This window comes from Ursus americanus, chromosome 21 (genome assembly GCF_024610735.1).
Source record: "Ursus americanus isolate L20-20 chromosome 21, mUrsAme1.1.p, whole genome shotgun sequence".
Lineage (NCBI taxonomy): Eukaryota > Metazoa > Chordata > Mammalia > Carnivora > Ursidae > Ursus > Ursus americanus.
This window is the reverse complement of record NC_142147.1, coordinates 35,810,847-35,948,981: the sequence shown is the minus strand read 5'-3', so window position 1 is coordinate 35,948,981 and position 138,135 is coordinate 35,810,847. Positions and strand designations below refer to the sequence as shown.

General features: G+C 51.5%; 6 protein-coding genes across 11 annotated transcripts in view; 4 read left to right on the top strand and 2 right to left on the bottom strand.

The window, feature by feature from the left end:
• Positions 1-10,665, top strand: part of KCNG4 (potassium voltage-gated channel modifier subfamily G member 4) — a 13,061-nt gene extending 2,396 nt beyond the window's left edge. The window contains exon 3 of the mRNA XM_045796235.2: positions 9,023-10,665. Coding sequence (XP_045652191.2) covers positions 9,023-9,793 — 771 coding nt within the window. The 3' untranslated portion in view covers positions 9,794-10,665. The remainder of the gene's footprint in view (positions 1-9,022) is intronic.
• A 12,856-nt stretch (positions 10,666-23,521) lies between these two features.
• Positions 23,522-29,335, bottom strand: ADAD2 (adenosine deaminase domain containing 2). Its single transcript, XM_087853351.1, has 10 exons — positions 29,072-29,335; positions 28,819-28,962; positions 25,572-25,619; positions 25,356-25,481; positions 25,063-25,213; positions 24,804-24,971; positions 24,450-24,679; positions 24,099-24,342; positions 23,726-23,846; positions 23,522-23,639 (listed from the first exon to the last, which is right to left on the bottom strand). The coding sequence occupies exons 1-10, from the start codon at positions 29,277-29,279 to the stop codon at positions 23,535-23,537; spliced, it is 1,545 nt and encodes a 514-aa protein (XP_087709477.1). The 5' UTR covers positions 29,280-29,335; the 3' UTR covers positions 23,522-23,534.
• Positions 29,336-33,483: 4,148 nt separating this feature from the next.
• Positions 33,484-44,493, top strand: TAF1C (TATA-box binding protein associated factor, RNA polymerase I subunit C). Of its 4 annotated transcripts, XM_045796103.2 has the most exons (15): positions 33,484-33,629; positions 35,807-35,945; positions 37,047-37,128; positions 37,316-37,413; positions 37,486-37,575; positions 37,666-37,739; positions 38,336-38,574; positions 38,719-38,835; positions 38,927-39,044; positions 39,131-39,202; positions 39,337-39,472; positions 39,647-39,790; positions 40,691-40,865; positions 40,938-41,075; positions 41,158-44,493. In XM_045796103.2, the coding sequence occupies exons 2-15, from the start codon at positions 35,808-35,810 to the stop codon at positions 42,129-42,131; spliced, it is 2,595 nt and encodes an 864-aa protein (XP_045652059.2). In that variant the 5' UTR covers positions 33,484-33,629; position 35,807; the 3' UTR covers positions 42,132-44,493. The 4 variants fall into 4 exon arrangements, with proteins under 4 accessions (XP_045652059.2, XP_087726774.1, XP_087726775.1 ...); XM_087870648.1 differs by having other exon boundaries at positions 38,927-38,970; positions 39,131-39,472; XM_087870649.1 differs by lacking the exon at positions 38,336-38,574 and having other exon boundaries at positions 37,666-37,750; positions 38,707-38,835; positions 38,927-38,970; positions 39,131-39,472.
• On the bottom strand, positions 43,143-65,063 carry DNAAF1 (dynein axonemal assembly factor 1). The gene is made up of 12 exons (XM_045796110.2): positions 64,816-65,063; positions 62,494-62,629; positions 61,924-62,015; positions 60,117-60,338; positions 59,836-60,002; positions 57,094-57,215; positions 54,128-54,294; positions 50,735-50,986; positions 46,744-46,853; positions 45,268-45,324; positions 44,050-44,410; positions 43,143-43,265 (listed from the first exon to the last, which is right to left on the bottom strand). Exons 1-12 carry the CDS (start codon positions 64,937-64,939, stop codon positions 43,168-43,170), a joined length of 1,908 nt encoding a protein of 635 aa, XP_045652066.2. The 5' UTR covers positions 64,940-65,063; the 3' UTR covers positions 43,143-43,167.
• A 91-nt stretch (positions 65,064-65,154) lies between these two features.
• Positions 65,155-85,270, top strand: HSDL1 (hydroxysteroid dehydrogenase like 1). Of its 2 annotated transcripts, none has more exons than XM_045796099.2 (6): positions 65,155-65,288; positions 73,128-73,183; positions 76,272-76,497; positions 77,155-77,600; positions 77,812-78,039; positions 82,447-85,270. In XM_045796099.2, exons 3-6 carry the CDS (start codon positions 76,278-76,280, stop codon positions 82,543-82,545), a joined length of 993 nt encoding a protein of 330 aa, XP_045652055.1. In that variant the 5' UTR covers positions 65,155-65,288; positions 73,128-73,183; positions 76,272-76,277; the 3' UTR covers positions 82,546-85,270. The 2 variants fall into 2 exon arrangements, with proteins under 2 accessions (XP_045652055.1, XP_045652054.1); XM_045796098.2 differs by having other exon boundaries at positions 73,128-73,199.
• A 1,505-nt stretch (positions 85,271-86,775) lies between these two features.
• Positions 86,776-136,466, top strand: MBTPS1 (membrane bound transcription factor peptidase, site 1). 2 transcript variants are annotated; one of them, XM_045796097.2, is made up of 23 exons: positions 86,776-86,931; positions 98,730-99,220; positions 99,868-100,125; positions 103,109-103,312; positions 104,907-105,017; positions 105,461-105,570; positions 106,813-106,929; positions 107,353-107,420; positions 108,409-108,511; positions 109,790-109,941; positions 113,026-113,187; positions 117,903-118,047; positions 121,031-121,213; positions 121,841-122,013; positions 123,271-123,386; positions 123,927-124,083; positions 124,823-124,947; positions 125,585-125,662; positions 127,889-128,029; positions 129,863-129,994; positions 131,040-131,166; positions 134,412-134,542; positions 135,656-136,466. In XM_045796097.2, exons 2-23 carry the CDS (start codon positions 99,052-99,054, stop codon positions 135,850-135,852), a joined length of 3,159 nt encoding a protein of 1,052 aa, XP_045652053.1. In that variant the 5' UTR covers positions 86,776-86,931; positions 98,730-99,051; the 3' UTR covers positions 135,853-136,466. The 2 variants fall into 2 exon arrangements, with proteins under 2 accessions (XP_045652053.1, XP_087726773.1); XM_087870647.1 differs by lacking the exons at positions 86,776-86,931; positions 98,730-99,220 and having other exon boundaries at positions 99,975-100,114.
• Positions 136,467-138,135: the final 1,669 nt, after the last annotated feature.

Genomic DNA, 138,135 nt, shown 5'->3' with positions numbered 1-138,135 from the left:
GGTGCCCTTGATCCCAGCTGCTGACAAAGGACCCCTAGATTTCCACAAACCTCTTCCTCGGGGATTTCCCGGAAGCCAGGATTTAGACTGTGCAGAGGGACAAGGTCTTTTCAAAGCCTAATGCTTTGAAAATTGCCCAAGGTTTGAACCCAGGCTTGGCTGACGGGGTACTCAGGAGCTCAAATCAGGGGTCACTGGGAGGCCTGCAGGACCAGCAGCCCCAAGTCTGGGCTCGGGAGCCAGGCTGCCCTTTGCTCCTAGGATAAAAGGGGCCAATGGCCACACCCGGGGTGCATCTCTGTGTTTTCACCTTGTGGAAACCACCTCCGTGTGTGCTTGCTGCCTGGAGAGAGGCTGGGAGGTGCTGCCCTCAAAAAAAGTGTGTTTCCCTGTTTAGAAGGTAATCTAGAGAACTGGGAGGCTGGGGAGGCGGCCTTTGTTTTTTTCAAGACTGCACCTTACATTTACATAAAAAGACAATGTTCTCTCCAGCACCAAGCCTGTCCGATATTTCGTGTTTGCCCTCGGGGATGTTCAGCTGGACAGATGCTTCTGGGGGCAGGCTCAGCCAGGACACACCTGGGGGCCATGTGGTCCTGGGGGCCCAGCAGCAGCTGCTCAGATGAATTAATGCCACATGGGTGGACAGACACGTGGGGCTGGGACCCACAGACCTCCTCCATCAGACATGGTGCCGCACTGGGTGGCAGAGACAGCTTTCCTTTTGCCTTTTCTTCTACCTTCTACCAGCAGCTTCCCATGCAGTAAACTTGGCAGTTGGCGAGAAGGGTCTGCACTGGAGGTTGGTGAATTAAAATGGAGGAGGGAGGAGGCGGTGTAGACAAGAAGGACCATGCCAAATGCCTAAGCACCTCCCAGGTACAGCCAGGCTCTACTGGTTTCCTCGGAAGAGCTCATCCCCAAAGGGAAGAAAGAACCAGTGCTTGTTACGTGCCCTTCGCGAGGGTGGCGTTTGGCCGACGGACTTAATCCTTGCAACAGCTTGGGAAGTGGGTGCTACTACCACCCCCATTTCACAGATGAGGAAACGGAGGCTCAGGCAAGTTTTATCCCTTTCTAAAGCTCACAGTTAGTTACGTGGCAGAACCGGCATTTGAGCTCACTTACCAGCTGGTTCTAAAACCTGACTCCTTAGGATCACACAGCGCCGGCTTTCAGGGCTGGGCTGCTCTGCCCTCTGGTCTGGACACTCAGCCCGGCAACACTTGGCATTTCTGAGGCCGCCAGGGTTTGAGAAGCGCATCCCTGTCCAGCGGGAAGGTCAGAGGGCACGTCCTCTGGGTTTGAATCTTGGCCTCACTTCTCATGAACTCAGTGTTCTCAGGAGAGTCACTTAACCTGTAGGAGCCTCAGTTTGGTCATCTGCAAAATGGGGATGCTCCCAGCCCTCTTCCCCTGGGGCTATGGTGACAATTAAAAGAGTAATTTGCATAAAGCTGATGCGGGAGAAGCGCCTAGTACATGTCAGTCCCACCAGCATTCGCTTGTTAGGTCCCAGTTGACAGGAGATCTCAACATTCACCCTTCCCTTCAACAAGCTACGGAGTGCCTACAAACGACATTCTTCTAGGTGCTGGAGACAATCAGACCAATTTCTTACCTTCCTGGAGCTCTTATTCTGACCGTCCCTGTTCCGTTTTTCAATTGAGGTAGAATTCATGTAACATAAAATTAACCACCGAAAAGCGAACGGTTCTGTAGCATTTAGTACGTTTACAATGTTGTGCAGCCTCCACTATCAGCTTCCAAAACACTTCCATTACTCCGTCCCACTAGCACTCACTCCCTGTCCCTGAACCCCAGCCATGGGCAACCACCACTTGGCTTCCCGCCTCCGTGGATTTCCCTATTCCAGACATGGCGTGCAAATGTGGCCTTTTGGGACAGACTTCTGTCGCTCAGCGTGGTGTTTGCAGGGCCCGCCCATGCTGTGGCTTGTGCCAGTGCCCCGTCCTTATGGCCCAGTGATAATCCATGGTCTCTACACGCCCCAGTTTGTTTATGCCATCATCCAGGGGTGAGTGCCACCGTTTCTGTGCTTCCGTCTGCCTGTGTCCTCTGTCATGACTGTCACCCCTGCCATTCATCTCCAGCACCCTTTCCACGTGGCCCCTGCCCCGGTTGGGCAGCTCTACTGGTCAGGTCCCTTCCCTCCCTCTGGGGGAGGCTGAAGCTCATGGCCGCTTCGACTGAACACCTGCTCCATCTCTCTCGAGGCCCCCCTTCCTGTCTGCTGCTCCCCAGATCCTCAGCAGCTCAGGTGCGCGTGCACCACGGCAAGGAGCCAGAATCTCTAGCTCCCTGGTGCCGAGTTCAAATCCCAGCACCGCCGCTCGTCCGCCCTCGGACGAGCCACGCTCTTGCTCCGTGCCTCTGTCTCCTCACCCACTCGGAAGCTGGTGCTGAGGACGGACCGGCCCTATCTACACCGTGCCCCCGCCAGCACGAAGCCATCCCTGGCCGTGTTTGTGCACCCTTTGGGACTCAGCTCACGCCCCTGCAACCCCTCTACCTGCTCGTGCGCTTTGCTCATCAGCCTCTCCTGGCTCCGTGGAGCCCGAACGGCAGTGGCCAGGTCCGTGGCCGGGTCAGCAGCCAGCCACTCAGATGTCTTCTCTGTTTCATTCTTCATTCAGTCGTGCGCTCAGCAGACCCTTCCCGAGCGCCGCCTCTGCGCCGGAGCCCCAGTGGTGGCAAGGACGGCCATAAACCGCCCTCCACCCGCCAGCTCAGCCTCCGCTCCTTTCTCCTCCACTTTAGATTCTAGTCCTGCCCCGGAGGCGGCTGGGGGCGTCGGGGACCTTGCTGTGGGAGATGCACACTGATTACAGCTGCGCAAAGCGCTTTCCCTCCTGTCTGCCTGGGGTTTCAGCATCTGGCTAAGGGCCCGGGGAAAGAAGGCACAGGCAGATTTTTTAAAGACCAGGTGGAACTTGTGGGGCCCCTCCTGGAGCGATGCCGTCCTTGTGTGGGTGCAGCATGTCACCCTGTGGGGTACAGTTTGCACCTCCCTACTTTTCATGAAAACCTCATGCAAGAGACAGCCTCTCCTCCCCGGCCCCTTTCCTGGATTGTGAACCAGGACCATAAAGAGCTGCCTCGCTCTCAGTCGCTTCCCTGTGTTCGGTGACATTTGGTGATTGCTTCAGCGAATTCTTCTTAACCCGGCTTTTTGCTTTTGTGGTTTTTTCCCCTCCAGCTTAGTCTGCCTATATCCAGGCCAGCAAGGAGTAGTCCCCGTTTCCTGGACAGGACCCACTTTTCCTGACTCACAGTAGTTCACCTGGCCTTCCTGCTTTGTCACGCTTCCCTGTCTCCATGCCCAACCCTCTGGCCCACACTTCCAGAGCCTCTGTGTCCCAGGGCTGGGGAGCAGGGTGGCTGGGAGGGGGAGGACAGGGAGGGGCAGGAAGGGGCATAACGGAGGGGAGAGAGGGCAGAGAGAACTGGCTCCCAGGGAAAGGAGAAGCCGGGAAGAGGAATGAGTCAGCAGGGCAAGGAAACAGCCCTGGACCAGAGGCCAGGGCCAGGGCATGAATTCTCAGGCAGAAAGGAGAAGGCCTGCGCTGCTGAGTGCTTGGGAACCAGCACTGAGGTACCAGGAGGTGGGAAGGGGCTGATTCTGGCTTTATTTCCAAGTTCCTATGGTGTGAGGAAAGCTCCAAGGTCAAGACCTTGGCCCCAAGTCCTTCCCAGATGGTATTTCTGGAACTGGACCTTCTTGCACCTGCAGCATCCTCGGGGCAGCCTGTCCAAATGGGCCCCCAGGGCCAGTGGCCTTGCCCTCGGAAAGCCCTGCCCATCCTCTGACCCCAGAGCCCTTCAGAGCCACCTGCTCCCAAGCTTTGGGAAAGGGATTGGGGCAAAGTTGTGGGACCCCTCAGGACCTCACCCAGCCGACCTGGCCAGCTCAGACTCAGGCCCTGGCTTCTTTTTTATTAAGGCATAATTCACATTCTAATATGCACCCTTTCAAAGTGCTCACATCAGGGGTTTTTAGTGTACATGTGTGCGACCATCACTTCCGTCCCAGAGCATTTTCAGCCTCCTGCAAAGAAACCCTGCACCCACTTCCAGGCGCTCCCCATTCTCCCCAGTCCTCCCAGCCCCTGGCAGCCATCCACGTACTTCTGTCCCCATGGGTTGCCATCTCTGGACATTTCCTATACATGGAATCATGCAGCACCTGGCCTTCGGTGTCTGCCAGAGGTTGTCAAGGTTCACCCACGCTGTAGCGTGTGTCAGTCTTTCCTCTTTAGGACTGAATAATATTCCGTCGTGCGGATAGAGCACATTTTGGTTATTCATTCATCAGTTGATGGGCATTTATGTTGATTCATTTCTGGCTACTGTCAATAACGCAGCTGTGGACATTCATGGACAAGTGTACGGGTAGATGGACGTTTTCAGTTCCTCCCGGTCTATACCCGTGTAGAATTGCTGGATCGTATAGCAAATGTGTGTTTAATTTCAAAAAAAAATTTTTTTTAAGATTTAGTTATTTGGGGGGGGGCAGAGAGAGAGGGAGAGAGAGTCATAAGCAGACTCCGTGTTGAGATCATGACCTGAGCTGAAACCAAGAGTCAGGCATGTAACCGACTGTGCCACCCACACGCCCCACGTGTGTTCAATTCTTTTTTTTTTTCTTCTAAGATTTTATTTATTTATTTGACAGAGACAGAGACAGCCAGCGAGAGAGGGAACGCAAGCAGGGGGAGTGGGAGAGGAAGAAGCAGGCTCCCAGCGTAGGAGCCTGATGTGGGGCTCGATCCCGGAACGCCGGGATCACGCCCTGAGCCGAAGGCAGACGCTTAACGACTGAGCCACCCAGGCGCCCCACGTGTGTTCAGTTCTTGAGGAACCATCAGCCTGTTTTCCGCAGCAGCCGCACCATTTACATCCCCACCCGAATGCTGGCGGTTTAACTTCTCCACAGGCTCACCCACACTTAGGACCTTCTGTCTTTGTACTCCCGGCCTTCCTAGTGAGTGCAGATGGCATTTGATTGTGGTTTTGATTTCCGACCCTGATTTGTTTTTGAACTTTTCGTGGTGGAAAATGCCAGGCATTTACAAAGTAAATGGAATACCGTTGAACCGCTGAGGACCCGTGACTCAGTTTCCACAATGAATCACCCTTGTTCTTTCTCGCTCCCCTCCCTCCCCACCCTGATCGCTTATTATTACTGTCTTCATTTCAGTTTTGGTTTACAGTTTTATAGGGAAAACGTACGTACACTGAAATGTACAAATCTTAGCTGGGCGACTGAACAATGTCGGACACCCGGGTCACCCACACTTCAGTTCAGTGTAGGAAATTCCCATTTCCCCCGGGAAGCTCTCTCATGTTCCTTCACGGCCGATCCCTACCCACCCAGAGGTGGCTGCTGTTCGGTGATTTTGTCCACCATCGTGAGTGTCACATATGGTGACACAGTGTGCATCTCCTTCTGCGTCAGGCTGTTGTGGTCCCACATGCTGTGTGCGCCCCCCACAGTGGGCCGTTGCTCACCCCCTGGTCTTCACAGGTCTGACTCGCATCCTTCCCTGCGTGACGGAGTCAGAGCAGACTCTTCCCGCCGGGGACAAGGCCCACCAGGAGGGTGATACCCGTCCCGGTTTGCACAGGACCGAGGGGTGCTGGCGACCTGGGACTTTCTGTCCTCAAAGCAGGAAAGTTGTGGGCAAACCAGAACTAGTTGTTCACCCTACTGACAAAATACCACCAGAAGCTTCCTCAGAGAGAGAAAAAGTAAGTTTTTAATGTCCCTCCTATTTTTCTTCAACCCTGGCTGGCCTGGGAATTCTTTCCTCGGCTCAGGCCCCATTAATCCCCGCTGTGAACGCGGCATTTCTCAGAGGACCAGGGCTGGGCGGGTGGTTGCAGGGCTTGAGCAGAGGAGCGATGCAGGGCAGTGATGCGGCCGAGGGCTTGCTGCAGGGCAGGGAGGTGGCCAGCAAGCCAGGCCGGAGGGAGGCGCGTGCCTCGAATAGCCAAATGCCTGCACCAGAGGCAGAGGGAAGACCCGCCGAGCCTGCCGGACGTCTCAGGAGTCACTTTCTCGAGCTCTTGGGTCACTGGTCTGGGAAAGTTATTCCCAGGCTCCCGGAAGTCCTGAAGCCAAGGGCAAAACTGCCAGAATGTCAGTGATAAGAGTGGCCTTGTAGGGCCAATCTGGCCCAGAGTCTGAAAAACTTCCAGGTGCCTCTGAGTCAACTGGAGGGCTTGCCAACATGCAGATTCCTGGGCCCTGTCCATTTTGTGATGAGAGCCCAAGAATCCACATTTGTAACAAGCATTCTGGGGAATTCTGATGCAGGGTGTGCTGAATCAGCTATGAGAAATACTGCTTCTGTTCCCACCTCTTCATTGGAAACTGAAGCACAGAGAGGAGCAGTGACTACTGCAAGGTCACACAGCAAGTCTACAGCAGGACTGGGGAATCAGGGTCCAAAACTCCTGAGCACTCCAGGATTCTGAAGCAAACCCCAGGTGGTCGTGGCAAAGACCTCTCATGTGTTGAAGAAGTTCCTCCCCTTCCTGTACAATCCAGCAAGAGGAGAAGGGTATTGTTGTCCTTACACTGACCGGGCAGGCTATGCCTGTAACCAGAGAATCATCTCACACAGAGAGCTACAGCGTATCGTGCGCCTGTAAGCAGCTGTCTGCTTACTTCTATATGCCTCGTTTCTATTCACCACCCCTCTCTCAGGGTAGAGAACCACAGATCCAGGGGGGCGATCCTAGGGTTAGTCTTCAGAGTAAGTGGAAGTGTGGGATTTGAACCTGAGTCTCAGACATAGACAGGCACATTGCGATGGGAACAGAACACCTGTTTCTCTTCCTCCGGCAGCCAGACAGAAAGAGCGTTTCATTTCAATTCAGTATTCCTTTGGGCCCAAGCACTGGAAATAATTTCTTTTTCCACTTCAGAGGTTTTTAATCCAAAGAAAACTGCAGTTGTCAACATCTTGCTTTTCATTCAGGCAACTGGCTTTGGCCATTCCTTCACTCATCCATCATATATATATATATATATATATATATATATATATATATATATATATATATATATGTAATATTTGGACTCAGGTTCTCAACCCTGGCTTTGCATTAGAATCATCTATGGGGGGGGGCGCCTGGGTGGCACAGTGGTTAAGCGTCTGCCTTTGGCTCAGGGCGTGATCCCGGCGTTATGGGATCGAGCCCCACATCAGGCTCCTCCACTATGAGCCTGCTTCTTCCTCTCCCACTCCCCCTGCTTGTGTTCCCTCTCTCGCTGGCTGTCTCTATCTCTGTCGAATAAATAAATAAAATCTTAAAAAAAAAAAAAAAGAATCATCTATGGGACTTCTGGAAAATTCTACCACTCAGATCAACCTCAATCAACTACATTAGAATCTGAGGTCCTGGCCCAGGCATCAGGGGTTTTTCAAAGCCCCCATGTGATTCTAATGTGCAGGCAAAGCTGAGAACCACTGCACTAGACCAGAGCTTCTCGAACTTTGATGAGCACACGAATCACTAGGGGGTCTTTTTAAGAAGCAAATTCTGATTCCTTAGGGATGTGGGGGGGCCCAAGATTCTGTGTTTCTTGAAAGTTCTCAGGGGAGGCTGATGCTTTCAGTTCAAGGACCATACTTGGAGCAGCACGGTGGCTAGTGGAATTTGCTCTTAGGAGCCAGGCAGGGGGCATGAACCATGCCAACAGCAAATCCGCAGCAGCCCCCACCTAGCTGCAATCTCTGGAGGGAAACAGACTGCATGAAAAATTGCAGTCATGTATCACAGGGCTGCACCAGGGACACGGGAGCCGTCTCTGCCGCACGAGCCAAGCTCCCAGAAACGACACCTGCTTCTCTATGACTTTACCCCCAGAGCCTGGGAGCCTGGCACAGGTGAGCCCTCTGTGCATTTTTGTTGGACGAATGAATGAGGGATGGCAGGCAAGGAAGTTACAAAATAGCATACAGTGGTGAGAGAACATCTGTGCTGCATGTGAGCTCCGGCAAAGTCATCTCACTGCTCGGAACCATGTCCTGGACACAAAATGGGGTCACACTGCCTGCTCACAACACCAGTGTGTGGCGTAAGTGACAGCACTAGAGCAGGGCACAGTACACAAAAGGGGCTGATATTAGTGAAGGTGAAGGTTGGCTGCTGTAACAAAAAGGCCCCAAGAGAGAATGGCTTTCAACAAAATAGACGTTGGGGCTCCTGGGTGGCTCAGCCGGTCAAGCACCCACTCTCGACTTCAGCTCAGGTCAGGACCTCAGGGTTGTGAGTTGGAGCCCTGCGTCTGGCTCTGTACAGGACGTGGAGTCTGCTTGAGATTCTCTCTCCTTCTCCCTCTGCCCCCCCCCAAACAAACAAACAAACAAACAAACAAAATAGATGTTGAATTCTCTTGCAAAGAGGGATCAAAGTGAGTGAGCAGCTCTTACCTGAGACCCAGGATTGTTTCCGCCTTCCCGCTCCATCCTCTCCTGGGGGGCTGGTCCAATCTGTAGGTTCTAAGCTGGGTTGCAGGGCCATGTGCGTTGTCCCAGCTGACAGTGAGGAAGAGTGTGTAGGAAGTCAGGCCAACATCCTAAGTCCTGGAACAGGAGATAGCACATCGTTTCTGTTCACGTTTTGTGGGTGTGTTCTTAGTTTTTTGGCTACACCTCGCTGCCAGGGAGGCCGTAAGGGTGGTCCCTGATCTAGCTGGTGGGCCGTGTGCCCAGCCACAAATTGAGAACTATATAAAAAGGGGATTTGGGTGGACAAATGAGAGTCTACAGCACATGGAACTCAATCGTGACAGATGCTAGATAATACACAAATACAGAGAACAACGATATAGTATGTACGGAATTCATACAGAATCTACATTGATACATACGGGTATTGATATTGATGTCAAGATCACTGTGGATACATGGAGTCGCTTCTCGGCATGGCTACTCCCCCTTACCCGGCGCGGCTGCCCACCTCATTCTGCATTTTGTCACCTCCCCAGGGTGAGTGCTCTCAGAAGTGCTACTACATTTTCATCGTGGAGACCGTCTGCGTGGCCTGGTTTTCCCTGGAGTTCTGTCTGCGGTTTGTCCAGGCCCAGGACAAGTGCCAGTTCTTCCAAGGGCCCCTGAACATCATCGACATCCTGGCCATCTCCCCGTACTACGTGTCGCTGGCGGTGTCGGGTGAGCCCCGGGAGGACGGCGAGAGGCCGGCGGGCGGCTCGTACCTGGAGAAGGTGGGGCTGGCGCTGCGCGTGCTGCGGGCGCTGCGGATCCTCTATGTGATGCGCCTGGCCCGCCACTCGCTGGGGCTGCAGACCCTGGGCCTCACCGTGCGCCGCTGCACGCGCGAGTTCGGCCTGCTCCTCCTCTTCCTCTGCGTGGCCGTCACCCTCTTCTCCCCTCTGGTCTACGTGGCGGAGAACGAGTCCGGCCGCGTCCTGGAGTTCACCAGCATCCCGGCCTCCTATTGGTGGGCCGTCATCTCCATGACGACGGTGGGCTACGGAGACATGGTCCCCCGCAGCGTGCCGGGCCAGATGGTGGCCCTGAGCAGTATCCTGAGTGGGATCCTCATCATGGCCTTCCCAGCTACGTCCATCTTCCACACCTTCTCGCACTCCTACCTGGAGCTCAAGAAGGAGCAGGAGCAGCTCCAGGCACGCCTCCGCCACCTGCAAACGGCCGCCTCGACCAGTGAACGCGAACTTCTGAGTGACGTGGACGACCTGATCCCAGAAGGAACCGCCCTGCCCACTAAATACGTTTAACTCAAAACCCTTCATGAAAAGGGCAGGACCGCAACCCATCATCCTCAGCTGACCTGGCTGGAGAACACCAGGGTGTAGACTGTCCGGTGGGATGTTTCTAGAGCCCCAGGAGCGCTCCCAAACCTAGGAGGGGCTCAAGGCCACGGGTGTTTGCTTGCTGTGATTCTTGACCCCACCGGCCACCACGATTCCGGCTGACCTCATTGATGCTCCTTTCCGTTTCCTCTCTCTGTGCCTATCACCGAGCACATCCCCTGTCATCCCCTGTTTCTGTTAGATCAGCCATCCTCCACTCTTCTTCCTCCCCTGCGGTCTTCCACACCCCAGGCTGGGTTCCAGATGCCCACAGAACCGAGCCTAGAGAACTCCATTCCTCCCTAGAGACTCTCTTTCCAGGGCCACCCTACCACCAGGAACTGGAGGGGCCAGTCACAGCAAACCCTTCTGATCATATCTCCCCATCCAGCCCTATGTCATGGGCTCCCGCAGAGATCAATATGTCCTCTTTCCACTCTCCACTGCCAGTGGCATTTTCCTAATGCCACTGCCTCCTCTCCAGCTCTGGAAGCTCTCAGCCAACTGGGCAGATCTGGCCTTTGTGTTAAACCCCACATTGGGAGCCGGTGGCCTACCATCCCTCCTGCTGTGCCTGGGACCTGGGCGGGAATGCCACTTGTCAGCACAGCAGGCCCTCCTTGGCCAACTAGACTCTTAGTGGGACATTCTCCAATTAGCCAATTCTTAGCCTTGACAGAGGTTAATTCTTGCAGGACACTGCATCAGCCCTTGAGAGACCCGTTCCTGCTGCTGGGTCCTGCAGCCCTGCAGAGACCTTGGCTTTCCGCCCTCAGCTAAGCCACCACGGATGCAGAATAACCTCGGTGCAGAAATGTGGGCCGCCCAAAGATCTGCCCCTTGCTGCCTCTCCAGACCAGGCCCTTGATCCCAGAGGGTCATCCCTCCACTTACATTTAAATATGTTTGTCTAGTATCCATTCATGAACAGATTTAGTCCTTTGCATCCAACGGAAGAAGCAGAAGCAGGACCAAGTTGTTCAAGATACAAGCCGTGTGTGTTGAGGCCAGAGCAATGACTCCTGAGCCGGAAACCTGGGAGGGATTGAATGAGGAGGGATGTTTGGGAGCTGAAGCTGGAAAGGGGTAGGGATGGGAAGGTGGTGGGCTCTGAGGGCTGAGCGGAGGATCTGGACTTTCTGGTAGATGCTGGAGGATGTAGGAAGCAGTGGCTGGACTGCAGGTGTGAGTGTAGACGGTCAGGCTGCATGCTGGGAGACCGGCGTGGGACAGAGAATGACCGAGCAGCTGAGGCAGGCTATGAGGGCCTCCTGCCTCGTATTATTAGTTGTACAAGGAGTGCCAAGTCCTGGCGTCTCATCTTTGGTTCCTCAGGAGGCCACACCTGGGGGAGGCTTCGATGGCACCTTCCATGGGTGACACAGCCATGCACGTTACTATTGGCTGGAAATCCACCGCAGAAGGTGCACTGGGACACGGATGGGGCACAGGTGGTGAGGCAGTCAGGGATGGGTGATCTGATGTCATTTATGTGTGAGCACGTCCCCATTTCATCCCTGGGGACAGCTTGCCTGCTCTTCATTCATTCAGCTAGTATTTAGTGCAGGCCACTATGTGCCAGGCTCATGCCTTCCTCTGACTGCAACACCACGCATCACGCCAGTCTCTGGCCCTGGGGAGCAGCGGCACCAGCAGCTGGCTGCAAGCTAGCCTCACCTTGTGGGCAGCCCTCATTCCCTTTGACTCTTCCAGGTGCCCTCCCGGCTGACGGGGGTACGTGTCTCCATCCCTCTCTACCCCCAAAATCGCAGGTCGACCCCAGTCCTTCCCACACTGACATTTCACCGAGGAAGCTCTTTGCATAGTGGCCTGGTGGTCACACACAAGGGAAGCCCCTACCTCATAAAATCCTCACCCCGTGCCATCTGCCTCCGGAAGTGAATAGCAGAGTCTCATGAGCTTTGGGTGCCCGTGACCTGGGTGCTCACTTAGGCCGAGATTTTCACTCTCTGTGTGCCCTTGGCTGCCTTCCTTCTGTCAAGCGTGGGGCTTTGGCTAGATCTGTGATTTTCTGGCTGGAGCTCCAGCAAGACCCTCGGGGCTGCTCTGTGGATAGAAAGCTCTGCATCCCAAGATTACACATTTGCAAGTGGTGATTTGGAAAAGAATGTGAGAATTTCTAGACGCCCTCCCACCTCCAGTCAGGACCCCTTGAGTAGAGGTGGAGAACTCACCCCAGAACCAAGGAACAATTCTCGACAGCCAGCGGACCCACATCAGACCCCACACCTGGCCGTCTCTCTTCTGATTGGAGGCCCCTTTCCTGTGCTGCGTGCCTGGCGCAGTAATTCCTCATTGCAGCTCTGCCCATCCTGTGAAGCCTTCCATGCAGGCATCTGCTTTCTCCTCTGGTTCGCATCCCAGCCGTCTGAACCGAAGTGTGCCAGGACTGGAAGAAAGCTAGGTAAGCCCACCGCCAACATTACGAGGCTCTACAGTGTCTTAATACATGCCCGCTGGAAATTCTACCAAATTAGAAGTGGAAAATTGGAATTGATTGCTTGCATGTGGGGCTTAATTAAACGCTCTATTTTTTTCTCCCCTCAGTAATAGCCCCAGGGACTGGTCTAAGTAGAATTCGGCTAGCCGGCTTTCCCCTCATGCTGATTGGATGGGATAGAGATGACAAGCGAGTTGCTAGGCGGTCTCTTCATCCCCATTGGCTGAAAGGAGTCTTGCCAGTCCCCGAAGGGCTTGTTTTCTCTGAGGTCAATGAGCATGCCTGCAAGGAAAGGTTGAAATTTTCTAGCCGAAGGCAAAGAGTAAATGGCCCTTTACTTCAAGCAATTTCATGGCGTGTCATAGATGTGGCTCCCAGATAACTTTGTTGTTGTTGTTGTTATTTTAATTGAAGTGCAGTTGACACACAATGTTACATTAGTTTCAGGTGTACAACATACTGATTGAGCAAGTCTATACTTATGCTGTGCTTACCACAAGAGTGGCTAACATCTGGATAACTTTAAAATGTTGGTTCACCATCTCTCCAACCAGAGTTGAGCCCAAGAAGTGACTTGGGGATGGATGGGATAATTCTTCCACGCAGGCAAACGCGGGTTCCACGCACTGACTCTATTCTGATGGCCTACAGGACTTGAGAAATCAGTAACTGGACCGCTCATCAGAAAACAATCTAAGCAGCGAGTTTCCATGGGGGGTCCATGAACCTCTGGAGATTATGTGTATCTCAAAGTGCACGGCTGTGAAAAAGGCTACAGCAGTTGTTATCAGATCCTCAAAGGAATCCATGGCCCCTACAAAAGGATAGGAATTTATGGAGTAAATCACCTGTCATATTTCAAGATGAGGGGACCAAGACTCAGAGAGGGAAAGCTACCTGCCCAAGGCTACACAGCCAGTTTACTTAGAACCAAGCATCCTGATTTCCAGCAGGATACTCAGCTCTTAGGTTCTTCACAAAACAGTGCCCAAGCCCTCAAAGAAAATATCCAAGACGAGAGTATAACAAGAACATGACTTTGCCATGCTACCCTGAGCAGAGTAAGCAGGGTTGTCTTGGGGTATCTCCCGCAAGCTCACCCTTCCTTCGTCATATCACAGTGGACATGGCGACTGATTTCACTGGCCCTTCCTTTTCGCACTGATCCCATGGGGAGGTTGGACCAGGTGGTTATTAAAGTCCCTCCGGGCTTGCACAGTATGTGGTTCTGGGAAGCCGAGTTCACTGCAACAGTCTATGCCATGGAGGGGCAGGTAAGAAACCAGCAAAGATGTAAAACAATTAACAACAACAACAACATGGTCCCTGACTAGCCACAGAACTGCTCCCTGAGCAAAAAGCATCAGGTAGTTCAAGTTTGAATAGAAATTCACTAAGATCTCTGTCCACCAGCTCGATGCTCCCCTCCTACCCCCCCACCGGGGCTCCTCGCCGCCACCTGGGGCCTACAGGTGCCGGGCTCAGCGGCTGCGCCCACCCGCGCCAGCGGCCTGCCTCTCACCAGGGGCACTGAAGCCCACCCCGCTCTTCCTCACACTGACATGCTAACAGTGGGCAGCGCTTACCGAACGATTACGGCGGCTGTTTTTTTAACATTTTGTTTGGGAAACGTCAAACACAAAAAGTTGCAAGAGCAAAAACAGTGCACGTGTGCAATTACCTGAACACAGCTTGTGGGGTTTTTTGTTTTTTTGTTTTTTGTTTTTTAAAGATTTTATTTATTTATTTGACAGAGATAGACAGCCAGCGAGAGAGAGAACACAAGCAGGGGGAGTGGGAGAGGAAGAAGCAGGCTCATAGTGGAGGAGCCTGATGTGGGGCTCGATCCCAGAACGCCGGGATCACGCCCTGAGCCGAAGGCCGACGCTTTAACCGCTGTGCCACCCAGGCGCCCCAACTCGTGGTTTTTTTTAACACATTCCACCACTTGCTTTGCTTAATCACTTACTTAAATGGTTTTTTTAATTATATATAAATAGTAGATTTTTCTGGACCATTTGAGAGTAAACTGACTACATCACGGTCCTTTTAGAGCTTTGCTTTTAGAACTTTAGAACGTAGGGGTGCCTGGGTGGCTCAGTCAGTTAAGTGTCCTACTCTTGGTTTTGGTTGAGGTCACGATCTCGGAGACGTGGTTTCAGGGTCCTGGGGTCATGTTCAGCGGGGAGTCTGCTCCAGGATTCTCTCCCTCTGCCCCTCCTCCTGCTCATGCTCTCTCTCTCTCCCTCTCAAATAAATAAATCTAAAAAACCCCAACAAAACAAAACAACTTTAGAATAGCACTAGAAGGTCTGTCCGCAAACCATCAGTCCAAGAATTCTTAGCAGCAAGTTCCCACGAGGGCCTGGGAGCGTCTGCAGGTGACAAGTAGGAAAGCATGTATGTATGTGTGTTTCAGATGTCACATGTCCAGTGATTTCTTTGGATTCTCAAAGGAATCTGTGATTCACCCCCCCAAAAAAATAAAAGGAGAAGAAGCTCTAAGGTAAATCCCCCACTTTGTTTTAAGATGGAGGGCCAAGGAGACCCCGGAATACTTTGGGGGGGGTTCTCCCTCCTAAGAACAAGGGTGCTCTCTTACAAAACCACAGGACAGTTATCAGCATCAGCACACTGAACGTCATGCAATATTTTAATCTAACCTACTGTCTGTTCCGATTTTGTCAGTTGACCTAATAACGTCCTTTACAGATTTTCTCCCCCAGCGTTGGCTGGAAAAGGCATTTATGCAGCCAATCTCCTTAGCCTCCCATAATCTGGACTGTTTCCACAGCCTTCTGTGGAATTTCTGACGCCGAAATCTTGGATGAATATAACACTTGCTTTTTAACAGAACGTGCCTCTTTCTGTGTCTGTCCCATATCTCCTCACGTGCAAATGGAGGCTCTGAGTCCCCAGGCAGCCTCAGCATCCCTGAACTTGCATCCCTCCCACCGTCACATCTGGGGGCGCCATGCCCCTTATTGATGACGTGTGTTCCCTTGGTTTGGGAGGTGACCCCAGGAAATGCCGGCATGGGAATGGAGAGTGAGAAAGGGAAGGAGAGCCAGCGAGTGCTGCCTGGGCCCAAAGGCATTCAAAGAGAAACAAAATTAACCCTGATCATGCAGGCCAGATAGAATGTGCCAGAAGGCCAGGTGTGCACAGGCCACCTCTGGGAGGAGGAGAGAGTGTCCCCCTTGCAGATGAACTAGTCCCTGAGGCTCAGAGCAGGACTTCTCTCTTCACCAGGGACCAGGAAGGGCCCCTCTCGTGCCCTTCCCTGACCTTGTCAGCTGGGGAGCAGCCTGGCCCGAGGATTCTTAGAGTCAAAGAACCTGCCCATTTTACAAGTGTGGATGTGACGGCTCCGGGAGGGGATGTGATGTGGCAAGTCACACGGCCTGAGTCATCAAAGCCAGGACCGCCCACCCAGTGCCCTCAGCTCCCGCCTCCCAGTCCTCGGTGGCACCAGCCCTACCCGGCCTTTGACATCTAACCAATGGGGCACCTCCAGGAACAGAATGTCGGTTAAAAATAAAACAAAGGGCTGTCCTTGAGAGCCCTGTGGCTCCCTGGTCATCCGAGGGGCCCTGGCTGAGGCTGTGCTCAACCAACCCCGCCTTGGCGGCAGCCTGAGAGAAATAGGACGTGACTTTCATAACTGACCTTTGCTCTAAGCGGGACAAAACCAAGGGCAACTGGAAACAGAATGAATCCAGGTGCCCCACGCTAAAATTAGCCAATCTTGCTGTTCCAAAGGCTTCCACTGTAGTTGGCCAATGACCAGCTTAAAGTAAGATCCCCTGAGGAGCTCAGCAGTGTCACCTTCCTAACTAAGCTTCGGGGCTCCCCTGCCCCCTGCAACTCTGAGAGAAACATTAAACAATGTTAAAAAGTGATGTTGTGGCCTCTCTGCTATATGGGGGCAGGTCTAGTCCTGGGTGGCCGGGTGAGGGGTGGTAGAGGTCAGGGGTCATCCACCCCTGCGCCACAGCCAAGGCCATTCAGAAGCTGGGAGGGACAAGAGTTGGGTTCTGGGGCAGTATTTCTTACGTGTCTGCCATGTGCCTGATTTTGTTCCAGCACAGCGGAGAGGGCGGCTAGCACGACAGACGCTGGTGTGGCTCTGAGTGGAGGGGAGGTGGGGAGGTAGGAAGTCAGGCCACAGAGAAGTCCAGAAGGACATGAACGGGCCAAGCATAGCTTATGTTAAGTCCTGGGAAGGAAGAGGGCAGTGGGATGACGCCAGTGACCTGGGGGCCTGTGGGTGCCAAATGTGGACTGGCTTCTGAGGACGTCTGACTGGTTCTCCCAGATCTTTGGGTTCCCCCAGAAGCAAACCCTGATTCAGGGTTTTACATGCATGTGGTTTATTTGGGACATGATCCTGACAAACACTGGCTGGAGAGAGAGAAGTGAGACGGAGAAGGGAAGGCAGCCCATCCAGGGTGTGGGATCAAGCCCAGGGGAGACTGGAATTCAAGCCTGTACATACTCCAGTTCTCTGGGCAATGCTCTACCAGGAAAACACCAAGCACTTATTGTATGAAGGTCAATTTCCCTCTTATCCAGACTCCTGTTCCAGTGTCCTGACAGGCACAGCTGGAACACTTTCTAGGACATACCCATAAATATCAGTTAGGAGGGGCTCCTCGGTGGATCAGGCGGTTAAGCATCCAACTCTTGATTTCGGCTCAGGTCATGATCTCGGGGTCATGAGATCGAGCCCCTTGTTGGTCTTCGTGCTGGGCATGGAGCCTGCTTGGGATTCTTTCTCTCCCCCTGTCCCTCCCCATCCCCGCTCACTCTTGCACTCTCTCACTTGCTCTCTATAACCAAAACGAAAAAAAAATTAGGAATGTTTCATTTCCAGTTACAGGAAACCCTAGTCAGACTTCATTTAACAAGCAGACAAACAAAAGGACACTTACTGGCTCTGATAACTGAAAATTCAGATGGAGTCAAGTATGGTTTGCTCCAGGTGTTTGACCAATGTCATCAGTATCAAACAAGCTCAGATTCTCTGCATCCTCCCTCTGCCTCCCTGGGTGTGTCAGTTTCACACCCCAGGCTCCCCTCATGGCCACAAGATGGCTGCCCAAGCTCCAAGCCTCACACCCTCACTCCCCCAAGCCCACAGAAGAGAGAAGCCTTTTGCTCCCAGCATCCCAAGCATGTGCTTTCATTGAGTCTTACTGGCTGAGTGGCTTATGGCCACACCCCGGAAACAACCGCTGTGGCTACGCTGATTGGTTTACCTGGGTTGGGGCTCACCCTGGAGCATAAGATAGGCTCAGTCCCACCCAAACCATGTGGCTGAGAACAGGGAGGGTGATTTCTTTTCCCAGAAGAAAATCAGGCACCCTTTCAAAAGAGAGAGAAGGAGGTGCTGGGGAGCAACTGCATCATTCTGGACAATCACAGGCTCTGGGGGGTGTTGGCCGCATGCCACTTTCTGCCCCATCACTTCATGCACCCCTGGATGCTCACAGCACCCTCTGAGGAAGGTGCTAATATCCCCATTTACAGACAAGGCAACCGAGGCACAGGGAATCTAGGTGAATATCCCAAGTCACCTGGCCGTCAGCGATGGGTTCAGGATTCAAACCCAGCCTGGCTGTCTCCAGACTTGATGCTCTTCATCTCCACTTTCTACTGCCTTCCTGAAGCATCCATACACATGCATTCCCACTGGGCCATCTCTCACTACAGAAGAGACACTAAGATCTAATCCTCCCTGCACAATGGTATTCCAGGGCTAGGATATTTGGTTTTTAAGAAGCAGGGCCTGGCGGACCAGAGCCCTGGGCTCTGCTCTGGGTCTCACACCCTCCTCACCAGCTCAGCTCATTGGTGGGTTTCAAACCCCTGTTCAAAAGCCCCCAGTCTCCAAGAGGCTCCCCTGTATCAGGCCCTGGGCCGAGACTCTATGCACCATATTTCATCCACAAAGCGACTGTGTGGGGGAGGCCGTGTTTGCCCCCCTCTTACAAATGAGCAAACCGAGACACTAAATGGTCCCACAGACAGTAAGGCCAGAGTTGACGTTCAAACTCAGGTCTGCTTGTTTCCGGGGTCTGTCCCTGCGTTACCCACCACACCGACATGCACCTTGAGGCTGTCCTTTCCCTTCCTGGGGCCCTGGGGCAGGGGCTGCCATGGGCTTGCCGGCATCTGGTTCTTCTTCCACGTTTCCAGTTTCCCTGCAGGGAGGGGAGCCAAGGCCAAGGTTCTGGTCAGTGGAATGTGGTGGAAGGGGTGTGTGCTACTTCCCCTCCTGCCCCTCACTCCACAGGCCCTGCAGAAGCAGAGGAATATTCAAAGGCTTAAGGCAGGGATCAGTAACCTACATCTGCCCCCCTCTTGTTTTCGTAAATAAGTTTTATTGAAACACAGCCTGGCCCCTTCCTTGTCTGCAGTGCTTTGGGGGCTATAACGGCAGAGGCGAGTAGTTGCAACAGAGACTGTATGGCCCACAAGGTGGAAGTGCTGACTTTCTGGCTCTCTGGAGAAGGGTTGCTGGCTCTGCCCTGAGAGGGGGGCCACGAGACGGAAGCAGCGGATCCTGCATCAGCAGATTGTACCAGCAAGAGAAGAGGGTCTCCAGAGTCAGCCGCTGAAACTGCAGGGCTGTTTGTCACAGCATTGGGTCCACCCTGTACCCCGTGTCCTGTAGAAGCTTCTAAAGGCATCCTCAGGCCAGACATCCACCCCAACGCCTGGCCGCTGGCCCTGGCGGGGGCAGGGAGCTTGTGTCTCTGGACCATGCGGCTGGCTCTAGTGATCTGTCACTCTGGGTACAAGTATGTGCACCCAAAGTGCATCAGCAAATCCCATGGGGAAAAACCCACGCCGGCTTGGTCTCCCAGAGCGGCGCTGCCATCCATGCGCGTTGTCTTCTCAACCAGTATCGACTCTAGGCAATTAAATACTTTCGCTTCTTGATGCCCTCAGAAGAGCTGTTCTTAGAGCCCCCTGCCGCTGCCCTGGCCCATTTCTCCCTTCAGGGACAGCCTGGCACACAGTGGGTGGCAGCAAACGTGGGGGTCCCTACCTTCCCAGAGCCTGATGTCTTCCCCTCACCTTTGCAAGCGCCCCCTCTGTATGCCAGCCTCCATGCCAGCCCCAGGGGCAAGGAGGTGAGCCCCGGGACACACTCACACTCCCTCCAGATTCCCGTGTCCGTCCACCCCTGGGGCGAGGCATGGTGTGTGACTGCATTTGGACCAGTGGGCATGTGAGCACAAGTGACGTGGGGCACCCTGGCTCAGGTCCTACGAGGGGAGGCTGCCTTCTCCTGAGGTCAGGATGGGGGACAGCCATCGGAGGACGTGTCATCTCCGTCTGCTGAAAGCCCAAGTGTGTGGCCGTCTTTGTCACATCATCTTACGGTGTATGCGGGGTTTTTAACCCGCCATCACGCCTCCAAGCTGCGGGGAGCAGTGACTCTCCCTAACCTTTCGCTAGCTCTCATTCACTGCTCTGCAGAGCAGGGGGGAAAGGGCCACAGTAAAATGAAAAATGTCAAATGTCATCTGAAACCATCTTTGAGAACGGGGTTTCTATTCTCTCCCTGGAGCCAACTCCTGTAAAGGGGACATCCTATATAATTCACTTCCCTGTCAATGCTTGTCTGTCAGGCACCTTCTATATGGGAAACACCCCCCCTCCCCTCGCCAAGGAGATGGGGAGAAACAAACCAGGGGCCACCTCCGGGAGCTGGGAGCCAGACAGGCCTGACAAGGGCCACTGCCTGAAGTCCGCCAAGATGCAGGAATGCAGCTCGGCCGCCTTCCCCATCCCGCCACCGCCACCGCCACCCCACAGGCCACACATCTGTGGCTGACTCATTTGCCAGATGGGGACACTGAGGCTTGGGGAGGTGGCGTGGCCCCTTGGCCTCCAGGCCCGCCCTTCTGCTCAGTGGTGGAGACCATGTTTGGAGGGACAGCTTGGTGCACGGGGTGCTCAGGAAAGGTCCCCAGAGCTCAGAGCGGCAGGAAGGGAGGAGGGGATGGCCCAGGCTTCCTGGAGGAGGCAGCCCCCTGTGACTTGTGCCCAGCTAGATGACATCACCTCGCAATTTAAGTATGCCGTTGCTGGCAAAAAAACACACCCGCAGGGGATTAGGCCAGGAAGACGTCAACAGACTCTCCGTTTCAAAAGCAGCCTTCATCATTGTCCTTCAACATAAATAAGCTGAGTCAAGCGGACGAAGGAGTCTGTGTAATGAGGACTGTCTTGGGAGGAAAGGATTGGACAGGCAGATTTATGCACGGTGGGGACAAATATTCCTTACTTGGCAGAACACAGCAGAGTTAATGTCACTTTGAATAACTTGTTTACCCAGTGATTATGTGATGAATGAATATCAAAAGGCTCAGTGCTAGCAGCCGCGTGGGCCGGCTGTGGCGGTCACCACTGCAGCACGGAAAGGAAATCAATGGAAATTATCTCCCGGGGACAACAACGTGCAATAAATGGGCTAATTAATAGGCTTGGGTGTTTTAAAAATCCTCTCGTCCCTGAAAAAAATCAGCAAGAGAAATCATTACTTCAAAGTTGGCCTGAGAAGTTTCTTTCAGAGAAATAACAGCTAGCGGTAAATAACCCAGCTGTGGACTCAGATAAAACCATCAGCGCCTCCCTGGCTTTGGAGACCCTCCCTCCCCCTCCCGGTTCAAACTTCCCTCCCCTAATCCTCCCCCTGCCACCCCCCCTTGCACCTGCGCATTCCTGAGCACCTGCTGGGCCAGCCCAGAGGCAGCCCCTCCTCTCCCCTCCTCCTTCCAGTCCCTTCTCCCTTCCCCTCTTCCCCCTTCTCCTCCCTTTCCCTCCCCCCTCCTCCCCTCTCCCCATCCCCTTCCCCTCCCTCCCTCTTCACCTCCCTCCTCCCCCCTCTTCCCCTCCCCCTCCCTTCCTCCCTCCCCCTCCCTTCCTCCCCTTACCCTCCCCCTTCCCTCCCCATCCTCCCCTCCCCTCCCTCTCCCCTTACCCTCCCCCTTCCCTCCCCATCCTCCCCTCCCCTCCCTCTCCCCTTCCCTCCCCCTTCCCTCTTCCCATCCCCCCCACCCTTCCCTCCCTCCCCCTCCTGCCAGCAGCTTTCTCCCTGCCACCCCCCAAGCACTCCAACCTGAGCACTTTCTCTCAATGGCAAAGACTGCATCCCCGTCTCCCACCTCCCACTGTCCAATGTCCAGTTCTTATTTTATAAAAGCTGCTGGGAGTTCTGTCCAAGGTCACGGGAGCAAACCCAGCCCCAGCAGCAGCAGTGCCAGGGGTGGAAGGGCTGGGAAGGCAGCTCCACCCGACCACCCACGTGTTCTTCCAGAAGTTACTCTACTTCACGTCAGGGGCGACAGCCCCTGTGAAGTGGGGACCATGCTAGGGCCTATGAAGCAGAGTCAGTGGTGCTAAACAGAGCAATATCCCTGAAGACCCGGGCGCAGGACCAGCGGAGCCCTCAAACCGCCAGCCTGTCCTCCACCACCACCTCCCTCCCTCACCTTTCCCCTCCTTGGCAGGGGCCTTGGTTGAAGAGGACGGAGCCCGGCCACGGACAAGCAGAGGGAAGGCCCAGGCTGGAAGATGGGCAGGACAGGAGAAAGATTACTACATTTCCTTAAGATTCAGAACTACACACTGCTCCCCTAGGTGGGCCTTGGGAAGCTGGGTTAACATGCGAGGGCAGGCCAGGGCTGATGCTGGAGTCCTGGGACGGTGCCCCCTCGGTCCAAGCTACCTCTCTGCCCCTGGGTGTGTGTGGCCTTGACCAGCCACTGAGCTCCGGTGCACTTGGGTCATCAAATCATCTAGAGAAGTAAATCAGAGAGCCTGCCTGGGTGGTCTGTTCTCCCCCAGCTGTTGTAGGAAAGAACATTAGGGTTCGAAGCCCAAAGGCCAAGAAAGGATTCTTGAGACATCTTTGGAACAAAAAGGTGGCTTTATTAAAGCACGGGGGCAGGACCCATGGGCAGAAAGAGCTGCACCAGGGTCCTGAGGAGTGGCCCATTCTATCCTTTCAACTTGGGAGGGGGTTAGGGATAGCGTCAGTCCCTAAGGAATTTTGGAAGCAAGGTTTCTAGGACCTTGGGAAGAGGTCATTTATTACCGTCTAATGAAACCTGAGTCATGAGACCCTTCAGATGTATCTGGGTGGGCTGTATGCTTGGGGGATGATGGCCAACAGTATCTTGGGGGGTTTAGAGATAAAGGAAGTTTCTGAAGGAATTTTTATATGTTGAAGTAGGCTTACAGGATCCTGGTGGGGGGTCGGGGGGTCAGCTAGGAATGCCTTTTGCCCTCAGCAAAGGGTCAGCATGGGGGGGGCAGTTGAGCCCCTAGAGGAACGTCACTCTGCCTGTTTTAGGGACTTGTCCATGGGCTGGAGGGAGTAAGGAGATGTAATAATTTTTCTTCGGCCTTTGTTCCCCACATCACTGGGAAAGGAATGGATGCGGGAGCCCCCATCACACCCAAGAAGAAATGCTCCCATGCTTGCTGCCCCAGCCCGGCCCCGGGACACACAGGGCTTCCCCGGGAGCGCACAGGCAGGCTGGTGACACATTAAAGTCATTCTGTGCTTAAAAAAAAAAAAAAAACAACCCACAGTCCCCAAACAGTGTCACTTAGACTTAGTTCCCAAACCGGGGTTTAACACATAATCTAATTGCAGTTTCAACCGCCCCAAAAAGGTAGTCGTAACGTGTCCGTCAGGGATTTTTCAGCCCCCGCCAATGAGTCTGCCACCTGGGTCCTCCCTACCCCCCAAAGAAAGAGGAGTGGATCTGCATGATGACATTTTGCTTTTTCCCCTAGAAAGCTCCGTGCACAGAACAATTACTTATTTCATTTTATTTTTTTGCCAATAACTTTTTGCCCCCAGCCTCCTAGAAAAACTCGCCACCTTGTTCCATTCCTTGGACCACCTCTCTGCTGGCTAGGTGGAGCTGCCCCACTCATGCATCCTTCAACAGAAGGGCTGCAGGCTCCCCTCTTCTCCCAAAAGAGCCAACAACACGTAGAATCACAGAAAACTGCTCTTTATTCGAGTCTGAATGTGCAGCAGCCCCTCCCCCCACGGAGGCCCCTCCCCGCAACCCCAACTTTGCCCTGCGCATCTCCCATCCCCCATGCACCTCCCCAGCCCTCCCCAGAAGCGACCCTCCTCCAGCAGGATCCAGCTCGCTCAGGATGTGGGCTTCAGCCTCTGAATTTGCCCACCAGTGGTTTCGAGGGCCAAGCCCCCAGGCCCTGCTGGTCCAGGAGGAGGGACAGCTGCCTGCGAGCATCCTGGTAGGGTCCAGCCTAGGACAGGACAGGAGGAGGGTGGAGACCGCATGCTTGCTGGGGGTGCAGGACAGAGTGGACTGGAGGGGTGGCAAGGCACTGACCTTGGCTGCCTCATAGGTCTTCAAGGTCAGGAGGCGGGACTTCCCGAGAGCTTTGGCAGCCTGGCGGAAGGCCCGGAGAAAGGCTGCCTTGCAGAGGCGGGAGGGGGACCCGAGGCCGGCACTGGAGATGGAGAGAGAAGGCCTGGAGACTGAGCTAACAGGCCCACACCACGCTCTCACGCTATCTCCTTTCTCACCACGCCATCTTGGGGGGTTCATGGGTGTCACAGGGTGGGTGACAGACACGCCAGCCACGGTCACAGGTCACAGAGCTAGGATCAGAACCCAAGCTGGGAACTGGATGCACCCTCCTACCCCACGGGCAGGGAGATCTGGACCCCTCACCACCATGCCGCCCACGGGCCTTTCTTACTCAGCCTTCACACGCCCGGTGGCCACATCTACAACCTCGACGTCGGTGTCCCCCAGGCTCCAGTTGAGGCTCAGGCCATGACAGGTGTTGGGGGTAGGATCCAAGGGGGCCACGGGGGGCCCTGCAAACAGGTGCAGCATGGTACGGGCATAGGGGGGTGGCAGGCACGGCCCCAAGACCCTGTCTAGACTGGGCCGGTTGTGAATGGCCCTGCTCACAGTTGGGGGGTCGTGGCAGGGGTCAGCTATGGGGACAGAGGCACAAGACAAGGTCTGAGTCACCACCACCCTCTCCCACACACCACCCAGATGCCACCTTCAGCCCTCACCCCAGCCTCCCCAGGACCCTCACCCAGGACAAGGCTAGTGGCATAGAGGGGGGGCAGGAAGTGGGCGAGCAGGGCACCACCCAGCCCCAGCACGGCCCAGCGAGCCAGCTTGTCACTGGTGGAGAGGCAGCCCACATGGGTGTCCCGGAGCGCGGGGGCCACATAGCACACAGGCTTCAGCTCCCCACAGACATGGGCCTGCAGGCGGGAGGGTGGGCTCTGCGGGAGGCTGCCCTCAGAGGTTGGTGGGAGGCTGCAAAGGAGAGCAGAGGGAGCAAAGGCGTAGGTCGCGAGAGTGAGGGCAGTTCTTCCGGCCCCCCCATGCCACCCTGCCCAACCCTGCCAAATTGAGGGCCCCGCCAGGGCCCCGCACGTACTAGATGTCATGAGCAGCTCCCTTGGGGGTGTTGCTGACATAGAGGTGCAGGAAGATCCGGGGCTTGAGGGCAAAGGGGGGCCCAGACCCAGGCTGGGGGGCCAGTACCGACCGTTCCTTGCCCTTGGGGCCACCCTGTGTCACCAACAGGAGCTGGCGGAAAAAGAACCTGGGAGAGGCAGGCAGAGGAGCGGGTCAGGCTGCGGGGTCCTGCATGCTGCCCGGGCTGCTGCCAAGCGCCAGCCCGGCCCACCCCTCACCTGAGCAGGGCCCGGCGGGCTACCACCAGCCCGTGGCAGTCATGCAGCTGCCGCCCGGAGAATTCTAGCCAGCTGGCACAGCTGCTGCTGCCTGTGCCCAGCGCCACCAGCTCATAGATCTCCTTGGCGTGGCCCCTGGCGCCTGGGACCTCTGTAAGGTAAGGGGGCAGAGACATGCCAGCACATGCCAGCAAAGGCAAGGGGACCATGGGGTGTATGTGTGTGTGTGGGTGCGTGTGTGGGTATGTGGGTGTAGGGGGGGGTTCCCGAAGTAGGGGCAGGGCAAGCCCTACCTCTCTCCAAGATGACGGCAGCCACAGTCCCCTTACAGGCCCGGTACGGTGAGGTCTGCTCCACCAGACGGTCAAAGCCAGCACTGACCACGGCTGCACAGCGCTGCTCGTGGGTCAGGATGTTCTCTGCAGGTTGGGGAGAGAGTGGAGGTGGGGATCCCACAGACTGTACCCCTCCCCTCACCACAGGGCTTGGGCCAATGGGGGTCCACCTACCTACACTCAGAGGGGCGACTGGAGGCTTGCTGGGGGCCTTTGGGGGCTCTGGAAGAAAGATAGGGGTGGGTTACTATGGGTACCAGGGCCTGCCCGCCTGTCCTTTATCCTTCTGGAAGCCAAGAAGTTCCATTGGTGGGAATGTGAGGGGGGATCATGTTCCAGCAGCCCCAAATTCCTGGGCTGCCCCTCTAGCAGTCCCTGTGCCCCCAGGGTAGGCAGGCTTTAAAGGAATTAGGGCAGCGGTCAGCTCACAGCCCCCTTCCCCAGCTCCCTGCAGGCGAGGTCTTGATGCCCAGATGGTCTCTGCGACAACCCAGCCCTGCAGGCGCACCCTCTTGGGTCACCTGTGCCCCTTACCTGGGCTCCCCAGCTGACTCCGGACGTACCGGAGGGCAGAGAGCGCCGCCTGCTGTCTGGCCTCTGATTTGCTGGTGGCACTGCCTGCCGGGCAGAGCAGCCCGTCCAGCTCGGCGCGCACCGCCCCGAGAAGGGAGAGCAGGGGTCTGCAGAAGGAGGGGCCCTGAAGCAGCGCCCCACACTCCACCCCCGTCAGGGGCCCACCTGAGCCACAGCCCCTCTCAGCCTGCTCCGTCCTGACCCCACCCTTACTTTCACCGAGAAACTATTGGCCGTCAGGCAATTTTGCCATAAAAGAAAATCAGGAAAAATAAGAGGGGTATTCATTAGGAAGGGCGTAAGGACACATGACAAATGAACCACAGAACTAAAATGCACAAAATACAAAATGTTTGACCGCATTCAAAATGTGCACAAAGAACAGGTTTCATTTTGTGGCCTGGACCTGAGGTCTTGTCTTTAAAGCCTCTTGTTCACGTCAGTCTTACATGTTTTTATTTCCTTGTTGATTTGTCTCCTTGCTTGGCAGCACACTTTAGCTTTTTCGCTAAAATTTCTTTCTTCATTAAGAGAGGACTCCGTTTCCAAATACGAGACTGCGTATTTGTAATGGAGTTCTGTTTTGTGTTGTGGAAGCGTCTACACCGTTGTTTGCTCGGGCATATTGTCCCCCGTGCTGGACAGTCCAGAGTTCTCTGGGACATGGGGCTTCAAACTCTGTACGGACCTCTGTGAGGGCTGACAGTTACAGAATATTAAAATGGGGCTTGTGTGTCAGTGGAGCAATGAAACCAAACTGTCAAACAAAACTGTCCACCAGTTTTTTATCTTTCACAGCAAAACTGCCTTATGGCCAATTAGTTACCAGGTGAAAATGCTCATGGCAAAGATGTCAAGAGCAAAGACGCTTATGGCCGGAGTCCCGAGAACCAACCCCTCCCGGCCGCAGGCAGCAAGGATGAGCAGAGTGACAGGGAGATGGGGCTCCTGCCTGCCCTGGGCACAGCGTGCCAGGCTTGCTGTAGCCCAGAGAATCCTGACAAGCCCCTCCCCAGTAGGTCCATAGGACCCCATGTGACAGAGGACGCACAGCAAGGGCAGGCGTGGCCCGTGGTGCCTACTGCACCCCCCAGCCTGCCCCCAGCCACACCACTCTGTTTCTTTCCTAGTTTGAAAGGTTCATCCACCAAATGCTATCGTATCAGGTGTGACTATGACACAAGGCAGAAGAAAACTGGCATCACTTGGTGAAAGGGCGTAAGCCTATTTCAGTTCATGGTTCTCGCTGGTAATCGCTGCTAACTTGTTTCCCAAAAGGGCTGCCCTTTGAGAAGGGAGCCCGCATCTCAGCAAGCCTTGCTAGCACCAAGGTTTACTCCCTTTAAAAGGGCATCCAGAATGCCAACTAGCAGATGCAGGAGATCAGAGAAGTCCCTGGTGCCAGATTCACCACAGAGGGGGGAGTGAAGACCCCTGGGGGGTCCCCCCTCATCCGAGTGAGGCCCTCCCAGCTAACACCGGCAGTGGTAGGACAGACAGATCACAGGCCTCCTGGGGGACGTGCAGCCAAGGATGCGAGGTTACCGAGTGCAGTCCCCCCACCCCAATCATAACCTGATTGGGAACCCGAGGAAACAAACCCAAGTGGAGGGATTTTCTACAAAACAACCAGCCCTTACTCTCCAAAAACCTCAGTGTCCTGCACACAAAGGTGGGCCGAGGAACTATGCCACGTGACAGGAGATTAGAGCTGCTCGCAGCTACAGAACAGCTCAGGCTGGAGTGGTAGGGAGGGGCAGAGGGAGAGAGAGAAGCAGACTCCCCACTGAGCAGGGAGCCTGATGTGGACCTCAATCCCAGGACCCCGGGATCATGACCCAAGCCGAAGGCAGATGCCCAACTGACTGAGCCCCCCAGGTGCCCCTCAAACACACCTCTGACATAGAAAACAACCGATCCAGAGCTCATACCCAGACCATCAACCCTAGACCACCGCGTGGTAGGTAAAGGGCAACTAGGGACACCCTCATAACCCCAAAACGTACTCAGTGCCTTGTCTTACACAATTCTAAGCTTAGCCAGCATACCCACCCTGCCTCAACCATTCCCTTCCGAGAAAATCCCAACAAAGTCTCTGCATTCTTCTCTACCCGCTCTTCTGCCTCCTGGCCAACCCTGGTCCCGTCCCCTGTGACCCAGCACGGCGAGCTGTGCCTTCCTAGGGATCTGTCCTTAATTCTTCCATCATGACAATCATCGTGCCTGCTGTCTTACCATCCCCGATTAAAACAAGTTCCAAGTACGTTTTTAATACGGTAGCTTTTTTCAGGCTATTCATTTGGGGTTCTCTTAGACAGTCTTACAAATGCTCCCAACAGCTAGACAGATTCTCTTACCATCTCCTTAGAAACTGGGAACGCTCTGCCTTACGGTTGGGAACGTGAATTTAGGACCTGGGGTATTGCTGTGTGTATCTTGAGTCAGAGGTGCGGGGACACACCGAGGAAGAGGAGAGGACATGCTGACCATCACATCTCCTCGCACTGTTGTCATTATCAAACTGTGCTTGACAACATCTTTCAGTCAGGAGCGGGCCCTCACTTAGGTAGCTCCAATGTTGGCATGGCAACTGTAATTGCATGTAGGTGGCCCTCAAAAACACCCGGGCTGAAAGGCTGGCTAGTTAACCTCTCCAAGCTTCAGATGGGGATAATCCTACCCCTGCTGTGACTTTGCCAGTTAGCTGTCTGGTGGAGCTGGAGCTCCTGGCACCCTGTGGCTCACAGCAGGTTCACCTGGGCTCCAGGGCCCTCCAGGCTCACAGTCCCTTCTACTTCATATGAGGTTAGCCCAGGGAGCGCTGCGGTCCCAGGCCACCGGGCCTCACCTGCTGTCTGGTCCTCTTCGAAGGTCAGGGAGACACCCAGACTGGCTGCATACTGCGCGAGCAAGGCCACGGCCTGGCCCTGTGGTGGGTCCTTGAGCTGCAGGCCCAGCTGCCTGGCTGCCGTCGGGAGGTCCCCGGCAGGCCCTGCGGGGGGGACAGAGACCCTCGGGGACCTCCCCATCTGTCCCCCCCAACTCTTCCCGTGCCCAGGCTGCCCCCAGCTCCCCGAATCCGGCCTCCTCCCCGGGCCCACCGTCCCCTGCTGCCGAGGCCTGGGGCTGTCCGCCCCCCCCGTCATTCTCCGCCTTGGGGGTGACCGCAGGCTCCCAAGGATCTTGACCCAGGCTGGCCGTGGGCCGCCAGGGCCTGGGCCTGGGGTTGATTTGCAACGACGCCGCCAAACGGGGCTTCCTGCGGCCACCGTCATCCGCGCCTGAGCCGGTGGCGGCTGCGGAAGCCATGGTCAGATGCGGGGACCAAAGAGGACAGCGGGACCGATCTCACGCTGCCTGCGCCCTTTTACACGTGCCGGTGCGGCTCCGCGTGAGGAGAACGTGGCTTCGCAGCCAAACCAAGGCAAGCTCCGCCCCCGCCTCATTGCTGGCCAATGAGAGCCTGCAGAGCTATGTGGGACACTGTGCCCAGCCAATTGGAACGCCAGTCTCCCGAGTAGCCGCTGCCAGGATGTGGAGCACAGATCGAGCGGTCTCCTGGCCAACATCCCACTTCCGGTGTGGGCTTTCAGGCCAGGGAGTTGGGAGGGGAGGAAGGCAGGTGCTCCCACGACCCTGTTCTCCAGTCTGGAGTGGTCCTGGAAGTGAAGGCCTGGGAAGGGGTCAGGGGGTGCAGGTCTAGAGCCACCCCAGGATGCCCCACACTGTACCCATCACAGCAGAGCACCCCAACCGCTAAGCGTGGGGGGGGGGGCGGTAAATGTCTTTAGCTGATTAATGCAGGTGTTCTCAATTGAAGCAGCCCCACAGCTGATTTTAGGATCCACATTGAAAACTGTCCACCGTAGGTCTTCCTGAAGCCTCTAGCCAAAATTAGCCATTTGGCACCCCCCTCCGTTTTGTTTTGTTTTGTTTTTTTGTTTCAGAAGGGATTTTAAGTTGGCTTATAAAAATACCACAAAACAGCAGTTCTTTAAGATGAGGGACTAGGAATGAAGGACAAATAACAAAACCAAGATGAAGTTAGGGATGAAGACAATTTACATATGGCCTGCTATGATACAATACACAACTGTTTTAAGGCGCCGCACCTTTAACTGAGACAGGAGCCAGCTAACAGAAAAATACGACCAGTTATTCCGTTCACAGTCTGTAAGGTTTGTCGCTCTTGCTGCCGCTGCTAGTGATCGCTGCCTTTGGGTCTTGACCATGCTAACCAGGTAGTGTGGATGCTGGGGCCTAAGAGGAGCAGTTGGTGGAACCAGGAATATTTGACTCAGGAAGAGCGGGGCAGGGTAGATTCACCCTCTCACACGTTTCAAGGAATAGCATCAGGAAGAACAATCCTGGTTTTGGTGGGTATAGTTTAGAGAGTGGACACAGGCGTAAGCAGATAGAAGGGACATCACAGCAGTGCTCAGAAATGGAATGATGTCTGCACACAACCACAAAAGAGACAGGAATAGTGTTACCAAGCTCAGAAACAACACCCACGGGAAATTGCATGGACAAATGGGGAAATAGTCATACAATGGACTGTAACCCAACAATAAGAAACTACTGTTACACGCACAACATGGGTGAATCTCCTAGGCATGTTGTGTGAAAGGAGCCAGGCTAAAAACACGATTGTAGTGATATAAATTCCTTGAACTGGCAAAATTAATCTATGGTGATAAAAGTCAGAGTTGTGGTTACTTCTTGAAGGGGATATTGACTGGGAAGCAGCCCTGGGGAATTCTCTAGAGTGGCAGAAATGTTCTCTGTGTTCATCTGGGTGGTGATTATGGGGGGGATACATGTATGTAAAAACTTGATAAGCTGGACAGTTAAGACTTGTGCAGTTTACTGCACTATGAGTGTATGTCGGTAACAATAAAATGTAACAGCTTGTTTAGGGGAAGAAAAGAAGCAGGGAAGAAATGGATTGACCTCGCAGTGCAGAAGCTAGATGGAGATCTCCTAAAGATGATATAGAATAGTGGTGTGGTGAGCAAAATAAGGGTCCCCCAAAGATGTCCATGTCCTCATTCCCACAGCCTAGGATTATGTTACTTCATATGGCAAGGGGGCATTATGGTTACAGAAGGAACTAAGTTTTTTAATCAGCTACGTTTAAGATAGTGAGATTGGGGGCACCTGGCTGACTCCGTACGTGCAGCATGTGACTCGTGATCTCAGGGTTGTGAGTTCGAGCCCCATATTGGGGGGAGAGATTACTTAAAAATAAACTTTTTTTTTTTTTTAAAAAAGGGAGATTGTTTTGGGGCAATCAATCACCAGGGTCCTTAAATAGGGAAGAGGCAGACGGAGGCAGAATCGGAAAGTTGGCATCATGAGAAAGACTCAACTGGCCTTTGCTGCTGTGAAGGTGAAAGGGGGCCATGAACCAAGGAATGCAGCTTTCCTAAGACAGAGAAGGCAAGAACGCAGATGCTCCCCTACAGCCTCTAGAAAGGAACACAGCCCTGCTAAAATCTTGGTTTTAGCTCAGTGAGACTCATTTCAGGCTTCTGACCTCTAAACCTGTACAATATTATGTTGTCTTTTTTTTTTTGAAGATTTATTTATTTTAGAGAGAGTGTAGGGAGGTGGGCAGAGGGAGAGGGAGAGAAAGAATCTCAAGCAGACTTCCTGCTGTGTGCGGAGCCTGATATGGGGCTCTATCCCAGGACCCTGAGATCATGACCTGAGCCAAAACCAAGAGTCAGAGGTTCAACTGACTGAGCCACCCAAGCACCCCCCCCCCAGTATTATGTTGTCTGAAGCCGCTAAGTTTGTGGCAATCTGTTACAGCAGTAAGAAAGTAACTAATATAAATGGTCTTCAAACTTTTTTGCATATATAACCTTAAAACAATTTTGAAAAATATACATCCCCAATTTTTAGTCGTAAGTTTAAATAGTTACAAAAGCAGCAATTTCTAATTTGTTATATGTTATAATCATCTTTCCAGTATGTTTCCACCAAAACCATGGAGATGCCGGCTTCACTTATTCCATTTATGAAAAACACTCTCCAAATGGCATCATTGGCAAAGCCTCCCCTCATAATCAAATGAGTCAGCTAAAACAGAATTACTGCCTATTGTAAACAGTCGGACTTTATTTTTTTCAGTTTAAGTAAAAGTGTTGGCATTCATTTCATCCCCTCTTCCAATTATTCAAGTACTTACCAATTATCCACTCTCCCAGATGTTTGGGGTGCAGCGGTGACCAGCCAGCAAGAGTTCCTGCCCTCATAGAGTGACTTCTGCGTTCTAAGACAGCTGAGAAGGCACACGGCCTAACCGAGAGGTTGAAGTTTTGATTTGATAGAGATTTGCATTTTCTTTTTCTTTCTTTTTTTTTTAAAGCTGCCGTCTTGAAATATACCACACGTACAGAAAAGTGTACAGATCATTTGATGAGTTTTCACACCCCAAACCCATTCATGTAACCAGCACTGAGATGAATGTAGCATTGTCAGCTCCCAAAAGGCCCCCTTCTGCGTTCTTCCATCACTATTTCTTATTGAACCAATTTTTCTCAGTCTAATGGGGACTCTTTCCTGTAGGAATCCTGCTTTTTGGAATTCCCTGCTTGGTTGGCACCCATCTTAGGCAATACTCCACAGTGGGGAAGAAAGTGAATGTGGAAAGGCGAAAGTGTCTGATCTCAAGCACTTCCCTGATAAAAACTACGTAGATGGAAGTTTGGAAATGGATTTGAAAAAAATAATAGTTCTCAATGTGTGGTGCCTGGACCAGCAGCATCAGTATCACCTGGGAACTCATTAGAAATGCAAATTCTTGAATCACATCCCAGACCTACTGAACTGGAAACTCTGGGAGTGGGGCCCAGCAAACTAGTTAATAAGCCCTTGAGGGGATTCTGTTGCACGCTCAATTTTGAGAGCTATTGGTTTAAGATAATGGTAAGATTTATGATTAAACAGTAGTTCTTAAAGTGTGTCCCCCAGACAAGCACAATCAGCATCACCTGGGAATTTAGGAATACAAATTATTAGGTCCCACCCCACCCAGAAACTGTTTTACATCCCATTCAGATGATGCGATGAAAGCTAGAATTTGAGAAGCAATGCTTAGAGCTATACTTGCTTGACCACTGGGAGAGCCTCATGCACTCTAGGGGTTCCCGTACCCCTAGTTGTAAAGCCTGCTTCAAAGGGTATGAAGACAATTAATTGAATTTCTACTCACTAATCCAGTGCCTGGCTCATACTGGTGCTCAGTGCGTGTTTGCTAAGTGAATTAACTTAATAGCCAACAACAAGCCTGCGAAATAGGAAGTAAAGCAGGCAATAAGATTCGAACCCCCGTCGGACTGCCCTACAGTAAGCAAACTCGATTAGACGACGCTTCTACTGCCCAAGGTGCCGCCTCCACTCCCATTCCCCCTCCACCCGGGAGGTGGCGCTCTAGGGCGCCTGCGGAGGCCAGGCATGGAGGCGGGACTTCCTGCCTTCGAGGGAGCACTTCCGGTCCGGCCCGGAAGACCGTTAAGTGTGCCTGTGCTGCCGTTCCATCCCGGGCGCTGGGATCGGGGTGTAGTTGGCCGGCTCCCTCGTGGCTCGTGGGTCTGCCGAGTGTCCCGCGGAGGTCCGAGTCCCCGACAAGCACAGCGGGGCCCGGGCCAGGTAAGCGCGCGCGCCGCCGGGACGGCGGGGGGGTGGTGGTGGGGGGGTGTCCCCGGGCCGGGAGAGGAGCTCAGGCTTGGCCTATGCTCGGGTCCGCGGGCCCCACGGTGTGTGACTTTGCGACAGGTCGCCCCACAGCTGCACTGTGGGTTGTCAGCTCCTACCTCACGGAGCGGGAAGGACCCCACAAATGCAACGCGTGGCGGCAGCTGGCCGGCATGCAGCGGTTCCCGCGGGGTCTCTGCGGTGGTCGGACGTGAGGGCGGGAAATGAGTCTGTTTTGTTTAGGGGCTTTTCCGAGGTCGGGGGCTCCACCAGCGCCCTCTGCCTGCCCGGCTTTGTTTGAGGTTCATTCAGTTCTGCGTTTGTTCTTTCGATTTATACGTACTGATTATTGTTGTGGAGCAAATACGGAGGTACTGGGAAGAAAGGAAGTCCCTTTCCCATGCGGACTGTTAGAGCAGTTTGGAATCAGATAGTTTCATCTTTGAATATCTAATCACACATTGCAATGCGTGTTCTGGGGGTAAGGGTGCAGGTGTTGCGGAGAGAACCTGCAGGAGGCTTGCGGTCTGGAAATCTGAAGGATGAGTAGGATTTCGTAGGTGGGTGGAAAGGGTTCTGGCGTTCATTCGAAGCGCAGAGATGGTGTGCAGTGAAAAGTACGGTGAGGAAATGCCAAAGGACGTAGGTGTGATTGGAGCCCAGGCTCAAGAGAGGAGGTAGAGATGAGTTGGGAGCCGAGTGTTTGGAGACAGGACCTCGCTGGTTTATCAGGCATGCAGCCACCGCTGGGAGGCGTGGGTGCCCCCTGACTGCAATTAGGACCGTGGGTCTTGTGGTAGCCAGTGTTTTGCACAAGGATTCACTGAGCTCTCTGTTGATTCAGGCCACTGTCCTCTCCTGTTATGTTATGGGAAGGAGGGTGAGGGCAGCAGCCCAACTCCAGGAGTGGATCAGATACTTCCCTGCCCTGGGAGAGCTCCCTTATCTCAGAGATAAGGCTTTACATAGAGACCACAATTAGAGTGAGGCTGATGTGCCATGAGATAAACATGTTCGTTTCTATGAGAGGTATTTACTGGCTTTTACTGTGTGGCGGGTGTTGTGTGCAGTGCCGAGAGTACGTGGGTGGATGCGTGGGGTTACAGAATAAATGGATACAATGCAGTGGCAGTTCCAAGGGAAAAGATTTTTGTTTATCAAGACTGCTGCTGGTGTTTGCCTGTGGATGCCTGGGAGTGGAGTGGTTCAGAACTTGGACTTTGAATTGGCTGGGGGATCAAGCTGTTGGCCTTGGGGGGTTTGCTGTTCCCCGAGCTTCAGTTTCCTGAACTCCAAAATAGGGGCAACAGACGGATAAAAGAGGTAGTCCGTGTCTGGCAGTTCAGTAAGTGAACACTGCTGTTATTTTTGTGGTTAGTAAAAGAAGAGGGATGGTGTGGCTGCTTATTTTTCTAGAGCAGTTTGAATTTGGCAAAACCCTTTGACATAAATTGAAATTTTTAAAAATTGTTTTTCCTTTGACATCAATTTATTGTTATTCAGCACAGAGTCAGTTATATTTTCCACAAGGTACTGTACTTGCAAGTGGGAAGACAGATGAATCAGACTCCGTCCTGGCTTTGGGGGAACTTGAGCTGGTCTTGGGAGTGTAGCCTGGGGTGTAGGGTGCGTGGTCTACCAACGAGTAATTGTAATACAGGAGAGCCACGGAAGAAGCTGCCCCCTCACCACCTGTCTGACTTCATCCCCTCCCATTGTCCTCCTTGTTCATTCTGTGGCCTCGCTGCTCTTTCTCACACACTTTCCTGCTCCAGGACTTTTGTACTTACTTTCATTCTGCCAGGACCCCTCGTCCCAGTTGTCTGCATGGTTCTGTTCCTCGTTAGGTTCAGGCTGTGCCAAATGCCCCCTTCTGAGCGAGGCTTTCCCCGTCTCCTGCTGCCCATCACATTGCCATCCCCTGCCTCGTGGTTGGTTGGTTGGTTTTAATATTAGTACTTAGTAATATCTGGCAGTAGGCTGCATATTTATTTGTTCTTTATTATCTATCTTCTCAAATGAAATATAAAATATAATCCTGTTAGGGCAGTTTTTACTCTCCCAGGAACCCTGGAAGGCATTCTCAGATTCAAGTTTCTGAGAAGGCGTGATGTGTGGTTCTTGTTTTCCAGGATGGACTTCCCCAGCTCCCTCCGACCCACGCTGTTCATGACGGGCCCCCTTGGTCTGAGTAATGTCCCTGACATGTCCTTCATGTGTAGCTGGAGAGACACCCTGACCCTGCCAGAGTCCCTGCCCAAGAACTCTGAGGTGAGGAGGGCGGGGAGAGCCCTGGCAGCGGCCCCTTTGCTGGCCCCCTTTGCAGCACTCACACCAGGTGTCAGGGACTCAGGTGGGGTGGCATTGGCACTAATCTGCCAAGACACAGGCTGAGCCAGAATCCCCACTTGGGGTTGCAGGGGACGGCCGCTCTCCACAGAGGGTTTCCCTCCGTCTTCCTTTCCTGCCTTTGCTCAGCAGATGCTCAGTGCTGAGCCCCTGCAGTGTGCGGGGTGGGGGGGCCTTGTTAGGCCCTGGCAATCCAGCATGAATAAATCAGAGACATTCCCTGCCCTGTGGGACTTAGGGTTAGGGCCAGTGGGACAAGTGACCAAAGGAGAGCTCTGCCTGAAACCCAGAGGGTGGTCATACAGCACAGTGGGGAGGATGCGGGGCGGGGGGGGGAAGGGGGGAGAGACCTCTGGTGACAGGAAGGACAAGCGGCTTTCCCTGGCAGCCTAAGCCATCTGGCTCCCATTTGGAAACAGGCTGCTTAAGAATAATGCCAGGCAGATTGGGGGGGGGGGGCGACAAGAGAGGGCTTCAGGTCCATTCGGTCTCCTCTGGGAGCCCAGCTTGCTGGCGCTTGTACCCCTGAGTGTTGGAGCTAAATTGTCTCAGGCCAGCCCAGCACTGGGGACTGGAGTGGCCTGTGGGCTCCCTGAGTCAGTAACCGTGAGGTCTCCTGAGTGGAAGTGAGAATCAGGCGGCACTCGGGTCAGCCAGTAATGGCACAGGGCTGGGGGGAGCTGCAGCTCAGAGGCGCGGACTGGCCGCAGGCTCCCAGCCCCTCTCTTAACCAGCTGTTTCCCTGCGAGCCTCCCTGTGCCTCCATTTCTTCACCAGTAAAGCTGCAATGACGTCGTACCAATGAGTACATCAAAATAAATAGGCACTTGGCTGGCTCGGTGGGTAGAACGTGCCACTCTTGATCTCAGAGTCTCAGTGAGTTCAAGCCCCACCCTGGGCGTCACACCTACTTAAAACAAAAATTGAAAGACAAATAAAAAATTTTAAAAAAGGTGAGTGCCAGTGCTGCACCTGGCCTGGGACCGTGCTCACTGTGTTCCTGTCGGGCTCGTGTTTCCTCAGAATGGGGCGCCACACTTGTCCACGGTTCTGCTCTGGGAGCCAGAGACCCCCGGACCCCTACCTCTGCTGCCTCCTGGTCCTGGTAAGGGTCTTGGTCCCTGGGGCTCCCTTCTAAGCTGTTCCCCGTGTTACCTCTGTCCCCCACATCCCACCCAAAGGCGTTCCCTCTCCCCGCTGGTGGCCTCCGGTCATCTGGGGTACCCGGCCCCATTTCTGGGCCCTCTCCAGTTCCTGAACAAACCCCTTCTCCAGCCTCACTCTTCCTTCAGATCCCTGGGACCCTGGGGTGACTGCCCAGGACCTGCTTTTCCGGGGAGGTTTCCCATTCCGAAGGAAGCCGCAGGCCGTGCTGGACGTTACCGAACAGGTAAGTAACCCCACAGTGGGCAGTGCTGTGTGGCGGGGGCTGTGCACAGTGACCCGGCCTCCTTTCCCGCAGCTCAGCCGCTTCCTGTGGGACCATGGGGACATAGCCTTTGCACCCCTGGGGAAGCTGATGCTGGAGAATTTCAAACTGGAGGGAGCACGGGTGAGTAACCCCTGTCTAGCCAGGAGAGGGGGCTCCCCATTTCTTGGGGTAACCTCGCATGTGCGAGCTTGACAAGGCCTTTCTACACAGAGCCGTTCTAAGAAGAAGACAGTGGTCAGTGTGAAGAGGCTACTCCAGGACCTCGGTGGACACCAGCCCTGGGGGCAAGTGGCTAGTGAGAAAGGACGGGCTGGGAAGGCCTAGCTGGGGTGATGTGGGAGCAGCCAGGGCACTGTTCCAGGCTCCCCTCAGCTTCCTCTGTGCCGTGCAGTCAGGGGCCGCAGTTCCTCATACCAAACTGCCAACTCTAAGTGGAAGCGGGAGTTAGATTTATGAGCTGCAGGCATGGCTGCATCTAGGTGTTCAAATAACGTTACTAGGGCTCTGTCTCTTTATTTTCTCCTTCACTCGGCTTTGCTTGGCTTAATTCCTGGACAAACTGTTGCTAAGTGGCAGTGAGATGGTTTATGATTTCAAGGAAGAAGCTAGTGTTTTTCCTGAGGCACCAGCAAAAGCCCTGGGAAGGGTGTGGTTGGCATGGCCTGGGTGTCTGTCTCCTCCACGAGCCGCTCACTGTGGCCAGAGGCGACAGAGGACCACCCTTACAGCAGGGGACTAGGGTGGAATCATTTCCCAAAGGAAGAAATTCTAGGTTGATTTAAAAAATGCATCTACTGGCCTGGCCTCTCTTGCAATGGGACCTAGTCCTCCTCTCGGTCACTGTCACCACCTGATCCTACTGCCGTTCCCTCGTCCTCAGCTGCCCCTGGGCTTTCCTCAGCTTCCGACAGCGCCGGTTCTCCATCCTCGGGGGCCCTGTCCTGGGCAAGTCCGTGGCCAGCCTCCTGGGGGAGCTGCTGTATGAGGAGCTGGCTACGCGGTGGGAGCAGCTGCTCCTGGATGATGCATTCACCGGGGGCGCTTTGGCCTGGGTGCCTGGGAGGACGGCCCAGGTTGGACAGTTGGTCTACCCTGTGGGAGGTGCTCTAGACAAGCTCTGTATCCTTTCTCAGAGGCAGGAGGGGGCGGAGGAGGCTCCCTTTGGTGGAGGAGGTGCTCTCAGCGTGGTCCAGGACAATGGCGGGGTATTGGGGGACTTGCGGTGACCAGAGCTCATATGCTTATCCTTAGCCAGAGACCCAGGTTTCCAAGAGGTCAGTCTCACCCCAGGCGGTGACCCTCAGGCTCTCGGGGACCCTGGCCACATCCAGCTCCGAGGACCTGTCCGGCAGGTGGTGACCCGCACTGTGCAAGGGGAATGTGAGTCCCTTGGACACCTCCCTCACTCCCACCTCCCTTCCTCCCTGACTGACTGACCTGCTACCTAACTCTGACCCTGTCCATCCCTCAGCTCTGCTGGCTGTCCGCTCTGACTACCACTGTGCCCTGTGGAAGGTCAGTAAGCAGGGGCGACCCGTCCCCCTCCAGGTGCTGCAGGTCGGGAAGGGGGCCACAGGGATCAGCCTCAGGTGAGGGGCTCAGTCGGGCTGGTGTGTGCAGAGCTGGGCATGGGAAAAGGGTGGGGGGGTCAACTGACCCTCCTTGTGCCCTGCAGCCCTCACCTGCCTGGGGAGCTGGCTGTCTGCAGCCGTTCCGGAGCCGTCTGTCTGTGGACCCCCCAGGATGGGTAATGCCCCTTTCCTGTGAAAATCCTCCACCGCTAGAAACAGCCCCCCAGAACCACAGCCCATGCTCCCTGCGCAACATGTCCTGGGCACCCCCCAGGCCATCTCCCCACCCATGCTGGCCTGTCTCCCCAAGGCTGCAGCAAGTCTACAAGGACCCTGAGACCCTTGTGTTCTGCGACCCCTCTCCCTGGCGTTGGGCAGATTTCACCGCTCACCCCCGGGTGCTGACTGTGGGGGACCGCACTGGAGTGAAAATGATTGACGCCCAGGTGAGCGGACAGGACTGGCACAGGCATAGCCGTGGGACAGGGCAGACGCCTGGGGGAGGGCTGGGAATCTTCGCCAGAGGACATGAAGAGCGGCAGGACCATGAGCCTTGCCTGCCTGGTGGGGGGACTGGCAACCCCCGGCTGTGGGAGGGCTGACCTGGGTTTCTCCCCCAGGGCCCACCTGGCTGTGGTCTGCTGCTTTTTCGTGGGGGCGCAGAAGCTTCATGCCAAAAGGGGGAACGTGTCCTGCTGACCCAGTACCTGGGGGAGTGCAGCCCCGAGTCTCTGCATCCCACACTCCATCTCATCTGTACCCAGGTGAGCAGCACCCTTCCCTCCTCTGCCCTGTGCACTGTGTCAGGTGGGACAACTCGGGCAAAACAGGAATCAAGAGACTGATGAGTCTGTGGTTAGAGTGTGCTGACAGACAGGTGGCAAAGGCCTCACGGGGAGGGGCCGCTGAGCGGAGCTCTAAGGAGGCCCCTCGGTGAAGGAGGAAAGACACGGGGTGTCAGGGAAACAGTCTGTGCAATGTGGGACAGTCCCTGTGTGTTGAGGTAAAGGGGAAGCGGTCTGAGGGTCTGCCACCCCCCCCCCACCTCCAGGACCCTGGGGTGTTAGCAGGTGTGTCTCGAGCACAGGTTCCGGGATTGGATGGGTTTGGGGAAGGCCTGGGGAAGGCCAGGTGGGTTCTGTGTCACACGACTGCTCTGCGTCTCTCCTGAGCGTCACTGCCGTGTGGTATTCCAAGAGATACACCTGGGAAATGCCCCCGTGTGGTGCTACACAGTGGGGACGGGAGGGGCGTCAGGGCAGTCATGGTGCTGGGACAGCTCTGGGGCTTGAACCTTTCTTGAGAGCCACACAGAGCAGCTTGTCCCATCAGACACTTTTCTCATGCCTCAGTCACAGTCCCCTTCTCCACGGTCTCTCCACACACACACACACATGCCCATGCACCCGCCGCCCTTGTGGCCTCCCTTGGTTGCTGCCCCTGCTAGGTCACTGCCCCCCTCGGTCCCAGTCCCCTTTGGTCATAGCCTCCCCCCTACAACCCCCATTCACCCCCATTGTAGTGTTCTTCAGTCTGGCCTTGTCTTCCCACACACACATCTCCCCCATCACATCCCTCCCCCTGCCCTGACTCATCCCCCCCAGTCAGAGTCTCCCTCAGTCACAGCCGTGTGTCTTCTTGTCTTGTTTCCTTTCGGCCCCCAGTTCTCGCTCTACCTGGTGGATGAGCGCCTCCCCTTGGTGCCCATGCTGAAGTGGAACCACGACCTCCCTTCTGCTCCCCTGTGGGCCCAGCTGCTGCCCCCGCCCCGCCCTGGCTGCCCGCAGCCACTGCTCCTGGGGGGCCAGGGCGGGCACCTGCAGCTGCTGCACCTCACAGGTAAGACTCTGGGCCAGGGCGGGAGGCAGGCAGGAAGATGGGCGGGGCCTCAGCTGTCTGTCCTTCCTCCAGGAGAGGGGGCCTCTGCACCCCGGCTGGCAGGGCCCCCCCAGTCTCTCCCATCCAGCAGTGACTCCCTATCCGCGTTCCCCCTGCTGGAGCCCAAGAGTCAGTGGCGGCTGCAAGAGCGTCTGAAAGCGCCAACCATAGGTGTGCTGGGGCAGGGGAATGAGTCGGGGTTGGGGGGCTGCACCCCGCTGGGCCTTGGCGTCACTGTCACTCCTGTGTCCAGGTCTGGCTGCCACCATCCCATCCTCAGCTTCCGAGCCAGTCCTGTCGCTCTTCCAGCTCTCGGTGGCTGGGGATGTCTTCTACCAGCGCCTCCACCTCCAGGCAGACCCCGGGCCTAACTCCTGTGCCTCCACAGCTTCCTGGACTCCCCAGGCCACTGCCTGCTGCAGCCGGTGGCTGAAGGCCCTGCTGAAGGTGCCCCCGGCTCCCCCTGTGTGGGCAGCACCCACCTTTTCCCACCGCCGTCTGCTAGGCCGCATGGAACAGAGGGAGGTGGAGCCAAAAGGGCCGGAGGCTCTCCGAGCAGCCATGGCTGAAGGGCGGCTGCTGCGGCAGAGGGACCTGGGCTCGCTCCCCTCTGCGGAGCCGCCCCCCACCCCCGAGCCAGGCCCTGAGGATGAGCTCAGCACACGTTTGGAGGCAGCCTGGGAAGGCCAGTTGGCCACCTGGTGGGAGAGGCAGCAGGGCAGGAGCTCCGGGCCTGGGAGACAGCCGAAGCGGCGCAAGCGCCGGACTCAGCTGTCCAGCACTTTCTCCTCGCTCAGTGGCCGCCTGGACCTCTCAGACGCCACCAGCCCCCCTCACAGCCCAGATCGGGCATCCCCTGAGGCCAGGCCTCGACCACCAGTGACCCCGCCCTCCCAGGAGTCGACTCAGGAGCTGTGGGCTCGGGATGTCCCCTCGGAGCGGCAGCAGACTCTCCGGGACTACATGGCCAGGCTACCGCTCCAAGGGGACACCCCCCAAGGTGTCTCCTTGCCCCTCTCCCAGACCTCCAGCATCCGGGCCACGCCCTCCAGGCCCCAGACCCTTCCAGATGGCACAGCCGAGCTGCCGCCACGAAGGAACACCCTGAGAGGCGCCACTGTGTCCTCCTCCCAGACCTCCAGCATCCGGGCCACGCCCTCCAGGCAGCAGGCGCCTGTCCTCTCTGGCTCTCAGCCCCACCGGAAGAAGCCCCGCATGGGCTTCTGAGGGCCCGGGAAGCTCGACCTCACCTCCGGAGAGCCCTTCATCCTGGACCTGCTGTGCCTTCTGTGGTTGGAAGCTGGGAGGTGAAAAGAGAACAGCGTCCAGGGTACAGGCCTTTCTGCTTCCGGAGCAATGGGACAACAGAAGTCGTTTCTCTTTATGCTGTTGCTAGAAGACCATTCCAAAAGGCATGTTGAGAAGGCCCTAGTGGTCCTGTCCTGAAGGTCAGTGTCACTGGGATTCCCTCCAGGAGACGGTGTGTGCTTAAGAGCAGGGGCTCGGGTCAGGCCATGGGTTCCACTGCACAGGAGCCGGGCCTGCTGCGTCCCGCACCCCGATGCCGGGGTAATGTAACGGCGCCAGTTCCTCGCCGCGCTCGCTGGGAGTCCGCAGCTGCGGGTGCTGCTTAGTTTGTGTTTGTTAAGCAGTTTCTGCCGTCACCTAATGTTTTGTAGAGGGACACACTTTGGACCCACGTTTAGGGATTGAATAAACTTGGCAGCTGAACGTGGTTTGGAGTGATGGGGTTTCCCAGGCCGGCAGCGCCCCCTCCCGCAGCTCGTGATGTGTAATGCCTAAACTCGCCTCTGAAGCGTGTGGCTCTGGAAGATTCTGCTCCCTTGTGGGGAAAAGAGCCCCTCAGAATGTCACGGGACACCGGGATTTGATCTAGATTTCTCATCACACGTGAAGAGTGGCGCCTGGTGAAAGGAATCACACAGGACTCGCGCGGATGTGAAATAATCCAATAGCACGTTGACTCACGTGGGTACCGAAATGTCTGTAATGCTCAGTCGCACGGCCTATGCCACAGAGGACCGGGGGAGGTCGAGTTCTACTTCCAGGGCAGGAACACCACTGTTCCTACTTGCAGAGATGCCCGCAGAGGGGGAGCCGAGGCCCGAGCGCTCTCAGGAACTGCGACTCTGGAAGGAAGGGGAGCCCAGCCAAGGGGGTGACCCGTGCCCATGGAGGGGGGGACCCTAGCTGCCGGCTCGCTGTCCCCATTAGCCTAGGGGCAGAAGGGCCACTTTGGGGTTCAGTCCAAGCCAAATTCAATGTCCTCCCGGTCTTCTCCCACCTTGGGCTCGGCGAGCTCCATCTCAGATCGTGCCTCATTCTCGTCAGTGATGTTTCCTAAGGAGTTAGGAGACAAGGTAGCTGTGTTCTCGGGACCTGTGGTCAGCCCCTCTTCTTGTGCGTGCAGGCTTTGAGTAAGGCGCGCAAGCTGGTGTTGAGAAAGAAGCCTGGCTACCAGCTAGTGTCACGCGAGGTCAGGACTCGCCTGGGCTCAGCAGAGGCCCAGAGACTGAACTAATCATCCCACCCCGCCCCGTTTGGCTCGTTACCTAAGAACAATACCCCGCTTTCCCCACATGTGCCTCTCCCTGGCGGTGTGCATGGGCCCCCAGCGCCAGGCCAGGCTGACCGGTCAGCTTGTGACTTGCCTCACCCAGCCAGTCGCTCTGGCCACCCCCTGCCCGGTGAGCCTCCCTTCCCCACCAGCACCACCGCCTCAGCATTCACCCCATCCTCCACCCTCAGGCCAGCAGTCACCCTCATTTTGTCCCGCACTCCCTGTCGTGTCAGCAGAGCCTGCCCACCCTCAGAAGCCTGGTTCTGGAGAGGCCGAGGATCAGGCAGTGAGGACGGGGGTGAAAACACAGGTTCACGAGCCCCACCAAGACCCACGTGGCCATCAGGAGCCCTGGTGAGGCCAACCCGCCTGACCAGGAGCAGGTCGGCTCTGCGGCTTCTCGGCCCAGGCCAGCAAGCAGCCGTAAGCAGGGACATGATCTACAGCGCTCTCCGTGGCCTCTCCAACCTGTCGGCTGCCCCCCACCCCGGGGTCGGGTAGCAGCAGTTCCATTCCCCCCATCCAAGCCTGGGCCCCTGTGGTCTTGCAAGTAGGTGGTGTTACCTGGTGGGGAGGCTGGAAGAAGGTCACTGTCCCCGTCCTCACTGGAAGGGGCTGGTGTGGCATCCAATTGGCAAGTTGGGGGCATCAGTGGCTGGCCCGAAGCTTCCTTGCTGTGGAGCTCCTGGATCAGCGGGCGTGGGGACTTGGTGTCTCTATTTGGCGTCTCTGAGTCCCTCTCGGCTGCTGCTTTAAATATGTTGGTGAAAGGTGTGTCAGCCTTCCTCGAGGTGTCCCTGGGGATTGCGAATATGTTTGAAAGGGCGTCTGGGGTGTCTGCCGGTACTGGGAGTGAGTAATAGTCCGGTTCAGGGTCACTGTCATCACTCAAGCTCGAGATGGCTGTAACCTTTGGAAGGCACATCTGTTAAGAGAAAAAAGACGTGTGAACGTTTCTGCTTTCATCATGGTCACCATAAAATGCCCAGTGCTGATGCTGCTTTTTTATTTGATCATAAAATACTCTTTCGTCACGTACAAGAAAGACCGAGGGAGCCCCACACTTTCCCCTCCCAGAAGTGAGGCCTCAGGACCAATCCCCGTGGCCAGCCATTCCGGATCCCCCGAAGGGGTGGTGAGCTCTCCAGCAGGACTCCTGTCTGGCCCTATGTCGGGGGTTCAGCCACACTCCCCTCGCCCGCTCTGCACCTGCCACTCCAACACCCTCCCGGGGCTCCAAGTTGGCTCCGCTTGGAGCCTCAGCCTCCGGCTGACATATGCTCCATAGGACGTGGCCTCCTTGGAGAGGAGTTGTCCACGGGAACTGTGGGCTCGTGTGTGCTTCCTTCCTTGGCATTGAGCTCCTGCCCAGAGATGGTGTCATACGGTGTGCTCGCACACAGGCCCCAGCAGTGCTGGTCAATGTGAGAGAACCCCCCCCCCCCATTCTGCCTCGGACACTCCCCTTCCCCGTCTGTGCGTCGCTACAGGACAGGCATTCCGGAAATGAACGTCTGCCACCTCAGGACAGAACATTGTTCCCAGGTAATCATATACAGTGAGCAGTTATTAAAGATCAGTGCCCGATGTGTGTTCAGGAAGACCCAAGGGCTTAATTGTAAGACCTCACGTGAGTGAGCAGCTGCTTTTGCTTTGGAGAGGGGAGACCCAGGGGTGCAGGGGTGTGGGGGTGCCTGACGTGTGTGAAGGATCTGTGCTTGTGAGTAACAGGACCGGGGTGACAGTGACATCAGGCTGATGTGGGGACACGGGGCTGGTGACCTCGTCCTGGCCTTCCAGAGGCTCGCCTGTGTCAGCGTCTTCCAAGTCGGGCAGGTCCTAGAAGAACAAACGAGCCCCTGTCACCAGGTGGCATGCACAGGGTCCCGCGAGTCAGGGTCGTGTGCAAGCAGAGCGTGCAGGAGGAACGAGGAAGGACCCGAAGCCCTCGGGCGAGCCGTGCACACTCACAGCACACACACAGCGCCACCCCGTGTGTCCAGACCTCAGTGATGAAGGAGGTGGGCAGGAATGCCTCTGTCATCAAAGACCCAGCCAGCGCCTCTGGGGGAAACGATGGGGCCCAAACCAAAGGCACTGCTTAGGACTCTGTGGTGTAACATGAGTATGGTTCAGGCCTCCCCACGACCGGGGCTGGAGGTGGGGGGGCTTGTGTCGTGGGTTTGTGGATGGTTGTCTCTTCCTCCATAGCCAGCAGGCCAGCACGTGGGGCAAGCAGCACAGTGGGCGGTTCGATGGAGGAACTCCGGAGCCGCAGTGCCTCGCGTAGTATTCCTGCCCCACCACGGCTTGGCTGTGGAGCCTTGGACAAGTTGCTTCGCCTCTCTGTTTCTGTCTCCTCGTCTGTGAAACGGGGATGATGATGGTACCTACTGCCTCTTAGAGTTATGGGAAGGTTCAATCAATCCATCATCTGTCTAGAACAGTGCCAGGCAGGATAAGAACCTACGTTCTATTGGTTGTCCCAGACATAGCTGGTTCTCTCTCCCCAGTGTTGTTTCTTACTATTCATGGGCTCCGAAAACTGGGAGCCCACTCTGAACATTGTGCTCAGTGCGAGTCTACTGAGCCATGTGAAGCTGTGCGGTTTACCAGGGAAGTGGGTGGGGGCAGGCAAAGCTGCTGGCCGTCCTTCCCGGGGCCCCGAGTGAGCCCCAGCTGCCTGCTGGCCGTGAGGCTCAGGGGGTGACAGATGCCTCCCCACTCCTTGTCCCCCCCAGGCACGCTTCCTGGGGGTCTTGAGGAAATGCGTGAACTCCCATGATAGCCGCTCCTGTGACCGTTCCCCATACGGGAAGAGCCGGGAGGAAGAGCGTTCTCCAGGCCACACGGGCCCCCCATCAGGAAGCCCGAGTGGCAACAGGCTACACAGCTGGCCAGGGAGCGGTGGAGGCCCCACTGATAAATGTCACGGTCTTAACAATTCTGTAGAAGGCTTGCTAGACAGAGTTACTTTGCTGTGTGACTTCGGGCAAAACAAATCAGGTTTCATAGAGGGAGCTGGAGGGGCAACATCTGGGCCAGCCCCGCTCAATCTCGAACACACACGTGTATGAACACCGGGGGACATCGTGTTACAAGGCAGGTCTGGCCCAGTCTGGATTGAATTCCAACCGGCTCGGGGATGTCAAGCCCATTGGCCACGGAGCACACTTTGGTTAGTGAGGATTTGGAAGGTTTCTATGGGATCTGATACCAACTGTGAAGCAGACCCTTCTCTCCAGACTATTTACGTACGTCGATGAGGAACTTCTCCTTCACCTCCAGTGTGATGGTTTCTAAATCATCGTCTCCGCCCAGTTCTGTGCCTGCTTCACCCCCGGCGACCACGGTCTGGGGGGGCGGTTCTGAGAACAACAACACAGGGTTATTCACCTTGGGGCGAGTTTTATGCGCAGCGGTCAGGCTGACAAGCGTGAGCAGAGGGAGGCCAGTCCCTGGGACAGAAGCCACGAGAATTCCCAGGTTAGGACAGGGTTCTGTCTAAAGAGAAAGGAGAGGAGGAGGAGAGCCACCTTCTTGCTGGAATGTGGCCCTGACTCCAACAAGATGAAAGTACCAGCCAGGGAGCAGGCGGAATACACAAGTGCCGGGAAAGGCCTGGCTGGTGGGCAAGGAGATGAAGGCTGCCTGGGGAGGTGGAGGGGAGGCAGGCTGGAGAGTCCAGGAGGGGCTGAGCCCACCACCCGCGGGGACCGCCTGTCCCCAGTGGCAGTGCGAGTGTCAGGGAGGCCCACTAAATAACGAAGGGATGGGACACCTGTGTGGCTCAGTCCGTAAAGCGTCTGCCTTTGGCTCAGGTCACGATCTCAGGGTCCTGGGATTGGGCCCCACATTGTGCTCCCTGCTCAGCGGGGAGTCTGCGTCTCTGTCTCCTCCCCGCTTGTGCTCTCTCTTGCTATCTCCATCTCTCTCTCTCTCAAATAAATAAAATCTTAAAAAATAAATAATGCAGGGTGGCCTGCAAACATGAAATTGGGATGGGTTCCTCTTCCTACTCCAGGCTCCCACTTTTTGAGGTCCCCAAGCCTATCCTTGGGTCCTGTTCTCTCGCTGCTCTTCAGTCTTGTGGCTTCCGTTGTTAGAGATCCATGGCTCAGCTTTCCTCATCACACATAGGTCCGGTGTGTCCAGTTTGGCCTAGAGAGCCCCAGAGGTATCCGTGGTTGCTGTTGTGGATGACCCCAAGCCCTTCCCTCACTAGGCCCAGCAGTCACGGTCTCCACGTGGCCATCCCTGTGGCTTCTCCTATTTGGTGCTTGTAATTACTACCTTGGTCTGCTTCCCCTTCGGCCAGCCCTTCCTCCTGCACCCCTTTCCTGCTCATGGTGCCGTAGTCTCCAACTTCCCAGCCACCAGAAGCTTGTCAAGGCAGCGGTGGGTCGCTTTGTTTCCTAAAAGCGATCTGCTTAGGCTTTGTTTTGGAAAAAGGTAAAGCAGGGAAGAGATGAACAATTATTGGGGGCATGGCTGACACGCGTCATTCAATCTGTGGCAGAGACAGTTTCCATTTCACAGAGGCTGAAACAGGCTCCCAGAGGTTTTGGGGTTTGCCTGAGGTCACTTAGCTGATGGAGGGGTTGGACGTGGCTTTGACCTCAGGGGATCGGTCTAGAACCTGCACTGCCTCACCTGCACACAGTGTGTCTTAGTGAAATCCCTGTGTGGTTCTTGGACCATGTTGGGGACCACCAGACAGCAGCCAAGGCCCTTCTAGGGTGAATGGAATGAGAGGCGAGAGAGGCTGTGATTTCCACGATGGTGCACGTGCAGTCTGCCCCGAGATGCAGACTTCCCAACGGGGATGGGGAGATGACTTAGGCTCCGAGTCCTGACTCTGCTCCGCGAGCCCCCAGTGACTCCTGATTGCAGGAGGAGGTCCCAGACTTTGCACAGAAAATGCAGCAGAACTGCTCATGTCGGTTAGCTCCTCGTGCCCCCATCCTTCACCTATGAGGAAAGACGGTCCAATGCAGGAAAAACGAATGGAAAGTAATTTTTTTAAACAGAAGGTTTTTATATGTAGATTCGCCTTTCTTGGGGCTGAGTCATTTGAATCAAAGCGGAAGAAGGATCTCCTTGCTCTGCCAGCCCAGTTTACCTCTCGGGCCGCCGACCCCAGAGGGGTGAGCTCAGGAGGGGCAGAGAGTAGAGGCTGGGGCGGGCGGAGCGAGGATGGGTGAGGTTTGGTCTCTGGAGGTGGTGCTGCCTTCAATCCCCTCATCCTCCGTGTGCTCGCTCTCCACTGGAGCAGGTTACTTCACCCCTCTGAGCCTCTCTTTCCACTTGCATACAATGGGGTCCCCGCAAGTCCAGCCTGGGAAGCTCTGGTCATCACCGCCCACCCATGCATGTTGGGTAAACAGAGCTGGCTGTGTCTCGCGCTCTAGACCACGGCTGCTGCGGTCAGCCAGCTCCTCTTCAAATGTGCCTCCATCCGTTCGGGAAGACAAAAGCTGGGGTCCCTCTCAGGCCACTCTGCTCCCATACCAGGTGCAGCTTCCAAGCAAAGGCTCCCGGAGGGGCGAGCGTGCGGGGGAGTGCTTGGTGACACCCGCTGCGCAGCACATGGTCACACCACTATTGCACCTTTTAAACAATAAGGCCTATCCCGTCTCCACCCGTGGGAAGCTGGAGGGAAAACAGGACCCTTTTGGTAGACATTCTCGTCCAGAAAACAAGGATGACCAGGCCGTGGGGGGTTGGCAGCCCCATGCAGCAAAGCCAGCTCGTGGTGGTACAAAGCAGCCCACGAGTGTTTCCTAAGGAAAAAGTTATTCAAAACAAGTCGTGCTTCTCAGAGCAGCATTCCAGCCTCGTGGCGAAGTCTGGAGAGCTGAAACCAGCACCTGCAGAGGTGAGCCGAACACCAGGGAGCACTCTTCTCTTTCCATGACTGTGGCCGTGGCCCTTCACACAGGACTCTTCCCTCCTGTGTCGCCCGGGGGCTGGGCCTGCCCTGTGAGCGCACTTGTCCCTTGTGCTCCTTCCTCTTTTCCATCCATGGCCCCTTGCTCCCTTGGCCGGGATCCCTGGGGAATTCCTGGGGCTCAGTGCCACAAGAACGGTGTCCCTGAGTTCCTGAAGGGGGTCAGGTCCATCCCTCCCTACATACACCCCCTTCCTACTGTGTATTTTTATTTCCCACACACAGCCTGTGAAAGACTGGCCTACAAGATAGGTTTTTCAGGTATTACTGGAGAAAAGGATGTGGCTCTAAATCCCCGTGGATGGGCACTATTTGGAGGAGGGAGTGGGGTGGGCCTCCTTGGGGTTAAGCACTGTAAGTGGTCTGCTCTGTCCAAATCCTTTATCTGGAAAGAGAATTCAGCCATGCCTGGCACCCTGGGGTGTGGCCCTTGCCCCTCTGGCTGGTGTCCTTGGCGCTCTGCAGACAGGGTTACTCTGAAGTTCTCTCCCAGACAGTGGGGACCTTCCTTCTGGGAACCTGTGTTCTGGGCCAAACAGCTGAGCTCCCCCAACAGACCCCACATGCTGCTCAGGGGGACAAGCCGTTCCCCGTCTCTCAAGGCCCTACAGATGGGCCTGCCCTAGGTCCGGCTCACCTTCACCCACGCCACAGCAATGGGCCAGCGTCCCGGGCAAGTCCTGGGTTTATCCGTGAGTCAGAGGGACCCAGGGAGCGTGGCAGACCCCACCAGGGGGCCTGCTTTGCCCACAGCTACATCGTCCACTGCGGCGGCCACGGCCACGGCCACGGAGGGCTGGCTCCTGGGCACCGGACATGGGACCGGTACTCCTGAGGCACTGAAGTTCTTACTTGGTTTTTATTTTTAATTCACTTACATTTTACAACTGAAGCAGCGTTAAACAACTCCTTCCTCCTAGCGGGACTCCATCTCCCCGGAAGCATTGAAAGGGCAGCATCAGCACTGAGATGTGCCGCGTCGAAGACACACTGGGCTTTGAAGACGCGGTGCCAATACAAGTATCTCATGAAGAATTTTACACTGATTCAAGTGATTATATTTTAGGTATGTTGGGTTCAATTAAAATAGAATGTTGGTGTTTCACCCATGCCTTTTTTACTCTGTTCACTAGAAAACGCAGTACCGGCCCCGCTATATCTCCATGGGCAGCGCTGCTCTAGCACATGAGACAACACGTGTACTTTATCCTAAAGGCACAGCCATCGGAAACACCCCGCAGGTGCGCGGCTCAGAGGCTGGACCCCGGGGGTGCATCCGTGCCGCCCTGAGTTCCTTACCTTCGCAGGCAGCTCCGGGGGTGGCCGGCTTCAGGGCCTCCTCCAGGCACAGCCCCGCCGGCTCCTGGCCTTCGGTCTCTCTGCTGACCGCCACCAGACCCGACTTCTCCGGGAATAGCTCATCCCTGGCCTCGAAGCTCTCACTGACAAACTGCTCCATTTTCTGCCGCCTCTCCCCCTCCTCACGAGGCTCTTCCTTCCCTGACACACTGCCATCCACATTCTTGCTCTCCTCCGGCGCCGGCTCCTCCCCTGAACAAGAGAAGTCCAAGGGTGAGCCAGGAAATGGCCTGGGAGGACAGGGGGGTCTGCACGTCTCTCGGGGACACGCAGCGAACTGCTGGGGGTGAGCTCGGGGGACTGTCGGGGACGCAGCGAAGGTGTCCGTCAAAGTGTGCTGAGCGCTGAGGAAGCAGAGCTTAGTGTCCATGGGGGGTGGCGCTCAGCACATCCGTCTAGTGGCACAGGACACGCCTTGAAGGAGACCGTGCGGGGGCTCTTAGGAGATGGGCGCGGAAACATTGGGATTTAAGGGCCATGATGTCTACCTTGACTTTGAAATGGCTCGGCAGAACAGGAGTGCGCGTGCGTGTGTGCGTGTGTGCGTGTGTGCGTGTGTGAGAGAGAATACTGAACACCATCTAATCTAAGCGGGCACCATACAGCTGTTTGTTTTACTATTCTTTCAGCTTTTCTGAAACTGAAAAATACCAAAATAAAAAGTTTGGAACAGAAGAATGCTATAGGAGAACGTCGACTTTATGGAAAATATGGTATGCTAATTTAAAACAATAGGCAGAAAGCAAAATAATTATGCCATTTTTCTGTAAAAATCCATAAATGTTACATGCATGGGGAAAAGCCAGGAAATGCTCACGCTAAGTACTGAGTGGTTCTTGCTACAATTTGTTATTACCGGTGCTTTCTTGTTTTCTATGCGTGGTGTGTTCACGTTTTGTAATTAGGTGAGAAACAGTAAATATGTGTCACATGGAGACTCGAGCTCCTCTACTGGGTACAGGATGAGGAAGGGGTTCTTATCAAGGTGGCCTGAGGACCGTCCCTAGGATCCTGCGCCAGGCTTGGACCAGCACAGACCCAGGATTCACTCTCTCCCTGGAAGCCTTTACCAGATGCTGGCCAGGGACATAGGGTGTGGGCAGGTGACTCCGAGTTCCAGATTTGGGGCAGTAGACTGGGGAGGCAGGGGGCTTCATTTACATTAACCCGGGCGTAGACAGAATCTTGAAACTGGGTGAGAGAGGGCAAGCCGGGGAGACAGGTTCTGAGATCCTGGAATAGACCAGCTGGGCTTTATTCACATTTCCCAGGCCTCCCTGGTCCTGCCGAGCCAGGAATCGGGTGATCCTGAGCCTTTTGAGTGTTCGGCGGGTTTCATACAACCGCGCAGGCTGTCGGCTCCAGTCCGGGCTAACCAGAGGGAGCACAGTCCGTCCCACAGAGAAGGTGTGCTGCTGCCATTCTGAGTTCACAGGACTGAATTGCCAAGGAGGCCATTAAAAGGAAAGAAGTACTGATCGTGTGACCACCTGGAGGAACTCCCAGAGCACCAGGCCAGGTAAGAGAAGCCAGACGCAAAATGTCACATCTTGGGGAGAGCTCCATGTATAAGAAGCATCCAGAAACATGGGTCTGGGGGCTGGCGGCGGACAGCATGGGGGTCACTGCTCACCCGCACAGGGTTTGATTCCAGGGTGATGACAATGTTTTGGAGGTAGACAGAGGTACTGTTTGTATCACACTGTGATATACCAAATGCCACTTCGAAATGGCTAATTTTATGTGAATTTCATGTCAATTAAAAAAAAGGTCCAGGGGCGCCTGGGTGGCATAGCGGTTAAGCGTCTGCCTTCGGCTCAGGGCGTGATCCCAGCGTTATGGGATCGAGCCCCACATCAGGCTCTTCCGCTATGAGCCTGCTTCTTCCTCTCCCACTCCCCCTGCTTGTGTTCCCTCTCTCGCTGGCTGTCTCTGTCGAATAAATAAATAAAATCTTTAAAAAAAAAAAAAAAGGTCCAGGGCCTCCATGTTTTTCCACGGTGATTCTGTGGCACCAGGGCTGCGGCTCCCTGCGTGGCCCCCCAGCACTGGGCCACCTTGCCCCCACATGAGCCACCAAGCTCATGCCACTAACATCACTTCATGGCCCATGACCTCCTGTTCCCTGTCATGTCAGGGCTGGTTTTCAAGGCCCTTCTTGATGTGATGTTGCCCAAGCCAGCTAACCTTCTTTGATTTCCCAGTTTACAACTGAATTCCAAACAGGGGCATCTGGTAGTCCTCTGCACCTCCCCAGGGAAACTGTGGTCTCCTCAGAGGCACAGAACCCTGTTCTTTCCCTGTTGGCTTCTGTGACAATGTCTGTGTCCTTGGTCCTCATGCAAGAACGTATGTGGGCCCGACGTGTGTGCCAAAACCTATTTCTTTATCCCCCTCCCTTCCACATGGGCAGAGAGAACTTTCTGTGTGCAGACAGTGGATTTAAAAGAGCAGTAGCAGTCACGGAAAACCTTAATAACCGTGTGGCTGAGACACGGGATGAAGGCGCAGACCAAGCCCCTGGTCTAGATGCTGGCTGGTGTCACTGCCGTCAGCAGCCCTACGTGGGGTCAGCATGAAGTCAGGATAGTACCACACTGCTTTGATATGAATTCACGATATTCCTTTGTGGGGGATGGAATACTGGCCCCGCAAAGGTGTCCGCATCCTAATCCCAGAACCTGTCAATATGTGACCTCATGCAGTTAAAGGGACTTTGTGGATGAGATTAAGGACCCCGAGATGGGGTGATGATCGTAGATTATGTGGGTGGGCTCAGTGTCACCACACGGATCCTTAGGAGAGGAGGGCGGGGTATCGGAGCTGGAGAGAGATTTGAAGGTTCTGCAGAGGAAGGCGGAGGAGGGGTCACAGGCCCAGGGCCCCTCTAGATGCTGGAAAAGACGGAAGAACAGATTCTCCCCGGCAGCTTCTGGAAGGAACGCAGCCCTGCCCACACCTTGGTTTTAGCCCCATGAGACTCACGTCAGACTTCTGACCTACAAAACTGTGATGATAAACGTGTTGTTTTAAGCCCCTAAATTTATGGTAATTTGTTAGGATAGTCCTGGAAAACTAAGACATTATTTATTTTGGGAAACTGAGGCTATTTTAACACAACCATGCTTTCATCCCCGAAAGTGGATTGAAACTGCCTATCAATGCTGGGCTCTTCCCAACGCTTGGCAGGTGGGTGAGGCCACATGCACACGGATCCACACGTGTGTGAATGAATGGTCAGAAAGAAATCCCCGAGAATAAAGACCAAGTTCAGCAGCCCAGATTCCTGGTCTAGACGGAGCCCTGGGAGCTGCTCCCATCCCGGGCGCGTACCTTCCTGCTGGCTGGCTTTCTGCCGCCTTCTCTCTTCCGCTCGCCGCTTGATCATCGCCAGGGCTTCGATGCTGTCCTCGATCTTCTTCCGCTCTCTGCTCTCCCACTGCTGTCTCTCCTCTTTCTCAGCGGCAAGCCCGCCCCTGGCCCAGGCCTCTGCACAAGCTCTGTGGATGAGGACAAACAGAGAAACAGAAATTCAGGAGGTTAAAAGTAAATTCAAAACAGACTGTCTCACCAAACTCGCTCATTTCCCCCAAACCAGACTGAAGGCACACGGGATGTGTGGCCGCAAGGATCCCGGTTAATACACGCACACCTCCCTCCTTAACGGTCTGCAGAGCCTTCTCCGCGTGATGCCGACGGCACCAGCGATAAAAGGAAAAATAAGTCAGAGCCGTCAAAATTAAAAATGTCTGGAAAACAAAGAACACCATAAACAAAGTAAAAAGACAACCCACAGAATGTGGGATCACACATCTACTGAGGGACGTGTAGGCAGAATACATAAAGAACTTCTACGACTCATGAATGTAAGACAACACCATCTAAAAATAGAGGAACTTTAAAAGAATGAAACGAGAAGCCACGGATTGGGAGAAAATATGTGCAGGGAAGATAACTGATAAATGGCTTATATCCAAAACAAACAAACAACGAAAACTCAAAAAAAAAAAAAGTACAATAAAGAAAACCAGCGGGAAATGACCTAGACACCTCAGCAAGAAGACAGGCAGGTGGCCGAGCACTCAGCACCTCCGACATCGCAGAACTGCGGGTTACGGCCGTGAGAGCACATCACGCCTGCCAGAACAGACGCGGGCGAGAAGGTGCGGCACCAGGCACCCCCGCTCCCGCCGGGAACGCAGGCCGCGCCGCCAGCCTGGAACAGAGCCGGGCAGCTACGGAGCGGAGCACCACGACATCTGCCCCACAAGCCGGCGCCGTGCTCTGTATTATCTGCTCGACGGAGTTGAAAACGTGCAGGCAAAAGCCTGCACGTGAGTATTCGTAGCGGCGCCCTTCACAATAGCCCCAACGTGGAAACAACCCCCAAACCCATCAACTGATGGCTAGATAAAACGTGGCACTTCCAAGCGGAATATTCTTTGGGGACGCTACTTTGGAATGAGTTCCTGCTACGCACTACGACGTTCGTGAACTTTGAAACTGTCACACTGAGTGAAAGAGGCCAATCACACAAGACCACATATTGTATGATTCCATCGATACGAGGCATCCAGAATAGAAGAGAACCCACAGAGACAAGGGCTGGCAGAGGGGGGAATGAGGAATATCAGCTAATGAGTAAGGGTTATTCTTTTGGGGAAATAAAAATATTTTGGAATTGATGTGGTGGTCGCACAACTCTGTGAATATACTAGAAACCATTGAGTTGCACACTTTAAGTGGGAGAACTGTTGTGGGGGCTGGGGATACAGCAGGTAAGAGAAGCTCTGTCGGAGCTGCCTTTTTATGGGGACGGATAGACCCTAAAGACGGAAACAAGTATGTGTGCAAAGAAAAGAAATCCAGTTAAAGAGACACCAGGTGGAAAAGGTGCTCCTGAGATAAGGGGTGGGTCAGGGAGGGCTTACTGAGGAGACAGGTGAGCGGACACCTGTAAACACCTGTGAGGAGCTCCCCAGGCAGGGAGAACAGCGAGTGGCTGCTGTGGGACCGCTAGGGATGGAAGGAATGAGGACTCAAACCCACCCCTGAACCAGAGGGGTGAGTCCGACCCCTGAACCAGAGCGGCTCTACGCAAGGGGCCAGGCTCCTATCCCTGTTCCCATTTTTAGCACCGCCCCTGGTGGAGGTTCAGAATCCTTAGCCGCAGCCCCTCCCACTGGTTCACTCCTTCTGATCCCGGTACCTCTCAAATCCCACCCGTTACTCATAAGGACCCTATGGTCATATTGTCCCCACTCTGCAGATGAGCAACGTGAGGCTGGGAGGTTAGCGAGCCCATCCAAGGGAACGGAGCTCAGGGCTGCAGAGCTGGGCTTTGAAGTCATTACCTAGGCTCTGCTCGGTGTCCCCCCGTTGCCCCCAGGGCTGGGTGCCTCGGAACTGGGGGCATCAGCCCCCCATCAACTTCCCAGAAGCAGGTGGTCTTGTTTTCCCACCTGGTTGGAGTAGAGGCTTTCACTTCTCTTTGAAATATTGGTTTCATTTACCTTTGTGAATTAAGAAATACATCACCAGCTATGCTGCTTCTTAAATGTCATGTACTCTAAAGTTTAGATTGCATTTCCCTTCAAGCAGCCCACGTTACTGAGGTTTTATTCTAAGGTAGTAGGAATAGTGACCTAAGTTAAAAACACAGATATAAAAGTAATGACAGTACACATGGCAGTCCTGGGTTCAGTATTCTTAATAGAAAAAAGAGCTCCTACGAACCAATAACGGACCTCCAAAAGGAAACTGGGAGGAAGTTATAAATGGGGTGCTCACAGAGGAAGAGCTCCACCTGCCTGACAAACACATAAGAGTGCCCGACTTTATCAGTTACCCCAAAAATAAGATGAGATACAATCTTCACTGATCAATTCACCTGGTGAAGGTTTCTTTTATATGGTTATGTCTGGTGAAGTCATGAACTGTTACAAACTTTCTAGAAAACAATTAGAAAACATTTACAAGCACCTTTAAAAAGGCTCAAACCGCAGTCCTTAATCCAGTGATACAACTCTTAGAATTCCACCCTAAGGAAATCAGCAGTGAGGTCAGAAACTTACATGCAGGGATAGTTATCAGAGGATTATGAAAAAAAATCTATGACTAAGTGCTCAAAAACAGGGAATAACTTATTATAAACAATAATGTAGCCATGAAACTTGTTTCCTAAGAATATTTAATGATGTGTGAAAATGCTCGTAAGTCAGAAATGTGTACAAGTTTACTATTAAGCGTGCTCAACATGACATATTACAGTGTGATCCATAGGCCTCTCTCCAGCTTACCTGTCCTTTGGGAAAACTGGTCTGTCATCCAGGTACGTTAAATGTTTTAGTCGAACGGTGACTGTCTTCCGATAATTAGCGATGTGCTTGATCACGGGGTTTCCCATCAGATTCAGGACGCGCTGCAAGCGTACAGGCAGAACCAGACTGATTACTAAAACATGGGTGTGGTTCAAACGGTTCACATGCGCTGCGCTCTGAGAGTCCATAAAGACGACGCCTGTGCCCCCGTCACCTCCCAATGACTTTATCAGGGAAGCCGGGGGTTTTCCTTGCTTTTGTGCCATCAGACCTGTCCTGATCATGGAGCAGCCCTTTCTTGTACTTGAACTCCAGACCCGAAATCTCACTGTCCTTCCAGAACAATTTCGGAAAACACATCCGAAGTCCTGTCCAACTCAGCGAGGACATTATTTTGCTCACTCAAGCTTTTTTGCTGACATTAACCTCAGTCTAATTGATTGTTTTCTCTCCTTCCCAGCCAGGACTCATTTTGGGAAAGCATACATAGCAGCTGGGAGGACAGGAAGCATGGACGGGGAAAGGATGGAGCGCGCCCACACGCCAGGCTCACGCATCTGCTGGATGTCATTGGGACCCGTGCAGCATCCCCTGTCCTTAAACCCCGTCTCCTCCTTTCCCACCTGTGACACTCAAGAGAAGGGAGCAGCCAAGGTGACATGCGGGAGACACATTTAAGACTAGTTTGCCTGAACTCACGAAAGTGTTTTTTTTTTATCTAAAGTGGTCTGTGTTATTGGAGAAAACAAATATGCTGCAAACGAGTTTAGCAGTCCCCAGACTTCGTTCTGATGGTATTTTCCCCATGGGGCTGGGGGAGCGGGGTAGAGGTGCACTCTATACCCCAGGGCATGCACTAAAGGACTGAGGGCTGCATCGCGGGCAGAGGAGTTAAAAGCAATCTCAAAACGGGGCGCCTGGCTGGCTGTTGGTTAAACATCCAACTCTTGATTTCGGCATAGGTCGTGATCCCAGAGTCATGGGCTCAAGTCCCGCAATGGGCTCCTTGCTCAGCAGGGAGTCTGCTGGGAATTCTCTCTCTCCCTTCCTCTACCCCTCCCCTTACTTGCTCTCTCTTTCTCTCAAATAAGTAAATGAATCGTAAAAAAGAAAACACAATCACAAAACAACTATAAGGCAGACTGCTTTTGGCTCAGGCTGTACTGTGCCCCCCTTCCCCAAATTCATATGTTCCCTTCGTAACCCCAGCACTGCAGAATGTGGCTGCATTTGGACACAGGGCCTTTAAAGAGGTGATTCAGATTACATGCAGTCCTCAGGCTGGGCCCTGGTCCAGCCTGACTGGCGTCCTTAGAAGAGGGGACTGGGACGCAGACATGCAGATGAGACGATGGGAGGACACGGGACACGGGGAGAGGCCTTGGGAGAAACCAACCCCCCAACACTGTGATCCTGGACCACTTCTACCCTCTAGCATCATGAGAAAATAAATTTCTATTGTTTAAGCCACCCAGTCTGTGGCACTTCATTACGGCATAAGCAAAAAGAAAATAAAAAAGTATTATGTGATACAGCTTTATCTTATCGCTGGATGCTGGCGATTCTAAGCTAGTCCTCCTTGACAGTCTACTCAGAACATTATTCCCGAACTATGATTTGCTTACTATTTTTCTTTAGATCGACTCACTTTTCCCTTACATATCCATACCGTAAGCAGTAAACAGTGAGCTCAGGGTTTTGGGGTACTATTTTTAATATGTTCCCCAGAGCACACGACAACATGTGCACACAAGCAAGCAAGGAAGCCATCAAAGGCTACCAGAGTTAAGTCAAAAGGACACAGGAAGGGGTGGCCTGGAGGGCTTGCCACAGGCCGGAAGATGGGACCATGTGAATATCCAAAATTAAAATGAGAGCAAGGGTTAAATCATATCAAATATTGTATACATAAACCCATGAGCTCATAGTGATACAATGGAAGGCAAAACCATCCCTTGTCACCATTAGTGGTTGCTAGGTTCTCGGCTCCTTTCTCTGAAAATTCATGAATAAAAAACAAAGAGCCAAGCCTTCATCACGGCCTTTCTGTGTGAACTATATACTAGGGAACCATTAGGTGACGAGGGAGTTCCTTGTGGGAGAAGCGCTCGAGCTAATAAACGAGGCAGGAACAGGAGGGCTGGACAGCGGCCACCGTGTGGCTTCTGAAGGAGTGACTCATGAGGCAACTGCTACGGGACTGGAGACAGACGGATGGGGCTCTATCCTGGCTGCAGTAGGCAGACGACCTCGGAGCTCCATCAGGCTGTCTTCAAGTTACAAACGAGAGAGGGAAGCAGACATCACAGGCCCTGCGACGTGACCCAGCGGCACCCCTCCCAGAAAAACACTGAACCTGGATGGGACAAGCCTCCGGCTCCACTGGCATTTCACAAGAAATACGGGTCCAGCAGAACAGATTACAGGATGCCACAATGGGACGCAAGCAATCAAATCCAGAATGTGGCAGAGTCCTGAGAAATGAACTGGTTCCTTTGGCCTGTTAAGGGGAGGGGGACCCAGCAGGAAAAGAAGGGCTTATCTGCCTGAGATCCACACTGAAGTGTCTGTGGGTGAAATGACATGATGTCTGGTGTTGAAGGTACTCCAGCGAAAGACCCCAAGAGGACAAGCTGGATGAAGGAGGAAGGCTGGAGGAAAGGAGGGGAAGGGAATGGGGGGGAGGAGGAGAGATTCGGTTTCTAAAAATCCACGTTTTACCAAATCAGGCATGCTTTCCAGGACGCCCAGGATTTCTGGATCACTCAGCTTATTGTGGGAAAGGTCAAGGACGCAAAGTTTCAAACACTCCTTTAGATGCTGAATGTCTTCCACAGTCTCTAAGTGATTGTGGGCCATCTGCAGGGTGTTCAGGACCGGCAGACAGGCTGCAAGGTGAGGTGAGCAGAAGTAAGCAACAAAGGTATGAAACCCTTTTAGAACCTCCCCCAGGGGAAAGTGGCGGGCAAAATGGCATCAAGACCCCTCTTGGGACGGCTTACAGAGGTTTTCAATGGTCTTGATGTAATTGTTGCTGAGGTTAAGAGCATCCAGTTTCTGCAGAGGTTCTAAGTTCTCGATTTTATGGAGCAAGTTCACTTGTAAGAAGAGGCAACGCAACTCGGTTTGGGCCTCCAGGTTCTCGATCTTCTGTATTCCATTGCACTCCAGCCAGAGACAGCGTAGCCCCGTGTACTCTTCCAAGTTCTCGATGCGATCAAAACCTAGTGAGAAGGAAGGGGGTGCCGGATAAGCCCCTCCACACACGCGAGGCTCAGGGTCACCCTTGCTGTGGACTACCTGCCGACCATCCACACCTCCTTCCTCCAGCGCCCCCACTGCTGCTTTTCTTTGAGGAGCATTCCTCTGTGGATACTGTCCCCTCACACGGCGCCCTGGGCGGCCAGTCTGAGTCACAGCAATCCACTCTGTGCTGGTCACACTGAGCCAAGCAGGGCCAACTCTGCTGACCGCTGGGAGGTTTAGAGGGCATCTTTCTGCTGGAATTGCCAGGCCTGGAGGGCGGAGCCTAGCGCTGCAGCGGCCACCTCCCCTTCCCGGCCGGGAGTGGGTGGAGGGGAGGGCTGACCTGCCTGAAAGGAGCCAAAGGAAAGCAGGGCCAAGTCAAGAGGCAGCGCAGTGAAGCCATGCCACGAGCAAGGGGTCAGGCTAAGCCGAAGCGAGGGCAGACTGTGGGTCTTGTACCGTTTTTCAATTTTACGAGCCAAATTTAAGGTTAGGAAAACAAACACTCTGTTTACCTTGGTAACTCATTATGAGTTTGTAATTCATGGTTCATCTGCTATTACCAAAGCCTTTGAAAAGGCATTTCTTTTGTTGCTTGAAAAAGTTTTGATTAAAAAGTTGCAGTATCCCTGGTGAGCCAGAATGACCACTCCCCAGGTCCCGGCCCTCAGAAACAGACCAGATAACGAATTTGTTTTAGGTTGCTAGGTCTGGGGGTGATTTGGTCTGTGGCAGCAGGAGAGTATATGCGCACATCTCCCTCCCAGCTCTTCTACCTTCTGTCTCCACTAAGTCTGACCCGTGGGGTCCTCTTCCCACTTCTTAAATATCGGGGCCCCTGGGACCGCCCTGCTAAGTCGTCCCACGCACTGCGACACTGCCATGTTGGAAGGGGCAACGGAGGTGAGGAGACCGGTTAGCAGTCCTTGCATTTCTCTAAGGGGTGTGTGCTGCCCTTCGTGGGCCTCACAGTGGCTGCCCCGTCCCCCAGGACACCCCAGATGTCTTGGCCATATGCGTTTCTGCGTCTCAGAAGACTCTCAGTAAACATTTACTGACTAAATAAGGAACACACAGAGGACCTATGAAGTAGGTTAGCCACCCCGAGCTCAGAGGAAGGGGCAGCTGTCCCTCCTCTTCATCATTGCTGGAACAAGCTGGGTCTATGAACCCCAGCTGAGGTTTACACGGGCCCCCCGCGATGCTACTGTTCATGCTTCTCCAATCTGGGAGGTACCGACCACCCTCCTCTTTCAAGACACATCCCGCCCAAGCCCAGTGTTCACCACTGACTGCTAGCTTGAAAACTTTATAAGTCCTTCAGAAAGTATAAGTAAAGGATATCAACATGTTTCCTTGGTATCCGTAGGGTTGGTGGCCCCCTTTATAAACTCCAGTCACAGAAGACATGTCAAGGAACTATTATTGCTTTTTACAAATCTTCACTAAACTCTGAAATTTCTACTTAAGTGTACTTTGAGAGCTCCAGAGGGTCCCAGCAAGAATTCTTTTATACCACTAGAGCCTTCCCCCTCACGTGAGATACCTCTGTCAGGTTCTTACCTTTAAAGTGTAAATACAGTGTATCGTTCAATGCTGGGGTAATATAAAGCTTATGTTGCTTGCAGAGTTTTTGCAGAAAACTTTTAGTCATTCTGTGAAGTGAACAAGAAATTTATTGCCATTTGTCAGTTGTGAAATATTTTCCAAAACTTCTTTACCACACCCATGTCTTCCTCAAATTTCAAAATATCCTACATGTCTGATAACTTTTTTTTTTTCCCGATAAGCTATTTTAAGTTCTTCTTTCGTATACCTTTCAGGGCCTCATCCAATATCATTACTTTCAGCATTCTTAAAAATTGCAATGTATGTTCTAATAAAAATACTTTTAATAGTGTCCTCAAGAACTACTGATGTTTCTTGCTCCAGGCCTAGCATTAAAGTTTAATACATTGTGGTTCATTGTGCCACAGAGGCAGGACCATTCTGACTCTGATACTAATTCTCAGACACTGGGCCAACTATTTAATCTCCGCAAGCCTCAATTTCCTTATCTATACAAAGGGGCGATGACACCGTCTATCTTCTCAGGAAATGTGTACTATAATTGGGAGCAGTGTGCCCCCATACCTGGGGCCACGATCTTCCTTGTCATCTCTCTGGTGTGCAGAGCGACTGTCCAACCTGCTGTCACCACTCTGTTTCTGCTCACTTGGTAACGATGTGTCAGAAGGACCCACACATATTTCCTTCGGATCATTAATTTCTGTAAAAGAAGAGATTTGTTCTACAGAGATCAAGAGATGCATAAAAAGTTTGCCCAATTTTAACTTAATTAATAAGTGTCTGCTTTTAGTATGAGTACTCTTGCTGAGCATGACAATTTGTTTTGTTTTGTTTTTTTTAAAGATTTTATTCATTTATTTGACAGAGAGAGAGACAGCCAGTGAGAGCGGGAACACAAGCAGGGGGAGTGGGAGAGGAAGAAGCAGGCTCCCAGCGGAGGAGCCTGATGCAGGGCTTGATCCCAGGATGCAGGGATCACGCCCTGAGCTGAAGGCAGACACTCAATGATTGAGCCACCCAGGCGCCCCTAGGTATGACAATTTGTAAAGCATGGGTAAGGACCATGGAAAGTTCACTTCTAGGCAGGTCCTCTGTGAAAGCTCTGGTACAGGTGCACAAGGACAGGTGTACACAGATACTCATTGCTGCATTACTTTTAACAGCCAAAGACTGCCAACAATGCAAATGTTCACCCATTGTGATTGGTTGAATAAAACAATGGATTAGTATTCTGCCTTGGAGAAGAATGCACTGGAGGTATATCCATAAATACGGATAATTCTCAGAAACGTGTGTGAGACAATAAGGCAAGTTTCATAATAAGCACAGGATATCATTTATATAAGTTAAAAACATACAAACCCATGCTACACACTGTTTAAGGACAATAATACTTATATATGTATCTAGAGAGAGAGGAGGGGGAGAGCATGTGTGGGAGGGAGGGGGAGAAAGAGAGAGAGAGATGTGATTGAAAGGATCCACACAAAATTCTAGACAAGGGAAGGGGGGGAGGGAATGGGACTGAGAATTGGGGGAAGGAGGGCAAAAGGAGCATCAACTTTATCTGAAATGTCTTATTTCTTTAATTTAAAAAGACTAAAGTAAAAATAATAAAACATTCGTTGTTTTCAATTCTTAGTGATGATACAAGGGTGTTGGTTATAATGGTCTCTCTTCTTTTTTAAAAGTGCCCAAAAGAAAAGCCACAGGAAAAGAAACAAAAGCGGTGAAAATATCTTCGGTACAAAGAGAATGAGCACATTCAAAGGCACTTAATTTTTTTTAAAGGTCAATCAAAACTGGCCAGTTCAAATGCACTTAATCTTTAAGAGCTGTGGACTGCTGCGCCCTGTGTTCCTGTGGTCTATCGAACCAGACTAAACGCTCCGTGTGTGGGACTGTGTCTTACGCTCTCCCATTTCCCACTGCGCCCAATGCCCAGCCACAAGAGGCACCAGATAAGTGTCTGTGGAATATGGAAAGAGGAGGTGCTCAATATACGTAATGATTATCTGAGTAACAGGAGCTAGTGTGGATTAATGGCCCACTGTAACCCAGAAACCTAATTATAATTATCCCTGCCTACAGACGAGTAGACCGCCCCCAAAGAGAGGTCAAACTCTGGGCTGACGACCATAAAGCTGGCGAGGTGCAGAGCGGCATCTGTACCCAGCGTGAGTGGCTCCAAATCCTATCTTTCCAGAGAGCTACAAGGCTTCGCTACAGCTCTTCATCAGGGCGTGCCTGGACAGTCAATGCTCCATGTTTGTTGACTGGGTTCAAAAAATGAAACAAAATCAAGTAGTTTAGTCGTTAAAAGATCTCCCTTAGGGCCTCAGGCAAAGTGGGAGCAGAGGCTGAAGGCTGTCTGGGAAACTGGTGAGGAGTCAACCACTGACCCGGGAACCACCAGCTCCTCATTCACTCTCTACCATGGGTCAGGCACTGGACTGGACACTGTGAATTCAGTGTCCCCAGAGCCTTTGATCTTACATTGTGATAGCAATAAAAGGATACATTCAAAACATGTAACAGGTGGGCGGTGGGGAGAAGGGTGCGTTGGGTTAAGGGCTTGCGCTCAGGAGTCGGACTGTCCAAAAGGAGTCTGCTCTGTCATTGACTTCGTGAGGGTGATCTCTTTGGAGCAAGTTCCATAACCTCTACAAGTCTCAGTTTCTTCATCTGCATGAAATGGGGGGAGGTGTGCCTACCGCAGAGGGCAGGAGCACGGCTCAAATGAGGTGAGAGCTGGGCACGCATCCTTTAAAAAGTGTTTGCGGCCCCTGCTATTATTACTATTGTTATCTCTGGCTGGGAATGTTAGGGGTGGTGCTGGGCGCAGCCCATCGCCCCCCCTCGGCTCCCTGGGGCGGCGGTCTGCACCTTCCTTGCGGCCCCGTGGGCCCGCGTCCCCGTGGTCGCCCGCCGACTCCTCCACGCCCGGCTCCTGCGCGCAGCCCTGCTCCGTCGGCCCGTCCACCACGGCCTCCGAGGCCTCGGGGTACATGCTTATCCCGGATATACCGAACACCTGGTTCTGCGGGGTCGCTACTGCCCCCGGCCCGGTCCGGGAGGCGCAGCTTTCTTTCCCCGCTAACTAGCCCCCGAGTCGTTGGCAGCTCAACGCTTGCCTGGTCTCCACGGCAACCGCCGCGCACGCGCACTCGGGTGGGCCGGCGCATCAGGACGCCGGGGGCGGGCCCCGCAACGGCTCCGCCCCCAGCGCGTGCGCGGGTCACGTGGGGCGCGGCCCGCGGCAACTGCGGCGGCGGTGGTGACGGGGTTGGTAGTGGTGACGGGGGCGGAGGCCGCTCGGCTCTGGCGGGACCTGCTCGGAGACTGCGCCGCCTCTGCAGGTACCGCGCTTCCCCCCCCCGCACCGCGCCTCCCCGGCCCCGGCCCTGGCTCCCGGCCCCACTTGCTCTCCCTCAGCCCGTCCGGGTACGCCCCGCCACGCCCCCCGGGACCGTGCCCCTCGGCGCCATCTGCAGCCCGGACCCCCGGAACCCCTTCGTTTCTCCGTTCCCTTGGACCCCCGCCTCGGCACCGCCACTTCCAGACTCGTCCCCCAGCCTCGCGGCGCCCCTTCCCGATTCCATGCCGGCGTTGCACCCCCGGAGGGCCCCCTGTTCTGGGTCCGCCCCCTCCCCCAGGACCCGGCAGATCTGGGGCCCCACCCACCCGAGCGCGGCCCCTCTGGCCCCAGACCCTAGCCCGGGGCTCCCAGCACGGCTCCGAGACACCCCTTTGTCCGTGATCCTTTATTCTCATTTCTAAAGGACTTGGTTGGAGTGGGATTTGTTGTCGTCTTTGTTCTGATTGAGGAGTAATTCAGAATAAGGGAGCTTTTGAAGAAAGGGCACTAGCGGCTCCCGAAGCGCGGTGGTTTGCTGGGGTTAGCTGGGCGCTGTCAGGTGCTGGAGGGGAAGGGTTCCGGAGATGGATGAGGCTGCCCCAGGTTCAGAGGAACGTGCAGCCCAGCGGACCCAAGCGTTGGAGCCCTGGCGGTGATGCCGGCAGGATTCCCGCCCGGGGGTCTCACAATGGGGAGGCTAGCCAGGGCTCTGGACTTTGGTAGACCTTGATCCGAATTCCCGTGGGGTCCTGGGTATGTCACTTTAATCTCTGTCGGCCTCGGTTTCCCCATCCGTAAACGGGATGATTATAACTCTGCCTCCTAAGGTTGGTGAGAGAACAGTGAGGTGTCAGGGATAAAGCCCCTTGCTTAAAGCCAGCTCTGAGTTCTAACCCTGACCTATGCAGAGGGCCTTAGCTAACGCTGAACACGGAGTTAGAGCGGCTAATAGCTAAGGTTTATTGAGCACTTGAGTTTGGGCACTGTTCTCAGTGCTTTATATGTATGACTTCGTTTGATTCTTACAATCTTAGGCTGGAATTATTCTCTCCGTGTTTGGGTAATGTAAGGTAATGTAAGGAAAACGCAGAGGTGAAGTAACTTCACCTTCACCCAAGACACAGCTCTTGGGGGCGGGGGGCTCGATCCCACTCCAGGAAGTCTATTTGCAGAGTCTGTGGTTTAGTCATTACAGTAATATTCTGGAGGCATAGAGTTCAACAAATCAGTATTTTTTTAGTAGATTTTAAAAATTGACATAAAATTCATATAACATAAAATTCATCCTCTTAGCCGTTTAAAAGTGTGCTCTTCATAGCAGCACATTCACTATGTGCAACCACCACCACTATTTAATTCCAGAACATTCCCATCATCCCAGGAAAAAATCCTACCCCATTAGCAGTCACTCCCCATTCCCTCTGCGACTGTGCTCTGGCAACCCTAATCTCCTTTCTGTCTCTGGATTTGCCTTATCTGGACAGTTCAGATAGATTGGATGGTATGGTGTTTGGCTTCTTTCGCTGAGCATAGTGTTTTCAGGGTCTGTCTGTGCAGCAGTGTGCATCCTACTTCATTCTTTTTATTGCTTACTGATATTCCATTATGTGGATAGATTGCACTTTGTTTATCCATTTGCCTGTTGATAGACATTTGGGTTGTTTCCATATTTTAGCTATTGTGAGTAGTGCTGCTGGGAATATGGCTCTACAAGTTTTTGTGTGGGTCTAAGTTGTATTGGGTGGATACCTAGGAGTGGTTGCCATTGTTATTTTAATTCCTATGGCACGAATGGAGACCTGAAACCCAGTCCCGTTGGATCTTGGATGAGAACTCCCATTTCTGCCCTTTCTGCTGAGCTCCCCATGAATTCAGGTTAGCGGTATCCCCAAAATTGGCAGAGCAAGGAAAGGAAATTCCAGAATGTCATGATACACCAATAATAACTTTGTCAAAGTGCTGACACAAAGTTTGAGAAGCTCCTTACATTTTTTCCCCTCAAGAGTGAAATTTGAGCTTTGAACACAAAGCAGTATTTGCTTCTGTTTATTAAACAGATATTTATACACAGCCCTATACCAGCTGCTGAGGAGGAATATTAAAGATGGGTGCCATCCCAGCCTCACACCATCACAGCCGCCGGGGGTTAAAGACTTAAATCTGAAAAGCAAAATTGTGAAAAGTTTGAGAAAATAATATTGGAAAATACCTTTATATCCTGGGGCTAAGAGGGGATTTCTGAAGTGAAACGTAACGAAGCACAAAACATACAGGAAAAAGATTAATCCCTTTGACTGTATTAAAATCTAGATGTTCAGATCATCAAAAGCACTGTAAAGAGAGCAAACGTAGAGAACCAATATCCAGACTATAGAAAGAAAAGGAAGACAACACAGTAGAAGTAAGGGCAAAGGCTAGGAACAGGCATTTCACAGATGAGGAGCCGCAAACAGCACTGAGGCATCATAAGGATGCAGTCATCCTTAGCAGTGATGAGGAAATGTAAGTTAAAACCACAGCGAGCTCCCGTTTCAAGGCCCCCCAGTGGGCGGAAGGTGAACCTACCTGTGTCGGCCACTGCGGAGGGGCACCGTGAACTCAGGCTAGCCGGTGGTGGGCGTGGCGATCGGCCCAGCAGCTTGGGCAGTGCCGGCCTGAGCGCACGGATGCCCTGTGGCACAGCAGCCTGACTCAGGTATGTCCCTTCAGCGGACTCGGGCACCTGTGCGCAGGTGATGTGCGTGAAGGTGCGCACGGCAGCTCTGTTCATAACTGTAAAGTGAAAGCCAGAAAAACCCCCACGGAAATGCACATCAGCGATAGAATGGATGTGTGGATCGTGGTGTGTTTGTACTGTGACCTAGTGTGCCGCAGTGGAAGTGTACGACCTACAGCTCCAGGAGCAGGGATGAGTCTCAAGAACCACGTTGAGTGAAGGAAACACATCACCAAAAATACATGCGCCGTGATTCCTTTAGAGAAAGTTCAAAACCAGACAAAACTGAACACTTTCTTTCAGGATCCCTGCTGGGGTAATTGTACAACGATTTATTTATTTTTTTTTAAAGGGCAAGGGAACGGTGATGTCAGAATTGAGGAGGGTGGTAACCCCCTGGGAGGTGGAAGGTGATAATATGACCAGGGAAGAAGCTATGTGGCTTCTAAGTGGGGTGGCTGCGTGGGTGTTTGGTTATTCTTTGAACAACTACGCATAATAGGTTTTACAACTTTTGTGTGTATTTTTCAGTTTTCTCAAGTGACAGCAAAATTAGTTTTAGATACATCTGCCCTCGAGAGGCCTGTGCTCTAGTTGAGGAACCAAGAGACAAGGGAAACAGCTAAATGGAACACAGAGTGGTGTGGGAAGGGCCGTGTGGGTGAGACAGACAGGAACTCGGTGGGGTTGGGGGGGCTCGGGGCAGTGGCCTAGGAAGGAGAGGGAAGAGGCGCAGGGCTTCCCTTCGTCTCAGGCCTGGTGTGTCGCTGGCGCTTATCAGTGAGCCCTGGCATTGAGTTGCGGGTTGAGCTGGTCTTGGGAGGACAGACAGGATTCGAGTGCCAACAGCAAAACAGATGCAGACTCTGTGTGAAAGAAGTAAGATCTCTATGAAAAAAAAAAAAAACTTAACAAAAATAAAGTCCGCAGCCCTGGAGCCTTATTGAAAAAGCTGGCCGGAGCCGGCTGTGGGTGAGGAATGGGAGGACCACCTCAGGCCTGGCCCACACGGGGGAAGATCATAGGACTCTCTGAGGCTGGTTCTGGCTCCTGCGAACACCAGAAGCTCTTGGTTTAAGGGATGTGCAGGATTTGCAATTTGTCTCTGTACTGACCGTTTCTCTGTCCTTCCATCCATCGAACCATCTTAATCTCCTATTGTTGCTGTAACAAATTACTGCAGACTTCGTCGTTGAAAACAGTGCAGATTGCTTCTCTCACAGTTCTGCAGGTCCGAAGTCTGCGATCAGTCGCAGTGGGCTAAAATCAGGGTGTCAGCAAGGCTGTGTCACTCCTGGAGGCTGTGGGGCGAATCTCTTTCCTGCCTTGCCGGATGCTAGAGGTGCCTGCATTCTAGAGGGTAACCCCTCTCCCCAAACTCAAATCCAGTGGCCTCGCGTCTTTAAATTCTGCTTGTTGTCTCCTTGACCTCTACTTCTTGATCACATCTCCTCTGACTCTGACCTGTCCCCCTCGTCCATGGGCACGTGTGATCACAGTGGTTCACCTGGATCATCCAGGATCATCTCCTTGTTTCAAGGTCCTTAGCTTAATCTCATCTGCGAAGTCCTCTTTGCCACGTAAAGTGGGGCATTTGTGAGGTGTGAGGATTAGGATGTGGACATCTCCCAGGGCCATTGTTCGGCCTGCCACGGGGCCTTTGTTTGGTGGTACTTTAACTGTCTTTTCCCATCATGCTTGCGTCGTTTTACCTGAAAACATTGTGGCCAGTCTGTCTGATGTCCCTTTACTGTCAGGCCTCATTCATTTAGATAACTTGGTGACGTCAGTGTTTGAGCTGAACCTTCTTCCCCAGAACTCTTGATTCGTGGTTTTGTATGAGGTTTGCCTGCCCTCGGTCACTGCTGGGTTGAGCCCGCTAAACTCCGGGTCAAGAGAATGTTACAGGTCACAGCAGTGCTTTGCTCTGTTTTGTTTTTAAAGTTTATTTTATTATCTCTGCACCCAATGTGGGGCTCGAGCTCACGACCCCGAGATCAAGAGTCCCGTGTTCTACCGACTGAGCCGACCAGGTGCCCCCACAGCCGTGCTTTGAAGAGGTGACTTTGCTCCTTGCGGTTTTGACCCTAATTTTCCCATGACACTTTTATCCTTGCAGTATTACCTTTAGGGCTTGTTTGTTTTTTTCTACAGGGTTTGGGACTCTTTGGGAGCAGTTTTAAGTTTAGAGTGAAATTGAGAGACAGGTATAGAGATGGCCCGTATACCCCCCAGCTCCCACACAAGCGGAGCATCCCTCACCGTCAGCGTCACTCACCAAAATGGTACCTTTTTTTTTTTTAAAGGAAGAATGAACCTATATGGACATATCATCATCACCCAAAGTTCATAGTTTACCTAGGAGACCCGTACGTGTTTGATGCATCAGCCCTGATGAATACTGCCCTGTAGAAGTAGAAAGTGCCTAACAGACGAGTGGGAATTGCTCTTTTCCTGTTTTGGGGACGGTTCCGACTCTTCTCCTCCATCTGTTTTTCTCCTGTTTTGTTCACTGATGAGTTAGTTTTCTGTAGAGGCAAGAAAACAAAGCTTTATAATAACTTTTACAAGCAGATTGGATAGGGGCCAGAATTTTACTGTGTTTCAGTGTTGCTTTCTAAATAATGGATTCTTTTTTTAGGTTAATACCTATCTGCAGAAAAATTAACTAGTGAAACCCTTATAGCAAGTTAAATGCAGCTAGGTAGCTTGGTAGGCTTCCTGACTTAAATGTGTAATAAGCTCCTTTAAACCTGATTTCCGTGAGATTTCCTAGATATTTTTTTTTTAAGATTTTTTATTTATTTATTTGACAGAGACACCCAGCGAGAGAGGGAACACAAGCAGGGGAGTGGGAGAGGAAGAAGCAGGCTCCTAGCGGAGGAGCCTGATGTGGGGCTCGATCCCAGAACGCTGGGATCACGCCCTGAGCCGAAGGCAGACGCTTAACGACTGCGCCACCCAGGCGCCCCGAGATTTCCTAGATATTAATGGCTTTGGGGGAAGTCTTTATTTCTTCTTTCATTAGGAAGACATTATTTTCCATCATGTATTCAAGGGTGGGGAGAGGACTGAGAGAAGGTCAGGAATGTCTAATGTCCTGTTATTTCCATTTACGGTCCATCAGGGTATGAATGAATGTAGGAAAACATCTGGTGTGTCTGAGAAGCAGCACGGAGTCATCACAAAGCCGTGCCCTCTCTGTTCAGCCTTGCCTTGTCTCCATCTAGGAGGACGAGGGTCCCGGACCTCTCACTTCCTGCCTGCACCAACCTTCAGAGCCGCCCCCCTCTGCTGCCAGCCGCCTTTTACAACAAACCCGATCGGCTCCCTCCTTTGGCAGAAGAAGGGACTTAACTCAGAGAGTCAGTCCACATGCTTCTGTTTGGCATAAAGACCTTTCACAATCTGGCCTTCCCTTTCAGCGCCCTTGCCACCTCTGGGTGCACTTCCTGTGCTGTGAGCCTGTTGAATTTGTCACCATTTCCTGGCAGGCCAGACCTTTTACTGGAGCCCTTGCCTCCTCTCTACCCAGGAGGGTCTTACTCCCTGCAGCAGTGCCCTCGCCACTTTGCATGGAGTCACTCTGTGTATCTTGGTGAATTCCGTGTACACAGTGATGCAGGGACCCCCGGCTTACTGGGGAAGGGTCGTCAGCGTCTGACACTTAGTTGTTCATTGCTTAATTGTTCGTTGCTGTGTTAGTGGTTTGGTTTTCCAGGTGGTCTTGCCTACAGACCAGTGCCCGTGCATGTTCAGACTTCCTGGTGGTATTTGTTCATAAATAAATTGGTGTTTGAATTTGTCAGTCTTCTGTGAGTTGGTGGCTGTGAGTCGGATCTCCATCTCGAGCTGTGTCTGGGGAACGATAAGGTGGCATGCTGTCCCTCAAGGCTGTAGACCAGGCCTAGAACCCTGTCAGCGCTTTGCTTCTCCGTGATTGAACACAAATGTAGCTGTGACAGTGTATGTTGCAGGTGCTTGCCTGTGGTGGAACTGTGATGTTAAATTGCATCCTGGTGCCCCCGTGACAGGACGGTGGAGGGGAGTGTGATGGGCAGAGCTGGCGAGCCAGGCCGTGCCAGGTCCAAGGCCCTTGAAAGCACTGTTCTCAGTGCATCTCTGAAGTTGGTGCATCTTTCTGCTGCACGTGCTGGAGGTCGCTGGTGGGTTTTGCACATGGGGTTTTTCTGTCTGTAGAGGATAGGGGGAGTTTGGTGGTCCCCTCGGGAGCTGGCGAATGAGAGAGTGTGCAGGCTGAGAGCTGAGCTAGAGACCAGGTCGTGCAGCTTAATGTAGCAGCTGCCTGCTGAGCGCCTGCTGTGGGCTGCGGGCTGTGGAAGGGGCCAGAAGAACAGTGAGGAATAAGGTTTGCTGGAGCAGCTCAGCCTGCTGGGGAGCTTCAAAAACAGAGCGGTTAGAAGACAGTGTCTAAGGTGGAAAGAAGGGGAAAGGTGTGCCAGAGGTTCCTTTCCTCTGTGCATTCTGAAAGCGCCAGCCCCACTCACAGGCTACGAGGGGTGCTCAAATACTGCAGGACACTTCGTCCTGCCACCCCTGCCAGGTGATTAGACAAGTGCTGGATGCCTGGGCTCAGGCGGCGAGCCGGAATCTGCCAGGAATGTGGAATAGAGGTGCTAGGGCCGCAGTAGTGTGGACGCTCAGGGGCCCTGCAGGTGGAGGGAGGGAGGTGGCTTGCAGAGAGAGTGCTGAGGCCCGGGAAAGCCCAGGCGGGCACCGGACAGTGAGGATGGCCCGGTCTGCTCCCTGTCCCGGCCCCGCCTGCTCCTGGCTTTGTGTCCTTAGCGCCCAATGTCTGTGCAGAGCACCGCCTCTCTCCCAGCTGCTGGAACTGGTTTTGTTCCGTTTGATGAAATGTTCCTTAAGAAGGAAGGTACAGGAAAAGTGGGCACATTCCAGCTGAGCCTTCCTGCAAACGCTGTTGGTGCCTTCCTTTTTCTGAGATGAGGAAATGCTTTGCTGCCTGTACAGGGGATTCGTGGCATAAGAATTTATGTTTCCTTAATTTTGAAAAACTTTGGTCTTATGTTTATATAAAGTTTTCCCAGCTGAGCTCTGAGGGCAACAGCAAGGAATTTGTTTCATGTTGGTTTTTGTTCGCAGGTTGGCCTTAAAACAGTGCAGCATTTTTCTGAAGACTCAGAACCGGCAGAGAGAAGGTGAGAGAAAACCAAGGTAGGTAAGGACCACAGCAGAAAAATCAGGACTCTCCTGTATAGTCAGGCCCCTTTCAATAGAGTTTTTCCTTCACAGATGTTTAAATTCTTGGAAAAAATTGTGTTTGGGGGGAGGAAGTTCCCTTTACACAGTTTCCCATTAGTATGAAACCATTTCATGAGCCATATCTGACCTCCTCCTTTTTAGCTAGAACCTTGTTGCAGACCCTGGGTGCAGTTAAGTTTCCCCCAAGTATTGCTTTGGTGACAACCCATTAGATCTTGTTACATAGGGTATAAATTTTCATTGAAAACAGTGTTTCAGTATCATAGATATACAGCCACCTGTTATTATTATTTTTTTTTAAGATTTATTTATTTATTTGAGAGAGACAGAGACAGAGAGAGAGAGAGAGCAGGAGCAGGGGCAGAGGCAGACGGAGAAGCAGACTCCCCACTGAGCCCGGACCCAGATGCGGGGCTCAATCCCAGGAACTGGAGATCACGATCTGAGCCGAAGGCAGACACTTAAACCATCTGAGCCACCCAGGCACCCCCACCCACCTGTTATTAGGAGAATAGATTTAATATTCTAAGAATCCAGATTTTTTTGTTGTAGTTTTGTTATTCCTAATTTTATTACATTGTGTTGGAAAAGTACTAATACCTACAAATATTACTTTTTTGCATTTACTTCCCTTGTGGCTTCTATATTAGGTTAGTTATGACAGAAGGCACGTGGACACTTAAAAAAAATTATTTCAGGAACTCCCCAAAGTGAAGGTTTAACATGGAATTTCGTTTTTATGTTCTTTCTTATAAGAAATTACTGTTTTGGTCATTTGTTTGGGCGTCTTGCAGTTACAATTATTGAGGGGCCATAGCCGTGGCAAGCACGTTGGTGGCACGCCAGGTCAGGGGCATGCCCCGTCAGCCAGCTGCCTCCACGGGGACTTGGCTGTGCCCTGAGCTGTGGAGCGAGGGCCCTTGAGAAGGGTGACACGACACTCCCTCGTCTCTAGCGTCTGGAAGCTTGGAGGGGCATTCACGCACCGCAGGAAGACAATGGCCGTGTTTGAGGCAGATGATCCTAAGTGAATGCTGCAAGGATCTGGGAGCAACCCTCGGAGTGTCGTTGCCCTCTGTGTGGCAGATTGATCGCGACGAGAAGGGCCTCTTCAGCCCAAGCTTCATCGATCCTGATACTTCAAATTTCAGAAAATCTCAGCCAGTGTGGTCCTTGAAGAAAAATTACCCCGAGGAGCATTTAGTTGTTCTTACATTATTAAGGGTTTGGCTTACGGAGTTAATAATGTTGACAGTGTTTCCTTTTCGCGATCGGTTTTGGCATTCTTGTTGTGGGAGGTGCGTCTCTGTGAACGGCACCCCAGGATATAGCACTCACCGGTAGGAAATGAGATGACCCAACTTCAGTTGTTTTCTCTGCCATTTGGGGCAAACATTTCTTTAACGTAATGCCACGTCAGCTCAGTTAGTACAGTGACCGCGAACAGCCTCCTGCCTCAGCAGTGGTGTCCTCGTGGCGCAGCATCTGGGAACCCTTCCGTCTGCTCCTCTCTTCAGTTTTCTGTCCTATTTACTTGTGTCCTTTGCTGGTTTGTAATTTGGATTGTACATTCATATGCGTATCGGTGTATATATGTTCACGTATCTCTGTCTGTATTCAGCAGGTTTTCCATTAGTTTATGCCTTTTCTCACAGAATGCTGCCACTCTGAGAATGTGTTCCATCTCAGTGGCTAATGGGTTTTCTCCTGCTTTGCTCATTTTTATACTGCAGAACTCGACTGGGCTCAGATTACACTGCAGTGAAGCGTTCACTCATTCTTCCTTAAGCTTATGCCTATTTTTGCTGCTATCGTTGGGAATTCTCTTAATTTCACGAATTTTTTTTCTATTTTAACGGGACTTTGAAAGAGAGGCCATTCCCAGAAGTGTTATGTATATATTTTGGATCAAAGTCTACTTTCTTTTATGTAATAAATGCTGTATACCCTTGTGTTGGTGCGAATCAGAGCTCCCTGTAATTTAATTGCAGGCACTTGTGATCCCTTCGATATCCTGTCCCTCGCAGGCAGCACCCAGCTGGATCCGGCCTCAGCGGTTCCCAGGTCTAGTCTGGGACCAAGTTCACCAGCCTCGGTGGTACCTGGCCTTGGCCTCTGCAGGGTCGCCTCGCACCGCAGGCACACATAAAGCAGTTCATACGGCATTTAAAGTAGTTTTCTTAAATGTCCTTCTGTTTTCCTAGGTGCGATTGTTTAACTCATGTTTGAATCCTTAGCATCCGTCACGGTCCATGGAACGTAGTAGGTACTTCGTAAATGCTTACCGTACGGATACTTACAGGAGTCGTACTGGACTCTTTCCTTGGATGTGGGGCGCAGGGCAGAGATGGGGTGCCCACGATGGCAGTAAGACAGAGGAGTGCTCGCTGTCTTGTTGTTTAAGAAAACCAGTTCCTCAAGCTTGGGGAGTATCTCTTTGTAAATAAATGTTTATGCATTTATTATGTGTACATAATATAATTTACGTGAAAGTTTATTTCGGCTTAGTTTTGTCTCAAATGGATCGTAAGCTCTTTTTGGCCAAGGCAGTGTCTTAATACCGCCGCTGTTTCTTCTACTTTGTCTCTGTGTGGGTGTCAGGCCCTCTGCGCTGGCTGATGATGAAGAAAGCAGAGAAGTAAACACACCTCTCAGCTGTTACATGAATTAAAAGTCTGTGTCTGTCACTGTGCTGGGCGAGGAGCTTTTTTAGGGCACAGAGCATATTGTGTTTATCTCTGTATCTACAACATGCAGCTTAGTGCCTGAATTTTAGTAGGAATTTGGTAGCTCTTGGTAGTTACGTTGACTCATCTCCTTGGAAGAAAAGGACTTCATAAGCCGCACGTGTTAACGAGATTGTACATTGAGTGGATCCATGGGTTACATGCATTTGAAACGTTACTGTTCTTTGAGTGCATAATTGTTAAGCTCTCACATCCTTAGGTGCCTTTCTTTCTGACTCTGCATGTTCCTTTCACATAATTAAGCAAAGAACACCTCTCTCTTTCCCCTTCCCTGCAGGCTGCCATGGCTGCTGTTGACAGCTTCTACCTCTTGTATAGGGAGATCGCCAGGTCCTGCAATTGCTACATGGAAGCTCTGGCCTTCGTCGGAGCCTGGTACACGGCCAGAAAAAGCATCACTGTCATCTGTGACTTCTACAGCCTGGTCAGACTGCACTTCATCCCCCGCCTGGTGAGCAGAGCAGATCTGATCAAGCAGTATGGAAGATGGGCAGTCGTGAGTGGTAAGAAAGGAGATTTCTGTCCTTGCCTGATTTCAAAACAGAATAATCGCTTCTGTTGAAGCTGTGTTTTCAGTCGGATGCCTTATCCGAGGAGTCCCTGAATTCACTGTGATGTGTTCAGGGGAACACGGTTCTGTTGTGATTATGTCCACATTTGCTTAGTGTCCTCCTCTTGGAATGATTTGTGCCCTTCTTATTCTGCCCTCCTGTTCCCGGTCCTGCCTCAGCCCACCTTCCCACCTCTTGTTTTTCCTTTTGCTCCCTTTTGAGGTCGTCCTTTGAAATTGTCACCACTGTCAGCTCCCTTTTTTTAAATTTCATCTTGATTTATCATTGTTTCCCGGGAAAGTACCTCCCTGGCACTTGTTCAAGCCAGATATAAGTTTGAAAACCGTTTCCTGCCACGTCTCACAACCAGCTCGATGAATGTGAGGCTGCCCTTCCTCTCCTTGTCAGGGGGTCTGGAAGAGTGTTTGACTGAGGTGTTGTTCATATTTGAACCCAACATTGTACTCGACATAGCGATCAGTATGAGAACTGGGTTTATTTCTAGTGTGAACCCTTCTCAGCTTCAACCGAGACCTGGGGCATTTAAGGTTTGCTCTGAAGGTCACACCAGGAAACGAGCGCGCTCACCTTCCCTGGCCTGTATTGTAGGTGCAACTGATGGGATTGGAAGAGCCTACGCGGAAGAGCTAGCAAGCCGCGGCCTCAATATCATCCTGATCAGCCGCAGCCAGGACAAGTTGCGGATGGTTGCTAACGACATAGCTGACACCTACAAAGTGGAAACTGAAGTTATCGTTGCGGACTTCAGCAACGGCCGCGAAATCTACGACCCCATTCGCGAAGCCTTGAAAGACAAAGACATTGGCATCTTGGTGAATAATGTAGGCGTGTTTTATCCCTACCCCCAGTATTTTACTCAGGTCTCCGAGGACAAACTCTGGGACATCATAAATGTAAACATTGCTGCAGCTAGTCTGATGGTCCATATCGTGTTACCAGGGATGGTGGAGAGAAAGAAGGGCGCCGTTGTCACCATCTCTTCCGGCTCCTGCTGCAAACCGACCCCCCAGCTGGCTGCATTTTCTGCTTCTAAGGTAGTGTATTCCTGATTGGAAAACAAAGTCATAAAGCAAGAGGACGTTCTTTATGTGGTTTGATCCAGTTTGTTGAGCTCTTTGTCCCAACTCGTGTTTCCGTATGCTGTACTTTTTCCTGAAATGGTAATAAGCAGGCCTGTTTTCTCCTGAATTCTCCTCCAAGCCCCGCCCCCCCCATTAAGTCTTTACCCCTGCTCTGTTCTCACAGGCTTATTTAGACCACTTCAGCCGAGCACTGCAGTACGAATATGCTTCTAAAGGAATCTTTGTACAGAGTCTCATTCCATTCTGCGTGGCCACCAGTGTGACCGCACCCGGCAGCTTTCTGCACAAGTGCTCGTGGCTGGTGCCTTCGCCGAAGGTGTACGCACATCATGCTGTTTCTACCCTTGGCATTTCGAAAAGGACCACAGGATACTGGTCCCATTCTATCCAGGTAACAGTATGCACGCAACTCTCGTAATTAGGTTAATGCATCCTAAACCTTTCTAAATGATCCATGGCAATCCGATTGAAGCCTATAGCTGAAACGTGAGAACTGCCCATTCTGATTCTTAAACCTGACACTCGTAGTGGTTCTGGTTAAGTCCCTAAGTTCTCTTCTGTGCAACTATTACTGATAGTTTAATCTGTGTGGCACCTATGAGAGGAGATATGCTGCTTTACTCTAGGAAATGGCCAGAGTATGAAATACTCAGTCTTTGTGGGGATTCTTCGCATAGAGATTATTAAATTTGCCATCACCACATAAATAGATAAGAAAACCAACGATTAGTTTTTACTTTTATCAAAAGATTTGGCTGAAAGTTTCTTTAATAAGAAGGAGCTTTATTTATTCAATCCTCTGTCAATTTTTAGCCCATAATGAGTTTACTGGAGGAAGTACGATGTGCCAAACACACCGTATAAAGCGTGTTCTGTGCCGATCCTGGTCAGTCTTCCATGTTAGGGCCCAAGTAAGAGTGATAGCCTGTGTTGGGTTTAGGATCTTGGAAGTGCTCAGTGCTTTGGATGAAGGCAGTTTTGGGAGCCTTTTAGGGAGCCGTGGATTACAGTGAGTAGGTGAGTGTGCGGAGGGCCATGGAGACCCCACACTCCACACATGAGGCTGTGCGGGCACGGCGGCAGGCGGATTGGGCTGGAGGAAGCAGTTGTCTTTGTTGATTCATTTACGGCAGCAGAGACGTGGCTGGGGCTAAGTGCTGGCTGGACGAGTGTGTGAAGAACAGCTTGAAGATGGGGTGGGAGAAGGCATGGTTCCTGGCAGCAGGCCAGGACCCAGAGCAGAGTGGAGGGGACAACAGGGAAGCCACAGAGGTGAGCAGGGGCAGCTGTCTGCTGGCTCCTGTGAGGCGGGGACTTGCACAGTGAAGAGGTTTGAAGTGAGAGTGTCGGGGGAGGGGAGCGGCGTGCTGCACCTGTGTGAGTGATCCTTGTGGGAGCCACCGCCGGGATGGCCTCTAGAGCGATTGCACAGCCTTTTACTGATCCCCGGATCATTGCGAAGCCTGTGTGAAAGGTTCTTTTTGATGCGCTTGCACAGAGGTTAGGGAGGAGGTGTCCTCACTCCTTCCCTGGGGCCCCAGCCCTCATGGATGTCTGCATAACACCATTTCTGCGCGGAAGCTGTATGAGAACTGGCCTTTTTCGCTTTTCTTGGCATTCTCGTAATTAGACGATGGCGTCTTCTTTGTGTTGTGCTAGTTGTCTTAATGATTTGCAAGCAGAAAACAGAAAAAAATGTTTTGGACTTAAAACAGTTATAAAAAGGTCAAACGTCTTGGCTTTAATTGTTAACTAGTTAGCACTGTTGATTTGGGGGCCTTTCTTCTCGTTTTCAGAAGTGCGGGAGGCAGTATCGTCAGCTTCGGAGCACAGAGTAAGGCTGCTGGAAAGCTTGTAGCCTTCTGTTTGGGTTACTTGACATGAAGGCCAGAAACAACGTGGGCGTGTGTTAGGTTGAAAAAGCCATTAACTTCACAACGTGACCAGTAAGCATCTCGGTCATAACTCCTGGGCTGTGCTCCTGGTGGTAGGATGATAGATTAAGCAAGCCACAGCGACTGGCAAGCAGGGAAGGTGTGTCTGAGCTCGGTGGATTGGGCTGCAGTCTGCTCTGAATTTCTACCTGCTTTAGGTGTGCTTGTGTGTGTGTTGCTTTTGGAAAAAGAAGGCGTGGCATTTAGAGGAGAGGGGAGCTGGTTGGCCTTGAGAAGGCCGTGTGGCTGCATACTGAGATGTGGGTGAGGGTCCAGGAGACGGAGGCCAGCAGCCATGTCAGAGGTCATGGCCTTCCCGCCCAGCCTGGCAGCCCACGCCCGCTGCCAGCCGGGAGGGGAACTGTGAACCACACACCTTCACGGCAGCTTTGTTTCTACCTTTGGAATAACTCTGGCTTAAGGATCCAGCCCAAGCTCTTTGGGGTCTTTCCCTTCCTTTCCGTCCCCGTTTCTTACCTAGGTCCTACCCATCCCAGTCTCTGGGAAACACATGGCATTGACGTCTTCCCTGCCAGTGCAGATCTCCAGCCAGCTGAACACGTGCTTTTGCCGTTGACTTCCTTCTCTGGCTCTCGGTCCCCACAGGGGCTCTCAGTTGCTGTTGGCTTTTGTCGCAGGGGAGGGCAGCTCCCTTCCTAGGCCTAGACAGGTGGGTCAGGTCTCTGAACATGCACAGAGCATTCCAGAGCCGAAGACTCAGCCCTCCCCCCCCACTCACTCACTCCTCTAAACAAGTAGATGAGTCACCCCTTTAGTTTCTTATCTATCAGTACACAGAGGATGCAGTTCTCTCTTCTTCCATTAGCTCTTTCCATCCTGCTCCCTGGGGTGCTAAGACCCCATTAGGATAAGCCAGAGTGATGTGCCCGTGATGGCGCCACACACAGCGCTGTAAGAAACCGGCAAGGGGCGTCCTGCTGCTGGTCCCCCAGCGATAGACGGTGGCCGCGTTGAACGGAAATTAAAAACAAACAGATTTCTAGCTGTTGATCCCTTCTCCACTATGCTGAAAAAGTGCATAGTAGTCCTCCCCTTATCAGCGGGGATATGATCCAAGGCACCCAGTGGATGCTGGAAGCCATAGATCACGCAGAACCCTATACAGACTGTGTTTTTTCCTGTACGTACATACCTGTGATAAAGTTTACTTTATACATTAGGCACAGTGAGATGTTAAAAACAATGACTAATAATAAACTAGAACAATTATGACAATATCTATAATAAAAGTTATATGAATGTGGTCTCTCCGAAAATACCTGTACGGTATGCAGCTTTCTTCTTGTTGTGATGACGTGAGATGATGAAATGCCTGTGTGAGGAGAGGGAGTGAGGGGACATCGTGCTAGGCTGCTCTTGACAGGCCAGTAAGTCAGGAGGGTCATCTGCTTCTGGACCGCGGTTGACCTTGACCGTGGGTCACGGAAACCGTGGAAAGCAAAACCAGGACAGCAGGAGCACCACTGTACTTGGAAGAGGGGTCCAGTTCCATAGTCTGTCCCGGGTGCCAAGTGTTTGAGTGCATCCCTACTTCCCGGGTCCTCTTCAGGGACCCGAAGCTGACTTCTTTTATCTCCTTACATTTAGAATCTTTCAGTTTGAGACAGCAGCTCCAAGGAAGAGTAGCCCAGTATTTTTTCCACAAAATCCTGGCTCTTTAAAGGAGTTCAGAGAGACCTTAGTTGTGTCCCCAGAAAGTGTCCCGTGGCTCCTGGCCCAGTACGGAGCTCCTGTCTCCGAGGTGGTGAGCTGGAGCTTCTCTGGAACCTGCAGTGGACAGCTGCGGCTGTCCCTGATGCTGGGGCCCCCTCCTGTTCAGTGTGGCGTCCCTGGGTCTGGGGTGACCTCTGGTATTTTATTTCTGTTCAAGGCTAGAATTTTAGCACTTGCCAGTGGCCTGTTCTTCTCCCTTCCTTCCCCCGCTCCTTTAAAAAAAAATTTTTTTTTAAATAAGCTCTATGCCCACTATGGGGCTTGAACTCATGACCCCAAGATCACGTGTTGTACACTCTACCGACTGAGCCAGCCAGGCCTCCCATTCATCTCCCTTCCTTACCATACAAGTAGAGCTTGTGCTCAGCTCAGTCTTGGACAAACCTGTCAGCACAGCACAGGGTCTCTCCCATTCAGCACTGTTGGCATTTGCTATTGGATAATCCCTTGTGGGGAGGCTGTCCTGGGCCTTGTAGAACGTTCAGCAGCATCCCTGACTTCTACCCACTGGATGCCAGTAGCAGCAGCACCCCAGGTGTGACAATCCAGGAGTGTTTCTGGACATTGCCATATATCCCCCCCCCCGGGGGGGTGGGGTAGGGCCATGGTGGAGAAGCTGCGGAGCAGAGCGCCATCAGCAAGACCCCGTCCCTGCATACCCAGGCCGTCCCCATTGCGTCTCAGGACTGTGGCCCAGGGTCCCAACGTGTTTGACTCGGTTCTCTTGTTTAATTTTGCCCCAGCCTGCCCCTCACACCCCAGTTTTCTCACACAGTACTCATCACGGATTCATTTACCCATTTCAGCTGCCTTTTATTCCTGAAGTGGTTTTGTCTTTCTTAACCGAAAGAATATGTTACTGCCATCAGGTTAAGTGAGGATGGGATTGTATTACCACGTGTGTCTGTCCAGCCTCATCAGAGAAGGGGTGGGCGGGTGGCGGTCACGTTTGCTGTATTCCCACGGCGTCTAGCATAGGTTCTTATGCAAAAATAGGTGCTTCCTACAAGAGCACCTAAGGGCTTTTTTTTGTATTTAATTTGGTGATATTTGTTGCATTAAGTCACGTACTGACACAAGTGTCGTGCTTTGGGTTCTAACCTTATAACCTTTTTCTCTTTCATTTTTAGTTTCTTTTTGCACAGTATATGCCTGAATGGCTCTGGGTGTGGGGAGCAAATGTTCTCAATCGTTCTTTACGTAAGGAGGCCTTATCCTGCAAAGCATGAAACTGCACGATGGTTGGGGAAGTTCTGCCACCTCGTGGGAGCCTGCAGTATTCTGACGTTTGGAAGAACACATTTAATTTATCTTCTGTATTTTCTTTTATTACTGGTTATTTAGCGTACTGTTGACTCATCATTTGCAAACGCACATAATAGTTTTAGAGAATGCTGTAGAAAAACCACAAGGGCCGCATCACGTGGATGGCAGAGAGCACACAGTGAGTGAATCACAAGAACTGATTGAGGGAACCTAAATCGTGATGCTTTTTTTTTTCTGTTAGCTGTCTCAGAGACGTGTGATTTATGTTGTTCTAGGAGCGCCAGCAATCTGATACTGAAATGTAATACGACTTGTCAGCTCTCGTCGTTTCAAGTGTTTTTTTTTTAAGGGGAATTATTTCAGTAGATGAATTATAGTATTGGTTTTCAAATGTTCATGAGGAAAGACTATTTAAAAGTGTTATTTTATAAGTAAGATCGCTGGTGTAATTAGCAGTAGAAATCTGTGTATATCCTGTCGTATAGCTCTGTTTGACTGTGTGTGAAAATGCTGCTCTTCAAGCGTTATTTCACTAGAGAACCATGTGTGTATGTATGTTGTGTACATCTGGGCAACTTTATTTATGGGTAAGTTACTTTTAAAAAGATACCTTGCTAAGGTGGCTTAATGTGGAACCTTATGGGGGTCTTAAAATTCTAGGTTACTCCGTTTCGTACTGAACAAGCTTACCCAATTTTGTGCTATGGGTTTGCCATGTATAAAATTATACATTCTGTTGGTGGTGGTTTTTTTTTTTTTTTTCATTTACTGTGGAATTAATTCATTCTTAGATTTGAACCTATAATGGTTGACCCTCAGTCATCTCTTGATTTATAATTATTGTGGATAAGTAGTGATTTCTCAGCCTACGACCCATTTTATAACTGAAATTTCGCCCTTTAGAGCTTGTTATATCTGGTTTTCATACACTTTTCTATGTAATGTTCTCTTGTAGCTTTATTGGAGTAAACATCAATTACTTATGGAATAGTGGTTAAAATATGGACAAATTATGTGTGTGATATGATGTATGTGTTAAAATAGGTTAAAAGCTCGTTCTTGGTGTAACGAATTTATGCATTACAGTGAACGCTTTTGTTGGTGTGAAGATCATTGTGCACAACCCCCCGTGATAGGGGTTTGCTTTGACAGCTACTGTGAAATAAATGTTTTCGGCTCGGGTCTTAAAAGGCCAGACATTTTTGGGGACCACTCTCTAGTGCTTCAGCAACTGTAAATGACTATATGAATGTGACAGTATGTGCAAGTTAAGAATTTGGCGTTTATTACTGTGACACTGATGCAGAAACTAGTAAATTGGCTGAAATCAGGACTTGCATAGGACTGTTTTCTTCTGAGATGGTATTCCGTTAGGAGTTAGGCCTGGGCATGTAGGCCTGGGCACACCTTTATGGCTCACGCACAATTTTGTCAGTGCTGTTGCCTCAGTATTTCCAGATCTGACCTGGACTCAGAAGCAGTTGAGTTCAGAAGGTCTTCCATGTACAGACCAGGCCTTCTTTACACAAAAGACCTTCAGATGTGAAAACTTGCCAGCAGTGTTATGCAGCACAGAAGGTGTTGATGGAAGTTAGCTTGGAGGCCTTCATTTTGTCACATTTGGCAATTTTCCCTCACTTAACAATTAACTTATGGTCATTAAGACTAGAGAAAATTTGACTTCCTGCCACATCCACGTGAATTGTAATTGACATGTAAGAAGCAGCAACTGTATGTAAAAACACCATGTTTATATCTCAGGAGTTACGTGGCACAGCAACATCTTCTATTTATAGATTGCATACTGAGTCACTGCTATATGATGAGAATAAGTAAATTGTAAAATAGGTCAGTGATGTTTGCAGTTCTCTCCTTGGCAGGACATGGGTAAGTAAACTGATGGGTGCAAAGCTAGTGAAAGATCAAAACCAAGAATCTTCCTTAGGTTTCCTCTTCGATAAAATATTTTTTCCCAGAGCTCATTTGAGAATCATCATTGGGCCACTGTAAATGGGGTTTCTTAGTAAGAATGTGGGAAATTAAGAACTTTTGAAACAATCTGTGAACTGAAAGTTTAACAGTAAAAACTGCTTCTGCTTCCTGTGAAAGAGGTTTTGCTCCATGTATTTGTATTTGGACTGAGAGATTTTTTTTCCCCATGGAAACAATTACTTTAAAATTAACAAAAAGTTAATCTATGAACATCTATGGTAGTAATTCATTAAAAGCTGGTAATTCAAGAAAATTGGGCATAACCATGTGTCAATTCAGGCTTTCAAAATGACGAAGTAGATTTCTTGATCTCATTCTCCTGACAGGTTGAGTAGATAGATGAAGGTAGATTTTGGTCATTGATTTTGGCAACATGGAGATCGCTGCTAGTTTTGCCGTGAGCCATTTTGTCTTGTGGTGGGGATGAAAGGTAGATTGTAGGGGTTCAAGAAAGAATGGAAAGAAAAAGGGAGAAAGCAAGGAGAGAGCTCTTTTGATGAGTCTTGTTCTGTTTTAATCTCAGTTAATCAAAATCTTACACATTTGGGAACCAGGGGGTTTAGGTGGTGTCAGTCTTGACATTGTGTGCCCTCCTAAACCAAGTCCAGTCTGTCTGTGTCTCTGTCTCACTACTGGCTCGGCTGTTACTCTTTAAAATAGTATTTAGTTTGAATAAAGATTTACCTTCCCGTGGAATCTGCACATTCTTTATTATACACATAAAGAAGTTATTTTAGAACCTAGAGTGGTGGAAAACTGATAGACGGGGATCTTGTGGCTCTCATCCTTTCTTGGTAGATTTCCAAAACACCTCTCCCATACCCCTCCCTCCTTCAGTTTATAGGGTTCTCGGAGCTGGCAGCAGTGTCCTGATCCCTGCTTTGGGGCTTCATTATCACATGAGAAGGGTGTTTGCAGTTCACTAGCCTGCCTCAGTTCCTGACAGTTGGGTTGTGTATTCAATGGCACAGTGACTTCAAGGCCTGTTAAAAGAGCCGTGGCCTAGACCAATTTACCCCACATTAGAACACCACAGTTAGGTTTAAGATCAAGTGCATTACATGGTGGCAGCAGGCACTGCTTAACCTTGAGGATTTACGAATGTGAAAAAGTCAATTCTCTGGAAGTTCCTAACCTTGATGCGATCTCAGAATGGGGAGAAGAACTTAATCAGGTTTCATTTAACCCTCATCCTGTGAGGTAGGTATAAAAACCTCTTTTGGGTAAGGAAGGTGAGGTACAAAGAGCCGAGGTACAACTTGCCCGAGATCACCAAGCTAGTAGGTGATGGTGTGTTAACCTAGTATACTAACCCAGTTTGGTTAAAGAATGATAAAGGGAATACGAAGTGCTGTGCTTTCTTGGCAGCTTGGTGCCACTCAGCTTTATCGTGCTGCTGTGGAAAGTTCAAACAAGATATAGACAGTTTTATCTGACTGTACAGCACTTCACTTTTCAAAAGCGTTACCGAAAACGTGCTTTCCGTCCCCCACCTGTACCCAGCGCCAAGTGTGGGCAGGTTCAACACGTGGGCAGAAAACAGCCCGCGATCCTAGTATCTAAACCACGCAGACACTTTGGGGGAGGCCAGCGTTTCAGAGTTGAACGCACCAAGCCTTGTTTCGTCACCACGGGTAACCACTGGGCATCAGTGGTCCCGGCGAAGTAGGCAGTGGAGCGCAGCCAAGGGCGGACTAGCGCGGTTGGGGCGAGAGTTTCGCCCGCCAGTGGGGGTCCCCGGGCCCGGAGCCAGCCTCCTCCCCGGTCCGTCCCGGCGGCCGCGTCGGACAAATGGGCAGAGGCTTGCAGAGGTGCGTGCCTGGGGTGGGGGGGCGCCCGAGCCTGGCCCCGGATCCGGACCCCGTCGGGCCCCAAGAAGAGGGCGCTGCGCTGGAAGCTTTCGGACCATTACGGCAAATGCTGGCCGTTCCGCCAGGACCGTCGTCCCTGCCTGGCCCCGCGCGGCCACTTTCGAGCCCCAAGGCCCAGGGTCCCACGTCGAACCATCCCGAGTGTCCACTGCCCACCCGCCCCACCGTCCCTGCCTCCGACCTGGACCCGGCAAGTTCGCCCAGCCCCGGGCCGCAAGTGTCGCGAGACCTTCGTCTGTCCGCCCTGCCCGGTCCCGGCGGCCCCTGGTATCCGGAGCGCGCACGCAGGCCCGCGCCGGGCACGCAGGGGACGCACAGCCGGCGGGGCTGGCGTTCCCGGCGCTCCCAGCCGTCGGTCTCCCTGCCGCGGTCGCGCAGTATCGCGAGAGTTGGGAGTAAACAGCCCCGAATGGAGACGCGAGGCGTGTTCGCCGCGGAGGCGCCGTTATCCCGGGCACCCGCGACCCAAGCTTGAGGCGGCCGCAGGTAGGTTAGGCGGCGGCTCGCTGCCTGGAGCGCCGCTCCCCACTCGCCGACCTGTGCAGCCGCCCGCGCGCCGGAGGCCCCGCGGGCGGGGGTATGCGCCGGCCGGGGCCGGGGCCTCCCTGCGTCCCTGGACCCTCCGGGAGCGGCACGGGGGCTCGGGGCGGGGGACGGACGGGAAGACCGGCGGACGGGTTGACGGGCGTTTTCCCGCACCCGAGACAGCGCGTGAGGGCGTGCTCGGCGGGCTGCGGCTGGGGGGCCCTGCCCGGCCCTTTCTCCGGGTTCACGCGGGGAGCTAGCTTGCTCAGCCTCACTGTTTTCTCCCCGTGAGATAAACTTCAACGTAGTGAAACCGTGTGCCCGGCGCTGGCCCTCAGCCTTCCCGCAGCGGGGCCGGGATCACATTTTCAGCGACCTCGGTTCTTTGCACTGTCCCAGTCTGAGCACACTGCTGATGATCCCGATTTTCAGGAATGCAGTGCAGTCCGAGAGACTCCTGCCTTGCTCTGTCGCGTCTGTGCTACCTAAGACCAAGACTGCTGCATTGATTATAGATTATCAATATCATCTTTATTAAGATGCTTACCCTTTGTTTCGTGGCAGCCCCTGGGAATGTTTGCCAGTTTGTCTGTGCAAGTTAGGTTCTGAACGATACTTCCAAGTGAAATAGAGTAGCGTAAGATCGCAGAGCTGAACTCTGTAGAATTTATTTTCCTCTGGCCCTTTATTTAGCCTTAGCTGTGCTAGTAAGCAATGCTCCCACCTGCAGGGTCTCAGTTTGTATTTGTATAAGAGTGAAGAGCTTGGAGAACTGATTCTTCCCAACTTTATTTTTATCTGTAGCACGCGTTTTATATATATTTATATTTATGTCGGAGCTTTGTTAAGGTACAATTTACAGATAAAAATCAGCTCTTTTAAGTGTACTTATTCAGTGTGTTTTTTTTCATTAAATATGCAGAGTTGTGCAGTCATCACCACAGCCCACTTTTAGAACATTTTTGTCACCCCAAAAAGATCCCTGATGCCCATGTTCAGTCACTGTCCATTTCTGACCCCAGCCCCAGACAACCACTAATCTGCTCTGAGACTCCCTAGACTTGTCTCTTTTGAATATATCATTGAGGTATTCTGTGGTATCATTGAGGTATATCTGTGGCCTTTGTGTCTGGGAGCGGCCTCAGTGGGAATCTTGCCCATTAGGCCTCTCTATTGCACTCCCCATGCATCTCTCATATTCAGAAAAAAGAGAAAATCTAATTTAGTGTTTGCAGAGCCTTTGAAGCACGTGGGGCCCCATGGGGTCAAGCTGGACCTGTTCTAGCTAAGAAGTTTTTAGCATCCCCTTCAAATTCACCTGTTGTTTGATTCCATCTTGTGTCATTCTAGTGGTAGTTATCGCTCTGCCCTGCCTGTTGCCTCTTTTGTGTGGCAGCCACAGTTAAGTGTCACAAATAGAGTAACAGAAGCTAGGGGGGTGAACACTTAGGTAAAGTGCACCTGGCTTCCATCAGTGTCCTGTGTGGAATTTTTAGGGGGAGATTCGCAACTGCCTTTTTGCACCAGGAGGAAGTTGAGATATTGTTCTTATTTCACTGGAAAAATTGGACAATTCCAACCTTTTGTGACTTGAAATATTCATTAAAGATGGGAAGCTAGACCTTCCATTTGGTATTTGGGTGGGGACCTTGGTCTCCTTCAGCATCTTGCCTGAGACAGGCCAAGGAGGTGGTAAAAACAGACATGTCGATTTTCCCTTCCCTGTGGCCTAGTCAGTTTTGATGTGCTGCAGAGATCTGTTACCTAGATTTGCTAATCTTGACGATGTCTTTGCTTTTAAAGAAATGAGTTTCAAGTAAAATGAGGAAAGTCCTGGGTTTGGAGGTGCCTGCCTCGTGCGGCTAGCCAGTACTGGATGACTGAAGGATCACAAGAGCAAGGAGACGGACACAACACACGAAAGAATAGGCAGTAAAGGACAGTATAGACAAGCACCTCTTCACTCTGGCATTGTTGACTCTTAGGGCTGAATTATTTGTTTTGTCCCCTTACAAAAGCTAATGGACAGAATGTGCCAGAAGGAATGGTTCAATCAGGCTGAAGAATACACCTTTATTTCAAGGTAGTGCGGTCTGGCATCGCTTAAATGTTAGCCGATTAAACAACAGTAGTACAGCCAAGTATGCAATTAGTTATGAAAGTGGTGCTTTTACAGCCAAAGTTTAATTGACCTGAATGCTACCCTTTCGTGGCCTAAACACAATTCAGTTTTCTCTGGAGCTATTTCAGGAAAAGGTTCATTAAAAAAGCTGGTGTATCTGTATAATTAGATGACTGTCGGGTGACACAAGTAATTTCCTCTCCCTTGAATTCTGTTCTTATTTTCAAAGAAACGATTTCAGATATACTTTAGCTATACCCAGACTTATAATCTGAGTGATACTCTTTTATAATGCAAAGTAGAAGAACTTGAGCTGCAAGGAATGTTAGCTGTCAGACCAGTTGTTTGCCCAGGTAATACGTTTCCTCTACTTGGTCTCCTTTTTACACAGAGCTCATTAAATCTTCTTCCTGGTATATATTGTTTATTTTCCATTTAGTATTTGATGTCAAGTGTGTTTTGATTACACCTGTATTAGAGGCATACTTATTTACAGAAAACCCATAATTGTGCAAATACCATCTTTTAGGGCATACCTTTGGAAAGATCACCAGGTCTTCTACATAAAGAATTTATAGAAATTAAATCCAGTAAACAGTGGATCCAGTAACAGCCCTAACTAGGCCCTATGAATAGGTGATATGGCGCGTGATCAGCCTGTTCAGAATGAACGAGTGAAAAGCTTGGCCCGGAGCCCTAAGGTAGACACAGATTTTTTTTAACACAATTCCTAGGAAGTAGATCTTTTAGGCTCTACTGTATGTACAGATAAAAGCAAATCTTTGGGGTGCCTGGCTGACTCAGTTGGCGGAGTGTGTGACTCGATCTCGGGTCATGAGTTCGAGCCCCATGTTAAGCATCTTAGGGATTACTTAAAAATAAATACAATTTATTTTAAAAAAACCTAAATCTTTAATATGTTTTGAGGCTTTGTGCCACTGTCTTACCAGGAAATTTGTTTTTCTATGAAATTTATTTTAAAAGTTTATTAAAGTACTTAAATAGTTATTTTATCTAATTATGAAAGTGTAACATAGGCTCTTTGTAAAAATGTAAATGACTAGAACCCAGAACCTTACTCCTGTACTGATAGCATTGAGAGGTAGGACCACTGTTACGTTGTGGCAGAGATCTTTTCCTGTTCTTTTTCTCCTGTGCATATAGATACATTATTTAAAAATCAAAATTTGTGTCATTGTCCATGAACTGTTTTACTTAATGTTACATTAACCTTTCCCCATATTCTTTGGGAAATATATTGGAGACCTATGGCTGCTGTAATAAATTTCTACAAACTTAGTGGTTTAAAACAACACCAATTTATTATCTTACAGTTCTGGAGGTCAGCGGTCCAGAATCAGTGTCACTAGGCTGACGTCAAGGTGTCGGCAGGGCTACATTCCTTCTGGAGGCTCCCAGCGAGATCGTTTCCTTCCCTTTTTTGGTTTCTAGGGGCACCTGCGTTCCTTGGCTCCTGGCCTCTTCTCTGATTACCTCAGCCTCCAGCTTCCATCATCTCCTCTCCTGCTCTCAGTGGAGCAGTAGCTCAGTGGGCCTGCCTGCCTCTTGTAAAGCCTCTTGTAATTACATTGGTCCTGCCTGGATGACCCCGAATACCCTCCCCATCTCAGGATCCTTAGTTTAATCATACATGCAGAATCTCTTTGGCCTTATAAAGTAACATTTACAGGTTCTGGGGATGAGGATGTGGATGTCTTTGGGGACCATTATTCAGCCATCCAGAGGAACATAATTTGAAATTGCTACACAGCATTCCTTAGTTTGGGTTAATTAATTAGTTAGCTGGTCTCCTACTGCACATCTCGATGCTCTCTAATTTTTCCCGGTTGTAATCTTTGGGTGTAAGTCATTGTATGCTCTCAGATTCACACTTCTATGGAATGAATTTCTAGGGGAGATTTTATTTTATTTTTAAAAAAAGATTGATTTAAAGAGAGAGTGCGCTCAATGCACGCACTCGCGAGCTGAGGGGAGGGGCAGAGGGAGACTGAAAGAGAGTATCAAGCCCACTCAGGCTGAGCTTGGAGGTGGACGCAGGGCTCGATCCCTTGACCCTGAGATCATGACCTGAGTCAAAACCAAGAGTCAGACCCTTAACCAGCTGTGCCACCAAGGCGCCTCTCTAGGGGAGATTTTAGAAAAGCAGGGTAACCTACCTCTTCAGAGGGTGGCCTCCATGCCAGACTTCTCAGGTTCCCAGCCTGGCTTTCCCACTCACTGCCACATGGCTGCAGGCACGGTGATGAGCCACCCTGGGCACCTCTGCGTTCATGTGGAAGCGGGGTTAGTAACAGGTTGTGAAGATTCGGTGAGGTAATGCACATTGCTTAGAATAGTGTCTGCCACAGAATGAACGCTCCGTGTGTTAAGTTTTTGTTGTTACTGCTGGATTTATTAGACAAGGGTTTTACTTCCATTTTTAAGGCTTTTAATACTTATTGGTAAATGACCATTCTAAAAGGTAACAGTTTTTTTTATGTGCACTAGCAACGTAAGAGAGTCCTCATTTTATTGGGTTGAATTCTTTTTTTTATTTTTTAAGATTTTATTTATTTATTTGACAGAGAGAGAGAGAGAGAGCCAGCGAGAGAGGGAACACAGGCAGGGGGAGTGGGAGAGGAAGAAGCAGGCTCCCAGCGGAGGAGCCTGATGCGGGGCTCGATCCCAGAATGCCGGGATCACGCCCTGAGCCGAAGGCAGACGCTTAATGACTGCGCCACCCAGGCGCCCCGTATCGGGTTGAATTCTTAAACATGATTTGTGTTTTATACTGGTGTCTCAGTTTATGTCTCTCACAACGTTACTTGATTTTTATGAACAAACAAAACAAATAGAAACAGACTGATAGGTTCAGGAAACTGGTGGTTACCAGAATGGGGAGGAGTTGGGGGGCAGGAGAAATAGGTGAAGGGGATTAGGAGGTACAGACATCCAGTTATAAATAACTCAGGGGATGTCAGGCACAGCCTACATTGTAATGACTTCGTATGGTGATAGATGGTAACTAGACTCCGGGGGATCATCTCCAGTGTGTGAACATACCAATGGTAGCACTAGGATGACATACACCTGAAACTAATAGGATAGTCTGTGTCAGTTATACTTCAGTTTTCAAGAAGCTCCTTGATCTAATGTAAATTGTGGAAACCCTGGATCCAGTTTTAACAGAAATTTACTTTACCAGGAATCTTTTCAGGGGTTCTGTCAATTCGTTAGAAGGGGAATTAGTTTAAATCTCAATTTGACTAGCTCAGTCACATCTGTTGGGCTGTTAAGATGTCTTTCTATGTAACAGTCGATGTGTGTGAGTCTCTCTGACATGGTGTGTAGTCTGGTCATACGCACAGTGGGCAGCTCAGACTGAGTGTCAGAAAAAAGCCTAAAATTGCCCTCCCCACCATTTTTTAAAATTTAATACTCCCATCATTCTCATTCATTCCCAGCAGCTGAGACTAAATCTAAAACTTTTTTTTTTTTTTGGGCATATTTTGGAGTCAGTTTCAATCTACTAGAAAGGTTCCAAGAACAGCACAAGGCCTTTTCCCCTCTGAACCATTTGAAAGTCAGCCGCAGACCTGATACCCATCATCCCTAGATACTTTTTAGGGCATTTCCTGCAAGCAAAGTCCTTCTTACATAATCAAAGCACAGCCTTCAAAATCAGGAAATGAGTCCCGATATCCCCCTGCTATGTCATCCCAGGCAGGCCCCGTTCAGGTTTGCCAGTTGTTCCTGGAATGTCTTCACAGCAGAGGGATCTAGTTGAGAACCGCAAGTTCAGTTACCGGTCACGTCTCCTGAGTCTCCTTCAGTCTGGAGCTGTGTCTCAGCCATTCCTTGGCTCTCATTTCCTTGGTACTTTTGAAAATTCCAGGCCATTTCAGGTTGTGCATCTTTGGCGGGAACCCCACAAGCAATGCCAGCCTCTTCCAGTCCTCTGCTCAGTGTACCGGGGCCATTTGTCCCATGGCTGGTTAACTTGGTGAAGCTTCTCTGCTGTAGGACAAGCGGCTTTTCCCTTTGGAAATCAGGATTTTGTTGGGAAGCATGCTGGGACTGTGTAAATGTCTCATTATTCTTCAGACTTTCAGCTTACTTATAAATGTTATTGTGGACTCTTGTATTTCCTGCAGTGGGCTAACATCTGTTACTTTCATTATTTATTTTGATGCGCAGGCTGTCCCCGCTGTCCTCGCTGTTCCTCAGACGCACTCCCGTTATTTTTTGAGCGCTTTCTCACTCTCTGGTGCAGGATGCTCCAGGCTCACCTGCCCGCTCACCGGGCACAAGCACTGTCTCCGAGGAGCCTGGCTTCTTGCTGTGAAGAAAGGCATTTAGGGGGCGCCTGGGTGGCTCAGTCCTTAAGTGTCTGCCTTTGGCCCAGGGCGTGATCCCAGGGTGCTGGGATCAAGCCCCGCATCGGGCTCCCTGCTCAGCTGGAAGCCTGCTTCTCCCTCTCCCACTCCGCCTGCTTGTGTTCCTCTCTCGCTGTGTCTCTCTGTCAAATAAATAAAATCTTAAAAAAAAAAAAAAGGCCTTTAGAAAACCAGCTCTGGGGGGCACCTGTGTGCCACAGTCAGAGCGTCTGACTCTTGGTCCCGGCTCAGGTCTGATCTTGGGGTGGTGGGATGGAGCCCCACAGGGGGCTCGGGGCTCTGCGCTCAGCACAGTGTCTGCTTGAGTTTCTCTTTCCTGCTCGTGTGAGCATGTTCTCTCACCCTTTCTCAAATAAATAAATAAATCTTAAAAAAAAAAAAAAGAAAAAGAAAAGAAACCAGTTCTGGGTCCTAGATGGGCTCCCTCCTGCTGGGCTGTCACTACTCCCCTGTCCTTGCAGTAGACAAAGATAGGAAATGTGTGTGTGTGTGTGTGGTGTGTACCACACTTGCATATGTTTGTTTTTACGTCTGTCTGTCCCATATAGTGAGAACCCAGAGTTCATATCAGTGCTTCTGATTTCAGTCTGATCCTGCATGGATCTTTTGGGTTTTTCTCCTTATTCCTACCTGCGCCTTTCTTCTCTGACAATAGAAGGCTGCTTCCCACTGTGTGTAAATACGTATTTGATCAAATCAATTTCCCTCTTTCATGGCCATCAGTCCCCTCAGGCTCCGACACCCTCACCAGATGCCCCTGCTCCACGAATACCTTCCTCACCCTCTCCAGATGCCATCGCCCCACAGCAGGCCACCGTGGCTCTCCGCCAGTGCCTAACCTTGCCCTTGGCTGAATTATACAGAAGGGGTGGAAAAAAGGAAAGACAGAGCTCTTGTTAAAAAGTGTTTCTTTCCCTGTGTGTACATGTCTGCGTCTGTACTTACATGCTCTGTGTGCATTGCTGCTTCGATGCTTGCCACTAGATGGTGAGGCTGTCTCCGGGACAGTGCTCAGCGGGTTTGCCTTGTGTAGTGAGAGCAGGTGGGGCGGGGGGGTGGTAACCCTTCGTGGACACGGGTGAGTAGATGTTTCAGATGAGGAAGGTGTGGTCTGTGCCTTTGAAGCCCCAGTGGAGCAGTCAGTGGGGACTGGCTGTCTTTAAAACAGGCCAGTGGCTCAGTGGCTGGTCCTGTGACCTCAGTGCCCGTGGCTTTGTTCACCAGCCTCTGTGCGCCTGGTGGCATTTTTGTTTTCTTCAAAGCAAATTTATATTTTGAAGCTCTCTTATTCTGGGATTGGGAAACCATAGGAACTTAAGTATCTATTGTCAGAATTTTTTAGGAACCATGGGTCTTTGAAAAGAGTGTCTTCTTAGAAACCTAGATTTTAGCTCACTTTCAAAGAATGTAAGCAGGTCGGCTGTATCCCAACAAAACAAAAGAGAGGTGTCTCCTTGTCCCATTATTTCCAACCTTACCGTTATCCCCACGGTACTTTTCTACTAGAGGGTGTCTTCCTTCCAGCCGCTGGTAGCTTTGGAATTTGGGGCAAGCTGCTGTTTCCCCTTTCAGTGGACCACTGTTCATTATGGGAATTCTTTCTCATAGATTTTGCGGTGTTTTGGACCTCCCTCTTCCTTTCTGCCCTGAGCCATGCCTTCCCAGCGCAAACGCTTATCCTAATTTTCACATGGTCGGAGCTCAGCACCTGCTGGTGTTCCCCAAACCAGCTTTTCCTGCACCTTCTCCATCTCTGTCAGGGGCAGATGCCATCTTTGTTTGGACAAAAGAGCTCAGTGTTGTCCATGGCTCCTCAGGTGTGCACCGCCCCCCCCAAATCTGGCTGTCTGCACATTGTCTCACTGCCTTCACATCCGTCTCGTGCCCCCCATCATGGCCCTTCCTGCCCCAGCGTGGCCCGAGCCACCGTCGTCATGGGGGCTGTCCAGTTGGTCTCCTGCGTCTGCCTCTGCCCCCTTCCATACAGAAGCCAGAGTGAGCCAGTTAATGTGCAGACTGGCTGGGGTCACTCCTCTGCTCAGATCTTGCTTTCACTCCCATTCGGAGTGAAAGCTGAGGTCCTCTCTCTGACCTACAAGGCCCCCTCCCTGGTCTGTCTCCCCGTCAGTCACTTCTCCCATCTGTTCTGATTTCCCGCCCCTTTACCGCGCTCGAGCCACACTGGCCCCTTTGCTTTCCTTACACAAACCACGCATGTTCCTTGCCTCGGGCTTTTGGGCTCACCTTTCCCAGTGCCTACAGTACTCTTCCCAGCTGGCCTGGCCAGCTTCCTGCTTCCGCTTGGTGCTTCCGCAGAAGTCCCCTCCCAGGCCTGCGTGGCGCTCCCATCCCAGCCGGTCATGTTCCCCTTTGTTCTTCTTTCTCCTTTCAATGTAGAGCTGGAGAGCACTGCCTGGATACCACACGTGTTACCTGTGTATCACCGCCTACACACACACACCCCACACTCCGCGCCATGAGGTCGGAGGTTTGGGTTGGGTTTTGTTGGCTGCTGTGTTCCTGCCGCCTGCTTGGTACTTGGCTCTGTGACTGGCACGGTGAAGGATGGGACCAGTGAGCAGAGCTGCTCCGCAGCCCCACCCGGCTCTGTTTTATCTCTGCGCACCTCACTCCCATTGCTTCCTGCGTAGTCCGCTCAGAGGTCGCACCTGCTCGAGGTGCCTGCTTCCCACCATGTTTCCACCTCCAAAGGGGCATCCCGTGGCCTCCCTGCTCATGTGGCTGACTTGCTGATCCTTTGCACTCCTGTGTTTTCTCGTCTGTGATGGAGCTTTGTCAGGCTGCTTCACTTCTCCTCCTCATTTCCATGCCTCCGGCCCTGCCGGCTCAGGTTCTGCCAGAGCCCGGAGCCGGCTGCCCTCCAGGACCTCTTCAGCAGAAGCCTCCCGTTTCACCCAGCAGAACTCTCCGTGCAGCATCCTGGCCCTGCGTGTGTGCCTCTTCTTGGGTGTCTTCCTGTGCTTTGTTTAGCTGCTTGGATGTATTGTCGGCCTCTTTGCTGGATCATACCTTAGTCTTGGTAAGCACGATATGAAATTGTATGATTTAATTGCCTAAGTTAAGGTGGAACATCTTAGGGATATCGTGGTGTCTTATTTTCCAAAACCTAAAAAGTTTTCTTTTTGGGAGAGAGCGGATTATCTTAGGCATTTTTAAAGTTAAAACCCCTCTAACCTTTTCTTCCCATTTCTCTGTCCTCTGAAGTCCGTCACCTGGCCCAGCTGTAGAACGTCCGCTATCGCTTCTGCACAGGCTGTGAGGTCACTGTCTGTACCTTTGTGCGGATTATTTTGGAATAGGTTTAATTGAAGTTGATCTGACTCAGTTAGTTTGGCTTACTAGTCTCGCTCACTAGTCTTTGTTACATGTAGCCCGAATACATCATCGATTCTTTAGCTTGAGGCAGAAGAGCTTAAGAGATTTCTTTGGTTTATTTTTTTGAAAACTTGCCTTAATTGAGAGGACTGTTTAAATCTTTTTCACTGTAGATTCATTTAATAGAAGATGAGAACTCTTCTCACCAGTGACGAGCTTCATCTTCTTTGACCACTCAAGCTGTACTTAAGTGAGGTGGGGTTATATTCTGTGACACCCATTACCGCAGACACCAAGTATAAGCAGAAGAAGTTGCGAATCACTCCCAAGCGTATTGCCATGAAATATGTTGGAGCGGCTTTTTTGGGGTCCCCTCTTGCTTTTCTTTGGTCTTTCTGTTCCGATCTTTGGTTTTAATTTCTTTGTGCTTATGGTTGGCATTTTCATTGTTGTTCTTTGTGTTGATATGGAAATAACTTCTAAAATTTCATTTCCATCTGATGAGCTCCATTCAACCAGCCTTAGTCTCTAGTGCCAGAGAAGGCCTGCTTTTCAGGATCGTGTGTTATTACACAGTGAAGTCCTAAATACTGTCCTTTCGAACTTTTTTAGATAGTCTAACTTTATGAGTGTTTTCCTGTGAATAGACGGACATATGAATAGTTCCAGAAACCACAAAGTCCTTGTTAATCTAAAGCACCAGAAGAAAGGGTTTTAATAATTCTGTACCTCTGTTTAAAGGGGGCCAACTCCTGGTCCTTAGTGTTTTCTTTTTAGGAACCAGTTAGTAGTGTAAGGCCTGTCCTGTTTCATTGATCTGTGTTCCCCTTGCTGGATTATTGATGTTTCTGGTGGGATCAGTGCAACGGATTTTTCTGGGCGTGCTACAGCCAGCATCATTGTTTTGTTTTTTGTTTTTTACTGCCGCTCTGTTTTTCATTGAGAAGAATGATCATTTTTCTGCTGTTTCAGATACTTGAAAGCTGTCTGTGCCCATGTGTAATTTAACACTCAGATAACACTTTTCTCTGGCAGCAGAGTATCTCACAAACTGCTGTTTTGTATGACCTCCAGTAAAGAGGTAATCTGGTTTTATAACCTATTTAGCACGTTAGATTTCTTTACGGTGAGGCTTCATATGAGATAAATTTGGTGACCACGTAAACCCTTCTGTGTTCTCTTCATAGAACTGGCAGAAAATATTCCAAAATCTGAAAGGTATAGTTAGAATAATTTTAAAGCATAGTTTCTCTAAAAGAAAGTGTTAAGGGTATGACTTGCATGGGAATCAGTTTGTCTTTAGGTTATTATTTTATGGTAGAAAGTGAGGGTGTATATACCAAACTTTAGCCTGAAGAGTTGGTCACATTTTGGGGGAATTAAACTGTTGTTGCAGGGGCACCTGGGTGGTTCAGTTGGTTAAGTATCCGACTGTAGGTCTCAGCTCAGGTCTTGATCTCAGGGTCATGAGTTCAAGCTCTGTGTTGGGCTCCACGCTGGGTGTGGAGCCTACTTAAAAAATAAATAAAATGCTGTTGGGGAAGAGCCCTGGAGACGAAGGGTTGCACATGATGAGAGTAGAGAATCTGGGGTAGAAGCGGAATAGGGGGCGGATGTGCAGGGCCGTGAGCCCTCCTTCTCTGGCTGCTGGGGGCTCAGTGTGCCTGGCATTGTTTGTGATGCTCAGTTTGCTCTGTTTTTCTCATTTGTTTTAACCTTTCTTATTTTGAAGCTGCCTTAAAACTCTTTTTCCTGGAGAGAAGTGAGGAGTAACTAAAGAAAGAAATGAACAGGTGTTTGGTGCCTGAGCTGCACGTGTGTCTCTTCTAATGGGGCATCTTGGTGGCCCTCTGGCCTGCGGTGCACGTAGGACTGACTCCTGCCTGGCTCGCTTTGTTTTGTAGACCGCTTACAACTCCCAGAGTGACCGCTCGCCCCGCTGGACTGTGGTTCTGTGCTGCAGATGGAGTGTAGGACTCAGTTGTCTGGGCCAGAGTGAGAGGAGCCCGAGGCCCAAGATGGAGAAGAAACGAAGAAAGAAATGAAAGCCTCCTTCCAGGCCAAACCACAAAAGGCCATGAAATTTAACTTTTATTTACGTTGGACAAGACTGTAAAATGGCTGATCAATAATGTTTCAGCTTTTTGCCGGAACAAAAATTAACTTATAATCAAGGAAGTAAAAAGTGCGATTTGAATTTATGCGATTTTATGACCATTTTCACTTATGACCATGAAGCTTGTCAACATCTGGCTGCTTCTGCTAGTGGTTTTGCTCTGTGGGAAGAGACATCTGGGGGACAGATTGGAGAAGAAGTCTTTCGAAAAGGCCCCGTGCCCTGGCTGTTCCCACCTGACCTTGAAGGTGGAATTCTCCTCAACAGTTGTGGAATATGGTAATGATATTATTTTAGCCCCCCTCCCCATTTTTTAAAAACTGAACTTTAAATACTAGCTTTTGCCAAAAAAAGACATTGCCCTCTTTTCTACGATAAATTTCAAATGAGGTGAGCGCTCAGCGCTTGGGTGTTCACTCTGCTGAAGTTTGCTTTCCCGGGATAGGGAGCTTCTGTGAAGCAAGGACATCGGCATTCGGAATTACTTCCCTAAAACCTGGTTCTATGGAACAGGCGCCATTGTCGCCGCTGGGGGGGCATGGGGGGGGGAGTTGGGAGGTGCTGAAACCCCAGTAAAACAAAAGCTTGCCTTATGAATCCGTTTTTCCTGTTTGAAAAAGTTACGTGCATTTCTTTGCCATATATTCAAACTTCTCTTAATCTTTGCTTTTTGAAAAATAGCTCAGATATCTGATTTTAAGTGGTGTGTTCTGTGATCGGGGGACGCGTACAGATCATTTTAACCCAGAGCTCGGGAAACGGCTGCGTAGGGCATTTAAACCAGTCTTTTGGTTTGCTGCTCCTTCTACTGTAGGTTTTAGGATGTGTAAGTTCTGTTTTACAAGGGAACTTTTAGAGTAGATACACCTTTATGTTCCCATACACGGACATAAATTCTTATTTTGATTTGTGGTCATTGCTTTCAGAATACATCGTGGCTTTCAATGGATACTTTACAGCCAAAGCTAGGAATTCTTTTATTTCAAGTGCCCTGAAGAGCAGTGAAATAGACAATTGGAGAATCATTCCTCGAAACAACCCATCCAGTGACTACCCTAGTGATTTTGAGGTGATTCAGATAAAAGAAAAACAGAAAGCGGGGCTGCTCACACTTGAAGATCATCCCAACATCAAACGGGTGACACCCCAGCGGAAAGTCTTCCGTTCGCTCAAGTACGCGGAGTGTGAGTACTGTGATCTCGGGCTCCACTGGTCAGTCTCTGCTTTGCTGGTGCTCGGAGACAGAATGTGCACGTTGACACAGGCTGGCGGAGAATGGGTTCAGTGAGCACCCGAGTCCCTTCATCCAGTTTCATCAGTTTGAACGTTTTCTTGCCAGGAGCTTAAAAAACTAAAAACAGGCTTCATGCTATTTTGGTGGGAAAAAATCTGCAGGTTTGCAGTAGCGGAGTTTGGTGATCTTTGTCTCTGTTGGAAGTGGTTTTCACCCAGGCTCCTCTGAGAGCCGGGGGGCCCCGGCGCCCCTCACATTCCGAAGTGCAAGGCAGGGTCTTTGAGTCTCCTCTTTGGTTCCACTGTGCTTCTGTCAGTGTGTGTTTTTATTTTTAAGGCATCTTGTAAAACATCCTTTCTATGGGTTTTGTTTTGTTTTAAGATTTTTTTATTTTTTATTTATTTATTTGACAGAGAAAGAGAGATGGCCAGCGAGAGAGGGACAAGCAGGGGGAGTGGGAGAGGAAGAAGCGGGCTCCCAGCGGAGGAGCCTGACATGGGGCTGGATCCCAGGACTCTGGGATCACGCCCTGAGCCAAAGGCAGACACTTAACGACTGCGCCACCGAGGCGCCCCCGTTTTGTTTTTCTGAGAGCCTCCTGACCATGCACATCATGCCTTTGCTGGGCCTGGTTCAGTCCCAGGCCGTGCCGGTGTGAGGATGGAAGGGATTCGATGCTTCTCCTTCAGCCTGGGGGCTTATTCTTTCTTTACAACTTGTGCTCATCAGGGTAGAGTTTATCCTTAAATAATAAATTGCGTATTTATTACCTAACATTTTCTGAAGCATACTTACTACCAAAGAAAAAGGTTTTTTTTTTTCCTTTTGTGATAAACTAGGGTAATAAATTGCCATTCTATTATCATTTTCTGCATTCTTTGGAAGGAGGGAGAAATAAAATTTTGCTTTTCTCCCTTTTCAGTCGTGTAGTAGGCCTGAGAGCCTCTGAGGCTCAGAAAGGGCACACGGGGAAGTGGAGCTAATTTGCCTAGTGTGCCGAGCCAGCTCTCGAGGCGCCACAGAAGTCAGGTGTCTGACTTCCTCGGAGCTGTCTGGGCCAGTCCAGATGTTTTGTGATGCTTTTTCTCTTTAAAAAGCAATAACCTCAGAACAATCCAGGAAGATAAAAACAAACCAGACCTTGTACACTTAGCTAGATAAATGCATTGTGCTGTTTTATTTTACCTTTTTTATCATAAAGAGTCCCGGGACATTTTAAGAAACATGGAAATGCCTAATTTCAGCACAGCAGTCCTGGAATCTCAGGGTTGGGTTCCTTTCTATACACTCTCCACCATGGTTGTCAGACATGGTGCTTGACGCCCCCCAGGGACATGGTACACTGCTGACAGGCCCAGTCGGTCTTGTCGCCATCTGTTAGCTCATGTGGCGAGCCGCTTTCCTGTAAGCGTCAACTTTTCCCATCCAAAAAAATGGAGATAATGCTACCTACCTCCTAGGGTTCTCACGAAGATGAAATAAAATAGTGCAAGTGTAAGAGCTTAACAGTTTTTAGGATGTAAAGAGACGTTAAATATTGCTTATTTCTCTGGCTGTGTTGTGAGAAGGCTCTGCTTTGTTTTGGCTGGAACCTGTCCCATCCTGGCTCCCATCCCTGGCTCTGTCCATGGGCTGGAAGACAGAGCCAACGTGTTTGCCACAAGGCAGTATTTAAAGATACTTTCAGGATATCCACGGTGTCCCCCTTGATGGATTCTTCTCTCCAGATCCTTCAGCTGTCCCTCCCATGACACGGGTTCAGGCCCTCTCACCATTTTAACTGCTTTCCTTTCAGTACTCTCCAGTTTTTCTGAATTGCTCTTACAGAGCCGAGTTCATTACTTAGGTGTAGTCTGGTCTGCTTCAGGCCGGCGGAGCAGACCCTCGCGTGCTGTCAACACCAGTCTTCTGTTAGCACCTCCAGTACTGTCCCCCACTGTTGACTTAAAGAACAGTCAACATGGCGAGTTCAGTGCAGAATAATTTCAGTTGGTCTGTGCAAATAGTTACTTAACGGAACTGACATGACTGTATGTTTTCCCTGTACTTTTTCATGGGGAGGCCTGGTAAGACTGAAACCATAGTCGTTTGCTTTAGAGACAGAATTTCAGTATTAGGAGTGTAGGTGTGTTCTTCTGCAGACTGATTTGAGATGCAGTTTTTGTTCATGATAGCATGGTCCTGAAAGGTAAGGACCACTCTTGAGGGGTTTCTTTTGCTTTTTTCCTTCGGTTTTTAACAAAGTAAGGTAGTTACAGGTGGCGGAATTCATGGTTTTCTGTGCAGCGTGGCAGGTGTTGACGCATGCGCAGCCCTCGGTCCACCCGCAAGATCAAGGGAAGACGCAGTTCGTTGCCTCCACAGAGCCCCCGACTCCTTTCTAGTCACTCTAGTCAGCATGTCGAGAGTGGTGAGCAGTGTGCAGCTGGAAAAAGGTCCGCCTGCCATTTGCCCGGAGACAGGTGTGATGGGCTAACCTGCCCTTTTCTGTCCCAGCAAGCCAGTGCTGTGAAGGTTCACCATCCCTCAGTGGCCGTTTGCTTCGTTGTTGTGTTGTTGTCATTGTCCTTGTTCTTAAACCTTTTGGTTCAGTGAGAACAAGTTGCTGATGAAAAATCAGGCATTTCTCATTTCTTCCGTTTTAGTCACGATTGACTTTATTTCTCTAAAAGTGGTTATTTTGCGGTCCTTCTCTGCCTTCCGTGAGTTAGAAAATGCCAAGTAGAGGGCTCTTGGGGAATAGTAGTGATAGCTAAGTGGCGAACTTGGGTGTAGCTGCATGGAGAAGATCCTCCGGCAGAGGGAGAGAACCCCCCTTCCGGCACTCAGGGTTCAGGGGTAGTTGCCGCCCTTTTCAGAACGGGTGCTTTCCCTGACGGGATCAGGTTGCTCCGGTGCCGCTCGGCTTCTCATTTCTCTCTCCTTGGCTCCAGCCGATCCCGGAGCGCCCTGTAACGAAACCCGGTGGAGCCAGAAGTGGCAGTCGTCGCGGCCCCTGCGAAGAGCCAGCCTCTCCCTGGGCTCTGGGTTCTGGCACGCTACAGGGCGACACTCGAGTAGACGGTTGCTGCGAGCCATCCCGCGCCAGGTCGCCCAGACCCTGCAGGCCGACGTGCTCTGGCAGATGGGCTACACAGGTGCGTGCCGTTCTCCCGGGAGCCCGTGGGGCCTGGTGTCCGGGCGCCTTCCGACTTGGGGGCCTAGTGCTGCAGCGCGGGCCTCCAGCACCTGCCCTTCTGTTGCGTGGGGAGCTGGACACGTCTGGCGGCCCCCCCCCCCCCCCCGCCTTTGACTTCCGCTATGCTGGGCTTCTGTTTCTGCCTTTTTCAGTTGTTTAACCCTAGGCACCTTTTGTGTCTTTCTGTGTTATTTCTGAGGTTGGGGGTAGATTGTGGAGCATTTCTCTCCTGTTGACACACAGGTGAACAAACAGCAGTTTCCCAGGGAGGGAGATCAAGTGCAAAGATAGTTACTTTGAAGTGATAAACGTGACAGTTTATCCCTTGAGTGTGGAGCTCTGTGCAGAATGGCTAAGTTACAGGCTGTGCACGTGTTGGTCATTATCTCAGAGCAGGAGACGGCAGTAATGACCATATCCTAGGAGATAAAACCACCGGTAAGGTATTTTTCCTGACTGATATATCGTGGCAGGACGTCGCTGCCATAACTACTGTGAAGGTTTGTACCCAACTCAAACAGAAGCCAGTTTCTCTAGCCCCCACCACCCCACCCCTGTCCATCTCAGCTGGTCTCGGGGTCCTTACCCGCATCTCCCAGCCTTGGAGACTGTTACCTTTCCCTTGATTTCCCCAGCCCGCGCCCTGCAGAAGGTCTGAGACACTTAACTCCTCATGCCTGCTGGACTGACCTTTCATTAAAATGATTGTCACCTCATGGTTTTATCTTTTCAGGGTGAGAACTCTTCACAAAGTAAATTCTCTAAACAGAAAAGCATTTTCTGTCCCCCCAAACCAAGTGGTTTTCGAGACTGTGTGCACTATTTAAATGTAAGCAATATGTTTTGATAGTTATCTCAGTGTGATTGATTATTTAACATAGTATTGATACGTAAACACAGCTCTCACACTAGAAAGACCCCACCTTCGTGACATCTGTTAGCTGTGAAATAGTAGAGTGTCTTAGATTTTTCTACATGTTTTCTACAATTTCTTGATCTGGCAATGTCAGTCTTAACATGGGTGCACAGAGCTTTTGGCCCGATCTGCAGTAGGCTCCTTACTATAGCCAGGTGTACAGCGTAGTGGTTTTCCTTACCATGACATCATCCCCGCGTGCAGCCCCTGTGTGCAGGGTTAGTAATCAGCGGCGTCTGAGGGAAGACACGGAATAGTCTCTCCTCTCCCGAGGGTGTGTGCTTTATTGGTGCCCTTCGTTTCAGAGCGCCTCTCTAAGGAGATGAGGAGAGGGAGACCTGAGGGAAGTCACCAGAAGGGAGGAAATAACTCCCATATGGAGGACTGAGCACTGGTGACCGTTGAGGAGTGTCCCAAGAGATTTCCTCTGTAGCCTCAGGTCTTATTTAGCAGCACATGATGGCATCTCTCCCAGTCTCCCCTTTTCCTTGTCCTGGCTCAGCCGGGGCCCCTGGGGCACCTAACCTAATGCGTGCATGTGGGGCAGGCTCTGGGCCTCCATGACAGGTCCCGAGGACAAAATCCACAGTGTGATTTCTCCAAACGTGATTGTGCTTGCTTGTTTTTTTGGAATAAGGTGCTAACGTAAGGGTTGCTGTTTTTGACACTGGGCTGAGTGAGAAGCATCCCCACTTCAAAAATGTGAAGGAGAGAACCAACTGGACCAATGAGCGGACGCTGGACGACGGTGGGTGGCGGTGCTGTGGTGTGACCCGGTCTCTGTCCCTCGCTCCTGTCCCCAGTTATGGGTTAAGAGTACAGTTTTCTGTATGTTGATGATGACACAGTCATGTACAGCCATTACCGAGACAAACCCACGTAAACCCACGTTGTTCATGTGCCTTTGGGCAGAAGCTTGTCTGACTGTCTCAGGATATCAGGAAGTAGCGTTTGAGGAGTGAGGGCTGCCTGGTGGAGGAGCACTGACCTCCCGGTTTGAGAGGGGGTGGGGTGCAAGGCCCAGAATCAGGGCAGCCACGGCTTGGGCTCTGGATGGGAGACTGCAGGGGCAGTGCAGCTTCTTCATCCGGGGCCGAGAGAACGAGGCTGTTTGCATGGTGGTTTGAAATGTTGCCATCTTGGCGCACGTTATCAGCTGTGTTTTCTGACTTTTCTCCTTGTGGTCCGCAGGGCTGGGCCATGGCACCTTTGTGGCAGGTGTGATAGCCAGCATGCGGGAGTGCCAAGGGTTTGCTCCAGATGCGGAACTTCATATTTTCAGGGTCTTTACCAATAACCAGGTAGGTGTTTTGAGGACCCTTGAAGCTTAAGGAGTTGACATGGGAACATAAAAAGTAAAACTTTGGAGAACACATTCGTTTAAAAGCAGCGCGCCTGCTCGATGCTGAGCTGCTTCTGGTGTCCCACGTGAGTCACGCTGTCCCTCCATGGCCCCTCTGTGTGGCATCACCACTTCATCAGCCTCACTTGGACCCTGAATACCCCACTCCAAGGGCAGTGCGCAGAAGTGGCTCCCATGAGTCTCCTTCCTTCCTGTGCTCCGGGCCTGCCCTGGGCTCCTGTGCCCCCACGTCACGGGCACATTTGTTGTGCTTTCATGGGAGAGAAGAATCGTTGGTGTGTTTGCCGCCCCTGCTGGGCTGTGACCGGCTCGAGGGCTGCGTCTGTACAGTGTGGTGTCACATTGGGCAGTGTGGGTTCCCGGCCTTGTTCCCTCGCTTTTCATAACTAGTTATAGTAAAGGGGAGGGTCCTATTGTTTATTTTTTTAATTTAATTTTTGTATAGATGGTGCAGTTCAGGAAAATCTAAAGACGGCACAGGGAAAATTCCACCAATGCTGTGCCTGTCCAGCTGGGGCTTACCTTACTTCCTCATGTCTCCCATGTGATAGTTTCTTAATTTCTTGTACCCCCTCCTCCTACACTTGCCTGTACAAGCAAATATAAACATGTCTTATTTGTAAAAGCCTTAAAAAAACATAATTCTTGGATATTGCCCTGATCCTGTTTCTGCTGTAAGTTTAATTGTATATTTTATAAAAACATCTGAGTCGTGTTACACAAGGTGATTCAGCCGTCAGGAAACTGGGGGGAGTTGAGCATCAGGGAAGTAATTCTGTGAGATAACCGTTACTGATGCCGTTTACCTTTCAGTCTGGGAATGAAGAATATTAGACAAATACATTCAACTGAGAGGGAAGTGTCTTGTGAAAAATCCTTTCAAGGAGGGGCAGTGAGAGGTGTGGGGCCCAGCACGGAAGGTACACTTGCGGGTGAGGCACTGTACATCCGGCCTGGAGAGTGGCCGCCCCCAGAGTGCGGCTGTCCCTCGAGTCCAGCTGCAGGGACCTAGAATTTCCGGGTGTCTCCTTTACGTTTCAGAGCGTTGTTTTTTCTGAATTTTAAGTGAATACATCATGTTGCTTAGGAGGCTGTACTTCACCCTTAGAAACAGAAGCTCTGTTGTAGCCCTTCGGGACTGTCACCGAAACCCCTAAAGTCGTGTTTGGCGATTACCTAGGTATCCTACACCTCCTGGTTCCTGGACGCCTTCAATTACGCCATCCTGAAGAAGATGGACGTGCTGAACCTCAGCATCGGCGGGCCCGACTTCATGGACCATCCCTTTGTCGACAAGGTCGGTCGTGTCCCCGCACAGAGAACGGTGGTGCGCCTGGTGACAGCTTCTGCTCTGAGCGCTTCGTCTCGGGTGCGCTGGTGGTCTGTCACGCATGAGGCGACTGCCTTGTGAGGACGACTTGCATTGGGAGCAGCACGTCCTGCTGTGTCGGTTCCTTGTCCAAACAGCCCGTCTGCAAACCTGCCCGGAGAGCGGGCTCTGCTCTGTGCGTCATAAGGCCCCACGTCCTGGGTTTTGTCAGAGCTAATGAACGTGCTGCTTGGCAAACATCCACGCGTGTGAGGGTCTAGTGTTACATTTTCAAGGTCACCCTTCCTTCTTCAGGAGTCTTTTTAGAAGCTGTAGTTATTTTTGGACAGTTGTATGTTGATTGTTTGAGAGTGGCTTACTTTCATAAGTAAATGTTTGCTAATCCTATAGGTGTGGGAATTAACGGCTAACAACGTAATCATGGTTTCTGCTATTGGCAACGATGGGCCTCTTTATGGGTAAGTACTCCCTGTAGGGATGACTTCGAGGAGTTATTTCCCCCCGAAATAACTGCAGATCTGTTGTCCGTCTGTCTTTGTGTCTGTCTCAAACTGTGTATCACGGTAATGTTCCACACACAGCCAGCCAGACTGTGAAATGAGCCAGTGCCCGCCACCTACCACCTCACTGGTCAACTCGGGCCCACCTTTTTTCTGCTTAATTTTTTATTTTTAGTTTGCTGTAAATAGCAGTTTGGGGGCCTATAGTTTTTATTCTACTTTCTTTTTCCCCCTCTGAAATCAGTCAGGAAAGTAAACCTGCTTGGTTAGAAATGACGGCACAGTATTTATCGGGACCCGCTCTGCACGAGGCCCGGGCGTGAGGAGGTAAACGGGATGAGGTGCCTGTCGTCTGAGGAAGGACGAGGCGCAGACGCAGCAGAGCTGCCGGAGACGGAGAGCGCGGGCCGTGTAACGGACCCGGCCGGCCTCTGCGGGTTGACAAGTGGGGTCAGGTGGAGGGAAGCAGAGAGAACGCTGGCACCGAGATGCTCCTGTGTGCTGGGTCGTCACGGGGAACGAAAGCAGCATGAGGTGCTCAACACCAGTCACCGCGGTGCAGGCCCTGAGCTCTTGTCCGGTTAGAGGTCCCGATCTTCTCTCACCGACGGCTCTGATTTTTATTCAGTAGGTGACTCGTGTACGTCATCTGTTGTGCTGAAACGCTTTGCAGCAGGATGTGTGTCATCCTCCCTCGTGGGGTCCCCGGGACGTGTGTGGTTCAGTGCTAGGACAGGGTGTGAGGTAACCACAGAGGAGAAAGAAAGCGCAGAGTTCCCTCACTGCTCTGCGGCCCATCAGGGAGAGACGCGTGATTATGACCTGAGATCTGACCTGAGCCGAAATCAAGAGTCGGACGCTTAATAGACGGAGCCACCCAGGCGTCCCCCTGAATTACTCATTTAAAATGACTTTTCTTCCCGTGTGTTTTTGTGCCTCAATCCAGCACTCTGAATAACCCTGCTGACCAAATGGACGTAATTGGAGTGGGCGGCATTGACTTCGAGGACAACATCGCCCGCTTCTCCTCGAGGGGAATGACTACCTGGGTAGGCTTCTCTTCACTAGTGGGATGCGCCGTGCAGAACGCTGTGTGTACGAGCCTTGGGTGTGTTTGTAGGTGTGCATAGGGAGAAGCAGCTGGGGAGGTAGCCGGGGCTGCGGGTGCTCACCCAGCCACGAGAATGAGCGATCTGGCCCCTTGCATGTCTGTCATTTCGTGGTGGCGCATGGGGCAAGGGCTGGTTCTGAGCGGTGCTTCCAGCTTCCCGCTTTGTAACTGACTTCTGAGTAACTCACTTTTTAGGTCGGTGGATTCATGCCCACTTATCCTGACTGGTAGGAAGGTGAGCAGTCCTTCCTCAGTGCTAGGTGAGAGGATTTTTCTTGCCTTCGGAAGCCGGAGAAGCCAGTGAGAACAGCTTACTGTCAGCTCTGCTGCCTGGGAAAAAATTCTGTTTAGCTGTACGAAATTGAAATAACTCCAGCAAATGAATCAGTTCCGCTCCTTGGGGATTGATTGTGCCGCTGAGTCGTCCCCCGTCACCCCCAGAGCAGAGCTGCATGTGCAGGTAGCTGCTCCTGGGGGCATTGCTCAGCTACGCCCACCGGCGCCTCCTGGTGCTCGGACTCACGAGTCCTGTCCTTGGCCTTCACCAAGGCCTGTTTCCTAGAGGTGTTGTGAGACACGTTCCTGCCTGGTCTGGAAGACACTACGCAGTGCCCTACGTGAATCTGGGTCTGGTGTCTAGTTAGGGTTCAGTGCCAGGAAAGGTTTTGTTCACTTCAGATTGGTGTACTTCTTTCTTACACAGCGTAAGATCTTGTAATTCTTGTTTTGCCTCAATTTCTGGGATATTGAAGAGAGTACTCAGTTAAAGTCTTGTTATTCTTGCAGTTCGTGTATCATTCTAAGTGCTTTCTTTCCCCTCTGCTACAGACTGAAGTCTCCAGTTGTGTCGTGTTATCCTTTCCCTGTAAAGAAACATCTTTAATTTTTAATTCTAATTTTCTGATATTTTTAACGTATTTCTAATTTTCAGGTTACTTAGAGCAATTTCCACTTTCTAGTCTTGCAGAATTTAAAAGACTCACTTTCTGTTGCTTTGTGGCATTACTATTAATACTGGTTATTATAAAGCACACCCAAAATAGTTTCATTTTCTCCGTTGCTATTTAAGCTTATATTCTGTCGCAGTGAATTTCAGATAAAACCAGTGTGTGGCTAAGGTCACACCAGCTGGAAATATCCCGTATTCACCCCGAACTGCGTGTAACCGCGTGCCTGCGGTGTGCTGTGGTGCAAACCGAGCTACTCTACTCCGTAGGAACTGCCAGGAGGCTATGGCCGTGTAAAGCCCGATATCGTCACCTATGGCGCTGGAGTGAGGGGCTCTGGTGTGAAAGGGGGCTGCCGGGCCCTGTCGGGGACCAGCGTGGCATCTCCGGTGGTCGCCGGCGCCGTCACCTTGCTGGTAAGGTGAGTGCCACTGAGCAGAGAGGACGTGGTGCCCGCAGACCGGGAGCTGAGTCTTGTTTGTCCCCAGCCAGGTTGGAGAGTTGGGGAGCACATGATGACCCTTGCTCCCCCCACCTCCATCTCCGCCCTGTTCCGTGTAGGGGATTCGTGTGCGAGGGGGCAGTTGCGTGAACACACAGTAACTCTGGAAGGCACCGTGTGAAGGCACAGTACCTGCTACTGTTCCGTGTCTGCTTTTGTTCCACTTTGCTTTTATTAAATACTTTTTTTTTTTTTTTTAAGATTTATGTATTTGAGAGAGAGTGGAGGGGAGAGGCAGAGGGAGGGGAAGTGAGAGAATCCTAAGCAGGTTCTACTCTTGGCCCAGAGCCTGACTCGGGGCCCAATCTCAGGACCCTGAGATCATGACGTGAGCCGAAGTCAAGAGGCGGATGTTTAACCGACTGAACCACCCAGGAGCCCCTTAAAAGACTTATTTTTAAGAGTTGTTTAAGCGGCTGCCTTCGGCTTGGATCATGATCTCAGGGTTCTGCATCGAGCCCCATGTGAGCCCCATGTTGTCAGGCTCCCTGCTCCGCGGGGAGTCCGCTTCTCCCTCTGACCCTTCCCTATACTCCTGCACACGTGTGTGCTCTGTCTCTCTCTTTCTCAAGTAAGTAAATAAAATCTTAAAAAAAAAAAAAGTGGTTTTAGGCTCACAGCAATCTTGAGGAAGGTACGGGATTCCCCGTGGACCCTGTGCTTCCATTTTTATTTTATTTTTTTAAACGTTCCTATTTTGTGCTTTATTTAGTTGTACTTGTTAAGTCCGAACAACTGCGTTTATCAGGCAGGGCACAAAAAGTCAGATGTTTTCCTTCCGTTTCTTCATTTCCTTAGGGAGTGACCTTTCTGTGTGCTGTTAGCAGAGGAGCTGCCGTCAGGCAGTGGGACTGACAGTTTCTCTGTGTAATTTATCTGTTCTCTCCGTCTCATTGACTCCCTCTTACAGTTGGAATGGAGCTTAGTGACTGGCCCTTCATTTTGCAGATAGTGAAGCTGAAAGAAAGTTCTCAAAACCAGTTGGCCAGAAGTGACGGTCACGTGCTGTGACTTAGTCACATGGGCTGTGTGCCTCGCCCTCGAGGTTACAGAGAGAGGTCTTGGGAGTTAGTGCTCTTTTTTATTTTCCCTCAAATCACTCTCTTTCTACTTAGATGAGGCATTAGTTGAGCTTTGTGTTGGCGTTAATGTAAAACTGCATAGTTGAAAGTTAATATATTCTATGTTAATTTTAGAATTAAGTTAAAATAGGGAAATGATAGCAAATGTTTTTATATTGAAAATTCTTTTTTAAAGCAAGTAAGTTTATGTTGGCTTTCAGCTTCTGATGCCGGGGTATTTTGTTTTTTAATTAGTAATCTTTGATAAAATAGATATCTTTCTCTGTCCTCCTTTTCCTATCCTTCCCTTAGAGTTCAGAGCCTGATTCTTGAAACTGTTGACACTGGGCAGGGTGGGCTCTGGAGAAGAACCTTGTCTTTTTTCTTGTTGTTGTTTTCGTCACCCCATGGTCCCTGCAGAGAGGAGGAGGGGAGGGAAGCAGACTGGAGTTACCTGGTTGCACCCAGGCTTTCATACTCGGTGGAGGAGCTCATTCCACTAGGGCTCCTGCTGGCCACCTTGTTGCTTATGGAAGAGAGACCCTGGCTTCTTCCCTACCGACCATGACTGTGGGCAGGGCTGGGTCTTGGCTGCACTCGTGAGCCCAGCACACCTCTCCCCATCAGGCGAGTAGGGAGATGAGGAGGCTTTCATTTCCAGTACAGCTGCTTCCAGTGTCAGGGAAGCCTTTCACTTTCCTTATCTCCCTGCAGCTAAGAAAAGTGCCACTGTAGGAGCTGAGAAACGCGTCCAGGGTGCGTCAGCTCGCCTCCAGCCTGGCAGCACTCCTGAGGAAGCCGGACCTGGCCTTTGGTCTGGCCTGTCCACGCAGGGGTGGGGGCTTGTGGCTGCCGCTGAGCTTTTGGCGGCTCTTTGATTCTGACTCTCGCTTCACGTCCTCTGACTCTCCTGACCCCGGATTTCCCACCTAGATCTATTAGAAATCGCACCCACACTTCCAAGACCAGCCGCCATCATAGACATTCGGGAACTGTGGAGAGTCCGTTTGTCTTTTTTGCTTTCTGTATTTTGTCCCGTGCATCGAGGGGTTAACATTTACTTGTATTTGTGATATGTAGATGTACAGAAACGTGCTTGTTAGTGCTGATGTTTTTTTTTTTTTTTAAAGATTTTATTTATTTATTCGACAGAGATAGAGACAGCCAGCGAGAGAGGGAACACAAGCAGGGGGAGTGGGAGAGGAAGAAGCAGGCTCATAGCGGAGGAGCCTGATGTGGGGCTCGATCCCAGAACGCCGGGATCACGCCCTGAGCCGAAGGCAGACGCTTAACCGCTGTGCCACCCAGGCGCCCCAGTGCTGATGTTCTTAAGCATGCATCATGCCCACATGGCATGGAGTTCCTGGCTGGTAGGGCTGTGTGTTCACTTGTCTGGGTGTGTTCTGATGGGGCAGCGCTCCGGCTGGCGTCAGTGTGCACGGTTCTGCCAGGCCTTCCCTACCTGTGAGGCCGTGGCTGCACTCAGGCGCTGGGGCTCCTGCCCGACCCACGTGCCGGTCCTCTCCAGGCCCAGTCTGGTCTCCGTTCCTTCCGCCACCAGGTGCCGTCGCGGCTTGTCTGCTTCCTTCTCTTCCTTCTGCTAGCAGGCTTCCCTTCCCCTCTGCAGCTGGGCACTCTGACCTGTTCCCGCCTCCTGCAGCCTCTGTGGTCTGTTCAGTCATGTCATTGGGAAAATACGTGTTTCTGATAAACTTAGTATAAACAGACAGAAGCTCCCTGAGCCACGTGGCTGAGAAGTCATCCCGAGACAGGTGCAGAAATGACATGTTCATTCTCAGCTGCATGGGCTTCACCAGAGGAGCTCCCAGTAGATGGGATGCAAGATGGGAGGTCACAGGTTTGCACGTTCACAGGTTAGGGATGGTCTGATTTTCCTCCTCCTGCTGAGAGATGGTGAGCAAATCCGTGATTTTCTCTCCAGCACAGTGCAGAAGCGCGAACTGGTGAACCCGGCCAGCATGAAGCAGGCGCTCATTGCGTCCGCCCGCAGGCTTCCTGGTGTGAATATGTTTGAGCAAGGCCACGGCAAGCTGGATCTCCTTAGGGCCTATCAGATCCTCAACAGCTACAAGCCGCAGGCGAGGTTGGTATGCTTCCTTTAAATCGGCCTCCCTTCCTCCCTGGCCTCTGAGGGTGTTCCTTCCTCTGCACAGACTACTGGCCTCGGGACAGGAACTGGGCACTGACTGATGACACTGCGCTGGACCCTCGGGGAAGGCTTTAGGCGGCTGCTTCTGTATGGGCGCCGCCTGGTGGCACTTGAACTCATGATCTGTTATTTGTAACACAGATAGCTTAAGATACTGATTTGGTTTCTTTATACTTTTTCTTTTAAAGGGAGGTTTTTTATTTTTTTATTTTTAAAGTGGGGTTTTTTGTTTGTTTGTTTGTTTGTTTGTTTGTTTTTGTTTTTGAGAGAGAGAGAGTGCAAGCAAGCCCAAGTGCAAGCTGGGGGAGGAACAGAGAGGGAGGGAGAGGGACAAGCAGGCTCTGTGCTGAGATTGGAGCTGAATGCGGGGCCCAGTCCTAGGACCCTGAGATGACCTGAGCCGAAATCAAGAGTTGGTCGCTTAACTGGCCGAACCACCCAGGCACCCCTCTTTTTACTTTTAAAACTTTTGTTTTTAAAGATTTACTTATTTGGGGGCGAGAGAGAGCACACAGGCGTGCAGGCAGGGAAGAGCGGGAGTGGGGGGAACAGAGGGAGAGAGAAATCCTCAAGCACATTCTGTGCTAAGCACGGGGCCAGACATAGGGCTCGATTCCAGGACCCTGAGATCATAACCTGAGCCGAAATCAAGAGTCAGTTGCTTAACCAGCCGAGCCACCTGGCACCCCAAAACTTTGTTTTTAAATAATCTTAGGTTTGCAGAAATTTGCAAAAATAGCGTAGCTGTTGTTACATACCCTTTACTCAGCTTTTTCTGATGCCAGCACCTTCACTGACAATACTCGAACTCTTGAAACCAGCAAAGGAGCGCTGACACTGGGCTGTGATGAGTCTGCAGGCTTTGTTCACAGGTGCCCAGGCCCTGATGTGCTGTGTCTGTCCGGCCTGTGCTGGTCGCCCCATCTTCCTGGTCCCTCCAGCCTTTTGTGGCTCATCTGTCTTTTGCCATCGCTTGTGACCCTGACTCTTTTGGGAGTGCCGGTTAGTTACTTAGTAGGTAGTGAGGAGACTGCCTCTCGATGTGAGTTTATCTGATGCTTTCTCATGATTAGTTTGAGGTTATGTATTTTTAGTGAGAGTTATTTTTGGCTTTTTAGTTTGAAACTTTTATTTATAATTATTAGATTTACAGCGAAGTTTCACAAATAGTACATGAGGACTATGTCTCAGATAACGTGGTGCAAGTCTCAAAGCCTGGAAATTAACACTGCTTCATTACCATGGCCTAATCTGCAGACCGTACTCAGAGTTCACCCACTGTGCGTCCCGTCCTTTTCCGGGTCCAGGATGTGGCCACCATCCTGCAGTCCATAGGGTGGGCCTGTCTGCCTGGTCTCCTCCTGTGGGGACACTTGCTCGGTTCCTGTTCCCCTCAGGGCTGGCGGGGTCCGTTGGCCTTGTGATTGAGGCGGTGCATCACTCTCTGCCCGCCGGGAGGCAGACAGCAAGGTGGAGGGCACGGCCAGGAGATCAGCTGCGGGGAGGGGACCTGGGAAGGAGGATGGGAAGGAGACAGGAAGAGTCTGAGGGCCGCCGCAGCACAGGTCCCAGAGTGTGTCCACTGATGGGGAGCTGCTGACCCAAAGTGGCCTGTTCGAGGAGCCTGTGTCTCTGGGGATGGGCCTGCCCTAGGTCCCCCTGTGCTCAGCTTTGGCCGGGGAGCAGCAGCGGGGCTCCTGCCCTGGCACAGACACGGCAGAGGGTCCGTGGGCCGTGCTCCTGCGGCAGATCTGGGCAGCAGGGCTCCTGGTTCCGAAGGTGGCGCCTGCCAGGTCCCTCCCCTGTCCCTTGTGATTGCTAAGTGCCTCTTGTGGGTGCACTTGAAGATGATCGTGTTTCTTTCCTTTTTTCTTTATTTTTTAAAAGAATTTTGTTTATTTGAGGTAGTGTCAACATACAAGCCACAGGGGGGAGCAGACGGAGCAGGAGGAGCAGATTCCCCGCTGAGCAGGGAGCCCGACGTGGGGCTCGATCCCATGACCTGAGCTGAAAACAGACGCTTCATCGACTGAGCCCCCCAGGCGCCCAGAGATCATCCTGCGTCTAACATGCTTTGACTCACGGGTTCCGGCATCCATCGCTGGTTCTTGCCTGTAACGATACTACTGTGGAGACTGCCCTGTGCTGATTTTCTATTTCTCTCATTCCTTCTACGTTTATTAGTTGGAGTTCTCATCTAAGGAAGAACTGTCCTCTTTCTCTCCTGTGTTTACTTACCCACGTGTTTATATCAGTGTGGGCACGGGGATATTTATTTTACTCTGTGGATTGTAGCCCACTGATATCATTGTTGATTTTGTTGCTCAGCTTGTCCCAGATTTGGCCCTTGGAGGCTCCTTCTAGTCAGCTGCTGTGGCTTTGCAGCCCCAGCCCTGGTGGTCATTCTTTCCCCATGCGGCCCTGGCCCTTCCGTGGGAGGGGGTGTTTGGAACCAAGACCCAGCAGCGGTGTGCCCCCAGCCGCTATGCCCGTGGCTTTGTGGGCCCTTTCAGCAGACGGCTGGGCAGTGTCTGCGTGTTCACGCCGTCCGTGCCTTTGTCTGTCCCTGTCCGTCACTGCAGAGAGGAGCACGTGAGTCCATCCCTCCCCTGGTCGCAGCCAAGCCACGGTTCTCCACCCGGTATTCCCTTACATGGGATGCCCTCCTCCAGCACGCCAGGCACAGAGTGGTTACCTGTTTGCTTGGTCTGCCCGGGCTATACCAGGCAGTTGCAGCTTCGCTGACCCCTCCCTCGTGAAAAACAGATGTCCTGACTGGAGTGCGGGGTCTGTGCCTAGTTCTTATCTTTGACTTCGCAGCACGTGGCCCCTCTCAGTGGTGTTCATGTTTAATACAGTTGAGTTGCTTAGTTTGTATTTCTTTGTGGATCCCCCCCCACACACACACACATCGTGGTTGATTTCAGCAGGTTATGTATTAGGTACTGAGGCGTTACTCTGGCTCTGCAGTCTGAGGTGCACAGGGGAGGCCTCCCCCCCGTCCCCTCTGTCCCTGCTCCCACTCGCCCATCTCTCCACCCTGTCCCCATCCACCCCCTGTGGATAACAGTGTCGTTAGTTTGGGGTTTATTCTTCTTTGGTTTGGCTTGAATGAGCAGAGAGATGCATATGTTCCTACATCCCTTTTACATTAAGGACAGCATCACTGCAAACATCTTTTTGCCTTTTGCTCTTTTCACGGAAGAGTATCTTGGAAATGACTCTGTGTCAATTCATGGAGATTTCTTCTTTCTCTCTACAGTGGCGTAGTGTGGATGTGTGTGGTCTAGTCAACTACTTACGTGTGGGCATGTGAATTACTTGCAGTGTGTTGTCATGACAGACTGTTGCGGTGAGTGCCGCTGTGCCGGTGTGATGGAGTTGCACGGATGTGTGTCTTCAGGGAAGGTTCCTAGAGATGGGATTGCTGGGTCAAAGCTTTGTGAGGTCCCGCCCTGCCGCCCCCACCCTTGCAGAAGGGTTGTGCCTGGTGGTGGGCCTTAGCCCCCCGCGCGGGGGTGCCTGCTTCCCAGAGCCCCCGCCTCAGGATGCCCTCCACACTTGACCTGGGGCCAGTCTGATGGGGGACAGAGAGGCTCTGACTGTTGCTTTCGTTTGTGTTTGTCTAGTTCGGAGTGAGGTGGGCACTTTGTCTATGGTGAAGGGCCGTTTTTTTTAAGAAAGAGCACAAGCAGGGGGAGTGACAGGCAGAAGCAGGCAGAGGGAGAAGCGGGCTCCCTGCTGAGCAAGGAACCTGATGTGGGGCTCGATCCCAGGACCGTGGGATCATGACCTGAGCTGAAGGCAGACGCTTAACCGACTGAGCCACCCGGGCGCCCCTGAAGGGCCGTTTTTATCCGTTTCTTGGGAAGCGTCTGCTTGGTTTTTTTTTCCGTTTTTCTTTGCAGTTTTTGTTCCTCAGTTTTTAAGAATTCTTTACAGAAGAGGGTCACTGACCCTTTGTTAGCGATACGCACTGCAGATCTTTCTCTGTGTGTGTCAGTTGGAGTTTGACTTGGGGTGAAGTGTTGGTTGCTGTTCGGTGTGTTTTCCAGTAGCCGCTTTTGTTAGGTTCTTACTGGCATTGCCAGCTCTGGGTTTTGAGTCACAGAAAGCTTTTCTCTGCATGAAAGTACAAGGAATGCACCCACGTTTTTTTTTCTAATATGTGTTTGCTTTCTTTTGTATGCTTGACTTTCTCTGCTCCATTGGGACTTTTCTTGTGTACAGTGTGAAGCAGGGATCTGACTTTTATCTTTGCCACGTGGCCACCTGTCTGTGAGCTAGCTCCCTTCATAAAACGTCGCTCTTTGCCCCAATGATTTGAGGTGCTGTCATTCGAGACTCTGGGCCCAAGGTGTTCCCTGGGGCTGGTTACGTGCCAGCCAGGGCCTACAGAATTCCAGAATTATGGAAGGGAAGAGGTTTCCCCCGCTCATCGTGCCACGTGTGAGCAGTCTGGACAGGCCGGCCCGGTGGCTTCTCTGCGCAGAGAACGTTGCAACGCAGGTCCCCGGGTGCCAGCCCAGGGTGGCCTTGTGAGCAGCCCTCCCCGGCTCGGGTCTCCGTGCAGACACGCTCCTGCAGCTGTAGGGCCTCGTTGTCCTTCTCTGACGTGCTCTGCTCTGACACTGTGTTCTTTGTTTCAGTCTGAGCCCCAGCTACATAGATCTGACCGAGTGTCCCTACATGTGGCCGTACTGCTCCCAGCCCATCTACTATGGAGGGATGCCGACAATCGTCAACGTCACGATCCTCAACGGCATGGGCGTCACAGGAAGGATTGTAGACAAGGTGACGCCGCTCTCTGGCTTATGGTGAACTTAGACATGGCCCGGCCTTTGTGCCTTGTCTCTCTTTCCTGCTGTTAAAGCAGGAGAGGTTTTCTCCTCCTGTCCCGGGTGCCAGAGTATTGGAAGCAGTGATTTGTTTTCTCCTGAGTTCTTTACTGATAAGCCCAGGATAAATGGAACCAGTTTGCTCCTTTCTGACTTTGGCATCTCAGATTTGGCTCGTGAATGGACTAATTATATTTGATTCTTCATAATATAATTTTTCCCCTGTGATTAAATGCCCAGCTATAATTATCGTATTCTTGAGTGAGCACGAATGGGCCCTCCAGTTGAAAAGGTGTGTTCTTGTTTTTAGTTTTGTTTTTATAATTTTTCTTTTACTTACTGAATAAGCATTATCTTGATAGTAAAGGACAGGAAGAGAGTAGAAAAATTTTTCACTTCCCGCCCCAGCACACTAACGTAACCACTGTTCTTAAAGTATTCTTTTCCAGCCTTTATCTCAAGTATGTATTTTTGTTCTGTGTGCAGTAGGCCCAACTTTAATCTTGTCTTTCTCAGTTCTCATTATGTTGTTAAATGTAACTCTGTGCACAGCCCCAGTGTACTTGCTACAGCTTTTTAATATCACATACAATTGTTAAATCATAATTTACCTACTGGTTTTTTTAAATAAAAACATTTTTATTTTAACTTTCAGGGAACAGACTGTTCTTCTTTTCAAGATAATCACGAGGAGCTTACAAAAATGAGCATTTACAGTGCAGCTTTATATAATCCAAACATTAAAAAGTTAAAAGAGATTTCTGCTTTGTTGTCCTTATAAAACCAGAAATCCATTCATACTCAGGCCCTTGTCCTCAGCATTGTTAGAGTATTTCCATTGAGCAAACTGTGATCTAATTGAGTAATCCTTCCTTCTGGTGTGATTTGAAACAAAGTTGTCAAATCTCAGCAATTTGCCAACAGTTTCCTTGTCGCTCTTCTTCACAGTATGAATTCTTGGTGTTACATCTATCTGTGTGCAGAGGCAGTAGCTGTGACCGTGTGACCGCGTAGTGTGGCGCTAACCGCCGGGCCCACGTGGGAAGCGGCCCGTGCTTGGATAGCTGGGGGTCTCCAGCTGTAAACGTTTCACTGAGTATCTTGGCATATGCGGTTTCCTTTTCTTCTGAAATATTTTTTTAATATAAACTCTCTGGATTGGAATTCCAAGTCAGAGAGCGGGGACGTTATTGTGGCCCTTGGTCCATGCTGCAGAACTCTTTCCGAGAGATACGTCCGGGCACGCTGCTGCCAGCTACATGGAGGGGCCCTGGCTCCATTGCGTGCACGGGCTCGGACAGCTTTTTTTTTTTTTTTTTTAATTCCATGAGGTTGCTAAAAATTGAAATAAAATTCATGTACCATAATAAAGCAGCCTTTTAAATCAAGTGAATTCAGGAGTTCCTAGTATATTCACAAGCAGTGATTGCAACCATCACTCTTCTGTAATTCCGGAACATTCTCATCACCCCAAAAGGAAACCCCTGTTAGCTATCACTCCTCATTCTCCCTCCGGCCAGGCCCAGGCAGCTCCTGAGGGCCTTTCTGTCTCTGTATTTGCTTGTTGTGGACAGCCCGTACCCATGGGGTCACGCCTGGTATGGCCCGTCATGACTGGCCTTTCACGCAGCGTGTCTTTACGGTTCATTCCTTTTTCCAGCTGAGTGATATTCCATTGTGTGGTTGGGCCACGTTTGTGTATTCATCAGTTGGTGGACATTTGGTTTGTTTGTAGGTGGTTCATCTCTTAAGTGTACGTTTAGAGGGGATGAAATACGTCTTGCTTCTGAGCACTTCTCCGGTTACCTGGGAGGTGGCGCTCTCCAGGTTCGTCCCCGGTTGTACTGCCTCCTGTATGAGTTAGCTTTTCATTCCCGTGGCCCATTCTGCTGTGGTTCAGGGTTTCTCTGTCCACCTGAACGTCTTTTTGTCCTAGAGAAATAACCATTGTTGTATTTTACGCAACAGTTTCTCCCAGATTAGCGTCTTTCTCTTTAACACTAGAGGTCGTGTTATTTACTTAGTTATCTTTGGTTTTGTACAGGTGCCACACTTCCCTGTGGTTGGATTTTCATCTTTTATATTTCTCTTGTTTCAAAAATTAGAAACTTTTCTCTCCAGAGTAGGATAAAATCTCGATTTTATTTCCTACTAATGTTCCTTTTATGCTTGTAAGATGGTTAATTTTCTCATCAGTGTTGAATCCATTTGACGCATGTCATAAGAGATGGATAAAAATTAACTTTTTTCTGTTGTTAACCAGTGGTCCCTGGAGCATTTATCACAGATCCCTTTTCTTCCTCACTGTTCGTGGTGCTGTATCCTACGAATATTTGTCTTCTTTTTCAGAATTTTTTTTTTAATATGCTGACTCACTTGGGGAGAATATTGCTCTCTGGCTTGTGAGGGAAATGAGTAATTTAGGTCGGTTTGAAATGGTGGTTCATTTGTAGGAGCAAGCGTGTGTTTCTTCCAGATGCCTCCTCGCGTGCGCCCCTCTGCTCAGGCCCAAGCCCCCTCTTCCTGCGGGCGTCCTGCAGAGACCTGCCTGCCCAGCTGCTGGCTGTGTGGTCCATGCCATTTTAGTATCTTATTCCTTTACGTTGCTGTGATTCCTGAAGCATACAAATAATTGGAATTTGTTCTCAAATTGGAGAGTTTTCATTTATTTACATTCTCTGTCAGATAAAAGTTCTTTGCCAAACCATGTGTCCTTTTTTTTAAACCTTGGTGCAAAAAATTCTCTTTAAAATTGGAGGCTGTTTGAAATAGTGGGTTCTAGACTGCTCTAGACAGTGTTCCAGACTGACCTAGTCTGCCGCGGTTATAGGTTGCTTAGGGTCTACATAGGAATTTCAGTGGAGCAGGGGTCTGAACCCGAGGTGGTAAGGTCGCAGGTGAGCATCTCACCAGAGCCTGCGCTTACATGTCTCCCACAGCCTGACTGGCAGCCCTACTTGCCGCAGAATGGAGACAACATCGAAGTTGCTTTCTCGTACTCCTCCGTGTTATGGCCGTGGTCAGGCTACCTGGCCATCTCCATCTCTGTCACCAAGAAGGCGGCTTCGTGGGAAGGCATCGCACAGGGACACGTCACGGTCACCGTAGCTTCCCCAGCGGAGGTGAGAGCGAGTGCGCGCCAGGGAGGGGCCTGCTCTCAACCTTCCACCGGCTGCTGCCAGGAAGTGGGGTGGGGGATGCAGGCCGAGTCCCTGGAGTCTGGGATTTGTAGCCAGTTGACAGGTGTGTTGAGGCTTGCGGGCCGTGGTCGGTGCTCCCGGGCCTGTGGAGCGGCTGGAGTTTCAGAGCCCACTCAGCAGTGAGTGGTGCTGCCTCCCATTCTCTTGCTGAGCAACAACAGCTAAGACTGTTTGGTGCCAGAGTTCAAGTTCAAAGTGATGGCAAAAATACGCGTTCTCTACAAGGGGCTGTGGGGCTAACCCTGTGTAGTCCAGGAGTTTTAAGGAATAAGGTGCCTTAAATTTTATATCTTAAACATTTAAAGGATGAATTTTAATAAGATGAATTGTGACACATGAATGTTTCTTCCAACGTTTGTCATTAGGAATGCTTGCATTCAGATTATTTAAATTGTTTTTTTAAATTTAAATTTAAAATGTTAATTAAAATGAAAATAAAATTAAATTGTTAATGTTAAATTGATACATAGAAGTGATATTTTTAACCCAAAAGCCTGAAAGTTTCTTCTGAGCAAAAGGGACAGTTTGAATGTCTTTTATTTATTTCAGTCAAAAAATGGTGCAGAACAGACTTCAACCGTGAAGCTCCCAATTAAGGTGAAGATAATTCCTGCTCCTCCACGGAGCAAGAGAGTTCTCTGGGACCAGTACCACAACCTCCGCTATCCCCCCGGCTACTTCCCCAGGGATAACCTGAGAATGAAGAATGACCCTCTGGACTGGTAAGCAGCCACCAGCTGCCACGCTTATACTAGTCCTCCCACAGCAGGATGTTCCTGACCGATGTTCATGACCACCGAGCTCGTCCTCGATTGCTCTCTTTCCTTACTACTGTTAAGTCAGTCAGCAGACTTTGTCAGTTCTGCCTTCACAGTGTGTCCCAAGTGCTGCCCTAGCTGGCTGCTGCCGCCTCTGCTCCCCTCCCCACACAGGCCATTGTCCTTGCTTGCCTGGACGGCAGCCTCCTGGCCAGTCTCGCTGTTCCCCTAAAGTTCATTCTCCATGCAGCAGCCCTGGTAATCTTAAAAAGCAGGAATTCGAGCACACTTGGTCTAAAGCTCTCCAGTGGCTGCCTCTCCAGACTTCTTCTCATGCCGGACTCCCTGGTATGTCCTGCTCCACTCTCCAGACCCTGCCCCATGCTGCCCCTCAGCCAGCCCTCCTGGCTTGCCCTCCAGGGCAGCTGGCTTGGCTTCCTCTTGGCCTGCACACCAGGCTCATTGCGGCCCTCTGTAAGTACTGGAGTTTGGACCTAATGCTGGAAGTGGGGTGAAAGGAGCCTTGAAAGATGGGAGCAGGACACTTAGAGGCATGATGGGTTCTTCATGAAGATGTCTCTGGAAGGCTCGGACCAGAGGCAGGGGGAGAGGAGTGGTGAGAAGTTGGTAGGCCAAGGTGTAAGGGCCACGTCCTGGAGAGGCGCATGGGCTCAGCCCTGCGGGGGAGCTGGCTCTGGTGGGTTGGAGGGAGGGGGCCCCTGGGGCTTTCATGGGGCGCTTGGCTAGGGGCTCACGTAGAGGGTACAGTGGGAAAATGAGTATGTTCAGGGGGAAAAGCGATGGGAAGGTGATCCGTGTCTGTGCTGCATGGTTGACGGGGTCACTAGCCGCTGCGGCTGCCCCAGCGCCTCTGCATTCCTGTGCCGGCTCTTGGTGGTTGCTTTCCACGTCTGCCACCGCTAACGGGACGCTTCAGGGCACTTTGCAGAGCAGCGCTTTGGCCACTCCTTCTCATTGTGTCTGCTTCGAGCCCGTGCCATATGCGTGATTTCCTGGTATCACCCGATTTACGTGCAAGCCCAGAGAACACTGGTCTGGAAAGGCTGACTTCCGTGTGGCAGGCTGGACCCCCCAGGCCTCTGCCGGCGGTGAGCCGCGATCCTTTGAGGCGGCCGTTTTCAGAAGCCAGCTGTGTGGCTCGCTGAGCCCTCGTCACGAGCAGAGATGGGTCATCCTAGTGCGGAGCTTACTGTGTTTCAGGAATGGTGACCATATCCACACCAACTTCCGGGACATGTACCAGCACTTGAGAAGCATGGGCTACTTTGTTGAAGTCCTCGGCTCCCCTTTCACGTGCTTTGACGCAAGTCAGTATGGTGAGTAGCCACAGGTGCTGGCCAGGTGTCCTTCCTGCCAGGGCGCGTGTGGGGACCATTGGAAAGAGGAACCGCAGTGTGACCGAGAGGCAGTGAGGGAGTGGGTGCAGGGCCTCCCTGTCTTGTGGAACTGCAGCCAGGCTGTGAAGCGCAGTGACACACGTCGCTGTCCGGTGGTGACAATGGTAACCTTCGGAGAAGTGGGACACTGGCAGACTAGGGACAAGGATACTTGGCATTTTTATGTATTTATTTTAATTAAAAGAAACTAGCGCTGCATTTTGCTGCTTCTCCAGTGAGTGACATCTGTGTACCTGGGTGTCACACATGAAAGAGGCCAGCAATGTTAATAGGTGACTGTGCTTTGGGACTCTGGTCCTCTGTCTTTCACCCCCTTCCAGAGGGGCACGGGGGCCACAGACCAAAATATTAGAAGCTGGAGCTTGAGACGTGGACACCACTTGAAAGACTGTGTTTCTGAAGCCGCGAGTCCTGCGGTTGAGAGGCACAGGCTCTGACCGCCGGCCCTCCGTCCCTCAGGAACTTTGCTCATGGTGGACAGCGAGGAGGAGTACTTCCCCGAGGAGGTTGCCAAGCTGAGGAGGGACGTGGACAATGGCCTTTCACTCATTGTCTTCAGTGATTGGTACAACACGTCTGTCATGAGGAAAGTCAAGTTTTACGACGAAAACACGAGGTACTGATAGGAGTTGGTATTTGATAAGAAATTTGGCTTTTTGAGAATTAAATTCTGCCTGGCGAGTACTTAAGAGGACTGGTCCGAAGGTGGTCCTTCCGTTGCCAGAGACAGGTTCAGACACTGGGCTGGAGCAGGCTCCCTCTCCCCAGCAGTGAGGTTGCCGAGAGTTGCTCGTACAGTAAGCAGAGTGCTCCTTGATCCCAGGTATCGTCTTCCCTTGTTGATCTTAGATACTTGAGCTGTAGGTTCCTCCCATCTCGCTGTTGTTGAATCTATACAAATGTAAGTGGAAGAAAGGAACCTTTGTTTAAAGGAACCTTCTAGTAGATGAGTTATCGATAAGGATTCCCGGTGTTTTATGAATGTATCATTATAATATATTTTGAATTTTTTTCCTCAGAGTCTGTGAGTTCAGCTTTAAAGACTTCTTTCTCTCTTCACAGACCCTCTCGAGGTCTAGGCTCTATAGCTGTGTGTTTGTATGCACACGGCGCCTTGTGTGAGGTGAATTTAGCTTTGATTCATTCCGCACGCTGGCTGAGGCATGTGCTGTGTATCACCACTCAAACCCAGACAGGCGGTTTCAGCTGAAGCCTTAGTGTGCACGGGCTGGCCTCTGGCAGGAGATCTTCAGTTTTGTCATGAAAAGACTGCGTGTGTGTGTGTGTGTGTGTGTGTGTGTGGCGGGGGTGGGGTTTCAGCACCTCACAACCAGTGCCCCTTGTTTCTTCCACAGGCAGTGGTGGATGCCGGACACCGGAGGGGCTAATGTCCCTGCTCTGAACGAACTGCTCTCTGTCTGGAACATGGGGTTCAGCGATGGCCTATATGAAGGGGATTTTACTTTAGCAAACCATGACAGTAAGGTTTCGTTTGTTCTTTAATAGGGCACATTATCTCAGGATGCAAGAGCATAAGCCACATGTCTTTGAAGTCAGGGTTTCCAAGGGAGAGGCTGGTGTGGTTTCCAGAGAAGTAGGGTCTGTAGGCAGAACCCGTCAGCATCTTCAAAAAGGACATCTATAGTAAAGCTGTCGTTTTGTCCAGATTCTTAAAATGAGAATCTTTTCTGCGGGCATTCCTAATCTTGGTGCCACCTGTCAGGTTCTTTATGTCACTCACGTGTTCCCAGAGAGGAAATCGTTCGCAGGTCCCTGATTTATGAAATTCTGTTCATGAAATCACTTGCATGTCTCATTTAAGAAGTTTCCCTGAGCATTATTGTTACCACCTCTGCTCATCCTGCCTGAAAGCTCTGACTTCTGAGGTCTATTCAGTCAGAGACCTCGCATTAGTAGCATTTTTTAGCTTGAATTTGGGGGTGATTACTTGTCGTTTAAGTGTGAACAGGCAGTAACAGCATCCTTTGTCTTAAAATTAAAAACAGTGTTAGAAAAACTGTCTTACATAAAGACTGAATTTTAGGTGAATCAGTAGCTGTTGATCAAGTGTTGAGTATTTCTACCTTCTCGTAACTCTGAATAACTACTTTCTTTAGTGTATTACGCATCAGGGTGCAGCATTGCTAAATTTCCAGAAGATGGCATAGTGATAACACAGACTTTTAAAGACCAAGGTAAGGAATGCTGTTTTGGTTTCCTCCCTTTTTTTTTTTTTTTAATAACCATTTTATTTGCATATAATTCACATTTACTCTTCTTTTTTAAGAAATGGGTTTTTTTTAAACACTTACTCTTTTAAGGTGTACAGTTCCATGACTTTTCATGTTCACAGAGATGTACAGACATTGCTATTATCTGCTTGCAGAACGTTTTCATCACCCTGTATCCCTTAGCAGTTTTGTGTTTTTAAAAAGCTTGCTGTAATACCATTTGTATGGTACTTGCTTTAGGCAGGACTTCTGGCTGGTGGCTCTGGGGGCTGCAAAGATAGATAATTTGAATATATGTGGATAGATAACTGATCACTGCAAAATAAATAGAATTCCTTCAGGAGAGCAGCTGTTGAATCTTTGTAGATTTTTTTAACTACCTTCAGAGTTGCTTGAAGTTTGTTACTATTTGTTAATTGTTCTGCTTCTATCGTTGCCAGATCACTAAAATTTTAGAAAAACGTTGACCATGTTTTACAGTTCTTAACTGTGTAATGAATACTAATTGCAGAGCCATCTCTTAACATTCCCTTAAGAATTTGAAGGAAAGAGGGGTGCCCGTCTGGCTCAATCGGTGGGCCGTGTGACTCTTGATCTTAGGGTTGTGAGTTCCGGCTCCACTTTGGGTGTAGAGATTACTTAAAATCTTTAAAAAATTTAAAAAAAAAAGGAAAAAGAATTTGAAGGAAAGAAAGGTCTCCCCTTGCAGTTTTGCTTCTAATGAGGGTTGCTATTTTCTATAACTGGAAGTTAGGGACAGTTTCTTTGTTTAAAAATGACAAGAAAGCAGAATTTCTCTGTCGTCTTTTTGCATTTATACTATAGAATTTATTTTTTTATTACCTAGTGTGATTATTTTCCCTTCGTCAAGGCAAGGTCAGTAAATAGATCTGTGTTCTTAAGGTTGTCTTCTAACTTTAGGCACGTCAGTAATTGTGTGTTCCCAGTCACTAGGCACGCTTTACCATGGGCTAGTGATTCTTTCTGGAATCTGTTTCTCCCAGGGCAGCGTGGTTTCTGGTGCGGGTGCGAGAGTAGCGATCTCGTTGTTGACTTGTCGCTGCCTGGTTTTGGGGGCTAGGGGGATCACTGTAGATTTCAAGGTGCCTTTTTTACTGTTCTGGTGAAAATAAAAATTAGTTACCTTGAAGTTCTTTCTAAGGGGCTTTTTTTATTTCCACAGAGTCTTTAAGTTGAATTATCTTTTGGGTACAAAATAGGAATTTGAAAATCTGGGTTTATGCTGGATCAAGTGGGACCCTTTTGTCAGATTCAAACCTCAGACAAACAACGAGGCCGCGTGGCAGTGCAACACGCACTTGCCTCGTTTCATCTGTTCTTCTCTGTCTTTCCCTCCAACAAGGAGAATCTTATTTTCTCTTCCACTTAGTTCCTGGTGGGATTATCCATAGGGAGCAGGAAATGCCGTATGTTTTTAGCCACAGACGGTGTAGATGTTACCAGCACGGTAAACACCGTGCAGAAAACGTGCGTCCTGTCCAGTGCGGAGGAGAGTGTTGGCTTCAGGGCTAGCCTCGTAGGTTGTATGGTGCTCTCACTGGTAGTGGCTGCTCGAGGCGTTGATGCATTTTTGACTTCTTGATTTGTTTAACACTGTGAACTGTGTCATTTGATTGGGCAGAGGTAAGAGGACTCCACTGTTGGAACATTTGTAATTGTGAGACAAATGCAACAGGTGTCTTAAATCTAAATTTAAAGTATGTGGGCATCAGTTTTAAAAATTAGTTATATTTATCATCGCTTTTAATAATAAAATGCAAAGCGTAGGTATATGTTACCAAATCCACAAAGGTACCTGTGTGTAGCGAGAGCTGCCGGGCCAGCGGCCCCTTGTGAACGGCAGCCCCAGGACATAGGCCTTTCAGCAGAATCAGAGGGGACATAAATGTGTATTTTCAGGATTAAAAATACTATGTACCACCATTTCAAGTGAAAATATAAAAGGATGGCATGGAAATGTGGATATACACGTAAGTGTGTTTTGCTAAAACCAAATTAATGGCACTTAAGATGTTTTCCTATTGTGAAAGTTTGCACCGTTGTGACTGAATATTAGATTTTACTGTGATTTTGTTTTGTCAAGTAGCAATTGGAAAATCATTTTATTCCTCAACAGCAAAAAATAATTCATTCCTCAACATTTTTGTTTTTGTTGTGGTATTATTTTAGGATTGGAGGTTTTAAAGCAGGAAACGGCAGTTGTTGAAAATGTGCCCATTTTGGGACTTTATCAGATTCCAGCTGAGGGCGGAGGCCGGATTGTGCTGTACGGAGACTCCAACTGTTTGGACGACAGTCACCGACAGAAGGGTGAGGGCTGGGGGTGTGGCCACAAAGCGGCTTGGGCTTCTGACCAATGTACAAACCCTTCGTTCCCCCTTGTCTGTGCAAAGGCACTGGTGCGGTGCTGGAAGATACAGGGCCTGCCACTGTGCGCCCGATGTGCCCGGGCAAGTCCCCCATGGCTTTGGCTGTGTGGCACCTTCGCTCGGTGTCTAAATCTGGACACATGGAGCAAGCCGAGCCAAACTGTGTGTACAGGCTGCACTGCCCTCCCCGCCGTGCCGCTGTCCTCATGCGGGCGGAGGCTGGACTGTCGCGTTTCAGTGGAGAGGCTCTCTGCCTGGCTCTGCCCGCCCCCGCGTCCCCCTCTGGAGTCTGTACGTCCTGGGCGCTGCTGTGTGGGGTGCCCTTCCCAGGTCGGACCCACTCTTCCTGGAGGGCCAGCGCTTGGCTCTCCTCCCAGACTTGGAAATTTGGCTGTTGTGAGCCGTCCTTAGTGGGGGCGTTCAATATCCTCGTCGGGCATGGGGGGAGCTAGCAAGGGGGACTGATCCTTGGCATTCCTCCGCTTTTTCGCTATCTCTCAACACGTACTCCAAATTTGGGGTTTTAAGCCTGGAAACAAACTGTTTCTTTCTCATTTTGTGAAGGAGGACATGGGATATGAAAGTGATGCATCTTTCGGCCTGGTGATGTGCCGACACAGCAGGGTCTAAAGCTCGTCTTCGGGCTCCCTGGAGAACGGGGCCGGGGCCGGGGCCGGGGGCCAGAGCCTCACATTTGCAGATGGGAACCCGGCCCGAGCAGAGAGCGAAGCCACTGGAGCGTGAGCTGGGAGCTGTGTGTCTCTCTGAGTGAAGTTGAGCTTGACTAAATTCCCAGCATTTTGTGTAAATCCTTAGAATATGATTGGTCTTTTTAAAAAGGTTAAAGTGACAGTTGAAAGAAGATTAGTGTTTTATTTCCATAGAGATTTTCTTTTAAGACTGGAGATCTCCTGGTAAGAGTCTTTATTAAAATTTTAAATGCCTGAGAGGACTGTCCTGGTTCTAAATCTCGCGGCGGTGCTTCAAGCACGCGGCCAGAGTGCCCTTAAGTGAGCGAAGTGCTTGCTGGCGACGTATGTCGGCGGCCTGTCCGGTCCCGGCTGGTGGCCGTGGGACTGCAGTGGCAGACATGGACAGAACCCATGTGAGGCAGTGGGTCTAGGTTTACAGATGCTGAAGCATCTCAGTGTCCTGATGAGAGGACCCTCTGTGTGGGTCTGTGATGAGGGCTGTCGGCTGCAGCCCAGCGCCTGGACGTCTGCCGGGTCCCACAGAATGACCGTTTCCTGTTCCTGTATGTTGCGTAGGGCCCGCTGGTCCAATTACTAGACTTTGCACTTGTACTGACCTTGAACTCACTTGCCAGTGGAGTGCACACAAGGTCCTGGCTCACCCCTCGAAGTGTAGATCCAGATCCTTCCCCAGTACAGCCTCCGGGAGTTGGCAGAAGCTCTGGTGCCCTGTTCTCTGGGCGATTCTTTGCTCCATGAGTGTCACGTGGTGGCCATCCCTGAGTGGACTCCGTTCTGTCCTCATCATGAGGGGCCCAGAGCCATGTGGCACTCGGGCAGCCTGTCCAGCCCAGCACCCAGTGGCACTGACCCACCTGAGTCCTGGGGCCGGGAGTGAAGCCCACAGTCAGGTCCCGTGTGTCATGCTGGTCTTTGTGGGCTGGCGCTGACTGTGGAGGATGTGCGTGTCTCAAGAATAGGTGATCTCGCCTCCCATTTCTCGTTCGAGGGGCTTTCGTTTTCCTGTAGGGATTCCTTAAAAATACTCAAATCCCTAAACAGCATGCCTGTTGAACCCACAGACTGCTTTTGGCTCCTGGATGCGCTCCTCCAGTACACGTCCTATGGGGTGACGCCTCCCAGCCTCAGTCATTCCGGGAACCGGCAGCGCCCTCCCAGTGGAGCCGGCTCGGCCACTCCAGAGAGGATGGAAGGTGAGTGAGTGTGGGGGGCGCTTGGCTGCTTCAGGAGGCCATTGTGCCTGCTGGAAACAGAGCCTATTGGCGAGCCCCCGGCTGTTCTCCTAGGAATAGAAAGGACGTGCACTCCAAGGTCCTCGCACTGCCCCGAGTTAGCATGTATCGTCCCCTCTCATAGATGGAGCCCTGGCTCCTGGGGTTCTGTGGGTAGAAGGGCCAGCATTTCTGAGCACTTACCAAGTGCCAGGCACACAGCTCACCTCCCCAGGGCCTCTCAGAGCTCTGGGAAAATAGATACCGTTCTTTCCAGTTCACAGATGAAGAGACAGGAGTTGAGAGGTGTAACTGGTCGAGGTCACTGGGTGGTGAGCCGTGGTGACCTGCGGCCTAGCCCACTGTGTATGAGGCAGGGCTGGCCTTTGTGCGCTCAAGGCTGGATTGCTCAGGTCCTCACTGCCGGGACCACCAGAAGCATAGTGTGAGCCGCAGATAAAATTCTAAATCTTCCAGTGGCCGCACTAAAAAAAGTAAAAAGAAACAGGTGAAATTCATTTTAGTGAAGTTCTTTGGCCCCGTAGACCAAAATATTATTGAAACGTGACACTCAACCCCTTTCGGTTGCTCAGTACCCATACATGGCTACAGTCCTGGACAGCGCAGGTCTAGAAATAAATTTTGAACTTTGAAAGTGCACTTTTTTTTTTTTTTTTGCTTGAGAATACTCCAGAAGAGAAAGCTTTTTTTCCTGAAGCATATCTACAGGTTAGAGTCCTCGAGTATAGCCTTGTGTGTGGAAATGTGGTCAGTACGGCCATGCGTATGGTGTGGCCACTTTAAAGGCAGTGGCCCTTCTGCTCTATTCACTCATGGTGAGCAGTGAGCACACGTCCCCCCGGGGGGCACCGGTCAGTGCTTGCACCTGAAGCTCCTGGGAGCCAGGTTAACAGGGCGCGTGGCGGGCCTGTTGGCAGGAAAACAGACAGGCTGAGGCCCCTCAGTTGTCTCCGTGCGTCTTCCTAACAACCATGGTTTTGTGTCGCTGGCGTTGCTGCCGCCCCAGGGAACCACCTGCACCGGTACTCCAAGGTCCTCGAGGCCCGTCTGGGAGGCCCGGAGCCTCGGGCTCTGCCGGCCTGTCCGCACCTGTCATGGGCCAAGCCACAGCCTTTAAACGAGACGGCTCCCAGGTTAGTGCTTTCCTGTGCTTTTCCACTCCTTCTGCGGGGTTTGTGATTCATTACTCTTTTTTTATAAGAGAGAATGGAATTTTACTGACATCATTATCAAATCATCAGATCTTCCAGCTTGTCATTTTGTGATGTTATTTAAGTCGGTGAGCCCCCATGTCGACCTTTAGATTGATGCTCTCTGGTGGTACCTGCTAAAGAAGTGCTTGGGGTGATTAGCGTTTTGTTAGGCTTGCTTGATTCTTGCTTGAAAAGCTGCGCTCTGACAGTGCTGTCACTTGAGCAGAAGCTCTGACTCCTCTGGTATGGGGTTCGAGAGTCGAGTGCTCCCTGTTTGTGATGCAGATTCTGAGACGCTGACAGGTTCTTCCAGCAGCCCGGGGGGCTGCAACTGCCGGAGGTGTGCGTTCCCACTGTGGCCTGGCCGCGCGTGTCTGTGCCCTTCCCCCCGGTCCCCGTTGCCCCTGTGTGCATGGTGTCCGGACGCTGCGGGTCTGCCTGCTGCTTCACCCCACCGACTCCATCGAGCCCTTCCTCTGCGCCTTACTCCTGCTGTTTCTTCCAGGCACTGCGGCTAGCTGAGCATGCTGCTTCCCGTGTTTTCTCCCCCTCACTACTCCTCCCTGTTCCTGGCAAGAAGAATGGGGGCTTGTCCTGATTTGGGGTCCTGGCACAGGGAGGCAGGGGCCCGTGTTGCAGGACAGCTCTCTTTCGAGCGGTGCTGCGGGCAGCTGTCGCCTTCACTGGCAGCACAGCTCACACCTCCTGGCCGGTGGGGCTCCCCACCAGACTGCCCACTTAGTTTGAGTCTCGGTGGGTACAGGCTCTGGTGTGGCTGGGGCTGGGGGCGGCAGGGACAGAGGACCACCGTCGACGCTGTGAGCCACCAGGAGGAGGATGCCCGCACGTCGTGAACAGACTACTCAGTGCTCTGCTCACGGACTGTTCGTCCTCTTGAGAACTCGCTCGGCAGAAGACTGTGCGATTGTAAAGTCTTCACGTCGTCTTTACATCAGCTGTTTCTTCCCGAAACTTTAATTACAGAGTACTTTTCCATTCTAGTTGATATCCCATCATTTAAAAATTTCTGATAAGATTGCATTTTTGCATCCCATTTATTCATAGCCACCCATTATCGGAGCATTCGACCAGATTTTCATTCCAGCTGTGGTCAGCAGTTCCTATTGAGGGGACAGTTAGTTTTGGCCAGAGTTGCCAAAGCCCACTTTTTCCCCGCAGTGCTGTTTGGGCCTCAGAAGCAGATAAGGCTGTCCTTGGTCCTTATGCGTGCCTGCGTCAGGAGTCTGTCCGCCACCAGCCGGCCATCAGGGATGGCATACAGCGCCTGGGAGTTGGCGTCAGCCAGCACTCTCAGGAACTGCTCTTAACATGCCCATCAGACTCTTCCTTACCTCACACAAAGCATCTTGTTGAAAATTACTTTCAGTCCCCAGAGACCTACAGCTGGGTCGCAATTCTGAAGCTGAGAGATCTGAGACCGTGTCAGACGGCTCCAGACGGTCGTGGAAAAGCCTGGTGTCTTTCAGTCCAGTGCTGAGCACAAGTTTCTGTCTGTCTCTGAAATGACCCCTTTCTCGGTTTCGTTGTTGGGCATCAGGTGTCCTCAGAGCATTCACGGGAGTGTGACACCCGAGAGGAACCTGTGGGTGGGGTGACCCCTCTGTCTTTCTGTTGGAGTGTCACGAACTTCTCAGACTGAAACATAGTGTGTGGTTTTCCACGATTGGTCACCTGGAAAATGCCATTGCCAGATACTTACATTCTGGAGCAGGATCTCATGTCAGAATTAAAGCACAGCCCCGCATCTGTTCAGCTGCAGGGCAGAGAGCTCATCCGGCCTGGATTTCATAACTTCACCTCGTCAGTTTAATTTCCAGAGGATGACACTGAAGCGGAAAGTTAAACCCTGTAGTCAGGACAGGTGGTCGCGCTCACCGGCATCTTCCAAGCAGCTGCCCAGCTGCAAGTAGGCGAGAGTAGTTTCTCTCTTCGCTGCGCAGAAAGCGCCTTCTCAGACTCGGGGTCGCCCCATGCCCCTTCACCCCAGGTGCCGAGAGAACGGAGTCTCTTCGCCTCAGTCGGCCAAAGTACAAGACAAGCCAACAGCTTGTGGAAGAATAAGAAGCAGAAAAGTGGGTTCACAATCAGCAGACACACTGTACTCCTTTCCCCCCGGGTCGGCCAGAGCAGGCTTCTGTCGGCCTCTTTGCACTCTGCTCTCATCAAGGCGCCCCTGCCCCAAGCTTCCGCTGCTCTGTGCAGCCTGTTGGTCTCTCCATTCTTCAGGTATGGTCCTGAAATGTTGGGGTCTCAGAATCAGAAACGAGAATAGCAGTGCTACTGCTGTAGTGAGGCCAGCACATTCACAGAGCGGACATGTTTCCTTTCTTCCTCGTCCTGGCCCAGCAGGCAAAGCTGATGCTCATTCCCACGGTTTGCTTCTCTTGACTGCTCCGCTGTTACTGGTTTATGGGTCTGCCTCATCGTCCCTGCTCGTGGTGGCGTCCTTGAGGACAGAGAGGGTGTCTGGTTCCCAGCACCCTCACTGGTCCGCATTCATCGGAAAGCAGGCTCCGCCGGCTGCGGTGCCTTGTGGCAGAGACGTCCACACACCATCCCGCCAGCCTCGGAGCCCTGAGCCCCAGCTTCAGCTCCTGTCCTCAGGCTCCTTTCAGAGGTTAATGTGTGGTTTCCTCTCCCACTGCTTGGTGACGTGTCCAGTGTAAGCAGAAGCAGGCTCTGTGGGGCCTGTGAGGAACACAGTAGAACTGACCTCTACTCACAATACTCAGATCTCATGCATATGGACTTGACATTTCTGTCTTGGGACCTAGAAGCTGTCACTAGTGTTGTTATGCATTTGGGCTTGGGCAGGTGTCAGTGGAACATCACTTCACCTTTCTCTTTATTTTTTTATTTTTTTATTTTTTTTAAAGATTTTATTTATTTGACAGAGATAGAGACAGCCAGCGAGAGAGGGAACACAAGCAGGGGGAGTGGGAGAGGAAGAATCAGGCCCATAGCAGAAGAGCCTGATGTGGGGCTCGATCCCAGATCGCCAGGATCATGCCCTGAGCCGAAGGCAGACGCTTAACCGCTATGCCACCCAGGCGCCCCTTCACCTTTCTCTTTAAATAACATTTTTATTTCTTAGGCATTGGCTAAGCATCATAGGCTAGTACAATTGCTTATTTTTATTTTGTTTTAATCCATTTTTTATGAAGTAATCTTTGGAAACATCAGAAGCTGCTCTCCATCGACCTGGACAAAGTGGTATTACCCAACTTCCGATCGAACCGCCCTCAAGTGAGACCATTGTCTCCTGGAGAGAGCGGTGCCTGGGACATTCCTGGAGGTCAGTTCTTAGGTGCTTCAATGTGCTTGACCCTACTCTGGTTTGTTCTGGTGCTTCCCTGTCCCCCGCAGGGTGGGCCAGATGCTCCTGTCTTTGCCTTCCCGGGAGCATCTGGTCCAGGCTTTGTGGTGCGAATCAGCGAAGCCAGAAGTGGGCCTAAAGGATTAACACACCGTGTTGCCTTCAGAACATTCTCCCCTGATTTTCAAATTTGAAGTTCTTTCATGATAGCCAGGTGTTACACTTAAAATTCTTCCAGTAGAGTAACTTGCACACTCTTGTCAAAATTCTGCAAAATGTCCCCTCCATGGGCAGTGACTTTTGGCCTGACTCGACTATTTGGCACAGGTTCTCCCTTACCTGAAACGACCGGTATCCGGTCATTCCAGCAAGGCGTGGGCACCAGTTTCCCTCTGGAGATCCCTGTGGTCTTCAAGAGGTTACAGCTCCCCGTGGGATTCCTGGTTCCAGGAGCTGGCACCATGGCCCTTGTGTTCCAACCCTGGGAACATTGTGTGGTGATGCCAGGCTCCTGAGGGCCTTGCCTGCAGTCATGGTCAGTTCTGGAACCAGGGGCCGTCCAGTTGCCTCTCTTGACTTCTGACCACGTGTCCCATCTGTGGAAGGCTTTCCCAGGAGGGTGGGGGCATGGCCAGCCATCCTTACTCCCTGCCTGACGTCCCCCATCTTCCTCCCACTCAGCTACTCTGACACCAGCACCTCCTCTCCTTCCCAGTGTCCAGACTTGTCCGTCTTCCAACGCACTTAGGGAAACCAAAAGCAGCTCTAGGCACCCCTATCGTCGGTCGTCTGTGACAGAAGGGCCAGTCACGGGCTCCGTCTGAGGTGGGCATAGGGAGTGGAAGGAGCAAAAACCTCACATAAGACAGCCCTCCCACCCCCACTCCCGAGGCCGCTAATCTGAGAATCTCCCATTTGTTCTCTGAATGGCCTGGGTCACTTCACCTAAGGTTTCAAACTGTTATGTTTGCCCCGTAAGCCTCGCTGATGCGGTTAGCTAGCGTTTTGTTTCTGACGAGTCTGCCTCCGAGGCATGGAGGCTGTGGCCGAACAGCTCTGGTGCTCCTAACCGTTGCTGCTGTGCTCTTGCAGGGATCATGCCTGGCCGCTACAACCAGGAGGTGGGCCAGACCATCCCCGTGTTTGCCTTCCTGGGAGCCATGGTGGTCCTGGCCTTCTTTGTGGTGCAAATCAACAAGGCCAGAAGCAGGCCGAAGCGCAGGAAGCCCAGGGTGAAGCGCCCCCAGCTCATGCAGCAGGCTCACCCACCAAAGACCCCTTCGGTGTGACAGCAGACCAGCCGACCGTGAGAGCCAAAGAGAGCCTTCGAGGACGGCCGTGAGGGGCAGCCCACTGGAAAGGGATCACGTCTCCAGCTGCAGCGTCGTTGAGTCTGTCCTCAGTGGGCCTCGCGGGGGCCTGCGGGAGGGGCTCGTGGGTCAGCCTCTGGGGAGACCTCCTGTGGCCGCGGCGCGCACCCAGGGAGGGCTTGGGCAGGCTGGCTGGGGGCTCCTGACCCGAGGGGGCGTGCCGCGTTACACCAGCGAAAGCTCTGACCAAGCTGAACTGTGCTCGTCAAAGGCTATTTTCTATATTTATTGTTGGGAAAAGTCACTTTAAAGACTTGTGCTATTTGGAAGCAAAGCTATTTTTTTTGTCAGTGGAATGCGGTTTTTTACTATGACATCATGAGGAATAACACAGATTCCGTGACCTCCTTTTCGATGAAAGGACAGACTGAGATTTGAAGGAAACTTGCACAGATCTGTGAAACATAGACCTTCGCTTTATTTTTATAAGTATCAACTGCCATCATGTTTTGTAATTTGGGGTCTTGATTTCACCATTGTCGGTGAAGAAAATTTTCAATAAATATGCATTACCTGTATGAAGCTGAAAAGAAGGGTGTAACAGGCTCTTCTTCCACCTGCCCCCTTTCTCCCTGATGACCGCGTGGAACGGGTTCCCAGTGAGTCTGCTGGGCGGCGGGGGTGGGTGGTGGATGTCCGAGCTATAATTCACATACTATAAAATTCTCTGACATGTCCAATTTAGTGGTTTTTAGTATATTCACAAGGTTGTGTAATCATCACCCTTGTGATTCCAGAACATTTCCATCATCCCCAAAACACACTGTTCCCATTAAGAAAGCAAGCTTATCCTTCCGTCCCACCCCACGGCAGCCCCTCCTGTACCTGGAGGAACCTGGCCCGAACATTTCACATACGTGGAATCGTGCACTCTGTGGCCCGTTGTTTCCGCTTAGCACATTTGTAAGATGCACTCGTGTGGTAGCATGACCAGGACGTCATGCTTTGTCATGGCCGGGCCACCAGTGTGGCGCGTGGAGGGGCTCACTTTGTATACCCTTTCCTCAGTCGGTGGACATCGGGACTGTCCTTTGTGGTGCGTAGAAGTACTGATGCTAAGAGTGTTTGTGTGCAGGCTTTTGCATGGACATCAGTTGTCATCTCCGTTGGGTGTGAATACCCAGAAATAAGATCTTAGAGCACCACGTTTGCTTTTCTGAGGAACTGCCAAGCTTTCTTGTCCAGAGCGAGCACGCCATTTTGTATTCCCAGCAGCGGGGCACAAGGGTCCCGGGCTCTCCGGTCCTCACCCCGGCCCGTGACCGGCCATCCTTCTAGCACAGCGTGGGTGTTGAGTGTTGTCTTCATTGTGGTCGGGTTTTGCATTTTCCTAAAGACGAATGCTGTTGAACATCTTTTCACGTGTTTGTGGGCCATCTGTACGTCGTCTTCGGAAGCGTGTCTCTTTGGATTCAGTTTGTAATTGGGTTTTCTTTATCACAGAGTTGCAAGAGCTGTTCCTATATTCTAGGTCCAGGTCCCTTATCAGGTATGTGAATTGCAAGTGTTTTTTCTCATTCTGTTGGTTGTCTTTTCACTTTCCTAATTGTCTCCTTTGAAGCATGAAAGTGTCTGATTTTGACGAAAGCCATTTTATCTGCCAGGTGCCATTCATAGGAAACCGTGACCTAATCCAAGGGAGTCCATTAATACTTAACCCTTGCCCGTCCAGTCTGTTTCTGTATGCCAGCCGGCTGACCTCAGCCTTCACGTTGTGGGTGAAGGACAGACTGACCAGAGGGGCAGAGGCCATGTGGGGTCAGGTGCTGCTGAGATCCTGGGAAGAAAAAGGCTCAGGCCACGGGCTGAGGGAGAAGTCGCTAAGGCCCACCTCTCCCTGCGATGGGCCATCCTTGGAGGTCACATTGGTGACCTGACTGCACCCTGGCTGCTGTTGCTCCCTGGCTTTGGAGGCATCTGTTAGGTCCGCACAAAGCTCTCTCTGCCCCAAGCAGCCCTGAGGACGTACAGTAGCCCCGTGGTCCTCAGGTGAGCCATGGATCCGAGGGTAGCTTCAGAGGGTCAGAGCCAGGGGTGTGTGCTGTTTGTTGTGGGGCCTTCTGGTCCTGCTGCCTGTCCTCCACAGGTGTGGGCTCACCACCTGCTGCTCTGGGGGTCACAGCCTGTCCTCGTCCACAGGCTCAGTTAGGTCCTGGGAGTGAGGGCATGACCTCGGTGTAAGCCAGCAGGTTGTGGGAGCTG

Coding starts and splice junctions, on each gene's coding strand:
- ADAD2 (XM_087853351.1), bottom strand. CDS start 29,279: ATGGCTTCCGCAGCCGCCACCGGCTCAGGCGCGGATGACGGTGGCCGC. Junction 28,963..29,071: donor GGCCTCGGCAGCAGGGGACG/GTGGGCCCGGGG, acceptor TCCCCCCCGCAG/GGCCTGCCGGGGACCTCCCG. Junction 25,214..25,355: donor TGCCGTCATCTTGGAGAGAG/GTAGGGCTTGCC, acceptor CTTACCTTACAG/AGGTCCCAGGCGCCAGGGGC.
- TAF1C (XM_087870648.1), top strand. CDS start 35,808: ATGGACTTCCCCAGCTCCCTCCGACCCACGCTGTTCATGACGGGCCCC. Junction 37,576..37,665: donor TCAAACTGGAGGGAGCACGG/GTGAGTAACCCC, acceptor CTTTCTACACAG/AGCCGTTCTAAGAAGAAGAC. Junction 39,791..40,690: donor TCCATCTCATCTGTACCCAG/GTGAGCAGCACC, acceptor TTCGGCCCCCAG/TTCTCGCTCTACCTGGTGGA.
- DNAAF1 (XM_045796110.2), bottom strand. CDS start 64,939: ATGTACCCCGAGGCCTCGGAGGCCGTGGTGGACGGGCCGACGGAGCAG. Junction 62,016..62,493: donor AAGGAAGATCGTGGCCCCAG/GTATGGGGGCAC, acceptor TTCACTTCACAG/AATGACTAAAAGTTTTCTGC. Junction 57,216..59,835: donor TGGAAAGCATGCCTGATTTG/GTAAAACGTGGA, acceptor GTACGCTTGCAG/CGCGTCCTGAATCTGATGGG.
- HSDL1 (XM_045796099.2), top strand. CDS start 76,278: ATGGCTGCTGTTGACAGCTTCTACCTCTTGTATAGGGAGATCGCCAGG. Junction 76,498..77,154: donor AAGATGGGCAGTCGTGAGTG/GTAAGAAAGGAG, acceptor CCTGTATTGTAG/GTGCAACTGATGGGATTGGA. Junction 77,601..77,811: donor CTGCATTTTCTGCTTCTAAG/GTAGTGTATTCC, acceptor CTGTTCTCACAG/GCTTATTTAGACCACTTCAG.
- MBTPS1 (XM_045796097.2), top strand. CDS start 99,052: ATGACCATGAAGCTTGTCAACATCTGGCTGCTTCTGCTAGTGGTTTTG. Junction 99,221..99,867: donor CTCAACAGTTGTGGAATATG/GTAATGATATTA, acceptor CATTGCTTTCAG/AATACATCGTGGCTTTCAAT. Junction 131,167..134,411: donor TTAAACGAGACGGCTCCCAG/GTTAGTGCTTTC, acceptor TTTTTTATGAAG/TAATCTTTGGAAACATCAGA.